The 129,833-nt window shown below is 36.9% G+C and overlaps 4 protein-coding genes and 3 pseudogenes across 4 annotated transcripts; 1 reads left to right on the top strand and 6 right to left on the bottom strand.

Moving 5' to 3' along the window:
• Window positions 1-6,500: 6,500 nt before the first annotated feature.
• LOC101601066 (olfactory receptor 5D13-like) lies at window positions 6,501-9,326 on the bottom strand. Its single transcript, XM_004667656.3, has 2 exons — window positions 8,424-9,326; window positions 6,501-6,506 (listed from the first exon to the last, which is right to left on the bottom strand). Exons 1-2 carry the CDS (start codon window positions 9,324-9,326, stop codon window positions 6,501-6,503), a joined length of 909 nt encoding a protein of 302 aa, XP_004667713.2.
• A 22,429-nt stretch (window positions 9,327-31,755) lies between these two features.
• On the top strand, window positions 31,756-34,806 carry LOC101600770 (annotated as a pseudogene).
• A 9,037-nt stretch (window positions 34,807-43,843) lies between these two features.
• Window positions 43,844-44,818, bottom strand: LOC101600471 (olfactory receptor 5D13-like). The gene has a single exon (XM_004667655.3). It carries the CDS (start codon window positions 44,789-44,791, stop codon window positions 43,844-43,846), a length of 948 nt encoding a protein of 315 aa, XP_004667712.2. The 5' UTR covers window positions 44,792-44,818.
• A 27,682-nt stretch (window positions 44,819-72,500) lies between these two features.
• Window positions 72,501-82,469, bottom strand: LOC101600173 (annotated as a pseudogene).
• Window positions 82,470-84,281: 1,812 nt separating this feature from the next.
• Window positions 84,282-85,241, bottom strand: LOC101599894 (olfactory receptor 5D18-like). Its single transcript, XM_004667654.2, has one exon. The coding sequence runs from the start codon at window positions 85,239-85,241 to the stop codon at window positions 84,282-84,284; it is 960 nt and encodes a 319-aa protein (XP_004667711.2).
• Window positions 85,242-98,330: 13,089 nt separating this feature from the next.
• LOC101599606 lies at window positions 98,331-99,278 on the bottom strand (annotated as a pseudogene).
• An 8,611-nt stretch (window positions 99,279-107,889) lies between these two features.
• LOC101612509 (olfactory receptor 5D18-like) lies at window positions 107,890-108,834 on the bottom strand. The gene has a single exon (XM_004667764.2). It carries the CDS (start codon window positions 108,832-108,834, stop codon window positions 107,890-107,892), a length of 945 nt encoding a protein of 314 aa, XP_004667821.1.
• Window positions 108,835-129,833: the final 20,999 nt, after the last annotated feature.

Genomic DNA, 129,833 nt, shown 5'->3' with positions numbered 1-129,833 from the left:
AGCCTCACTGTGTAATCAATAGCATTTTTATTGGGTAATAGATTTGCTCAATGCAAAGGAACCCATACCTGGAATTGGGAACCAGATCATAATACGTTCTCTAGTGCCTAGCTCTCACTAATCTGGCTAAAAGAGGGGTGACATTGATCAAATTTTTCCTAAATTAATAATGCTTATCCCACTTAAACTATGCTGACTTCACTCTCTGTTGGAGAATCAGCTCTTCTTTTTCTGAAGGTAGCAAGACCAGTGTAGATAAACTACCCCTTTCACCTCAGCCAAGCCACAGCTGAAAACAGAGTAATTGGGGGATATAAACAAGAGTGCTGTTTCCATGCTGAATCTAATAATCAACACCAGAGTGTAGGAGACAGACCCTGAGGATAGTCAACACATACTGAAGCAGAGATCCAGAGACTCCTAAGAGCTCATCACTAAAGTAGACTTGAAACTCATATGCTGTAGCTGAGGGAATTTTGCAGAAGAAGGGGAGGAAAGATTGTAAGAGCCACAGGTTGAGGCATCATGTCCAGAGGCATGCCCTCCCCGTGAAAAAAAAAAAAAGAAAAAAACAAAAGAAAAAAAAAAGAACCTACTGTTGCTCCCATAACACATAAACCACAACCCCATGGGGAATACCTGCAATTCCAATGAGGAGGTTTCCCAGTGGAATGGAGACAGGAACAAGGGAAAGAGGGTACGAGCACATGAAGTATCCATATAAAATATGTTGTAAATAATAATAATAATAATAATAATAATAATAATAAGAAGAAGAAGAAGAAGAAGAAGAAGCAGAAGATGATGATGATAATAATAATAAAAAGTACTAAAAATAATCTACACCATGTTGAGACATAATGTTGCCTGCTTGGGAGACACGAACACACATCTCTTTACACCAGATAGGTCACAGATGACAGACTAAAGAACTTTTATACCAGGACCAATTTTGGTGAACCAATTAGTTTACTGAGGTTTTGTGAAGAGTACAACTGAGGAGTTCTAGGAATGTGTGTGTCTCAAGGGCAGCTACATCCAAGTCACGCCTCATCCTGCATGGAAGCTGCACAGTGGAATTCCCCTTCCAGTTACACTTCTAGATCTCACATAACACATAACCTGTCTTATTCCAAGATAATTTGTAGCTAGGGAGGACAAGAGGGAACAAGTGTTGAAATTCCAGGTGAGGGTGTTGTGACTGTCCCCTCCTCCATCTATTAGGAAATTTTCAATAGCTTCATTACCATATCCATAGACCTAACATTATTCTTTAACATATTTTATTTATTTGGAAGGAGGGAGAGAGGGGTAAGAAGAAGAGAGAATGAGAATGGGTATGTCAGGGCCTCCAGCCACTACAAATGAACTTTGGATACATGTGCTACTTTTTGCATCTGGTTTTAACTGGGTACTGGTGAATCTGGCTTTGCAAGCAAATGCCTTAACTGCTGAGCCATTTTTCCAGTTCCAGACCTGGCATTATTGTATTGTTTTGTTCCAATGTTGCCATAACTACCAGGCCAATTTAAAAAACATATATTATTTATTTATTTGAGAGAGAAAGAAAGACAGAATGGAATGCCAGAGCCTCTAGTCACTGTAGACAAACTCCAGATGCATGCATCACCTTGTGCATATGACTTATGTGGGTCCTGGGGACTTGAACTTGGGTCCTTTGGTTTTGTTAAGCCATCTCTCCAGCCAATTTTTAAAATAATATGTTATACCTGGAGGAAAATTATGCATTATACAGCAGTTAATTATCTATAGATCAAAACATTTTATTGACATTCTACACATATATAGACAATATACCATGATCATAATTCCCACCCACAATACTTCCTTCTCCACATCCTGAATAACCCCTTTTTTGAATCCCTTCTTCTTTCCAACTTTTATATATTCTTTTTAATGTCATGACTTTTCCTTTCTATTATGCAGGTCTTGTCACAGCTGTTTATTCTAAGTATATATTATTAGTTTGTATGAATTGAGATCAAAATATACTGATATCTTATAAACATACTTACAATTAGATCATGGAGTTAAAATTAACATCAAATTATTGCCAAATTTTATAAGAAATTACATACAAACAAATACTACATGGGGTATGTTGATCTATTTACTCAATTTGTAGCCTCCTTGGCAATTCTTCAGTCATATTCTCTGAGGGTTCATGTCCTTAAAGTCTTGGTGGCATAAATGTGCTGCAATTTGATGCTGGAATTCAACTTTTTGTTCTTTGTCTGTATTTTCATACAGCTTATTTTTGGAAGGGTAGAAGCAATAATTTTCTTGGAACATTCTTTGAAATAAAATAACGTATTTTTCTTACTTTTCTTTAGGCTTTCTAGGATATTTTTTTTAAAATAATTTGAATTTCCAGCAGAAGAATTTCTGGAGTCTATTGACTTTGCAAAAGATTTTTAGTAAACAAGTATATTAAATTTTTATGCATTGAGGTGAGTTTACTTAAATCTCATTTTGCTTTATTTTAGAAGAAACAGTCTGTTCAGTAATCTTTGGAACATACAAATCACAGATAAATTTAATTATAACTATATAGTTCTGCTAATTAGATACATTTATTCCTTTTTTTTCAGGCAGGGTCTTGCTCTAGCCCAGGCTAACCTGGAGTTTACCATTTAGTCTCAGGGTGGCCTTGAACTCACAGTGACCATCCCACCTTCCCAGTGCTGGGATTAAAGGAGAGTGCCACCACTCCTGGCTATTTCCTTTTGGCATATACTCCTTATATCTTGCTATTTGCAATTATTATTATTATTATTATCAATTTGCCCAAAAATTATCGGGCATACATTTTTTGACCACAATAGCAATCTGTTCTTTTGTGTACACACATGTTAGTTTAAATAAAGTATAGAACTTAATGTTATATTTTATAATTTGCAACTATAAGCATTATTCCTCAGATTAATTCACAAAGGGAAAACATGAGGGCAAGAAGTAATTTCTAATTTGGTAGTATACAGCATGCTTAATGAAATGCCATATACATAGAGAAAACCCAGCAAGATATCTAGCAGGGACACCCCAGAAAGGAAATAATTCATATGTAAACATAGCACCATGAGACATCAATCAACTGAAACATAAGTGACATTTCTTTGAGGAAGATAGATGCTTGTGACCCTCAGCACCACACTCATTTCTGTAAACAGAGACTGTTGGTGGTGATTGAAGGGCTATGCTTCCTGAAACGATGTAACTGGAAAAATAAGCTGAATGTGTGTGTCACAAACTATATTTATAAGTGGTAGTGCTGAAGCAAAAGTCACCATTCTTATGTCAGAGGGAATAAGAGCTAGTTTATTCTATAGCCAAATAAAAGTGAATACGGCTCAGGGAACAGAGAGTTAGGTTTCTCCTATGCAATATTCTAATGTATTAACAGTTTTATAAAGATTTATTATTATAGAACAAAAGAAAGTCATAATAAAGACACTATGAGGTTATAACAAATTGGGGAAGTCTCCACCATAGGCTTCAGATGCTATCTGAGGACCTTCTAAATTCTTGGCTTGGTAGAAGTTGAGGGTCTGCTTATACATTCCAAAGAGGTCACACCTGCAAAACTGATAGTCATGAGGTTTTTTTTTTTTTTTTGGTAGGGTCTCACTCTAGCCCAGGCTGACCTGGAATTCACTATGGAGTCTCAGGGTGGCCTCGAACTCACGGCGATCCTCCTACCTCTGCCTCCCGAGTGCTGGGATTAAAGGCGTGTGCCACCATGCCCGGCAGTCATGAGGTTTTTAAGTTAGACAGAGAAGTGGGTAATAAGTGGCTATTAAGGGACTAAAGGTAACCCAGGGCAATCTGGCTGTGATTCTGCCTCATTCCATCTCGTTGTTTATTTTTATTTTTATTTTTTAATTTTCATTTATTTATTTCATATTCATTTTCAAGAATACTATGCAGAATTTTCAAAGATTTCTAAAGTAATTAACTATAAAATTATTATCAAATTAAAATTACATGCTTGAAAAGCAAAACATTGTTTGTTGTACACTTAATTGGTTATTCAAAACTCTGTTTCTTAAGTTGCAGTTTGGTGAATCATTTACAAAACAGTGATCAATACAGTAGCTGAATTTCTTTTTCAATAAAGACTATATTCTCGGCTTTATCTCATAAAAAGTTCCGAGAAGCATACATTGATGTTAGAAAAATATCTACTGAGTCTGGAGAGTTGCTTAGTGGTTAAGGACCTTGCTTGAGAATCCAAAGGACCCATGTTTGATTCCCCAGTATCCACGTAAGCCAGATGCACAAGGGGCATATGCATCTGAAGCTCATTTGCAGTGGCTAGAGGCCCTGGTGCACCCATTCTCCCTCTGTCTGTATCCTCTGTATTTCTCTCTCCCTCTCCTTGTCTGCTTGGAAATAAATAAAATAAAATAAAATAAAATAAAATAAAATAAAATAAAATAAAATAAAATAAATCTACTGCTTTTCAGTCACTGATGTGTAGATTTTATAATTTATCTGAAAATTTACATTTATATCTATATCAACTGTACACCTATCAAAAATTATCTGTTATCTCTCTCTCTCTCTCTCTTTCTTAACTATCTATCATCTATCATCCATCTATCTATCATCTATCTAACTATCATCTATCAATTATCTGTCTATCTATAATCTCTCACTAGCTCAGCTTGAGACATAATCTCTACAAGCTGATGGGCTGTGTTCTTGGCTTAAATTGATGAGTTCTTCTATGGATCATGGTTGATGCTATAGAGGAAAGACAAAAAAATTGGTAAATTTACTTGCAATTGGATGCCCATTCAACTGCAATCTGTACTCTTGTATTCTGAATCATTAGGCTCTTATTTACAAAATAAACATGGTAATTTTTAATATCAAAGCTTTATAAAAAGACTATGTAAATGTGTGTGCATATATATATACAGTGTTGCAGAAAAAAATCAATTTCTACCAAATCAGAGAGCCAGAGTCTCAGAGGCCCCCAACACCTCATCACTGAAGCAAACCAAAAATGAACCCAACATGGCTCAGGGAAATTTTGTGGAAGAGGGGGTGGAAAGAATGTGAGAACCACATGTTGGGTCATGATATGCAGAGATATTTATCTTACCCATAACTGTGGGCTAACTCCACAATGCACGACCCATATACCTCAACAAGGAGGGACCAATGGGGAGGGGGTAGGTCATGGATGAGCCTAATAATGGTACCAAACTGACTGTATTTGCTGAATAGAAAACTAATTTAAAAAAAAGATCCAGTGTTGCCTGGTATTTCAAACCGGAGTACTTTGTTAATTAAAAGACACTATGAATATTTAAAATCTTATTGCATACTCTTAAAAAGTAATTTGTTCATTCCATATGATCTAATCAAACACTAGAGTGAGAATCACTCAACTTTAATTTAATAAAATGTAAAACTCTTGTGGTTTACTGTATCATTTGATTGGATTGAAATTCTATCATCTGGAAACACATCCCCCTACTTTAGGCTCAAAAACCTTAACCTTGATTAACAGTTTTTAGAGAAAACAGTTCTTTATTAGTTTTAATGCTCAAATTAAAAATAAATTAATGAAGTATAAGAATCATGAGGAAACCTTAGTCATCCAGATTATACTCATTAGTTACCACTCAACTTAAATAAACCTTTATGGCTTCTTTAGGGAAGAATATGCTCAGAGCTGCACTCCTTTCATCAATTCTGGATACATTTTGAATTCAATTCATCTACTCTTCCTGTAGCTGTAAGTCCTGACTTACAAATCTGCATAGTTCCACAAGAGGCAGGGAACTTAGAGAACTCCCTCACATCTTGATCTGGGACCTGTCAATGTTATTTGCTCTGACTTGTGACATGTTGGCAGATGAGAGTCAGGCAGGGCCTTGAAGTACATTTTTATTACTAGTGACCTGTAGTGTGATCACTTTGAACAAAGACCTGCAACTGGCAAAGAATTTGAAAGACATACCAGTCTGGAGCCATGAGTTTAGCTGACCCAAGTAGTCCTGTCTCCAAGGCCTAGCAGCTATATGACATAAACAGATCCACTTCTACATATAACTCAAGTTTGTTTAAGATATAAATGTTATGTAATAACCAATATCTTTATTAATATGGTCCACTGTCATGGAAGAAAACAAGTAACAAAATAATTGAGGTTTCCACATTTTTTTATGAAAGGAAAATGAATCTAAATGACTTTCAAATATGAAAAATAATAACTTTATACTAACAACATAAATACAAATGACAAAACTAGAGGTAAGTACAAATATAGATAAGTCTTCTATATTTTTATGCTACTACAAAGAGAAAAATATAATTAACAATGTCAAATATTATTTAATTATGGCATATTCTGGGCATTACAAAGGAGAAAAGATCTGGTGGTTATTCGTGTTTGCCTGTAAAAATTTCAATGTCAACATAGCAGATATTGAAATGAAATTAAATATTTTAGTATTTAGTATTAATTATAACTATTTGTCCATATCATATTTTTATATGATGAGTCATTCTTCATGGAAACTAATATTCTTCAGAACATCTTAAAATAATTTTACTTCATGAGAATTAGATGGAACTGAATAAATGATCTAGGCAATGATATGCCTAAGTATAATGCATTACAAATTTTTGTATTACATTATCCAAATCAGTAGTTTTTTAAAAGTGGTCTTTGAATTAATAATTGATATAATTTGTATTTTAAAGCTATTTTGCTAAGTAATAGAGTAAACATTTATCAGAGTGTTAAGAATTGGCTCGCCATAGGTTTATGAGCTGCTCTGACATTATGCAATAGCACATTTACTCTCAAAGATTCACAATATTTCTAACATCAGGATGGGTACTGGACATTCTCTTACCATTTCTGTCATTGCTTTCTTTCTCAGGCTTATAGATCAGAGGGTAAAGCATGAAAAATGACCATGGAATAAAAGATAGAAAATCCTCAATTGTGAAGCATGAAAATATAGAAGTAAAATCTCAGTAGAGAAAGAAATTTCAGTTAACATGACAGGCACATGTGGAAGGCATTGTATCATCCTCCTACTGAAGACATTTTCACAACAGTGATCAAGAAGAAAACTCACAAGACACAGAAATTACATGCTGCATGCTTCATCAAGAGGAAAAAGCAGAACTATTCTGGTTAGTGTGGAAGTCAGAGTAGGAGGCATCAGCCATTGCATGTTGACAGACAAGGTATTGGTGTTCTTAGTCCCATGAAAGGTCAGCGAATAGTGCATGTACATTAAAAAATCAGTCACAATGTGAGTATGATGGAGCCACTTACAAAGAACAAAGCTTCTTTGGGGTTGCAATTGTGTAGAGAGGAGGGTTATGATTGCCACAAAGTGGCCCATGACCCATCACTGCCAACATGGATGGATCTGACACTCAGAAGATGCTTTCAACGAAGTTAGGCCTGATGGATGCTGTGAAGGAGATGGTCTGTTTTCCAAATCAGGAGTTTTACCAGCTTGGGAAGGGCTACTGTGAAGGAATAGAAATCAATACAAGATATTCAAAAGGATGTTGATGGCAGCACTCCCATAAGGAAAAGTTGCAAGAGGATATTAGTAGTAGAGATGAGTAAGTTTTCTAAAGCCATATAAAGTTAATTGATATTTCAAATGAATATTTAAATATGGCTTTAAACCAAGTTCTGAAAAAAAACCCAGATTCAGTAAAATATAAAATCAAAGGTTTAGTATTTGTGAATTTCAGGGGTAGGTAAAAGTAATTTTGTAGTCTTTGATTGTATGCATAGAATTATAGCTGAGAAGAAACTTATAAGCACCAAAACAGTACCATGAAATTCTTCCCTAGTGTTGCAAGGCAAGAAAACTGATTAGTGCATATATACTGTTTTTATAAGGTGCAAAACATAATCTGTTTTATTTCATTGGAGAAAGGAACAAAAATTATTATTCAAATATAATCATAAAATAGAGAGCAACTGAAAGACAGTGACAGAGACCAAGAGAAAGAAGTCATGAAAGATGTAGAGAGGAGGTGAAAGAGCAAGAAAAGGAAAAGAAAGGAAGTGTAAAATAGGAGAGAACTGTGTGTAAGTTTGGGGGTACTGACTCTGGATATCATTGGAAGACCATGATTTGGCCTATTCTGGGAGAGACAATAGCATAATTTTTTTTTTTTTTTTTTTTTTTGCTTTTTACACACAAGCTATTTTTAATGCAGAATTGGTATTATCACATATGTATGTGCATTATTCCATTAGTCTTCAGAGTATTTTTATATCATTATTTAAACAAATTTTTAAACCATGAGTTCAAATTAGAAAATAATTTTTTAAAGTATTGAGTAAGTGTGTGTGTGTGTATTTATGATGAGTGAGAAAGGCCTTGTATGTGAATTAACTTCCTTACAGATTCCTTTACATCATTGTTTCTGAGACTGTAGATAAGAGGGTTCAGCATAGGGATGACCATGCTATAAAACACAGTGATAACCTTGACCAGGAGCAGGGAGCTTCTAGATTCGAAAACGCAGTAGAGAAGGAGAATCGTCCCATGGCAGAAGCAGATGGCAGTCAGATGGGGGGCACAGGTGGAGAAGGCTTTTCTGAGTGCTCCCTTTGTAGGAATCCTGATGACAGTCACAAAGATGACCACATAGGACACAATGATGATGATAAGGCTGCAGATCTCATTGAATGTACAAATGACTGTGCATACCAGCTGGCTGAGCGTGGTGTCAGAGCAGGCTGCAGAGAGGATGGCAGAGTGCTCACAGCAGAAGTGATTAATGAGGGTAGATCTACAGTATGACAGTGCTGAAAGAAAATAAGTGAGTGTGGAGGAACAAAGTCCACCCCACAGGTAAGTGCTAGCTATCAGGAGAGCACAGAACCTACGAGACATGGCAACTGTATACAACAATGGGTTACAGATAGCCACAAAGCGGTCATAGGCCATGGCAGCTAACATAAATGTTTGGGTAATGACACAAGTGCAACCAAAGAAAAACTGTGCTAGGCATCCTTTGGGGGAAATAGACCTGTCTTCTGCTATCAAGTAGTGTAACAGTTTTGGTGTAATTACAGTAGTGTAACAAAAGTCAACAAAAGACAAGTGGCTAAGGAAAAAGTACATGGGATTGTGGAGTTTGGGATTAATCCTGATGATCAAAATCATACCTAAGTTTTCAAGCACAGAAATGGTATAGATTGTCATAAACACCAGGAACAGTGGCACCTGCAAGTTTGGATATTCTGAGAATCCCAGGAAGACAAAGACAACTCCAGTACTCTGATTTCTGTTCTGCTGCATTTGGTTCCTGTGGAAGGAAAGATGAGCATTCAGCCTAAGTAGTTGCATACGGTGGCCAATATGATAGGAAAGCAGAACATTTTGATTCCTGTGGGGATGTGTATTAACAGATGGCTTAAATAAACCTGTCATCACAAAACAGTTTGTTTCCACCCATGTATTTATTAGGAATGTTAGGGAAAATGTCAGTAACTCTTTTCCTTAGTGAAATTCATTCTCAGCAGCCATTTCCAATGCTACTTTTTAGGAATATCTTATATTTCAGGCTACAGAAAATTCTCCATTCAGACTTCTCAATCTTAAATAAATAACTTTACCAACAGTAATGATACTGGAGTTGTTCCTAATGATGCTAAGTTGTGAAAATATATAAGGGATCCAGACTATTAGAAAACTCCTGTCTTCGGTTTTCTTGAATTTTCAAATAATTCCACTCTTATTTGAGATGGTTTAGTAATTGATTATCATGATTTATTTCTATATAGCTGACTGTCTGCCTACTTCTCAACTGATATATCTCTACAAAGGAAGATATATTGTCTTCTATCAGTTAGAACATTAGAAGGCATAGTAAATGAGCAGAACTTATGTAATTTCTTATTTAAAATAAGGACATACATGTATAAGAATACAGAGTAACAAAATACAAAATTTTTCATTGTCTGTTCGATAAGTAAATTTCTAATATTGGTTATAAAAATGACAAACACAATGCAATCAATGCTCAACTTCACAACTGATTTTGAGAATCAGAAATATATGATTTTATCATCTTCACACATGAATACTGGGAACAATATCAGCCTAACCTATAATAGGCAATAGTATATGGACTCTTCACAATAAAGAGACTTTCATAAGATAAGTACATTGTAGATATGTTACCATTGCTCATTCATTTATAAATACAAAATACATAGATATATTACTTTGCATATTTTCTATATCCCACATTATTCTGATTGGTGTATGAAATAATATTTTTATTTGTTTATTTTTAATTAATTAATTATTTATTTCCAAGCATAAGGAGAGAAAGAGAGACAGAGAAAGAGAGAGAGAGAAAGAGAGAGAGAGAGAGAGAGAGACAATGAATGTGGGTGTGCCAGGGCTTGTTGCGGCTGCAGATGAACCACAGACAGCTTTATGTGAGTACTGGGGAAATGAACCCAGGCCAAAAGGCTTTGCAAGCAATAGTTCTAAATACAAAAAATTAAATTGCTGTATTATGGGGAATCCTTTCTGGTAAGGAAAATGAGATATACAGCATTATTTCTCTAATAAGAACAATCAATCAAGATATGGGTAATTTTATCAGACATCAACAAAAGTGGGCATGCTTGGATATGAATAGCTCAACTGAAATACTTCAACTCTAGCTAGGGTGGTGATGTGCACCTTTAATCCCAGTATTCCAGAGGCAGAGGTAGAAAGATCACGGTGAGTTTGAGCCACTCTGAGAATAGACTGGAAACAAAACAGAACAAAACAAAACAAAAAACAAACTTTACCTCTCTGAGACAAGGTCAATCAAAAGGATTCTTGTGTTTTATTAATTACCTTGACTATTCAGCGGTGTCATTTTCCATGCTGGTTTTTGAAACTAAAGCTCACATCTTTGGAATTAAACCTGGTTTTGGTTCTGTTCAATGAGATTATGTAGACAAGATTCAGTACTGAACATGACATTTTGCCCATTATTTCATTTACAAGAGCAAATACTTGTCTAATTGTTGTCATTTTACAATAGTTAGATTGCTTACTGTTTTCTCCCAGTAGCAAATTTCTAGAAACTGGATGCTAATTAGTTTGGACTAGCTTTAAACGCTTAACATCTGTTGTGTGCACTGGTCTATTCAAGTTAGAATATGACATTCAGAACAAAATATACTCTTAGTTATAGAAACATATGTGTAATTAAATAAGAGGAAAAGGTAGTATTTGACTCACTGGTATGCTTACCCCTCTTCATTATAGTGCCTGTTGTGGTAACTTAAGGAGATAAATGTGCACTATATTTTCAATAAAATGCAACAGTGCTTTTATAAGATTTTGGTGTTTGATATGCTTATTCTCTACATATCAAGTCATATTTGAATCTTTGCACCCATCTGCTCTATTTTTTCTGTGCATGAATACTTCATTAACTCACTTGAATAGTAACATTTTCCATCATATAACTATGACTCAGATATAAAAAGTGGCATCGCTGACTGGCCATACTTTGTTGACAGGTCATTTGCCGAGTCTTGAGAATGTTAATGACACTTAGGAAAGTCCTTTGACCTTGAACCAGGGCAGTATGAATTGAAGCTCTACTTCATTAGCCTATTAACATTTGGCTCTGACAAGTTATTTAATTTCTGAACCTTAACTATTTTTGTATATATAGTGCTGTCATCCTATAAATATTATTAATCATTAGTATTATTAGTGTCACTTATTTAGTCCTTAAAATCTCTTTTCATCTCAACTTTCATAGAAAGTTAAAGCAAAATTCAAGAGCTAATCAACAAGTCCTCCTGCCTGAAGTCCCACTCTCCAACCTTTGTGCTCATCAAAATTACAGTATGTGCTTTCAAACCCAGCATGAAACTTTTTTATTTTATTTATTTATTTAATTGAGAGCAAGAGAGAGAGAGAGAGGGGGGGGGGGGAGGGAATGGGCGCGCCAAGGCCTCCAGCCACTGCAAAAGAACTCCAGATGCGTGCGCCCCCTTGCAGCATGAAACTTTTGTTAAATTTTATTGAAGATGGTGCTAAAATGCTTGAACATTGACAAAAAGAATGTTTCATAAAGCATTTTTAATCTGAGCATTTCTAAAGACCAATAAATCTCCAATGTCATTGAAAATCCATAATATTCTATCCATTTACTCATCATTTTCAAACTTTCATAAAGAAAATACTTTCTTCACATATATCCTAAGCAGTAGTCATACCTCTGGACCAGCGAGCTGCTCCAAAATATATTCCTCGACTCTTAATGCTTTCACTAAGGGATTTTGTCCGTCAAGAACATCAAAGTATTCCCTCAAATTTTAATCGGTATTATGTAGTTTTGAGAAATTGCATGCTATATTCTTTCAGAAACTTTTGGTGATTAATATTGGTTTCAAAGTTTCACTGTTTGCCAGCTATAAAAGTTGGAATACATATTTTATTAAGTACATGTATATAATATCTTCCTCTAAGAGACTGCTAAAAGTTAAAAATGGTTAATTGGTATTACTATACTGTGCACCCAGGTTATTACACATTACTAAAGCAGACTAATAAATGCCAAAAATAAAATGATAGCAAAATTATTTATGATGAAACAGAGTTCAGTACCTTGTATTGTTATTATCAGCTGAATGAGACTGGTATAACTGCCACTAGGCTCACAGAGCTTTTTCTCTACAAAAAATAGTGTATTTCTGGCTTCAGTACTTCCCACGTGTGAATTATAATGTCATACAAAGATAAACTAATCACAGGACACCAGACGCCCTCTGTATTCATGTATCAATGGCGTCTTTGGATAATTTAGTAAATTATTAATGTTAAGTGTCAAGAATTTGACTACAAAGATTATTCAACTTAGGAATTGGCAGAGGGAGCTTTTTAAAATATTGGCTGGTAAATGAGCCAGCAAAGATTTTTAAATTGCTATCCCAAAACCATGTCATAAGCAAAGAAAGCCTTGCAGTGTGGTAAAGATAATATACATATATCTTGCACTTATTTTTATTTCTGCCTGCAGAACCTTAGGGAATCAGACCCTAGAGAATCATGGCTGAATGTTTACATTATTTTCAAACAAGTCTAATGAAGAAAATTATTTTCTGTTAATTAAAAATATAATTAATATTAGTCACTAAAACATTAGACTTGCCAAGATTGGTCCCCTATTAGGAAAGTACAAACATTCTATAGCAATCAAGTGACTGATTTAAAGCACTATATGTTCATGGTGGGTGAAATGTATAAACAACTATGTCCAACTCTTTCTAAAGAAGCAGGCTAAACACACAAGAGATGGTGTGGAGAGGGTCATCAGATCCCCCATCCGAGATTTAGGCACCCCTGTGCCATGTATATACAATGATGCACAAGATCTTATGACCTCAGGGGGAGATGGAGTAGATAGAGAAGAAAAGACCTAGGCAGAATGAGCTCCACTGGCATTGTTTCTCTGGAGCCTCCATGCTCTGTAAGTGAACCCTCACTCCAAGACTGAGGGAGGAGCATCTGCAGCGGTAATCCTGATACACTGCACTCCACTGAGGTGGTGTCTATGGAGTCTCCATGCTCTATAAGTAAGCCCTCACCTTTAGTCTGAGGGAGGATCATCCCCATGGAAACCCAGTAAGCTCCACTGAAGTGCTACTCCGTGGTCTCATACTCATGGACAGGGTCCAAGAGCTTCTGAAAACAGCCACAGGGAAGTTGTCATTCAGGGTGGAATAAGACTGCTCCATGGTACACCTGTTCTGGGCCCCTAATGCTCTTTCAGTAATCGCTCATCATGAGACTGAGGGAAGAACATCCAAGGAGTAATTTTTTTTTTCGAGCATGTTTTTCTTTATTATTATGAGTTATATACACAGTGTGTATATAGCCATGTTGGTACCATTATTAGCCTCCTCCCTGTCCTCCCCCCTCCATAGGGACCCTCCTCATTGGTGAATGTGGGTAGTGCATTGTGGGGTTGCTTTTCATTCTATTTTCAGCATATGAACAGTGTTTGGACTATAGTTTGTGCTCATAAAGAACTTACTTTTGTGTAAACACAATTAACTGTATTTTTGGCTGATATATCTACAGTCCCTTAGTGAAGGCCAATGCAGAGAGAATGCTTTGAGTCTATAAAATGAGTATTCTGTGCTCATGGCTAAAATTTTAGCTGGAGAACTTAGAGGTTATTACCACATTTTCTTTTGGTATCTCTTGTTCCTAGTAAGATTTCTATTGCTTATCTAATTATATTTCTGTTATAAGTGTTCCTTTATCTTGATGCCTCAAGCTTAAACATAAAAATCACATGATCATTTCGATAGATGCAGAAAAGGCCTTCGACAAGATACAACATCACTTCATGATCAAAACATTGGAGAGAATTGGCATGGCCGGTTCACATCTTAATATAATAAAGGCAATATACAAAGCACCAAAGGCCCAAATAATACTTAATGGAGAGAGACTGGAGGAATTCCCATTGAGATCAGGAACAAGACAGGGATGTCCTCTTTCACCTCTGCTTTTTAATATAGTTCTGGAAGTCCTAGCCCAAGCAATAAGGCAGGAGAAGGAAATAAAAGGGATACAATTTGGAAAGGAAGAAGTTAAGTTAGCGCTATTCGCTGATGACATGATTGTATATGTAAGAGACCCGAGAGACTCCATCCCTAAACTCCTGAAGGTGATTAACTCCTACAGCAAAGTAGCAGGATACAAAATCAATGCACAAAAATCGGTAGCATTTCTGTATGCAAATGACAAAGACACAGAAAAAGAAATAAAGGACATAGTCCCATTTTCAATAGCAACAACAACAAAAAAAATACCTTGGAATAACGTTAACCAAGGAAGTAAAAGATCTATACAATGAAAATATAAAAACTCTCAAAAAAGAAATTGAGGAGGACTTGAAACAATGGAAAGACCTCCCATGCTCCTGGATAGGCAGAATTAACATTGTGAAGATGACAATCCTACCAAAGGCAATATATAGATTTAACGCAATTCCAGTTAAAATCCCTACAGTGTTCTTCACAGACATAGAAAAAATGATCTCAAATTTCATATGGAAAGGCAGAAGGCCTCGCATATCCAAACATATCCTCAGCAAAAGAAATACCTCTGGTGGCATCACCATACCCAATATAAAGTTATACTACAAAGCCATAGTAATAAAAACAGCATGGTACTGGCATAAAAACAGGAGTATAGACCAATGGAATAGACTTGAGGAACCGGATTTTGGGCCAAGCAACTATAGCTACTTGATATTCGACAAAGGCCCAAACAATATAGACTGGAAAAAAGATAGCATCTTCAACAAATGGTGCTGGACAAACTGGATAACCACATGCAGGAAACTAAAACTTGATCCACACATTTCACCATGCACAACAGTCAAATCCAAATGGATCAAAGACCTCAACATAAGACCAGAAACTCGAAAACTACTGGAAGAAAATTTAAGACGTACCTTCCATGATATAGGAATGGAAAAAGACTTCCTGAATAAAACCCTAGTGGCTCAAGTTCTTAAACAGTCACTCAACCATTGGGATCATATGAAGCTGAAGAGTTTCTTTACAGACAAGCATATAATAAGCAAAGCCAATAGAATACCCACAGAATGGGAGAAAATATTTGCAGGTTATCCAAGGAGTAATTTTGACATAGAAATTTTCATCTACTTGGGTACTCTGGTGGGGTGCATTCTTATTAGTAACCTTCTGTTTATGCTCTGTAAGTGATTCCCCAATAAGCTCAATGATTCATGCAACTAATATTGGTATAATCATTCTTTGGTCTGCATATTTGAGACATATTTGGGGTGAAGATGTGTGTCTGCATCTCCCCAGTAGAAAAGTTTCCAATGATAGTGGGAAATATGATACTTGTGGTGCTTTATTCAGGGGTCCCACATAAGCTTAGGTATTTTGAATGCTCATTACCCTGGTGATGAAAATTTTCAAATTAACACCTCCTGGAGGTAGTGTATTGTTGGGGATGGGCTTATGGCTGTTATAGCCAGAGTACCCATGCCAGTGTTTGGCACATTCTAATGTTGCTATTGTCCACTCAATAGTGGCCAGGAGGTGATGTCCACACTTGGCCTATGCCACCACCATTTTCCTCTTCCATCGTGTAACTTCCCCTTGAATCTGTAAGCCAAAATAACTTTTTTTTTTTTTTCCCCACAAGCTGAACTTGGTCAGGTGATTTCTGCCAGCAAAGACAACCAGATTGCAACAGTAAAGATGGCATGGAGAAGTGGTGTCATTTGCTTCTGGACACGAGACTATGTGTCTTTGGTCTTTTGGAGCTGATTTGTAAGAGGAATGTGAGTGAATTTGAAACCTTGGCCTAAGAGATGCCTTGCAGTGCTGTAAGTACAGCTTGATGAACTATTATGGTCAGAGTTGAAATACCTGAATGCAGTAATAACTGTGGACTGTGAGGTTTGGATTGTGAGGGTGAGAAAGAGCTTTGCTTGGACTGGGATAGAAGCAGTTTGTGTGACAGGTTTGCTGTTAGGCCTGTGTCTTGAGAACTTGTGCAAAGTGGCAATGCATAGAAACAGACTGGTGTGTGCAGAAGGATATAGCACAGAAAGAAATCTTTGAGCCCAAACTGCTGCCTTTTTAGCTTCAATTGTATGAGAGATTACAACCTTTGAGATTGGCCCAGCTGACCTGCCTTGGGACAGCAGAAAGAATGCAGTCTTTTGAGGGACCTGATATTTAAGGAGTGTCTGGTTCTTCAAAGTTTGCTTTATTCCCACATGGATGAACAAATTGGCTCTCCATCTAGTATTATGGAGTACAAAAATGCAGGAAAGAGAGGGTCATTGAATTTTCAACATTATCTTGTGTTTTGGAAACAGTTATGGGCAGTGTGACGCAGGTTTGCTGGATGCCTGCATGGAGACCCAATGGAGCTGTTAGGATGGTCTGTGGGTTGCAGTGGAGACCCAGTGGAGATGCTGGGACTACAAGATGGCTACTAAGGAGAGCTGCTTGTCCTGGGAGAAGTTTTCAAGGACAATGAGTAGTCTAGCTGGAGGGGCAGAATTGGGACTCCAGAGACTTGTCAGTGGTTAGAATTATCAATCTTGGAGATTTGGCACTGACTAGAGTTGTTGGACTTGGAGCTACCTAGGTTGATATTTGCCCTGTTTAAATATTTTATTGGCTGTAAATTTCTTTGCTATGCCCAATACCATCTTTTTCAGTGTGAATGTTTATTCTGTACCATTGTTTTTTTTTTGGGGGGGGGTAATGTTACTATGGCTCAGTTAAAAAACATTGGAATAAGGGGATGTTTGAACATGGTTGCAATTGTTAAAACAAACAAAACTATAAATGGGGACTTTAAAGTTGGATCAAATGCTTTGCATTTTCCATCATAGATGGTTAACAGTTTATGAGGGCTAAGGGCATAATGTGGTGGTTTGATTGAGATATCCCCCATAAACTTAAGTGTTGTAAATGCTAGGTTCCCAGCTGATGGAGATTTCAGAATTAACACCTCATGAAGGAAATGTATTGTTGGAGGTATGCTTATGAGTGTAATAGCCAGTTTCCCCATATCAGTGGTTGGCACACTCATTTATTGTTATTGTCTACCTGATGATACTAGAAGGTGATGTCTACCTTCTGCTCATGCTGTAGTTTTTCCCCACCATAATGGAGTTTCCCCTCAAGTCTGTAGATCACAATAAACATGTTTTTCCTCATGCTGCTCTTGGTCAGGTGAATTCTGCCAGCAATATGAACCTGACTACAACAATACTTCTAAGATCACAAAAACTAAATTACATGTTGTTCTTTGCATTATTTTTTATTTATAAACCCTGTATGTAGTATGACTTATATCTTTCATTTGACATTTATCATTATGTTTCATGTAAAGGTAAAAGTCACTTTGTGTATGTATATTTTTTAGACAATTGATAGTTGTGTTCAATAAAATTCAATACTTCTTGTTTTCTTGTTACTTTTTTGACAGAACCTCCATCATGAACTCTGGAACCTAATAATTAATTTCTAAATTCCAACATTAGTGGAAGAAAGTTATCTGAACTAAAAAGGAATCAGGTGTGGTGGCACATGCCTTTAATCTAAGTACTTGGGAGATATAGGTAGGAGGATCACTATGAGTTTCAGGTCAGTCTGGGTATACAAAGTGTATTCCAAGTCAGCCTGGGCCAGAGTGAAATTCTACATCAAAAAACAAACAAACAAACAAACAAACAAACAAACAAACAAACAAACAGACAAAAAACAAAACAAAAAACCAGCAACAATAAAACTAACTAAGTAACTAACTAAATAATACAATAAATATTAGGGTTTTGATGAATGTGGTAGTACACAACTTTAATCCCAGCACTCAGGAGGCAGAGGTAGGCATATCACTGTTAGCTTGAAGCCACCCTAAGACTACATAGTAAATTCCAGGTCAGACTGAACTATCATGAGACCCTATTTCAAAAAAAGAACAAAAACATAACAAACAAACAAAAATATATAGATTAGGTTCTTTGAAAGGATAAACAAAATCTCAAAACTTTTAACTTAACTATGAAAAGAATAATTACACAAGATGAGAGTAAATAAAATTAGCTATGAAAACTGAGATGGTATAATTTATTAAAATTAAAAGGACAATTAAGAATTATTTTACTACTGCATTGAAACAAATTGGAAATCTGATAGAAATAAAAAACTGTCTTGACAAATTTGAAACAAGAGTATTTACAAGCATACATGCTAATAACAAAGTTGTTGTCAATAATGAAAGTTTCTCACCAAAAAAAAAAAAATCTCAGTGTTGAACTTACTAAAACACAAAAATGAAATACAATTAATGGTTCCATACTGTTTAATTGCATTGAAAGAGAAAGAACTTTTCCAAAGTCCCTGAATATGCTGGCATTTCAGTGATAACACAAAAATTTAAAGTATCAGGACTTCCGCGAAGTATGGCAGCACAGAAGTTACACGCATCCAGCCTAGGGAGGGATTTCAGTAAAATCACACCAAAATACACTCTTTGTCTAAAAAGGGAAGGTGTATAAGTTTCTACTGGCCACAGCAGAAAAGCAAGAGAGACTAAGATCTATCAGAAAGGAAGAAATCAGCCAGAATCCCACTGAGGACCTTGGAGACCTGGACCTGGATGCAATCTGTGTGGACCCACGTGGAGCAGAGACCAAACAAGGGTCTTTTCCAACCTCATCAACCTCCTTTAAAGGAGGAGAGACAGCGGGACACAACCAGGACCAGCTGAGCACTTCTAGTACAACTTCAGGCTTCTTGCACTGTCTCATCCCCCAACCGACAGAACCATGACCCTCTGGACCCAGCAGCAGGGCATCCAGCACAGCTGATCAGAGCTCCAAATTCAAGCCCAATAGAGAAGGATCGAGGTGGGCACACAGCCTTGGTGAGATTTGACGACACTCCAAAGATAACAAGGCTGAATGACAAAAGTGCAGGTTCACAGGCCTGCAGTGGAAGTGCTAAACTGTCTTTCTATGTCAGGGTTACTCATTCTTGTTTGACGTTAACATTCTAAATTAAGCTGTATTTGGAGGTGGATTATTGCTTCCTATAATGATTTCAGGTTCATAAGACCTTTGTCTTTTTCTCCCGCGATTATCAGGGGCAGGGTCTGACTCAGACCCAGGCTGACCTGGGACCCATTTCAGAACACAAATCCCAACCTCCCAGCTGACAGGGTCAAGGGGGTACAGCAACACACACCCTTAGGGATTGTGGCTTTATGAGGTTATCTGTTTGTTTACATCCCCGTAGTTGCATACTCTTTTTATTGAACGTGTATATTGCTCAGTTGAATTTTAGACTTTGCCAGTAAATTGTTCCACCTAGCCCACTAGAATACTTGAATAAGAGGGAAACTCAACATCTAGGATTAGTTCTGTGGTTGGATCAGAGTACAAGAGCTACCCTTAGCACCTTAAACTCCCACATTGAAGGTACATAAATTTGAGTATCAAATCTAAAAGCTCCACAGATTATTAGAAAATCCAAGCATCAAATGTACTTAGTATGCCAAAATTACAACATTATAATACAAGAAACACAAAAATTCAAGACAATACAATCCTATTCAAAATTATAAATCCATCAGTAATGCCCTCCAATGAACTGTTTTAGATGAAATGCATGAAAAAGCTTTCAAAAAATGATTTTATCAGTACTCAAATAAATCAAAGAAATCAAAGTAATCAAAGAAGGAAACAAAGGAATTAAAGAAGAAAACAAACTCCTGAAGGAATTTACAGGAAGAGAACACAGGAGACCAGCTTAATGAAATAAAGAGGTCATTCTAGTACATAAATAAGGAAATAGAAATTCTAAGGAAAAAAAACAAGAAGAAAAAACTAGCACTGAAAACACAGTCAAATAAAAAAGTCTGTGGAAAGTAGAATGGATGAAGGAGGAGTAGAATATATAAACTAGAAGAGCAGGTGGTAAATCTAACACAGTCCAACAAAGAGAAAGATGTGATAATAGAAAGGTGTGAATGGGCATTTCAAGATATCTGGGACACTATTGAAAGATCAAACGCAAGAATTCAGGGTACAATAGAAGGATAAGAATTTCAACCCAGAGGCTTAGTAGGCATTTTCAAGAAAAACAAAGAAAATTTCCCCCAAATCCTGAAAGAAAAGCCCATGCAGATACAAGAAGCTTTTAGAACAACAAATAGACAAAACTTGGAAAGAACCTCAACTCACTATTTTATAATTAAACCACTAAAGAGGCAAAACAAAGAAAATATATTGAAAGCAGTTAGAGAGAAAATGCAAGTCATCTATAAAGGCAAGCCCATCTGCAGTTGTGGGAGGGGGGAATTAATTCATTACAAAACACAGTCATATAGTTCAAAGGACAAAAAAGTAAGGTAACACAGGCAATGGTACTCATTCTGAGGGATGAGTACCACCATCTAAAAAAGGAGGACAAAGGTGACTATGATGCTTGATCACTCCCCTGACTAGGCAGTGATTTGTTTGTTGTTGAACTAAAGGGGTATATAGAGTGAGGGGTACTCTCAGTACTTCTCTCAGCAACACAAAGGAGAACTCATCTCAGTAAAATTTAGCTTACTCTCTATCCAATTCCCATTGTAAGTCTCATAAAAGGCCAGTAAATGAAATCATTGCCAATCCCATCCTCTCTTTTGTGACTCCTTTCTCTTTCTGTGTGTCTCTCTTCTTTCCACTTAGAAAGCATTGCATCAATAGTCTTAATAAATTTAATTGAGCTATTCTTACCTCTTGTCCTCATTCCTTAATTTCTCTTTGTTATGAGATGATGAACTCTGGCTTTGGTGGCCTTGGTTAACTTGGCATATTGGCCACCGAAGGTAAACCACCAAGAGCTGAGAAAGTCTTATTGCTCTCAAACCTTATGTCAATTCTACTCATTACCACAGTGGGCTCCAGTCTCTTGCAAGGTAGTCTGACAATGTGTCAGACAAGCTCCTTCCCTGACTGTTACCAGAGTTGGCCTTTCTTTTAACATGACACTCCTGAGAAAATTACAGTTCTGGTAGCCAAATAGAGGGACTCAAGAGTCTGTTTATAATATCTCATTTACTACCAAGATGTCTATATTTACACATCTAATTATTTGATTCACCAGCATATGTTTTACCACAATACAATCACAATACCACTTCCTCTACAGCAATGTACAAAGGGCTAATTCTTCCACATCCTACCTCAGGGGTGTGTGTGTGTGTGTGTGTGTGTGTGTGTGTGTGTGTGTATTTTAGGTGTATGCAAGTGTGTATTTTTGGCAGTCTCAGTTTCTCTTAAGTTAACATGCTTAGAGCTTAACCCCAATCTCTTCTTAAAAGCCTTAGTTTCTTTTAAGTCCACATACTTGCTGATTTGCCCTGATTTCTTTTTAAAGATCTCACATCCTCTTGAATAGCTATACCCCTTAAATAAACCCCACAATTTATGATTTTCCCATAAATAAATGCATGGTGCCTTCCATGCTGGCTCATGTAATCATATGCTGATCCAAGCCCATCACCATCCCATGCTACCTTAGAAGGACCCAACACTCTTTGATACCCCCTAAAGCTATGAAGAGCATGCCACACCTCACAGTGGAACCCCAGTGTGTACCCCACACCCATGCCACAGTCCCCACACCACCAGGCTAAGAAAATGTTTTTGGCCTCAGCCTCCTTTTCATATTGATAGCCTCCTCCACACAACAAAGCCCCCATGTCTGCTAACTTAGTGTACCCAAGATCTGGCCTGATCTATAGATCAGATTTTGTATCTCCAATCACATCTTTTATGTCAACCACCAGCCCAGAGTTGCTGGTACATCTGCAACCTACACAAACCTGCACATCTGAGAATACAACACCATCCCACTTCAGTCTGATTCAAACCGAAGACAAATAACACAGTGATGGTCCCACAAGGGCAAATATTTGCTTCCTTCTTAATAAAATAATACTTTCATCTCAAAACAAGTAGATCCAAGAACACACACACACACACACACACACACACACACACACACACACACACCCCTGACAAAAGACAACAAACAGAGAAATCTCCACCAAGGTTACCTAGTTCAACAGTGGGAATCTCCAGTCAAAACACAGAGTAGACATCAGAAATAGAAGCCCCCAAATGAAGGCACAATAAGCTATATGATCCTTACTAAGAGAATTGTTTAACTGGAAGCAAACCATCAAAAAAACAAAACAAAACAAAACAAAAAAGCAATTGCATGAATGTAATCGAGAGGAATGATTACTTCTAGCACACAGCTCTTTTCACTGGGCTTAACTTAATTGAAGAAAAGAGAGATAAATGAATTGAAGGTGAGTCAACAAATAGAGGATCTTAATAGCCAGGTGATCCTGCTTAATGAAGACATGACTAAATGCAAGAATGTATTCCAAGAAACAGCATAAAATCAACCCATGACTTGCAACTGGAACTTGACAAAGGGATGGATATAATACAGAAAAATGCTATAGAAAAACTAATCAAATAGAATTATAAAAGCCTGTCCAGAAATCCTCACGAACAGAGTTAATCATGTGGAGGACAGAACCTCAGATCTTGGAGACAAGACAAACGAAACTGCTCAGGCATCTAAAAACTTTGATGGTTCAAAAATTCATGTGACCAGACTATTAGGGAATTGTGGGATACCCTAACATAACCAAACATCCATATCATGGGTGTACCAGGAGGGGAATATAATATTCATGAAAATCATTGAAGAAAACTTTCCAAGTCTCTCAAATGATAGACCAATCCAGATAAAAAAGGCTCACAGAACACAAAACAGACTGGAACAAAGAAGAAATTCTCCATCTTTAAAATTCTAAATCATGAAAACAAAGATAAAGTGTGCTAAAACAGAAAGAAGAAGACAACTCATAATACACAAAGGCAATCCCAACAGAATTAGCTCTGATTTTTAAAGGAAACCATGAAAGCTAGAATGGCTGGGTATGGAGCACTTTAAAGTCTAACAAACTATGATCTGATAACATATTCTTGCCTACTTATTTGTCAAGAATTTTCAACACTATTTTTAATAAAAATGCTAAAAAACGTGCCTCTTGATATTTTGGGAAATATTTTAATTCTGTTTCTCTGTGGATGATATTTGATGTCTTTTTTTAAAATAAATTTATTTTGCTGACAAAATTATCATTTATGCTGATAGTTTTAGTGTGTTTATCATGAAAGGTATATACTTCTGTCAAATCTTTCTGTATCTATTGAGAGGGTCATATTATTTTCCCTTTATATCATTAACACAGTGAATTACATTTTTATATATTGTACTATATTTGAATTAAGGAATAAATTTAAATTATTTTTCCTATTCAATGCCTTTTAATTTTAAGATGAGTACAATTGTAGTATTTATCATTTACCTTTTTTTGTATATGTACCTTAATGAGTTTTAATAAGCCTTTTACTTCATAGCTACATGACAAAAGAACAATTCTGGCACATTTAATGAAACAAATGTTGTGAATGGGTACACAATGATACACATATACCTCTGTAAAGATGAGAGAAAGAGAAATAGAAGAAAGATTAAGAATAACTACATTGGGCTGGAGAGATGGCTTAGTTGTTAAGGCACTTGTCTGAAAAGCCAAAGGACACTGGTTTGATTCCACAGAACACATGCAAAGCCAGATGCACAAGGTGGTGCATATATCTGGAGTTCATTTTCCGTGACTAGTGGCCATGGTGTGCCTGTTATCTTCTCTATCTGCCTCTTTCTCTCTCTCTCTCAAATACATACATCAATAAATAACATATTACAACAAAACAAAAACAACAACAAATACTCCAGCTCAATGTGGGTAGCAACCAATATCTGGTACTGGGAGTACTGTGCTGGAGACATAAAAAACACTTCTTTTAAGCTTAGGCTTCATCCCACCCTCACCAAAGCCCTACTTTTCAGGTGCTCCCCCCTTACTCCTTTGAGGGTTAAATCTTTTAGGCTGTCTCCAAGGATAAAGGTTTTTATGCTATGAGTTTATTTTGGATTTAGTTTTGTGTTTGTTTCCTCCCTTCCCCTTTTCCTTCCCCTAACCTCTTCCATCCCTACTGTCTGGGCCTTGAGTTGCCTATCAGGTATGTTACCACTGTGAGCTGGTCCAGGTTTGGAACCAGAGATAAATGACACCATGTGGCATTTTTCTTTCGGTGATTGTTTGAGTTCACTGTGTATAACCTGGTCTAAGCCTGACCATTTTTCTACATATTTCATTGTATTTTTTTCTTAGTGCTGAGTATAATTCCATTGTGTAAATATACCATAACTTTGTTATGCATTAATCCAATGATGGACATCTGGGTTGATTCCAGTTCTTAGTTATAATAAACGGAGCAGCTATAAATATGCATGAGCAAATATCTTTGCATTGATACATTGAGCATTTAGGATAAATTCCCAGTAAGGAAATAACTGGGTCTGCTGGTAGCTCTATGTTCATCCTTTTCAGGAATCTCCAAATTGATTTCCATAGTGGTTGTACAAATTTAAATTCCCACCAACAGTGGATGAAGGTACCTCTTCCCCCCTATTGGCAAATCAAAATTGCCAACATTTGTTACCATTAGATGTTTTAATGATTGTTACCCTTACTGGAGAAAGGTGTAATCTCAGGTTTGTTTTAATTTGCATTTCCCTAATGATTAGGGATTTTGAACATTTTCTTAAGTGTGTTACCCATTTGTAATTCTTCCATGGAGAACTCACTATTCAGTTTTTTTGCCCCACTTTTGCAGTGGGTTGCTTGATTTTTTTATTGTGTAGGTTTTTGAGTTCTTTGTAGATTCTAGATATAAGGTCTCTGTCAGTGGTATAGCTGGGTATTTTCTCCCATTCAATGGGTAATCTATTGGCTCTGCTTATGGTATTTTGTGTGTGGATGTATGAAAAAACTTTTTAGCTTCATGAGATTCCATTTGTTGAGTGACTATTTATGTTCCTGGACTACTTGTGTTTTGTTCAGGAAGTCTTTTCCCACTTCTATATCAAGGAGAGTGCCTCTTATTTTTTTCTTCCCACAGGAGAAGAGTTTCAGGTCTTAAATTGATGTCTTTAATCTATTTGGACTTGATGTTTGTGAATGGGGAGATGAGTGGTCCACTTTCATTTTTCTACATACGGTCATACAATTTGTCTAACACCGTTTGTTGAAGATGCTGTCTTTTCTCCAGTCTACTTTATTGGCATGTTTGTGAAAGATCAAGTAGTTATAGTTACTTTACCTAAGATGCAAGTCATTAACTTTGTTCCACTGGTGAGCTGTTGATTGGAGAGACCTATGAGGTCTCCATATCAAGTCAGTTTTCTGTCGAAATACTTGATTACTCACCTGAGGCAAAAGCTAAGACCCTATTGTTTAAGACATCATATATGGCCAACTCAGAGCACAGAGAGTCTTGGTGGAATTCAGAAGAAAGACATTCATTCCCCAGATAGCCACTCTATTGCTGGAAAGTGCTACATGAGCTGCTGGGGGAAAATGGCCAACAATGGTCTGAGCAAACAGAGTCTAAGCTACCCAGAAGCAAACACCCTGACACTGTGTACATGCCAGTGTAATAGTGGCACATAGCCTCACTGTGTAATGAATAGCATTCTTATTGGCTAAGAGATCTGCTCAATGTAAAGGAGCCCATATCTGGAATTGGGAACTAGCTCATAATGTTATGGAGACAAACATTATGTTCTCCATTGTCTAGCTCTTACTAGTCTGACTAACAAGGGGTGATGGTCATCAAATTTTACCAAATTAATAATGCTTATCCCATTTAAACAATGCTGACTTCACTCTGTTGGAGTATCAGTTCTTCTTTTTCAGAAGGTAGTGAGACCAGTGGAGGTAAACTACCCCTTTCACTTCAGCCAAGCCACAGCTGAAAACAGAGTAATTGGAGAGATGAGCAAGAATGCTATTTCCATGCTGAACATAATTATCAGCAACAGGGTGTAGAAAACAGACCCTGAGGATACTCAACACCTACCGAAGCAGAGATCCAGAGACTCCTAAGAGCTCATCACATACAGACAATATGCCATAATCATAAATCCCTCCCACAACACTGCCTTTTCCCCCCTCCTGAATGCCTCCTTCATTGAATTCCTTCTTCTTTCCAACATTTATCTCTTCTTTTATAATGTCATTATTTTTTCTTTCTATTATACAGGTCTTGTCACAGCCTTTTATTCTGAGTATATATTATTAGCTTATATGTACTGAGATCAAAGTATACTGATATTTTATAAGCATATTTATAATTAGATCATAGAATTAAAGTTAACACCAAAATTATTCCCAAATTTTTTTTAAAATTTTTTGTTCATTTTTTATTAATTTACTTGAGAGTGACAGAGAGAGAGAAAGAGACAGAGAGAGAGAGATTGAGAAAGGGTGCGCCAGGGCCTCCAGCCACTGCAAACGAACTCCAGACACGTGCGCCCCCTTGTGCATCTGGCTAACGTGGGTCCTGGGGAACCAAGCCTCAAACCGGGGTCCTTAGGCTTCACAGGAAAGCGCTTAACTGCTAAGCCATCTCTCCAGCCCTATTCCCAAATTTTAATAGAAATTATATACAAACAAATACTACATGGGTTTTGTTGATCTATTTACACAATTTGTAGCCTTCTTGGCAATTATTCACTCATATCCTCTAGGGTTCATGTCCCTAAATTCTTCATGGCATAGATGTGTTTCAGTTTGATGCTGGGATTCAAGATTTTGTTCTTTGTCTGTATTTTCATACAGCTTACTTTTGGAAGGTTAGAAGCAATAATTTTCTTGGATCATTCTTTGAAATAAAATAACATGTTTCTCTTACTTTTCTTCAGGCTTGCCAGGATATTCTTTAAAAATAATTTGAATTCCTAGCAGAAGCATTTCTGGATTCTATTGACTTTGCAAAGAAACTTTAGTAAATGAATATATTAAATTTTTATGCACTGAGATGAGTTGACTTAACTCTCATTTTGCTTTATTTTAGAAGAAAAAACCTGTTCAATAATCTTTGGAGCATACTAACCACAGATAAATTTAATTATAACCATATAGTTCTGCTAATTAGATATATTTATTCCTTTTATTTTCAGGCAGGGTCTTGCTCTAGCCCAGGCTAAACTGGAGTTCACCATTTAGTCTCAGGGTGGCCTTGAACTTACAGTGACCATCCCACCTCTGCTTGCCCCATGCTGGGATTAAAGATGGTGTCACCACTCCTGGCTATTTTCTTTTTGGCATGTAGTCCTTATGCTTTGCTATTTGAAATTCTTCTTCTTATTATTTTTCCCCAAAATTATAGGGGATGCATGTTTTTGACCACAGTAGAAGTCTGTTCTTTTGTGTATGTACATAGTAGTTTAAATAAATTACAGGATTATATGTTACATTTTATAACTTGCAACTATAAGCATTGCTCCTCAGAAATTCATAAAGGGCAAACATGAGGGCAAGAAGTAATTTCTGCCATCTTGGATGGAAGTCCTCTCTCATCTCTGCTTTTCAATATAGTTCTGGAAGTCCCAGCCCAAGCAATAAAACAGGAGAAGGAAATAAAAGGGATACAATTTGGAAAGGAACAAGTTAAGTTAGCTCTATTTGCTGATGACATGATTGTATATGTAAGAGACCCAAGACACTCCATCCTCAAACTCCTTAACTCCTATAGCAAAGTAGCAGGATACAAAATCAATGCACAAAAATCGGTAGCATTTCTGTATGCAAATGACAAAGACATAGAAAAAGAAATAAAGGACATAGTCCCATTTGTAATAGCAACAACAACAAAAAATACCTTGGAATAATGTTAACCAAGGAAGTAAAAGATCTATACAATGAAAATATAAAAACTCTCAAAAAAGAAATTGAGGAGGAATTGAGAAGATGGAAAGACCTCCCATGCTCCTGGATAGGCAGAATTAACATTGTGAAGATGGCAATTTTACCAAAGGCAATATATATATTTAACGCAATTCCAATTAAAATCCATACAGTGTTCTTCACAGAGATAGAAAAAATGATCTCAAATTTCATATAGAAAAGCAGAAGCCCTAGCATATCCAAACATATCCTCAGCAAAAGAAATACCTCTGGTGGCATCACCATACCTGATCTAAAGCTATACTACAAAGCCATAGTAATAAAAGTAGCATGGTAATGGCATAAAAACAGGAGTATAGACCAATGGAATAGACTTGAGGACCTGGATTTTGGGCCCAGCAACTATAGCTACTTGATATTCGACAAAGGCCCAAACAATATAGGCTGGAAAAAAGATAGCATCTTCAAAAATTGGTGCTGGACAAACTGGATAACCACATGCAGGAAACTAAAACTTGTTCCACACATTTCACCATGCACTACACTCAAATCCAAATGGATCAAAGACCTCAACATAAGACCGGAAATCGAATACTACTGGAAGAAAATTTAGGAAGTACTTTCCATGATATAGGAATGGAAAAAAAGTTCCTGAACAAAACCCCAGTGGCTCAATTCTTAAACAATCACTCAACCAATGGGATTATATGAAGCTGAATAGTTTCTTTACAGACAAGCATATAATAAGCAAAGCCAACAGAATATCCAGAGAATGGGAGAAAATTTTTGTGGGTTATCAAACTGATAGAGGCCTAATCTCTAGAATCTACAAAGAACTCAAAAGTCTAAACAATAAGAAGACAAAAACCCCACTCACAAAATGAGGTGCAGAGTTGAACAGGCAATTCACAGAGAAAGAAATACAAATGGAAAACACACACTTAACAAAATGTTCATCATCCCTAATCATCAGAGAAATGCAAATTAAAACAACTATGTGATTCCACCTTACCCCAATAAGGATAGCAAACATCAAAAAGTCAAATGAAAATAAATGCTGGCGAGGATGTGGAGAAGCAGGGACACTCATTCACTGTTGGTGGGAATGCAGGATGGTACAACCACTCTGGAAAGCAATATGGAGACTCCTAAAAAAGATGACTATAGAAATACCATCAGACCCAGTTGTACCCTTACTGGGCATCTACCCTAAAACCTTCAAACCACAGGCCAGAGAGATTTGCTCAACCATGTTTGTAGTGGCTCAATTCATAATAGCTATAAGCTGGAATCAACCCAGATGTCCATCATTAGAAGAATGGATAACAAAGATGTGGTATATCTACACAATGGAATTCTATACAGCAGTAAGAAAAAAATGACACAAAGAAATTTGAGGAAAAATGGTTGAACCTGGAACAGATCATTCTCAGTGAACTTACCCAATCACAGAAAAAAAATCGACACATAGTCTCACTCATCTACAACACCTAACCTGAATCTACCCAAGATACCTTACATACTCAGCAAGCACCTCATGGACTAGACAATAGGATGGAAGGGAGGGCAGGGAGGGCATCGAAGGGTGGAAAACAGTAATCTGGACCCAAACAGCAATGGTACCATAAAATTCTACTTCCTAAAAGTCAGACCAAATGGTTGAACCTTCACTAGACCTTTACAGGAAACACCTGAACCACAAGACACTGGAGAGGGTAGGATCAAAACTAACCTAAATCTTCTCCATCTTCCCTCCCTCCCTCTCCTCCTCTCCCCTCTATCTCTCTCCTCTCTAACTCTTGTATATTAGTTATGTTTTTCCTCAATTTCTTAGTGGGCACTGGCCTGTAACCCCCACTTCCAGCTTGGGCCTACCATCCACAATGAGCTTTTGATCAGAGAAACCTACAAAGTTTCCCAAAACAATGACAGACTTCTGTCAGAGTACTTGATGTCCCACCAAAGGCCAGTGGTAAGACCCTATTGCTGAAGACTCCACATGCAGCTGATACACAAAATTGAATGGCATGGCTGGAAGCCAGGAGAGAGTCAGTCCCCAGACAGTCAGCGTGTCTAGTTCCAGAAGGCACTACATGGGCAACTGGGGGAAATGAACAATATCTGTTCAAGCCACTCATTGTCTAATCTAATTAGCAACAAATAACCTGACGTGATGCCCACACAAGTGCAATAGTGGCACACAGCAATGGTGAGGAACCAACTACTCTTGATTTGGCTAACTGATCCACTCAGTGGTACTAGACCCATAGCTGGAGCTGGGAAACAAGTCAGAACCATACCCAAACACAAGCCCACGCTACAATATCAAGCTATCATCAATCATGGGGTACAAGAGGGCCTACACCTATCAATCTGTCTACCAAAAAAGTAAGTGTTATTTCAATTTTCTGGGTGCTAACTTACTCTCCGTTGGAGAATCTGCTTCTCTTTTTCAGATGGATGCAGATCCCATGGAGAGAGCTGCCCCAACATACCTCAAAAGGGGCCCAACTGAAACTGAGGACAATTGGTGAAACAAGCAAGGGTGATGTTTTCCTGTGAACCGGATACCAGCACAAAGGGGAAGAGACCAACGCAGAGAAAAAATCAACTCCTACCAAATCAGAGAGCCAGAGCCTCAGAGGCCCCCAACACCTCAGCACTGAAGCAGACCAAAAATGAACCCAACATGGCTCAAGGAAATTTTGTGGAAGAGGGGGTGGAAAGAATGTCAGAGTCACATGTTGGGTCATGATTTGCAGAGACATTTAGCATACCAATAACTGGGGGCTAACTCCACAATGCACGACCCATTTACATCATCAAGGGTCTAATAGGAGGGGGTAGATCATAGATTAGCCTAAACAATGCTACCAAACTGCCTGTATTTGATGAAAAGAAAACTAATAAATCAAATTTAAAAAATATATATATATATTTTATTAAATCTCCAAGTTTAATCAACATTGGTTCAATTTCTTTTCGTTATTTGTATGCCATATATGTTTTAGAATCAGCTTGTTAGAATAAATAAATCATAAATAATTAAAAAAAGAAGTAATTTCTAATTTGGTAGTGTGCAGTATGCTTAGTAAAATGCCATATACATAGAGAAAACCCAGCAAGATATCTAGCAGGGACACCCCAGAAAGGAAATAATTCATATGTAAACATAGCACCATGAGACATCAATCAACTGAAACATAAGTGACATTTCTTGGAGCAAGATAGATGCTTGTGACCCTCAGCACCACACTCATTTCTGTAAACAGAGACTGTTGGTGGTGATTGAAGGGCTATGCTTCCTGAAATGATGTAACTGGAAAAATAAGCTGAATGTGTGTGTCACAAACTATATTTATAAGTGGTAGTGCTGAAGCAAAAGTCACCATTCTTATGTCAGAGGGAATAAGAGCTAGTTTATTCTATAGCCAAATATAAGTGAATATGGCTCAGGGAACAGAGAGTTAGGTTTCTCCTAAGTAATATTCTAATCTATTAACAGTTTTATAAAGATTTATTGTTATAGAACAAAAGAAAGTCAAAAATGAAGACACTATGAGGTTATAACAAATTGGGGAAGTCTCCACCATAGGCTTCAGATGCTATCTGAGGACCTTCTAAATTCTTGGCTTGGTAGAAGTTGAGGGTCTGCTTATACATTCAAAAGAGGTCACACCTGTAAAACTGATAGTCACCAGTTTTTTTTTTTAATTTTTATTTATTTATTTGAGAGTGACAGATGGGGAGAGAAAGAGACAGATAGAGAGAGACAGAGAATGGATGCGCCAGAGCTACCAGCCACTGCAAATGAACTCCAGATGTGTGTGCCCCCTTGTGCATCTGGCTAACGTGGGTCCTGGGGAATTGAGCCTTGAACCAGCATCCTTAGGCTTCACAAGCAAGTGCTTAACCACTAAGCCATCTCTCCAGCCCAGTCACCAGGATTTTAAGTCAGACAGAGAAGTGGGCAATAAGTGGCTATTAAGGGACTAAGGGTAACCCAGGGCAATCTGGCTGTGATCCTGCCTCACTCCATCTCTCTTGTTTTTTTTTTAAATTTTTATTTATTTATTTGAGAGTGACAGACAGAGAGAGAAAGAGGCAGATATATATACATATATATATATATATATATATATATATATATATATATATATAGAGAGAGAGAGAGAGAGAGAGAGAGAGAGAGAGAGAGAGAGAGAGGGAGAATGGGCATGCCAGGGCTTCCTGCCACTGAAAACGAACTCCAGAAACATGTGCCCCCTTGTGCATCTGGCTAATATGGGCCCTGGGGAGTCGAGCCTTGAACCAGGGTCCTCAGGCTTCACAGGCAAGCACTTAATGGCTAAACCATTTCTCCAGCCCACTAAAGGTAACCCAGGTAGATCTGGCTGTGATCCTGCCTCACTCTATCTCTCTGTGATCACAGGAGTTCTATCAGTGCCTTCAGCCTTGTGTGCAGTAGATGCAGCTCTTATTCTGGAACTTTAGTTCACAGTAGTAATTATTTTACTTTAAAGCTTAGGCTGTTCAAAATTTGACTCAGAGAAAAAAATGAGTCAAGTTTTCAAAAGGGGAAAGTATATTTGCTTATGAAATTTGGGCTCATTATAGCCTGTTAAATTTGTAAATACATTGAGGACATAGTAAGTGTAGTAGATCAAATCAATGAAATTTAAATGAGTGATTGAAGAACCTGCAGGCTATATGTAAATGATATGTTCATGCCTAGGACACAAGTGCCATTGCATTAGCTAAATCACAAGAAATTTGAGGAAAAAATAAGGCAATTTATTTTTTCCATGTAATGCATTTGCTTCTTATATGTGAAACAGTTTTCTCTTTACTCTGAGTCTTATTTCAGGTGTCAAAATGCAATCATAATGTTTCTGAGAATAAGTGGACTGAATAAGAGTAGAAAGGGGTAGTTGAGATATTTTGGAAGAACACAAGGCATGGAACAATAGCTCATTGCTTCCTTTTGTCCTCAAGTGTTCTCATTCATTCTACTTATGTATTTCTGGGAATTTGCATTTACATTGTGGTCCTGACTGAATAGACAATCATACTTCTCCACTTTTAAATTAAGTCTTCATCCCCCAACATGGAAATTAGAAGGCTGGAATTTAATTGCTCAAATGTTCACATGTCCACTTAGTCAATGCATGCTATTTACCTTGGTTAGCTTATTTCTTTCATTGAGGGGCAATGATAAAACTGTACATGATAAAACATAATTAATTTACTATGCTACAGCTAATGTATGAATTTCATAAGCATTAGGTCATTCTCTGCTTGAATTAATGCATCTGTTGAAACTTCCTTCCATGGTACTCTGCAGGGGAAGTTATTAAGCATCCAAGTATTTTATTTCACTCTACCATTTTTGATTGCTTCTCTCAGTCAGCTTTCCAATTTTATTCCAGGAACCAAGAGAATCAGACTGCTGATGTCACCTTCATCCTCCTAGGATTCTCAGAGTACCCAGATCCCCAGGTTCCCCTGTTCCTTGTGTTCCTGGTTGTCTACACCATCACTGTGCTGGGGAACCTGGGCATGATTGCCATCACTAGAGTCAGTCCCAAGCTCCACACTCCCATATACTTTTTCCTTGGTCACTTGTCCTTTGTGGATTTCTGTTACTTCACTGTGGTAACGCCCAAACTGTTAGACAGCCTGATAGTGGAAGACAGGACCATCTCCTTCACAGGCTGCGTCATGCAGTTCTTCTTCGCATGCATATTTGTGGTGACAGAAACCTTCATGTTGGCAGTGATGGCCTATGACCGGTTTGTGGCCGTGCGCAACCCTCTCCTCTACACCGTTGTGATGTCTCAGAAGCTCTGCTGTTCACTGATAGCTACTATATACTCTTGGGGACTATTGTGCTCCCTGACACTAGGGATTATCCTTCTGAGGAAAGAATATCATAAATTACTTTGAGCATGCTGCCATTACTGCTGTGTCCTGCTCTGACCCCTAAATCAGCCAGGATATTATCATAGCCTTAGCCACATTCAATGAGGTAAGCAGCCTGATCATCATTCTTACTTCCTGCATTTTTATTTTCATCAAAATATTGAAGATGCCTTTGGCTGGGGGGCGTCATAAAACATTCACTACATGTGCCTCTCATCTGACTGCCGTTACTATCTTACATGGGACCATCTTTTGTCTCTATTGCATTGCAACCACCAAGAGCTCATGGCTCATGGTCCAAGTGGCCTCGGTCTTCTATCCTGTGGTCATTCCCATGTTGAAACCCCAAGTCTATAGTCTCAGGAACAAAGATGTCAAGGAGACTGTCAGAAAGTTGATCAATATAAAATTATGTCTTAACCTCTAAAACCTGTCAGACTTCATATTTATTTTCAAGAATACTATGTAGAACTTTCTAAGATTTCTAAAACTATCATTAACTATTAAAATTATTATCAAATTAAAATTACATGCTTAAAAATATTAACTGTTTGTTGTCTATCAAATTCTTATTCAAAAATCTGCTTAAGTTGCAGATTGGTGAATCAATGACAAAACAGTGAACAATACAGTACCTGAATTTCTTTTTCAGTAAAGTCTATATACTCAGCTTTATCTCATAAAAAATCCCAAGAAGCATACATTGATGATGGAAAATAGCTACTGTGGCTGGAGAGATGGCTTAGTGGTTAAGGCCCTTGCCTAAGAAGCCAAAGGACCCAGGTTTGATTCCCCAGTTCCCACATAAGCCAGATGCACAAGGTGGCACAGGAATCTGAAGTTTGGTTGCAGTTGCTGGAGGCCCTGTCTCACGCATACTCTCTCTGCCTGTATCCTCTCTGTTTCTCTCTCCCTCTCCTTGTCTGCTTGCAAATAAATAAAATAAAATAAATCTTTTACTGAGTTCAGTTACTGATGTATAAATTTATATAATTTATGTGAAAATTTACATTTATATTGGTATCACCTCTACACCTATAAAAAGTTATCTGTCAGACTTCTGGTTAAAATGATGGCATAGGAATCACACCAAAGCAGCCTAGGGAAGAAAAAGCCAAAAAAAAAAAAAAATCAAAATGCACACTTTTACTAAAAAGTAAGGTGTATAAGAAATTAAAGTGGCAGTTGAGAAGTAGGAGAGATCCAGAGCAGCCAGAGCCCACATAGGCAGGCAGAAGTGGCTTTTAGCAGTAGTGGCACCAGGTCCATAGGGCCACAGCTGCCAGGCTCAGTTTGAGCCACAGGTAAAGCCAGGTGAGGGGATTTTTCCTTCACACAGGAGCTTTTCCGAAACTCAAGAAACGTTGAGAACCACAGTGAACAATGGAGGATCAGATCACAAGGTAAAGGGTCATGAGGACCAGCGAGAGAACTAGAGCCACCATTGACAGCCTCCCCTTCCCCACCACCAGTGCAAGTGCCAGCAAGCACCAGAGACCAGCAGAAGCAAGATCACAGCACCCAGTACCAGCAACCAGAGCAGTGATCCAGTGACCCAGTCAGGCTACTTGAACCTACAGTGCACAAAAGGGGGATCCAAACAGGAGCACAACATAACTGAGACCAAAATCATCCCAAAAGGTAACCTGTAATGACACCAGGTCAGTACCCACCTAATGAACCTGGTATATAGGCCTGAACCAGAAGTGCTAAGTGCACCTTCCATATCAGGATAATTTATATGTTAAATCTGATGGATGGTCCTATTTGACATTCTTAAATTAGCTATATTTGGGGCTTTTTATTTGTTTCTTCTTGATTTATAGTGGCTTTGTTTCCTCTTCTGGTATACATTAGGGAAGGGTCTTATTTGATCACAAGCTGACTTGGAACCCTCAGCAGACTACAAATCACAACCACCTTGTTGTCAGGATTAAGGGTGTGGGTGGGTTATCACATACCCTATGGGACAGTTAGAAGATCTGTTTGTCATAGTATCTACTCTTGCATAAATACTCTGTACTGTTTTTCATTGAAAGTGTATATTGTTTAGTTGCATTTTAGAATCTGCCTGTATTTTGTTCCTCTTAGCATACTTGAATACTCTCATAGCAGTCAAACCTAACACCTAAGGTCACTTTTTTAGATACTCTGAGAGTCTTAAGAGACATACCTATCACCTTAAGCTCCTATCCTGAAGATATATAACATCAGTTTGATTGATGCGTCTAATAATACTGTAGTTAACAAGAAAATCCAAGCATTAAATTAATCCAAGATACAAAAATATATACATTATAACACAAGAAACACCAAAAATCAAGACAATATAAATCCACCAAAAAGTATTAATGACCAAAAATGACCTCTAGTAAGAATAAGTTAGAGGAAAAGCCTGAGAAAGATTTCAAAAGAATGATTATAAATATGCTCAAAGAAGTCAAAGAAGAAATCAAAGAATGAAAGAGGAAAACAAAGGAGTCAAAGTAGACACAGGACACCAATTTAATGAAATAAAGAGGTCAATACAAGACATAAAAAAAAGAAATAGAAATAATAAGGAAAAACAAGTCAGCATTACTAACAATGAAGAACAGAGTTAATGAAATAAAAAACTCTGCAGAAAATCTCACCAGTAGAATGGATGAAGGAGAGGACAGAATAACTAAACCAGAAGACCAGGTGGCAGTTCTAATACAGTTCAACAAAGAGAAAGACAAAGTAATAGGAAAGTATGAATGGGAATTTAAAGATATTTGGGATACTACGAAAAGATCAAACATAAGAATTCAGGGCATAGTAGAAGGAGAAGAATTTCACTCCAAAGACATAGTAGGTGTCTTCAACAAAATCACAGAAGAAAACTTTCCCCAAATTGGGAAAAAGGTGCCAGTGCAGATACAGGAATCCCTTAGTACACCAACCAGACAAAACCTAGAAAGAACCTCTCATCACCATAGTATAATTAAACTACCACACACACAAACTAATGAAAAAATATTGAAAGCAGTTAGAAAGAAAAATGAAGTGACCCACAAAAGCAAACCCATCAGGATCATAGCAGATTACTCAATACAAACTTTAAAAGCCAGAAGGGCTTGGAGTGATGTATTCCAAGTTCTGAAAGAAAATGACTGTCAACCAAGGTTATTTTATCCTGTAAAACTCGCCATTCAAATAGACAGAGAAATAAGGACATTCCACAACAAAAGCAGGTGAAAGGAGAATTTGACGACAAAAACAGCTCTACAGAAAATACCGGAAAGAGTCCTCCATCCTGAAGAGAAAGAAAAGTGCACATATAATGAACCTGGAAAAAACCAACAATACTCAAATACTAGCTAACACATGAGAGCAAAGATAAAACCGGAAAAACTACAAAAAAAATGGCAAAAATAAATACATACCTTTCAATAATGTCTCTTAATATCAATGGCCTCAATGAATCAAACAGTTAGTTCTTTGAAAGGATAAACAAGATTGATAAACCCGTAGCAAATCTGACCAAAAGAAATAGAGAAGAGACAGAAATTAATAAAATTAGAGATGAAAAAGGCAACATTACAACACTTACCAGAGAAATTCCAAAAAATCATAGGGACATACTATAAAAACATATACTCCACTAAGTATGAAAATCTGAAAGAAATGAATAATTTCCTTGATTTATATGACATACCTAAGTTACATCAAGGTGAGATTAATCACTTAAGTAGGCCTATATTAATCACCTTAAATAGACAAATATGAGGATCCAGGCAGGTATCAAAATCTCCCAACTAAAAAAGGCAAAGGTCAGGTGGATTCACTGGTGAATTTTAGCAGACCTTCAGGGAATAAGTAACACCATTGCTTCTTAAGCTTTTCCATAAAATATAAAAAGAAGGAATCCTACCACACTCCTACTATGAACACAGCATCACCCTGATACCAAAACAAGGCAAAGATAGAACAACAACAACAACAAAAAAGAAAATTACAGACCAGATTCCCTCATGAACATAGATGCAAAAATTCTCAACAAAATATTGGCAAACAGAATACAGGAATATATCAGAAAGATCATTCACTCTGACTAAGTAGGCTTTATCCCAGAGATGCAGGGATGGTTCAACATAAGCAAATTGATAAATGTAATACATTATGTAAATTGACTGAAGGACAAAAATCACATGATCATGTCATTAGATGCAGAAATACAATTGACAAAATCCAACACCTCTTCATGATAAAAGTCCTACAGAGACTGAGAGTAGAAGGATCATATCTCAATATAATAAAGGCTATTTATGACAAGCCTACAGCCAACATATTGCTAAATGGGGAAAAACTAGAAGCTTTTCCACTAAAATCAGGAACAAGACAAGAGTGTCCACCATCCCCACTTTTATTTATTATAGTACTGGAAGCCATAGCCATAGCAATAAGGCAAGAGACACACATAAAAGGGATACAAATTGGAAAGGAAGAGATCAAGTTATCATTATTTGCAGATGACATGATTCTATACATAAAGGACCCTAAAGACTCTACTAGTTCGAGCTAATAAGCACCTACAGCCATGTAGCAGGATACAAAATAAACACACAGAAATCAGTAGCATTCATATATGCTAACAACAAACATACAGAGGATGAAATCAGAGAATCACTCCCATTCACAATAGAATCAAAGTAAACAAAGTACCTAGGAATAAACCTAACCAAGGAAGTAAAGGATGTCTACAATGAAAACTATAAAACACTTAAGCAAGAAATTTCAGAAGTCACTAGGAAATGGACAAACATCCCTTGCTCCTGGATCGGGAGAATAAATACTGTGAAAATGGCAATCTTACCAAAAGCAATCTACACATCAAAATTCCTATGGCATTCTTCATGGAAGTAGAAAAAACAATTCAAAAGTTCATTTGGAATCACAAAAATCCTCGAATATCTAAAATAATACTGAGGAACAAAAATAAGGCTGGTATCACCATACCTGATTTTAACCTATACTACAGAGCCAAAGTAACAAATACAGCATGGTACTGGCACAAAAGCAGACATGTAGATCAATGGAACAGAAAGAGGACCAGATGTAAGGCCAGGTAGCTATAGCCACCTAGTATTCAATAAAAATGCCAAAAATACTCATTGCAGAAAAGTCTACCTCTTCAGTAAATGGTGTTGGGAAAACTGGATATTCATCTTTAGAAGGATGAAAATAGATTCTTTTCTCTCTCCATGCACAAGAATTAAGTCCAATGAAGTTATGAAATTTGCAGGATCATGGATGGATCTGGATAGGACTATACTAAGTGAGGTAACCCAGGCCCAGAAAGCCAAGCGTCATATGTTTTCTCTCATATGTGGATCCTAGCTACAGATGATTGAACTTCCATGTGAGTAAGAAGAAAAATCAGTATCAAAGGTCAATAAACCAGAAAATAAATATAAAGAGAAGAAAAAGGAAAGGAGGGGGGTACTTAATAGGATGGTACTATATATATATATATTTACCTGAATATTAATATATATATTAATATATATAATATTAATCTATTCTTCTACATATATATGCATATTCTTCTACATTTATATATTTATATATATGTGTATGTGTGTGTGTGTGTGTGTGTGTGTGTGTGTGTGTGTGCGTGCGTGTAGAAGAATAGATTAATGGGGGTGAAAAGGCCCAAAGTGAGGTCAGGGGAAGAGATTGAGTAAAGGAAAGGTGGATAGAGGGCTATTCAAAATCTAAGAGGATGCAAATAAATCATATAGAATCCTACTTTTTTGGACAATGGAACACTCAGGAGCCATAGATTGTTGCTAGAAAATTTTCAATGCCAGAGATGGGATACCTTCCAGTGAGTTGTTGGCCAAGGAGGTTCCTGATGCCCCCAAAACTTCATAGGCCACTGCACAGGCCCTTGGTTTCCAACCAGGAATAGATGGTAAGACACTATTATTGAAGACTCCAGATACTTGGCTGCAAGGCCATTGAGAAATCATGCTGGAACTGAGCTGATAACCTCCTCCATGTAGACCAGCTGAAAGAAAGCTGGAAGAAGCCATTCTGCATGCAGTTCAATGGGAGAAAGAGAAATCAGCAGTGAAGATGCTCAACAGTGGAGACGGCTAGCCTAATTTTTGGCCAGCCAGGCAAAATGACTCAATGGCTGCAATAGTGGCACATTAGTCATGGTGGAAACCAACTGCCCACTAATTGGACTAGAGGTCTGCTCCATGGGAGGGAACACATCCCTTATACTGAAAATTTAAAACAGGGGTAGTCATGAGCCCTTGGGGTGTAATGTCTGTTGCTGTCTAGCTAAATGTATATGCTATGCTTATAAAACTACCCAGTAAGCCTTTCTCTTAATGTTCATACCCTTATATTAATGCTACTTTCACTTTTGGTAGAGAATCTTCTCTTTTCAGATGGCAGTTACCTTGGCATGACTCAGAAGTTATCATGGTGCTGGAAAGAAGTGACTGGAGTGCTCAGTACTGTAATATCTCTATTACAGCTTCCAAGACTCAGGGTCTAATGTGGAAGAGGTTGTAAGAGCCAAACGAAGGGTAGGACTCCTTACAACATGCTCCTCCAGACACAAAATGGCTTGCATATCCATGACCTCACAGTGCTTGACACTACTTACACAAGACCATCATAAGAGGAGGAAAACATCATGACATCAAAATAAAAGAGAGACTGATTAAGATGAGGAGGTGATATGATGGATAATGGAGTTTCAAAGGGGAAAATGGGGGGAGGGAAGGTATTATCATGGGATATTTTGATAAACATGGAAGTTGTTAATAAAAATTTGAAAAAAATTATCTGTCATCTATCTATCATCTATCTATCTATCTATCTATCTATCTATCTATCATCTATCTATCTATCTATCTATCTATCTATCTATCTATCTATCTATCTATCTATCTATCCATCCATCCATTCATCTATCATTTATCAATCATCTGTCTATCTATAATCTATCACTAGCCCAGCTTGAGACAGAATCTCCACAAGTTGATGGGCTGTGTTCTTGGTTTAAACAGATGAGTTCCGCTACTGATCATGGTTGAGGCCATACAGGGAAGACAAAATATTGGTAAATTTCCTTGCACTTGGATGCCCATTCAACTGCAATCTGTACTCTTGTATTCTGAATTGTTAGCCTCTTATTTACAAAATAAACACGGTAATGTTTTATATCAAAGCTATATAAATAAACTATGTAAATGAACATATACATGGATGTATATATATATGTGTGTATATATATACATATATATATATACACACACATATATATACACAATTCATATATATATGTATATCTATCTATCTATAACATGTCCACAAGTCATGCTATAAAACAATAGGTTTAAACTATTTATTTAATATTGTTTAGTCTTTCAATGGTATGATACATATTAAATTATACATTCCATTGAGTACATATGCTGTACATTTAAAGAAAGCCACAACTAAAAAGCAGAAATAATTGTATGTAAGGGATGTAAATGCAATATAAAATGTACTGTATTTGGTATATGCTGTATGTGCTTATATGTTAAAACCCAAAGTTAAAGAAAATGTGATAGTTAAATTATCAATTTGCCACTGTAACTAGATTTTATCTTGTAAGAGACAATAAATCTATAAAAATATATGTACTGATGAGGTCATTTATAACAGATTATTTTACTTGTGAAAATAACAGAAATGTGAGCTAAATATTCTCATAGGATTTCAAAATTAGTATTTAAACCTACATATAAATATTTTTATGGTGTATGTATGTGTGAGCATATGTGGTTAGAGGATTTTGATAAATAATTTTATCTGAATTTTACAAAGGGTGAGGTTTACTCACATACCTGTACAAATTATATGTTGTTTTACCTTAAAATTCACTTGGTGCTGGAAATATATATTGCATAATCACCACATTCTTCTATATATATAAATTTTCATAATTTTTTTAATTAAGGGAATATCAGAAAAGTTACTAATGCTAGGAAATATATATTGTGATTACAAGATTTTCAGGAGGTATATGATGTTTTTTGTGTATAATCAACCATAATTCTGTTTGTCTTCTTAGAAAAATATTTCCTTTTAAAGCGAAATTTGGGAATTTTAATTGGCAGTAAGGCTTTCATATTGCTATAGGAACAAAACCTCTGCTTGTTAACATTCTTCTTAGAAACATAGTCCATTCAAGTCTCACAACATATTTAAAAAATGTTTTTATTTATTTGCAAGAGAGAGACAAAGAAAGAGAAAGAGAGAAGGAGAGAGGGGGGAAATGAATGAGTGCATCAAGGTCACTAGTCACTGCAAATGAACTCCAAATGTATGCTCCATTTTGTGCATCTGGCTTTACATGGGTACTGTGGAATCTAACCTCCATCATTAGACATTGTAGGCAAGCACTTTAAACACTGAGCAATCTCTCAAGCCCTCATAACATATTTTTGATAAAAAAATAATTGCAATCTAAGCACAGGGATAAGCCAACTAAGAATATGTGAAAATATTTATGAATCTGAGAAATAGAAACTGTGGTACTCTAATGTTTTTGGTTTTATTTGGTGTTCATTTTTCTTATACAGAGGAAACAATTGTTGTTAGAACAATGTATAAATGCATGTAGAACTATAGAAGTGTTTCATGAAATTAAGAAATCTTATTTTCATTTGATGAATATATTTATATAAAAATCATATAAATTAAAAAATACTACTGATACATAAGGCACTATCAATAGATTAAAATAAACACCAGGGCTGGAGAGATGACTTAACAGTGAAGGCACTAGCCTGCAAGCCATATGACCCAGGTTCAATTCTCCAGGCCCCACATAAGCCAGATATACAAGGTGGCACATGTTTTGGGAGTTTGTTTGCAGGGTTTGGAGGCCCTGGTGTACCCGTTCTCTCTGTCTGCTTCTTTCTCTCTCTCTTACTCTTTAAAATAAATAAAAATTTAAAAAGTAAAATAAACATTATATATGTATAAGTTTTTTAGGGTGCTTGATTTCCACACAAAAATCATACAGCATTTTGCAGAGAAATGTTCAACATATGTTCCAGGTGGTGAATACTCTAAATGCATTAATTTGCACATTTTGCACAGCAAATGTATAGTGAAACATGAAACCGTACTTCAAATACCTACAATTCATTGCTGTGACTTAAAAATATTTTTTAAATTATTGAAGTATCCAGACATATAAAGGTAAACACAAATACAATTTTTTTTGAGGTAGGGTCTCACTCTAGCTCAGGCTGACCTGAAATTCACTAGGTACTCTCAGGATAGCCTTGATCTCATGGTGATCCTCCTACCTCTGCCTCCTGAATGCTGGGATTAAAGTTGTGTGCCACCACGTCCGGTCACATAAAAAAATTTTAAGATACTACTTAAAGAGAAAGTGTGTGTGTGTGTGTGTGTGTGTGTATTTATGATGAGTGAGAAAGGCCTTGTATGTGAATTAACTTCCTTACAGATTCCTTTACATCATTGTTTCTGAGACTGTAGATAAGAGGGTTCAGCATAGGGATGACCATGCTATAAAACACAGTGATAACCTTGACCAGGAGCAGGGAGCTTCTAGATTCGAAAACGCAGTAGAGAAGGAGAATCGTCCCATGGCAGAAGCAGATGGCAGTCAGATGGGGGGCACAGGTGGAGAAGGCTTTTCTGAGTGCTCCCTTTGTAGGAATCTTGATGACAGTCACAAAGATGACCACATAGGACACAATGATGATGATAAGGCTGCAGATCTCATTGAATGTACAAATGACTGTGCATACCAGCTGGCTGAGCGTGGTGTCAGAGCAGGCTGCAGAGAGGATGGCAGAGTGCTCACAGCAGAAGTGATTAATGAGGGTAGATCTACAGTATGACAGTGCTGAAAGAAAATAAGTGAGTGTGGAGGAACAAAGTCCACCCCACAGGTAAGTGCTAGCTATCAGGAGAGCACAGAACCTACGAGACATGGCAACTGTATACAACAATGGGTTACAGATAGCCACAAAGCGGTCATAGGCCATGGCAGCTAACATAAATGTTTGGGTAATGACACAAGTGCAACCAAAGAAAAACTCTGCTAGGCATCGTTTGGGGGAAATAGACCTGTCTTCTGTTATCAAGTAGTGTAACAGTTTTGGTGTAATTACAGTAGTGTAACAAAAGTCAACAAAAGACAAGTGGCTAAGGAAAAAGTACATGGGATTGTGGAGTTTGGGATTAATCCTGATGATCAAAATCATACCTAAGTTTTCAAGCACAGAAATGGTATAGATTGTCATAAACACCAGGAACAGTGGCACCTGCAAGTTTGGATATTCTGAGAATCCCAGGAAGACAAAGACAACTCCAGTACTCTGATTTCTGTTCTGCTGCATTTGGTTCCTGTGGAAGGAAAGATGAGCATTCAGCCTAAGTAGTTGCATACGGTGGCCAATATGATAGGAAAGCAGAACATTTTGATTCCTGTGGGGATGTATATTAACAGATGGCTTAAATAAACCTTTCATCATGACACAGTTTGTTTCTACCCATATATTTATTAGGAAAGTTAGGGAAAATGTCATTAATTCTTTTTCTTAGTGAAATTCATTCTCAGCAGCCATTTCCAATGCTACTTTTTAGGAATATCTTATATTTCAGGCTGCAGAAAATTCTCCATTCAGACATCTCAATCTTAAATAACTAACTTTACCAACAGTATTGACACTGAAGTTGTTCCCCATGATTCTATGTTGTGAACATGTATAAGGGATCTAGACTATTAGAAAACTCCCTTCTTAGAATATTAGAGGTTCTCTTGAATTTTGAAATAACTCTTCTCTTATTTCAGATGGTTTAGTAATTGACTATCAGAATTTATTTCTATATATCCGTCTGCTTACTTATCAATTTATATATCTCTGAGAAGGGAGATATATTGTCTTTCTATCAGTTAGAACATTAGAAAGCATAGTAAATGAGCAGAACTTATGTGATTTCTTGTATAAAGTAAGTACATACATGTAAAAGAATACAGAGTAACAAAATATAAACTTTTTCATTTTTTGTTTGATAAGCAAATTCCTAATATTGGTTATAAAAATGATAAACACAATGCAATCAACGCTCAACTTCACAACTAATTTTGAGAATCACAAATATATGATCTTACCATCTTCACACATGAATACTGGGAATAACATCAATCTAACTTATAATAAACAATAGTATATAGACTCTTCATAGTAAAGGGGCTTTCATAAGATCACTACTCTGTAGATATGTTACCACTGCTCATTCATTTATAAATACAAAATACATAGATCTATCAGTTTGCATCTTTTCTGTATCCCATATTGCTCTGATTGGTATATGAAATAATTTTTGTTCATTAATTGTTAATTAATTAATTAATTACTTCCAAGAACACAGAAAGAGAGAAAGAGAGAGGGACAGAGAGAAAGAATGAATATGGGTGTGGCAGGGCCTGTTGCTGCTGCAGATGATCTATAGACAGCTTTATTCAGTACTGGGGAATTGAACCAAGGCCAACAGGCTTTGCAAGCAATAGTTCTAAGTACCATAATTTAAATTGCTGTATTTGGGGAATCCTTTCTGGATAAGAAAAATTACATATAGAGCTTTATGTCTACAACAAGAACCATCAAACAAGATATGGTTAATTTTATCAGACATCAACAAAAGTGGGCATGCTTTGATATAAGTACCTCAACTAAAATAATTCAACTCTAGCTAGGTGTGGTGCTGCATACCTTTAACCCCAGTTTTCTGGAGGCAGAGGTAGAATGGTCACAGTGAGTTTGAGGCCACCCTGAGAATACAGAGTGAAAAAAGAAAAAAACTTTAACTCTCTAAATCAAGATCAATCAAACTGATTCTTGTGTTTTATTAATTACCTTGATTATTCATGTGTGTCATTTCCCATGCATGTTTCTTAAACTAAAGTTCACATCTTTGGAATTAAACCTGGTTTTGGTTCTGTTCAATGAGATTATGTAGACATGATTCAGTACTGAACATGACATCTTGCCCAAAATTTCATTTACAAGAGCAAATACTTGTCTAATGGTTATCATTTTACAATACTTAGATAGCTTACTGTTTTCTCCCAGTAGCAAATTTCTAGAAAATGGTTGCTAATTAATTTGGACTACCTTTAAACTCTTAACATCTGTTGTGTGCACTGGTCTATTCAAGTTAGAATATGACATTCAGAACAAAATATACTCTTAGTTATAGAAACATGTGTGTAATTAAATAAGAGGAAAAGGTAGTATTTGACTCACTGGTATGCTTACCCCTCTTCATTCTATGCCTTTTGTGGTAACTTAAGGAGATAAATGTGCACTATATTTTCAATAAAATGCAATAGTGCTTTTATAAGATTTTGGTGTTTGCTATGCTTATTCTCTACATATCAAGCCATATTTCTATTTTTGTACCCATCTGCACTTTCTGGTTTTTCTGTGCATGAAAACTTCATTAATTCACTCGAATAGTAAAATTTTTCATCATATAACTATGACTCAGATACCAAAAGCAGCATTGCTGACTAGCCAAGCCTTGTTGACAGGTCATTTGCAGAGTCTTTAGAATGTTAATGACATTTAGGAAAGACCTTTGACTTTGAACCAGGTCAGTATGAATTGAAGCTCTACTTCATTATTAAAATTTGACTCTGACAAGTTATTTAATTACTGAACCTTAACTAGTTGTATATACAAGTGCTGTCATCCTGTAAATATTATTAATCATTAGTATTATTACTGTCACTTTCTTAGTCCTTAAAATCTCTTTTCATCTCAACTTTGAAAGAAAGTTAAAGAAAAATTCAAGAGTTTATCAACAAGTCCTTCTGTCTGAAGTTCCACTCTCACACCCTTGTGCTCATCAAAATAGCAGTATGTGCTTTCAAACCCAGCATGAAACTTTTGTTAAATTTTAATTTAATTGAGAGCAACAGAAAGAGAGAGAGATAGGGAATGGGCTAGCCAGGACCTCCAGCCACTGCAAACGAATTCTAGATGCATGCGCCCCCTTGCAGCATGAAACTTTTGTTAAATTTTATTGAGGATGGTGCTAAAATGCTTGAACATTGACAAAAAGAATGTTTCATAAAGCATTTTTAATCTGAGCATTTCTAAAGACCAATAAATCTCCAATGTCATTGAAAATCCATAATATTCTATCCATTTACTCATCATTTTCAAACTTTCATAAAGAAAATACTTTCTTCACATATATCCTAAGCAGTAGTCATACCTCTGAACCAGCAAGCCACTCCAAAATATATTCCTCGACTCCTAATGCTTTCACTAAGGGATTTTGTCCGTCAAGAACATCAAAGTATTCCCTCAAATTTTAATCGGTATTATGTAGTTTTGAGAAATTGCATGCTATATTCTTTCAGAAACTTTTGGTGATTAATATTGGTTTCAAAGTTTCACTGTTTGCCAGCTATAAAAGTTGGAATACATATTTTATTAAGTACATGTATATAATATCTTCCTCTAAGAGACTGCTAAAAGTTAAAAATGGTTAATTGGTATTACTATACTATGCACCCAGGTTATTACACATTACTAAAGCAGACTAATAAATGCCAAAAATAAAGTGATAGCAAAATTATTTATGATGAAACAGAGTTCAGTACCTTGTATTGTTATTATCAGCTGAATGAGACTGGTATAACTGCCACTAGGCTCACAGAGCTTTTTCTCTACAAAAAATAGTGTATTTCTGGCTTCAGTACTTCCCACATGTGAATTATAATGTCATACAAAGATAAACTAATCACAGGACACCAGACGCCCTCTGAATTTATGTATCAATAGCATCTTTGAATAATTTAGTAAATTATTATGTTAAGTTTCAAAAATTTGACAACAAAGATTATTCAACTTAGGGATTGGCAGAGGGAACTTATTTAAAATATTTTCTGGTAAATGCACCAGCAGAGATTTTTTAAAATTACTATAACAAAACCATGTGATAAGCAAATAAAGCCTCTCAGTGTGGTAAAGATAATATACATATATCCTGCATTTATTTTTATTTCTATCTTCAGAGCCTTAGGGAATCAGACCCTAGAGATTCATGGTGGAGTGTTTACATTAGCTACAAACAAGACTAATGAAGAAAATTATTTCCTGTTAATTAAAAATATAATTAATATAAATCACTAAAACTTATTAGAACTTGGCAAGATTGGTCCCCTATTAGGAAAGTACAAACATTCTATAGCAATCAAGTGACTGATTTAAAGCACTATATGTTCATGGTGGGTGAAATGTATAAACAACTATGTCCAGCTGTTTCAAAAGAAGCAGGCTAAACACACAAGAGATGGCATGGGGAGGGTCATCAGACCCCCCCCCTCTGAGATTTAGGCACACCTGTCCCATGTGTATCCAATAATGCACAAGTTCTTATGACCTCAGGGGGAGATGGAGTAGATAGAGAAGAAAAGACCTAGGGAAAATGAGCTCCACTGGCATTGTTTCTCTGGAGCCTCCATGCTCTGTAAGTGAACCCTCACTCCAAGACTGAGGGAGGAGCATCTGCAGCGGTAATCATGATACACTGCACTCCACTGAGGTGGTGTCTATGGAGTCTCCATGCTCTATAAGTAAGCCCTCACCCTTAGGCTGAGGGAGGATCATCCCCATGGAAACCCAGTAAGCTCCACTGAAGTGCTACTCCGTGGTCTCATACTCATGGACAGGGTCCAAGAGCTTCTGGAAACAGCCACAGGGAAGTTGTCATTCAGGGTTGAATAAGACTGCTCATCCTTCACCTGTTAATATTAATTCTGGGCCCCTAATGCTCTGTCAGTAATCCCTCATCATGAGACTGAGGGAGGATCATCCAAGGAGTAATTTTGACATAGAAACTTCCATCTAACTGGCTATGCTGGGGGGGGGGGGCAGGCATTCTTAGAAGTAACCTTCTCTTTATGCTTTGTAAGTAATTACCCAATAAGCTCAGTGGTTCATACAACTAGTACTGGTATAATCATTCTTTGGTCTGCCATCTGAGACATATTTGGGGTGAAGACTTGTGTCCGCATCACCCCAATAGAAAAGTTTCCAATGATAGTGTGAAATATGACACTTGTGGTGTTTGATTCAGGGGTCCCACATAAGCTTAGGTATTTTGAATGCTAGGTACTCAGGTGATGAATATTTGGGAATTAACACCTCTTGCAGGCAGTGTATTGTAGGCATATAAAGAAATATCTGAGCCCAAAGTGCTGCCTTTTCAGCGCCAATTGTATGAGAGATTATAACCTTTGAGGGTGGGCCAGCAGAGCTTCCTTGGGACAGCAGAAAGAATGCAGTGTTTTGAGGTACCTGGTGTTTAGGGTGTGTCCTGTTCTTTAAAGTTTGCTTTACTCCCCCATGGATGAACAAGTTGGCACCCCATCTAGTATTATGGATTATAACAATTCAGGAATGAGAGGATCATTAAATTTGCAACATGATCTTGTGTTTGAAATGGTTATGGGCAGTGTGACGCAGGTTTGCTGGATGCCTGCATGAAGACCCAATGGAGCTGTTAGGATGGACTGTGGGTTGAAGTGGAGACCCAGTGGATATGCTGGGACTACAAGATGGCTACTAAGGAGAGCTGCTAGCCCTGGGTGAAGTTTTCAAGGACAATGAGTAGTCTAGCTGGAGGGGCAGAATTGGGACTCCAGAGACTTGTCAGTGGTTAGAATTATCAATCTTGGAGATTTGGTACTGACTAGTGTTGTTGGACATGGAGCTACAGAGTTTTATGTTTGCCCAGTTTAAATATTTTATTGGCTGAATATTTCTTTGCTATGCCCAATGCTATGTTTTGCAGTGTGAGTGTTTATTCTGTGCCCTTGTGGGTTTTTGGTGGGGAGGGGCAGGGGTAATGTTATTATGGCTCAGTTAAAATTCATTGGATTATGGGGATGTTTGATCACCAATGGGATTGTTAAAAAGAAAACTGTGGGGACTTTAAAGTTGGACTGAATGCTTTGCATTTGACAGCATGGATGGTTAACGGTTTATGACAGCCATGGGCATAATGTGATGGTTTGATTGAGATGTCCCCCATAAAGTTAACTTTTGTAAATGCTAGGTTCCCAGCTGATGGAGATTTCAGAATTAACACCTCCTTGAGGCAGTCTATTGTTGGAGGCATGCTTATGGGTGTAATAGCCAGTTTCCCCATGCCAGAGTCTGGCGCACTCATTTATTGCTATTGTCCCCCTGATGATGGCTAGGAGGTGATGTGTACCTTCTGCTCATGCTGTAATTTTCCCCACCATCATGGAGTTTCTCCTCAAATCTGTAGATCAAAATAAACCTGTTTTTTCCCCAAGCTGCTCTTGGTCAAGTGATTTCTCCCAGCAATATGATCCTGAGTATAATAATACTTCTAAGATCACAAAAACTAAATTACATGTTGTTCTTTGTAACATTTTTTATTTATAAACACTGTGTGTAGTATGACTTATACCTTTCATTTGACATTTATCCTTATGTTTTATGTAAAGGTAGAAGTTACTTTGCATATATTTCTTTTTTAGACAATTGATAGTTTTGTTGAATAAATTCAACACTTCTTGGTTTCTTGTTACTTTTACGACAGAAACTTAATTGGAACTCTGGAACCTAATAATTAATTTCTAAATCCCAACATTAGTAAAAGAAGAGTTATCTGAACTAAAAAGGAAACAAAATGTTAACAATATTTTATATATAAAATAGTTGTAATCAGGTGTGGTGACACATGCCTTTAATCTCAGTACTTGGGAGATATAGGTAAGAGGATCACTATGAGTTTGAGGCCAGTCTGGGTATACAGAGTGAATCCCAAGTCAGCCTAGGCCAGAGTGAAATCCTCCCTCAACAAACAAACAAACAAACAAACCAAAAACAAAACAAAAACCCCCAGCAACAATATAAAACTAACTTAGTAACTAAATAATACAAGTAAATATTAGGGTTTTGGTGGGCGTGGTGGTGCATGACTTTAATCCCAGCACTTGGGAGGCAGAGGCAGGCAGATCACATTTAGTTTGAATCCACCCTGAGACTACATAGTGAATTCCAGGTCAGCCTGAACTAGCATGAGGCCCTCCTTTGATAAAACAACAAAAACACAACAAACAAAAATGTCAGGGTCTTTGAAAGAATAAACAAAATCTCAAAACTTTTAATTTAACTAACAAAAGAATAATTACAAAAGATAGAAGTAAATAAAATTAGTTATGAAAAATGAGATGCTATAATTTATGAAAATTAAAAGGACAATTAAGAATTACTTTTTACCACTGCATTCAAACAAATTGGAAAATCTGATAGAAATAAAAAAAAAACTGTCTGGTCAAATTTGAAACAAGAGTATTTATAAACATACATGTCAATAACTAAGGTGTTATCAAAGTATCAGGACTTCCAGGAAGTATGGCAGCACAGAAGTTGCACGCATCCAGCCTAGGGAGGGATTTGAGCAAAATCACACCAAAATACACTCTTTGCCTAAAAAGTGAAGGTGCATAAGTTTCTACTGGCCACAGCAGAAAAGCAGGAGAGACTAAGATCTATCAGAAAGGAGGAAATCAGCCAGAATCCCACTGAGGACCTTGGAGACCTGGACCTGGATGCAATCTGTGTGGACCCACGTGGAGCAGAGACCAAACAAGGGTCTTTTCCAACCTCATCAACCTCCTTTAAAGGAGGAGAGACAGCGGGACACAACCAGGACCAGCTGAGCACTTCTAGTACAACTTCAGGCTTCTTGCACTGTCTCATCCCCCAACCGACAGAACCATGACCCTCTGGACCCAGCAGCAGGGCATCCAGCATCCAGCTGATCAGAGCTCCAAATTCAAGCACAATAGAGAAGGATCGAGGTGGGCACACAGCCTTCCTGAGATTGGAAGGCACCCAAAAGGCAACAAGGTTGAATGACAAAAACCCAGGTACATAGGCCTGCAGTGGAAGTGCTATTCTGTCTTTCTATGTCAGGGCAGGATATGGATTACATATACTTGTTTGACTTTAACATTCTAAATTAAACTGTATCTGGGGGTGGATTATTGCTTCCTATAATGATTTCACATTCATAGAACTTTTGTCTTTTTCTCCCGCGATTATCAGGGGCAGGGTCTGACTCAGACCCAGGCTGACCTGGAACCCTTTTCAGAACACAAATCCCAACCTCCCAGCTGACAGGGTCAAGGGGGTACAGCAACACACACCCTTAGGGATTGTGGCTTTATGAGGTTATCTGTTTGTTTACATCCCCGTAGTTGCATACTCTTTTTATTGAACGTGTATATTGCTCAGTTGAATTTTAGACTTTGCCAGTAAATTGTTCCACCTAGCCCACTAGAATACTTGAATAAGAGGGAAACTCAACACCTAGGATTAGTTCTGTGGTTGGATCAGAGTACAAGAGCTACCCTTAGCACCTTTAACTCCTACTTTGAAGGTACATAAAGTTGAGTATCCAAATCTAAAAGCTCCATAGATTATTAGAAAATCTAAGCATCAAATCAACATAGGATGCAAAACTTGCAACATTATAATACAAGGAATATAAAACATCAAGAAAATACAATCCTATTCAAAATTATAAATCAATCAAAAATGCCCTCCAATGAACTGTTTTAGATAAAATGCCTGATATAGCTTTCAAAAAATGTTATTATTTGTACTCAAATAAATCAAAGAAGAAATCAAAGTAATCAAAGAAGAAAACAAAGGAATTAAGGAAGAAAAGGAACTCTTGAAGGAATTAACAGGAAGAGAGAACAGGAAACCAGCTTAATGAAATAAAGAGGTCATTCAAATACATAAGGAAATGGAAATTCTGAGGGGAAAAAAAAAAAACAGGCAGAAATACTAGCACTGAAAAACACAGTCAAAGCCGGGCGTGGTGGCACACGCCTTTAATCCCAGCACTCGGGAGGCAGAGGTAGGAGGATCGCCATGAGTTCAAGGCCAACCTGAGACTACAGAGTTAATTCCAGGTCAGCCTGGACCAGAGTGAGACCCTACCTCGAAAAACAAAAAAAAAAAACAAAAAACAACAACAAAACAAAACAAAACACAGTCAGTCAAATAAAAAAACTGTGTGGAAAGTTTCATCAGTAGAATGGATAAAGGAGAGGTAGAATATATAAACTAGAAGAGCAGGTGGTAAATCTAACACAGTCCAACAAAGTGAAAGGCAAGATAATAGAAAGGTATGAATGGGCATTTCAAGAGATCTGGGGCACTATTGAAAGATCAAATGCAAAAATTCAGTGTATAATAGAAGGATGAGAATATCAATCCAGAGGCTTAGTAGGCATTTTCAAGAAATCAAAGAAAAATTCCCCAAATCCTGAAAGTAAAGCTCATGAAGACAAAAGAAGTTTTTAGAACACTAAACAGACAAAACTTGGAAAGAACCTCTCTTCACCATGTTATAACTAGCAAACGAAAGAAAATATATTGAAAGCAGTTAGAGAGAAAAGGCAAGTCATCCATAAAGGCAAGCCCATCAGGATCACAGCAGATTATTCAACACAAATTTCGAAGCCAGAAGTGCTTGGAATGATGTATTCCAAGTTCAGAAGGATAACAACTGTCAAACAAGAATACTGTATTCTACAAAGCTATCTGTCTAAACTGATGGAGAAATAAGTAAGTTCCAGAACAAACAGGATGAAAGAATTTATGGCAGTAAGCCATTTCTACAGAAAATACCTGAAGGAATCTACATTGAAGACAAAGCCAAGCACATACATAAAGAAACATGAAAAAATAAATCATACTCAAATAGCTGTTAAAATAAAAGAATAAAGGGAAAAAGTAAATACTATGAAACAAGAAGAGTGGTAAGAATAAACACATATCTTTCAATATTAACTCTTAATATCAATGGCCTTAATGCCCCAACAAAAATCACAGGCCTGCAGACTGGATTAAAAGGCAGGATCCTGCTATTTGTTGCCTCCAAGAAAGTCATTTCTCAATAAAAGATAGATACTGTCTTAGGGTGAAAGGATAGAAAATGGTATTTCAAGCAAATAGGCCTTGGAAATAAGCAGGGGTTGTTATCCTAATATCTGACAGGACAGATTTCAAACCAACATTAGTGAGGAAAGATAAAGAAGGTCACTTTATACAGATTAAAGGAACACTCCAACAGGAGGACATTATAATTCTAAACATATATACACCTAACATGGGGGTTCCCAATTTCATCCATCAAATACTATTAAACTTAAGGTCACATATAACACCAAGCCTAATTGTAGTAGGTGACTTCAATATCCCACTCTCATCAATTGACAGGTCATCCTGGCAAAAAATAAATGGAGAGACATCTGGATTAAATGATGTCATAGAACTTATAGATATCTATAGAACATTCCATACAAAGGCTGCATAATATACATTTTTTTTTCTCAGTAGCACATGGAACATTCTCCAAAATAGAGCATGTATTAGGACACAATGAAAACCTTAACAAATACAGGAAAACTAAATAATCCTTTGTACTCTATTTAACCACAATGGGATTAAACTATAAATCATCATCAACAACAACAACAACAAACTACAGAGCATACCAAAATTCATGGATACTAAACAGTACACTATTGAATGATGAATGTGTCATTGAAGAAATCTAAAAGGAAATCAATAAATTCATAGAATCAAGTGATGATGAAAGTCCAACATATCAAAACCTTCGGGACACAATGAAGGCAGACCTGAGGGAAATGTATAGCTTTAAGTGCCTATATTAAGAAAGTAGACAGTTCAGAAGTAAACAGTTTACTGCTTCACATTAAGGTCTCAGAGAAAAAGAACAAAGGAAACCAAAAATCAGTAGAGGGGAAGAAATAATAAAGATTTAAGCAGAAATTAATGAAGAGAAATCAAAATAAAACAAACAAATCCAAAGAATCAATGAAACAGATAGTTGGTTCTTTGAAAGGGTAAACAAGATTGATAAACCCTTAGCAAATCTGACCAGAAGAAAGAGGGAAGAGACAAAAAATTAATAAAATCAGAGCTGAAAAAGGCACCATTACAAAACCATTACAACAGATAACAAAGAAATTCAGAAAATCATAAGGACATGCTTTAAGAATATATGAGGGTCTACATCTGAAAATCTGAGAGGAATGGATGATTTCCTTGATTCATATGACATGCAAAAATTAAATCAAGATGAAATAAACCATTTAAATAGACCTATACCAATTATGGAGATCCAAGCAGTTATAGCACTCCTAGGCATATATTCTAATGACTCTTCTCACTACCTTAGAGATACTTGCACAGCCATGTTTATTGCTGCTCTATTTACAATAGCTAGGAATGGAACCAGCCTAGATGTTCCTCAACAGGTGAATGAATAATAAAGGTGTGGAACATTTACACAATGGAGTGCTATTCAATGGTAAAGAAAAACTTAATTATGAAATTTTCAGGGGAAATGAGTGGATCTGTATAGGATTAAACTAAATGAGGTAACCCAGAAAGTCAAATGTCCCATTATCTCTCTCATATGTAGTTCCTAGCTTCAAATGTTTAGATTTGTACATGAGCTGGAACCAAAAATCAACAGCAGAGGCCCATAAGCTAGAAAAAGGCTGTAAGGGAGGGAGAAAGGTGAAGAACTTTAGGGGATGGTATTGTATATATGTAAGTAGAAGAACAGATTACAGGTTGTGGAATGGTATAAGTCAGGCCAGGGAAAGAAATTAAGTAAGAGAAGAGTGGGCAAAGGATCAATCAAAGTTTAATATAATCTGAATAAAACATATGAAAGCCTACTTTTTAAGATAATGGCACATCTAGAAGCCATGGATTTCTACTAGAAAATTTCCAGTGCCAGGGATGGGTTACCTTCTAGTGAGTTGTTGGACAGGGAGGTCCCTGTTGCTTATAAAGCATTACAGGCTATTGCCAAGGCCCTTGGTTTCTCATGAGTAAGAGATGATAAGGCTCTATTGCTGAAACTCTACATGCCTGGGCAGCAAGGTCCCTGAGAAATCAAGCTGGTTCTAATATGAAAACCTTCTCCCTATAGACCAGCCGACTGAAATCTGGGAAAAGCTGCACTGTATATACCCCCTGGGAGACAAAGTCATAATCAGTGAAAACAGTGGACCCTGGAAGCCTCAAGTTTGGCCAGACAGGCCAAATGACAGAACGAGTGCTATAGTGGCATGTCTTCTCTGGGGGAAACTAACTACTCTTTAATTGGACTGAAGGTCTGCTGTATTGGAGGGAATACATGCTTGGTACTGAAAACCTAATCAAAAGCCTATGGCAGGGGAGCTCATGATCTTTAGGGGCATAAAGCCTGCTCTTGTCTGGCTAAATGCATATATTAAGCTCACCAAGCTGCCCTGTAAGCACTATACTTAGTGTTCATATTCATATATTAATGCTACTCTCACTTTTGATTAGAGATGCTTCTCTTGTCCAATGGCAGTGACCATTAAGATGACCCAAAAGTCAACATAGTGTTGAGAAGAAGTGAGGAGGAGTGTCCAGCACTGAAGCATCTTTATCACACCCTCTAAAGGGCCCACTGTGTAAGTGGTGGAGGAAAGAATGTAAGAGACAAAGGAAAGGTACCACTCCTTACAATGCCACTGTCCAGATAGAAATTGGCCTTGATATTCATGACCTCACAGTGTCTAGCGGTACCTACACCTGACCCTCATCAAAGGAGAAAAAGATGATCACATCAAAATAAAAGAGGCACTAATGGTGAGAGGGAAGGGATATGATGGAAAGTAGAGTTGTGAAGGGGAACACGGGCAGGGGGGAATGATCATGGTTTATTGTCTGTAAGTATAGATGTTGTTAATAACTTTTTAAAAATATAAAAAAATAGAGTATGAAATACCTGTATTCTAATTAAAAAGAGGGGTTGTAGAGGTTATTCAGCAGTCAAAGGCACTGGCTTGCAAAGTATGATGAACAGGGTTCGATTCTTTTGTACCCACATAAAGACAGATGCACAAAGAGACACATTTGTCTGGAGTTTGCAGAAACAAGAGGCTTTGGCATATGCAACTCTCTCTCTTTTTCATAAGTAATATATGGAATATTTTAAAAAGATAAAAAGAGGTTTGTTTATTTATTTTTATTTCACTTAATCTTTTGAGGGAGAAAGAATTGGTGCCCCAGAACTCTAACCACTGAAAATAAACTCCAGATGCACATGCCACATTTGCATCTGGCTTATGGAGGTACTGGGGAATCATACCTTGGTCCTTAGGCTTTGCAGGCAAGCACCTAACCTCTAAGTCATCTCTGCGGCCCTGGGAGGGGCTTATAGTCATTGTATATTGTCAATATGTGAGATGGTTGTCACCTAATGTTATAAATAATGATGTTTTTACAGCAGAAGAAAATTACACCTAACAAATACAATGTAAAATGTGCCACAAATTACTGGCAAATAAAAATAACAAATTACAGGGCTGGAGAGATAGCTTAGTGGCTAAGCACTTGCCTATGAATCCTAAGGACCCTGATTCAAGGCTTGATTCCCCAGGACCCACGTTAGCCAGATGCACAAGAGGCGTACGTGTCTGGAGTTTGTTTGCAGTGGTTGGAGGCCCTGTCACGCCCATTCTGTCTGTCTGTCTGTCTGTCTGTCTGTCTGTCTGTCTCTCTCTCTCTCTCTCTCTCTGCCTCTTTCTATCTGTCACTCTCAAATAAAAATAAATAAAAATGAACAAAAAATAAAATAACAAGTTACAAAAAAAATCACAGTCAATAATCAAGTTGGTATCAGTCTAAGGATGGGAGGCCAGTTCAACATGCACAAATGAGTAAGTATTTGATAAAAGTGAAACAAAGTATAAATTCATGTTATTATCTCAATAAGGGCAAAGGAGTATTTATAAAATTAAACTTTCTTTCATAATAAAGGCCCTAAATTAATTAGGATCAGAAAGATCATATCTCAACAAAATGAAGGCTTCGTGAGACCGACTACAGTTGACATCTTACCGAATAGGGAAAAACTAGAGTCTGTGCTTCCAAGATCACATGCTAGACAACAGTGTCCCTTCTCACCATTGTCTTCGGTATATTACTGCATGGTTTAATCAGAGAAAATAGAACATATTTACATGAAAAAGAAGAAAGGTAATTATTACTTCTTTGTGATGGTATGTTTCTAGACATGGAAAAAGAATATCAGAACTTATAAAGACACTCAGTATATTAACAACATACACAATCAACATGAAATCAGTAGCTTCTATTGGTCAAAGTACTCTGAGAAAGAAATTATGCAAACCGTAATTTGCAGTAACCAACAATGATAAAAATTCCAAGGAACAGACTTAAGTAAGCAAGTGAAAAGCCCATACAGCAAAAACTACCCAGTGGTGAGTGAAATTGAAGAATGTAATGAAATATTGAAAGGTTTATATTTTCAAATATAGGAAAATTTAACACTGTACAATTAAAAGAGATCTGCTGATTCAATGTGGGCCCAGCAAGATGTTATGGACTTTCTTATATCACATACAAATCTGTCTGCAAATACACATGGAGATATAAAATACTCTTTAAAAATTTTTTTTTCATTTTTATTTATTTAAGAGTGACGGAGGGGGGGGATGGGCGCACCAGGGCTTCCAGCCACTGCAAATGAACTCTAGACACGTGTGCCCCCTTGTGCATATGGCTAATGTGGGTCCTGGGGAATCAAGCCTCGAACCTGGGTCCTTAGGCTTCATTGGCAAGAGCTTAATGGCTAAGCCATCTGGCCAGCACTAAAATACTCTTAATAGCTAAAGCAAGCTTCACCAAAAAGCAATGCTAAAGGCATATGAACAGAATAGCATAGTCTTGGCATATAAAACATACATGCAGACCAGGGGGCTCAAAATATAAAGAGTGCTGCAGAACTTCTTAGTATATATCCAAAGAAGTGATGTCAGCACAACCATTTGCTAACTGAAGCCTTGACACACCACTGATTCATAACCATGTTGCCAGAAACAAACATTGGAATAAGGGCAGCTTATTCAAAACAATGCTGGGAAAACTACATATTCACAGGCAGAAGGTGGCTGAAGTTGGACATGCAGGTCACAGAGATGATGTCACTATTCAAGTTATAGCTGAACTTGATGTAAATGGATCCAATAACTTAACATTCAATTAAAAATTGGAAACAGGGCTGGAGAGATGGCTTAGCGGTTAAACAATTGCCTGCAAAGCCAAAGGACCCCAGTTCGAGGCTCAATTCCCCAGGACCCACCTTAGCCAGATGCACAAGGGGGAGCAGTTTGCAGTGGATGAAGGCCCTGGCACGTCCATTCTCTCTCTATCTGCCTCCTTCGCTCTCTCTCTCTTTCTGTTGCTCTCAAATAAATAAATAAAAAACTGAACAAAAAATCTGAAACAGCTATAGGCAAGCAGTAGAAACACTTCAATATATGTACACATGCAATACCTTTATGGAAAGGACCCCAAGACACAGGAATGGTACTTATGGTAAGAGAGTTACATATGAGTTACTGTCTTTAGCACAGCAATGGACAGTGACAAGCAGACTGCCCAACGGAAGAAAATATTTGCCAGCTGCTCGTTTAATAGAAGGTTAATATCAATATATTTAAAAACTTCTAATTATAGCAATAAAAATCATGTAGCCAAATTTTATAATGGGCAAGTGATACACATGAACGTCTGAAAACAGCAATATATGGCACAGATCCTTCACTGACAATTAGGGAAATGAAAATGGACATTTTATTGCGATTCTATCTTATAGCACTTAGAATGTCTATCATAAAAATAAATAAATGCTAGAAATGTTGCAGATTTTGGGATTTAGGAGGGATCTCCCAAATTTGTGAACTCATAATTTGGGTTCTTAACCTATTTTTTATTAGTTATGTACACAGTGTATACAGTCTTGTTGATACCACTGTTAGACTCCTCCCTGTCCTCCTCTCTCCACATGGACCTTGCTCTTTGGGGAATATGGGTCCTGAGTTATGGGGTTAGCCATCAGTTATGGGTAAGAAATAGTGTCTCTGTGCATAATAACCAAAAGTGTGGCTCTAACATTCTTTCTGCCCCCTCTTCTTAAATTTCCTTAAGCAATGTTGGGTGCGTTTTTAACAAAGAATTTATATAATAGACTCAGGAGGATAAATTATGAGTTATTGATTTTATTTATGGAAAATTCATAACTTATGAGATTTATTTAGTGGAAACTGATATCTAGCAAAAAAAATCAAGGGCAGTTACATACAAGCGAGTGCACATGTATACACACACACACACACACACACACACACACACACACACACACACACACGGAAACTAGGACATAGAGACGCTTTCAAATTACAGACCAGAGAGGATTAAGTTACAAGGCTGGAGATACAGCCAACCAGTTAAGGCCTTTGCCTGCAAAGCCAAAGGAAATAGGTTCAATTCTCCATTACCCACCTAAAGCCAGATGCATAAGGTGGTGCATGTGTCTAGTTTGTTTGCAGTTGCTGGAAGCCCTGGAGCGCCTCTCTCTCTCCCTCCCTCCCTCTCTTTCTTTCTCTCCCTGAACCACTCTCTCTATCAAATAAATAAATAAAGTATTTATAAAAAGACCTAGTGAAAGGCGCAGAGATCCAAGACAAATGTTACATAATCAAAGTGAGAAGGTATCTCCAAAACATTACACAGATAAAAGGCAAGAAGAAAACTACCCAAGTCAAGGTAAATATTTTAAAATTCCCAGCCAAGTAGGGAAGGAGAGACAAACAAGTGAATACTCAAACCAGGTCACAGGACAAAAGTAAGAGAAAGCATGATGGGCCATGTGAGAAACCTTCTTTATGTGTATCAGAAATCCAATCAGGGTGAGCCTTGTTATCACACTCAGCTCTGTAAGCAGAGATGTCATTGGTTCAGACTCAAGGGGCTGATCCAGGACCCAAGATCTGATTAGTTCATGGACTCAGAGGGATGATCCAGAGATGCCTAGCTGTAGAAGAAGCAGGAATTTCTTGCTGGTTGTGTCAATAGCAGCCATGTTGTTGAGACAAGATCCGAACCAAGTGTCAGTTTTGCCAAGATGTACAGAAAGGCATCTCCCTGTTCCTTCTTTAGGCTTCTGTCCCTAGCTACCTGTTAAAAAAAATAAAAAGGTGGGAAACAGAGCTAGGAGAATTGCCATGTGTTCTAGGCCACCCTAAGATTACATAGTGAATTCCAGGTCAGCCTGGACTAGAATGAAACCCTACCTCGAAAAAACCAAATAAATAATAAAATAAAAATGAAAAAATAAAAATAAGATAATAAATAAAATATAATAAAATAAATACATATAGCTAGATATGGCTTAGCAGCTTAGGCACTTGTCTGCAAAGGCTGGGACTCAGGTTTGACTCACCAACACTCACATAACCCAGGTGCACACGGTGCACCTGCATCTGTTGTTCATTTGCAGTGGCTAGAAGCGCTAATGTGCCTATTCTCTTTCTCTCGCTCAAATGAATAAATAAAATATTTTTTATAAAGGCTGGAGAGATGGCTCACCAAATACTGTATATTGCCTGCAAAGCCTAAGGACCTGTGCCAGTTCCCATGTAAATCCAGATGCACAAGGTGTTGCCTGTGTCTGTAGTTCCTTTGCAGTGGCTAAAGTCCCTGCTCTGCCATTCTCTCTATCTACCTCTTTCTCTCTTTCTCTCTCTCAAATAAATAAAATATATTTTAAAAATCACATCACACAAATAAACTGCCTTACTTTTGTTTCTCCTTCAGAAAGGTTGTGGAGCAAATGAAATTCACTTCTACTGTTAGTGGGCATGTGAATTAGTACAGTGAACCTGAAAAAAAAAATGGAGTTTTCTGTAAAAGCAAAGTACACACTATTATTATGACATAGCTGATGCACTTCTCAGTTTATATCCAAAGAAATGGAGTCAGAATACAAAAGACGTACCTGTCTGTCCACTTTTGTTTTGGCATTGAAGGAAAATAGGAGAAAGCTACCTTCTCTTATAGAGTGAGGCAAAGAGAGAACCAGAAGATGCCACCTTGCCCTGGTGCAAGAATGGAACTCTTGGCAGAAATGGAACTTCCGTTTGATCAGGACTGATATACAGCGCCCCCTGCTGTTGGCAGTCTAGCATGCTCCCTAGATAAATTGCCCAGGTGGGAGGGTCCGTGTGTGCTGGCTCTCTGTGGTCGGTGTTCCAAATCCACAAAGTAATTGAGTCTTCCCCTTGCATATAAAGACTTTCATCCTCTTTCTGTCTTACCTTTTTAACCTTTGCAGAGCCCTCTCATCTATGCTTGGATACATATGAGTCTGGCTTCCCCTTCACCCAGCCTGGCTGATGAAAGGAAGAGCATATCACTCACTGTTTGATTATCTGGGGGACACTTTTTGCTTGCTTCTGCCTGATAGTTTAGGATATCATCTCACTTAGTTTACATGCCTGATTTTCCTCTGGTCCCCGAATCTATCATGTGAGCATTTCCCTTACACTCGACATTTACCATTTGAGTGTTTTTACTAACTTCAGGGTTACCACCTGTGTGATTTCTTTAAACTCAGGGTAACCATGAGTGCAAGTATCTTCATTACCCATTTCTCCTTTGAAATTTTTGGTCTTTCATTGATATTTTCTCTCTGATATTCTTCCTTAAGTCATCACCATTTGCTCTTTGAACTTTCTTCCATGGGGTAAACACATGGAACATGCCATGGCATCCTTCTAAATCTTCCTTCCAAGCTCCTAATGCCTATCCTCCACGTGCTTTTGGCTCCACTCCAGTTGCTTTGTGTGTGTGTGTGTGTGTGTGTGTGTGTGTGCAATTTCTCTGAAATGAACCTTATGAACTATATAATGGTTTTCCACCTAAGTACATGTTTCATACTTCCCAGGTGTTTATGACTCTGCTCTAGTCTTCCTTCCTAGATCCAAATATCCCTAAAATAAACCCCACAATTTGTGAATTCTCCCCAAATAAACTTAGTAATTCATAATTTGTCCTTCTGGAGTCTCTCTTTATCAATTCTTTGTTAAAGGTAGGGCAGAACTAAACCTTCATCAGCACAATCATGATATCTAAGATATGACTTTAACATAGATACTCAGCAACAGAGGAATAGATCAATGAAATATGATTTATATATCTACAGATGTGTGGTAAGAACCTTTCCAGAACAAAGGGAAGGCAGATACAGAAATTTTGTGAATCCTCACCAATGTACCAATATATGCCAATGCACAAAAATAATTTTGGCGTACATACATATTCTTGTCTTATGAATTCCAGAAATTCAAGCCCACAGACCAGAGAGTAAGCCTTAGAGAGATTTTATTAGATTAAGAGAAAGATATACACGGAAGTACAGAAAGCTCCTGCCCATGAGGTGGCAGGAGGAGGTAGAACCTTGAGTCCAGAAAGCTCCTGACCATGGGAAGGCAGGAAGGGGTACTAGCCAACCTTGTGACCCAAACTGAGGTCATTTATAGGTTTTGAAGGTGGCTGTGCTACTCAGCCATGACACCAAGTTTTGAGGCTGAGAAAACCAACTACAATGGGAAGATCAGGTTTAATTCTTCTTGGAATCTTAATTCTAGGAAAGGGTAACTTCTGCCTATTGAGTGATTAAGGCTGTTTATGGAAAATTCTAAGGACAGACAATTCTAGGGAAGGTAAACACCTTTCTAGAGAGGACCTCAGGTTATTATGGAAACACAGATCTAGGGAACATTTTTGAGTAATAGATAAAGAGAAGTCAGGTCCTTCTCTGATCTCTAGCAAAGTGTAGACTAAAAGGACAGGATTAAATACATTCTCTGCTCTTTACTTTGGGATGCCTAGTAAACCTAAACTGCCTCAAGGCAACTATGTGTCTATGTGTGTGAGACATAGAATGTGCATGTTGCAATTTGGTATCATAAAACAATCAATCAGAATATATGTTATTATATAAGCAGAATTATAAGAAATATATACACAACATTTAGTCTTGATAATGGTGAGTATATCATATTTTGTATACTATCCTTCCAGAGTGTACCTTTTTAAAATTTGATCTGGGCCAAATGTTGTTACCATAGAGCCATTACGTGCCAGTAGGGCCTATACAATATATTGTTGGCCTGAGAACTTATATAATAATGTCCTGGCACAATCTAGAAGGGACTTGCCATTATTCCCAGTATAAGTAACTTGTTTGCATTTTTTTTTAAGTAGACAACCCTTGGCCAGAGTTATTCAGATATATTTTATATTTGAAAATAACCATAATTACATTTATGGTTGTTTTCCCTTCTTGTAGAATTACAACAATCAGAGAGAAAGACAACATGTCTTGAGACCTTGTTTGTTTCCCCTCTTGGAAAGCACTTATTGTGTTACTTAATAAGTGATTTATATATTTTTGTATCCCTTTATCTTTGGTTATACATTTCTCTCTGAATGTTTAAAACCAAGCAGGTAGCCAAAATTTAATCAAAGGTTAATTTTGGAGGTCACGAATGGCTCTCCAATGAAGGCTTTCGGGGCTGGGAGTAGCCCTGTAGCTTCTCTGATGTAGTTGTTTGCTGGGCCTTGAGAGGCCTGGGCATGAGGCCTAGTGGAACTTCCTGAGCCTAGCTAAAATTTGGTGATCTGCCTCCAGCCAGCTATGACTCAGCAAGATGCCTAATGGCTTCTGGCCTGCTACTTCTGCATAGGAGTTGGAATTCCCGTGTGCACATGTGTGGGACCAATCATCTCAAAGGTCGTGGTTTACTATTGGCTCTTACCTCTCCCCCCATCCTAGGATCCCCACCTTCATTCTCAACATTATATAGGCAACCACCTGTAACAATAAAGCAAGTTCCTGCTTCGACAAGACTTCCGACACAGTGTGGTTTTTCTCCAGTGACTAGAAGAGGTTCTGAGTCCACGACACTCACCATCCCAGTCAGCCCCAGGAAGAGACCCCTGGTACCGCCTCTCCTACAGCCCTACCTGCTGGTGAGACCGGCACACTGGCGCTCCAATGTGGGGCATCTCTCTGAGGGGAGAATGCTGATGGGCCAATCAGTCTGCGGGTGAATGTACCCTCATAAATTATGAGGCAGTCCTCATATCTAATGTGCTAAACTTTGCTTCTATAACCTGTACTTGCTTCTCAACATCTCTTCATTCTCTTTCTCTTTCCTTTCACTTTCAGTTTGCCGACAAGCTGCATCTGCAGCTTTTGTATTTCTAAACGGGTTATATGTCCCTAATGGACACACTGTGTGGCTTTTGACCTTTAGGCTTGTGCATCTCTCTCTCTCTCTTTCTCTCTCTCTCTCTTTCTCTCTCTGTGTGTATGCTTGGGCCTGTGAAGTCAGGCCAGTTTTTTTCTGCCAGTATGGAACTTCCTATGGATCTTCAATAAATATCCCTTCCTCCATAACTGTACCTGGTCTGGAAGTTTATCTCAGTGAACCTGAAGCTGTCTGATACAGAACTTGGTACTGAGAAGTGGACTGAAATAAACCTGACCATGTGGATGTTGATCTTTTGGAACCTTTGTTTTGGAGAAATAGACATGGACTTGGTGCTTACAACTGAAGGTGTCTTCTGGAGTGGTAAGCCAAATTTTATGGACTATTCTAATGAGAGTCTAAAAATGCTAAGTGCAAATAGCATTAAAATTTGAGGTTTAGCTTATTAGCTTTCTAAGGGAAAGGAAAGACTGCAGGGGACTTTTTTGGAACTGGGCTACTGGCATAAGGGCTGGCTGTGTCCTGCTGCCCAGGCCCAGAGAGTTTAATCAAGGTTAAATTTATAATGGACTGATGTGCATATGTAGGAAAGAATTTTCAGGCTAAACCTAAATGCCATGACTACAGTTAGATATTTTTCAACTGTTTACAGACTCTTAAGGATACTCTAAAATTTTTACATAGGCACATAGTCTTAATCTAAATTCATCTTACATTAGACATAGGTGATGCCTATGCTAGGTGGGTCACAAAGTCATAAGTACAGATGTAATTGGAGGTTTAACCAGGTTAAACATATATAAGAGTCAATCACCTTGTGTTTTGCAAATGGGCAAATTTGCTATGTAAAAACAAACAACTTCAGAATAGGATAAGAAATGTCAGGATGCTTATCTCTCTGCTCTGTAATTTCATTTTGCTCTTGCTTTCCAACATATGCTACTTAAATTCATGGAAAGCTGGACTCCAAAAAATTGGGTAAAATCCCCTTTATCTCAGATCCCATACATGTTTAAGCCATGTGTCCCCCAGACTATGACTAGAGACAAAATGGCCAATTGTCTCTGACAAAAAAAAAAAAAGTACAACATATAACTGTGGTTCCCTTTAGTTCTTCTCTTTTGAATACCTAAAGTCACATCTGTTAGATAAAATTTCTCCCTAAACAAAATGTTAAATAGGTAAACTGAGTCAAGGTATTTGACCTGGTTACAAACTCCTTACATAAGATAAGCATCAGACTTACCTAATGTGTATATTAGGGAAAGGGCCCCTTCATTAAATCATTTAGTTGAATTAAATCTAATGTTTACCTGATGCCAAGGTTTTAATCAATGGAGAAACTGAGTCCTCTGATAAGACCTCACTCATTAACAGGTCACTGATGCTAATTTGTTATGATTTAAGGGTTATAAAACTGGCTTTAAGACTCTCACAGTAAAATAAATTAGGTACCTCTTTTCATCAAGGTTTTAACTATTCTTAAGATAAAGGCTCACATAGAAGTGGTTATTTTCCAAAGGGGAAGTACTCATACCTAAATACACTGTAACTTTAAAAATAGCTTCTGTCTTATTTATGCTAATTCTATTGACTGGTCATAACTAGGTTTAATCACTTAGGTTTAAGTGATTTAATTTCAGTAATGATAACTTTCATTTTCCCGGGATATGTTAGGATAGCTTGCTTAAGTTCTATCAAATTTAAGTCATGGATAAAACATAAAATTGTTTTATGTTAATAAAAGTTTCTGTGGTACATAAAATCAATAACTATCAAGCTTAAGTCAAAATCATGGGTTGTAAAATAATGTTTTTTCTTTTAAAAAGATTTATCAAGGGTTACATTAAAATTTAGCTAGGTGTTTTGGTTTGAAAAACTATTAAACTCTATGGTTCTGTTTCCAATATTCTCTGGGTAATTTGTACCAACACAGGTATCTAAACTAATCAGACATGTTTTCAAACACAGGTGCTAAAAATTTATAGGTTAAATGAGTTAGTCTATAAATCAATTGGTACTGTTTTCAAGACTGGTGACAGGTTCTTCCTGTGTTTATAAATGTTAAATATTTAAAACGTGAGATATTTATAAGTATTAGATATTTAAAATATGAGATCTACCTACTTTCTATACCTTGTATATAAGGCTTATACTACCATAGTACAATTAAAATTTTAAAGATAGGATATCAGACTCTCAAGTCCAATTACAAAAACAAAAGGGAGAATCCTTACCCCCACGCGACCAACTAAAAAAGGCATTATTTACCCTAAATATTTAAAATTTTTCTAAATTAAATTATCCCCTTTTCAAAAACATTGGTTCTCATCCATTACCTAAAGTTCTATTTGGGTAAGATGGGGGGACCCATTGACTAGGGCCTGGAGATGACCAGACCCGCTCTTTATAGGAGAAGGTTTGGATGTCTTCCCTCAAGATGAAAAAAGACCCATTTGAGTACCAACGAGAGACCTAAAATATTTGTCCCAACAAGAGGACACTGACAATCACTTCTCCAGGAGTGCCCCACCCCTGAGGACTGTTCCTAAAATGGTCTTCACTGTGCTCTGGCATTGCCTCCAATTTTGGTCTCCCCAGCTTCTTGGAGTACAGTTGTCCATACCACCTTAAAAAATTGTTCAGCCACCTTCCCCTTCCCTGTCCAGCTATTCCCAATGTTTCCTCTGGAACTTTCATTTGTGCTCCGCTTTCCCCTAACAATTCCAGTATAGATGTGGGGTACATTCATCCTTCCTTATGTACTTTTAACACAACTGAGCCCAGTGCTCAACACTGCCCAACTTCTGGAATGCTTTATGTTTGTGGAGGTGGGATTGCCTATAACTTACTGCCCACCAATTGGATGGGCCTTTGTGCCCCAGCTACCTTAATCTCAGATGTAGATATCATTCCTGGAAGCTAGATTCCCTGGCTGAGGTAGTCCTATAAAACAGGAGGGGAGTTGACCTACTAATGGCCGAAAAGGGAGGCATATGCTTGTTTTGACAGGAAAAATGCTGCTTTTACACTAATAAATCAGGAATCATCCAGAACAAGATTAAGAGGCTCCAGGAAGACTTGGAGAGGAGGTGCTGGTACCTCCAGGACAACCCTTTGTCGACAGGCTCACATGACTTCTTACCCTACCTTCTCCCTCTACTTGGGCCCCTCCTTCTCCTTTTCCTTCTCCTCACTGTTGGGCCTTGTGTAATTAACAAAATTACACAATTCATTCACCAGTGGCTAGAGGCAATAAAAATCCATCAGGTTGAAATACATTACCACAGGCTGGCAACTCAGGAATTAAGTTCCTCAGAGGACCCACTGCCACCTCCTCTGCCCTCCATGTGACCAATGCCGGGTAAGATCTCAGACTGACTGGGACAACCTAAGACAGGCCATGGAGTGGGTTCTCAGCGAGCTAAACACATGGTACCCAGTGACAGGTAAGATCCCCAGAGGGGAACAACCTAAGACAGGGCCATGATGAGTAATGCTCTTACAAAAACAAAAGAGGGAGATGTTGGGCCTTGAGAGGCCTGGGCGTGAGGCCTAATGGGACTTCCTGAGCCTAGCTAAAGTTTGGTGATCTGCCTCTGGCCAGCTATGACTCAGCAAGATGCCTAATGGCTTCTGGCCTGCTATTTCCATGTAGGAGTCGGAATTCCCGTGCACTGCCCACAAGAGACCAATCATCTCAAAGTTTGAGGTCTACTATTGGCCCTTACTTCTTCCCCCCATCCTAGAATCCCTGCCTTTGTTCCTAACATTATATAGGCAACCGCCTGTAACAATAAAGCGAGTTCCTTCTTTGACAAGACTCCCGACTCAGTGTGGTATTTCTCTGGTGACCAGGAGAGGTTCTGAGTCATCCAACACTTATCCTCCTCCTCAACCCCTTGGGAGGAACCAGCGGGCTTGGTCCCTCCTCAGCACTACCTGCCGGGGAGGAGCCCAGCAGTTGTTGACTGTTTGGATGAGTTAGGATCATGCTGGGCAAGTAGGTTTCCTTTTTTTATTTTTTTTTGACAAGCTAGGAGGACTTATTTGTCCTCAGTTATGACTATCTACTTTTATATTGTACACCATATTTTTATTGTTGTTTCTAGGTCTTTGTATCCTCATTGATAAGGAAGCCAGATCACTTATCAGGGGGTTTCATTATCCCCAGTGGCCTCATGACCTGGGAGTAGGGACAAAAATATTGGCTTTTTCAGTCTTGGTGAATCCAATTGGCTTTGGCTTCTACATAGGTTATTAGAACAAAAAGAAAGGAAGTTACACCAACTTTGAAGGGTGTACATATGCAGCCCACTTGTTTAATAAAATATATCCAGTTAAAATGACACAAATATTTTAAGTTATCTTGTCTAACCTCTAAGTTGTACAAAGCAAACAGGTCTTATTTTTAAAATATCTAATAGGTATAAACAGATTTAGAACCTGTTACCAGTCCTGAAATCAATATACATCTTAATTAATAAATTTAACCTGGAAAGTGTCAGCAAAAAGACAACTAAGGAAGTATAAAGTCTTGGCACTGTGTTTGAAAACATTGTTGATTATTTTAGATACCTGTGTTGGCACCAGTTACCCAGGTTAGAAACAGAACCACAGAGCTTGAAATTATTTTTCTTAGATGAAAACCATTGTTTGAGCATAAGGATGTACCCTAAAGCAGGGAGTGTGCCTTAAGAGCTAATTTTGTTGTAATAGAGCAGAATCTGGTAGTAAAGCCAAAACAGATAAGCTTTAATACAACCCTTTACAACTCTGTTTTGATAGAGAAAACACTATTTGACAACCAATGCTTTTAGATTAATCTTGGATATTATTTGGTCTTATATATAATAGGAATTTTATTAACATAAAACAATTTTATGACTTACCCATGCTTTAAAAGTGATAAAGCTTAGGCAAAGGTATCCCAACATATTTTACCTAACAGGAGAATAAAGATTATACTGAAATTAAATCACTTAAACCTAGTGATGACTATTTGATATAATTAGCATAAATAAAGCAAGAATTATCTTTAAAGTCCCACAGTCTTTAGATATGAGTACCTCATATTTGGAAACTAGACACATATATGTGAACCTTTATCTTAAGACTCAGTTTCTCTAATAGTTAAAAACTTGACAAACAGCGGAACCTAATTTATGTTACTGAGAACCTTACAGCCAGATTTTAAAACCCATGGTTTACATGAAAAAAAAAAAAAAAAAGTTGTGAGCTTTTGGACTGAGTTCCTCTACTGGTTAAAACATTGGCATCAAGTAAACGTATTTTAGATTTTATCCAATTAAATATTTCAATGGAGAAGTCCTTCCCTGAGCAACCTTCATTACTGTTATTATCACCTATGACAACTATCCTTTTTTTATCTCCTTTTCTGGTCCCCCCCTTTTTTTCTTGGCTTCTCCATTATAATAAACATAAGTTGCCACCTATAGTAACTGTTTTATGCTCTTATCTGCTTCAGCTACTAATTTTTGTAATTTCTTATGAATATCAGTGTTGACTGAGTTCAAAATTTATCTTTAAGAAAAAATTTTCTCCTCTAGGTATCAGGTGTTACATTAGTATGGTTTCTAATAGCCTCCGTAAGTCTCTGGAGAAAAGTAATGGGCAATTCCTGTTTTCCCTGTGTTATCCAAAAGAACCGAGATTTTAGGAGACAGGCTCACAGAGTTTGGTGTATCTTGGAAACTGATTGTCCCATCTGAGACAAAATAGAAGAAAGTGAATCCTGACTGTGTATCTTTGGCCTTTTTGAACTTATTTTCAAGAGGAATGTGGATGAATTAGAAAACCTTGGCCTAAGAGATGACTTACTGTGCTATAAATATAACCTACTCTGGCTGAATGTAGTAAGAACTATGGACTGTGAGGTTTGGCTTATGTGGGTGAGAAAGAGTGCTTTAGACTTGGCTAGAAGTAGTTTGTGTGAGAGGCTTGTTGTTATGCCTGTGTCCTGAGAATTTCTGCCGGGTTGTGTTTTGTAGAAATGGACTGGTGTGAATAGAGGGGTATGGTACAGAAATGAAATATTTGGGCTGAAGCTGCTGTCTGTTCATCTGCAATTGAATGAGGGACTACAACAATTAGATTGGGCCAGCTGACCTGCATTTGGACAACAGAAAGAATGCAGTCTTCTGAAGGGGACAGAACCCTGAAGGAATGTCCTGTTCTTCAAAGTCTGCTTTATTCTCCCCTGGATTAACAAATTGGCAACCCACTTGGTATTATAGAGTATAAGCAATGCAGGAAAGAGAGGGTCATTGAGTTTGCAACATGGTCTTGTGTTTTGGAAATAGCCATGGGTTCTATGAAGCAGGTTTGCTGGATGCCTGCATGGAGAAACAATAGAGCCATGAGGGTGGACTGTGGCTTGCTGTGGAGCTTCAGTTGAGATGTTGGGACCACAGCATGGCAGTTAAGGAGAGCTGCCAATCCTGGATAAAGTTTTCCACGAATGTGAGTAGCCTAGCTGGAGAGGTGGAATTGGAATGTGAGAGATTTGTCAGTGGTTTAGAATTATAGAACTTGGAGAATAGTCATTGACTAGAATTGTTGGACCTGGAGCTACAGAGTTTGATGTTTGGCCTGTTTAAATCTTGCATTATTTGAATATTTCTTTGCTATGCTCAATGCTATCTTTTTTTTGTATCAAAACATTTATTTTTTTGTTATAAAAACAAAAATAAATCCAAGCAGATAATGAAATAAACATATCTTTATAGTTTCTCATCCCAGTTTCTCTGTCCTAAACTTTAGCATACAGTTCAAGTTCAAGGTTTCAATACTTCCTCTAGATGCTATGAAGCCTCCATCTTATAACCATGTTTCTCTAGTTCAGCACGTAGCTGATTGGAGAAGTCACCTTCCACATTGTCATCACCCCAGTTATCCTCTCACACGTGTGCATCTTCACCTTCATCTGACCCAGCCCAGGCTTCGGCAAGAAACTCCTTGAACTCGTCGTCCTCTTCCAGGAGACCCAGGTCTGCCGGCTGCTGCTTCTCTGATATGGCGACCCTCCACCCAATGCTATCCTTTGCAGTGTGAATGTTTATTCTGTGACATTATGGGTGTTGGGGGTATTTTTTGGTAGTATGGCTCAGTTAAAAGGTCTTAGACTATGGGGATGTTTGAATATCATTAGGATTGATTAAAAAAATCTATATGGACTTTTAAAATTGGACTGAATGCATTGCATTTTACATCATGGGTGGTTATTAGTTTATGGGGGCCAGGGGTGAAATGTGGCGGTTTGATTCAGGTGTCTCTCACAAACTTGGGTGTTCTGAATGTTTATATCTGGTGGAGATTTGGGAATTAACACCTCCTGGAGGAAGTGTATTGTTGGGGGTGGGCTTATGGATACTATAGCCAGTTTCCTCTTGCCACTGTTGGCACACTCTCCTGCTGTTGTTGTTCATCTTATGTTGGCCAGGAGGTGATGTACACCCTCTGCTCATGCCATCATTTTCCCCTGCTATCATGGAGCTTACACTCCATTATGTAGGCCAAAATAAAGCTTTTTTCCCCCGTCAAGCTGACCTTGCTTGGGTAATTTCTGATAGCAATGTGAACCTGACTTACGTATTTCTTTTTATTACAAAAACTATTTCTAGCCTGATATATATTTTTGGTAAATCTAATGCTTGTCCTTGCATCATCCATGTGCCTGTAAGTACCTCCTAAACAATTCTCTTTAAGTAACCTCAATAAACTCACTGATTCATCACAGCTGGTTTTGGTTCAATCATACTTTGGTCTGTTGTCTGAGCTCTATCTGGAGTGTGTTCTCACATCTCCAGGGAAAAATTTCCCTTGACAATCTGCTTTGTAATTTTACCTATTTCAGCAATAATAGGAGTTACAACATTCAGACTTTCATTTTGGCAATTGTTTAGGATATTTTCTTAATAAAATGTGACTGGGGTTTTAGATTTTATTTTTATTTTATTAAGTAGGAACTTTGTACATAAAAATCATGCGTTGGTACAATATCCCTCCTCCCTGCCACCATTCACTTAGGGACTTCTTCAGTGGGGACTTCTTCAGTATTGTCCATGGGGTCATGGGATATGCATTGTGAGACCAGCAGTCAGTCATTGGGAGGGTGGGGTAATACCTCTGGATACCCCTTCCTGTCCTGTGGCTTTTATAATCTTCCATTCCCTCTTCTTCAAATTTCCCTGAGCTGGGGTTGGGGATTTAGCTCAGTGGATGAGCACTTGCCTAGCAAGTGCAAGGCCCTGGGTTCGGTCCTCAGCAAAACAAACAAACAAACAAACAAACAAACAAACAGCAACAAAAAACCAAAGACAAAATCAAAAATTTCCCTGAGCCTTTGTAGGTATGTTTCAAATCTACTTTAGTGTTGAGTTCTCAGCAACTTCTGGCTTTCTTCTTTGTTATGTTTTGAGTGTCCTCAGGGTCTATTGCCACAACCCTGGCCCAGGTTATCAGGCTAACCTTGGGAGCAACACTGTTGCTCAAATGGCAATTTCTCTGTGGTATCACCTGTAATTCAAAATTTCAGGGCTTGGGGAGGTTGTCTACCAGAATTATGAGCCCCAAGTTTTGAGTTCTTACCTGCCTTTAACAAAGAATTGATAAACACTGATACAAGGAGGATAAATTTTGAATTATTATGTTTATTCTGGGAGAATTTACAAATTGTGGGCTTAAGGAAACATGCTGTCATGCGGAAATGCTGCATATTTTATAATGTTCACTTAAATGAAATTGAGGTTTCAGGGGAAAACAGTTGAGTAGAGTTGCAAGCACGTGAAGTTAAGAGAAACTCAGTCTTTTTTTTTTTTTTTTTTTTTTTTGGTTTTTCGAGGTAGGGTCTCACTCTGGTCCAGGCTGACCTGGAATTAACTCTGTCATCTCAGGGTGACCTTGAACTCATGGCAATCCTCCTACCTCTGCCTCCCGAGTGCTGGGATTAAAGGCGTGCGCCACCACGCCCAGCTCAGAAACTCAGTCTTTTAAAAAGAAATTAGGGTAAAGCAGGGAGCACATGGACTTTAGAGAAACTGAAGCTTATAAAGACAGATTAGAGTAGGGGTGCTGACACATGGAAAGCAGAATATAGGAATGTGTGTAGGGAATCTTAGAGAAAATATACACAGGTTAGATTCATAAACCAGAGGAAAATCATGAATGTAATCAGAGAGAATTTATCCCAAACTATAAAGCAGAGAGAAGCAGAAAAACCATCCAAACCAATAAACAATTTTATTCTCTTCCCCCAACTCATCCCTACCCTGTAGCCAGGCTGAGTGAAGGGGAAGCCAGACGCAAAGAGTATGCCCTTTAAAATATGTATTAGTGGGAATAAAGTGCACATTTCCTGCCAATTTTATGGAGCTGTAAATGACATTGATGAAGGTTTGGCACAAGTGGAAGTGTCAGATAACAGTAGGTTTTCTGATGGACGTCATTATTCATTTCAAAGCTGTCTCAATTGTACAACCAATAAAAATACTTAAATAAAACATAATAGAGCATTAAGAAAATGTTTGAGCTAAACAGAGTATTTGGATACAAATATTTATTACTTCCCTGAATCAAGAAGCTTTCATACATACATACTTTTATGCATAGTTTGTCCAACTGACTCTTATGGAATACATGCACAATATATGCCCATTACATGTGTTTTCATTACTGCTGTGGTACTTGGGATCAAACCTAGTGTGTGGCCACACTAGGCTGACTCTTTATACTGAGTTATGCCCATAATGCATAACTCATTGGAGGGTTTCAAAGAGTTATTGTAGCAAAGCTTCTAGGGATACTAATAAGAACATGTACCAAAAAAAAAATCTATGGCAAAGTTGACATTTCAACACATCCATGAAATAAATTTCTTTCAGGAAACAGTGTGAGATAACAGAAGTCTCAATGAGGTGATAAGAGAGTGGTTGATGATTTTTGGTGTTGACTTGGTAGTGCTGGGATTGTTGAGCCTCACTCAACTTCCCACAAATTCTTTTTTTATTTTTTAAAAATTTTTATTAACATTTTCTATGATTACAAAATATATCCCATGGTAATATTTAGCTCCATAGCCCATTTTTTGATTGGCTTGTTTGATTCCTTATTATTTAACTTTTTGAGTTCTTTGTATATCCTAGTTATTAATCCTCTATCAGATATATAGCTGGCAAAGATTTTTTCCCAATCTGTAGGTTGCCTCTTTGCTTTTTTCACTGTGTCCTTTGCGGTGCAAAATCTTTGTAATTTCATGAGGTCCCAGTGATTAATCTGTGGTTTTATTGCCTGAGCAATTGTAGTTGTATTCAGAAAGTCTTTGCCAAGACAAATATGTTGAAGGGTTTCCCCTACTTTTTCCTCTAGCACTTTCAGAGTTTCAGGTCTGATGTTAAGGTCTTTAATCCATTTGGACTTAATTCTTGTGCATGGAAAGAGAGAAGAATCTATTTTGATCCTTCTGCAGATATATATCCAGTTTTCCCAACACCATTTGCTGAAGAGGCTGTCTCTTCTCCACTGAGTATTTTTGGCATTTTTGTCGAACATCAGGTGGCTATCGCTACTTGGGCTTACATCTAGGTCCTCTATTCTGTTCCACTGATCTACATGTCTGTTTTGGTGCCAGTACCATGCTGTTTTTGTTACTATGGCTCTGTAGTATAGGTTAAAATCAGGTATGGTGATACCACCAGCCTCATTTTTGTTGCTCAGTATTATTTTAGATATTTGAGTATTTTTGTGATTCCAAATGAATTTTTGGATTGTTTTTTCTATTTCCATGAAGAAAGCCTTTGGAATATTGATAGGGATTGCACTAAATGTGTAGATTGCTTTAGGTAAGATTGCCATTTTCACAATATTGATTCTTCCACCCCGGGAACAAGGGATGTTTCTCCACTTTCTAGTGTCTTCTGCAATTTCTCGCTTGAGTGTTTTAAAGTTCTCATTTAAGAGATTCTTTACTTCCTTGGTTAGGCTTATTCCAAGGTACTTTATTTTTTTTTTTTGATGCAATTGTGAACGGGAGTGATTCTCTGATTTCATCCTCTGTGTTTTGTTGTTAGCATATATGAAGGCTACTGATTTGTGTATTTATTTTGTATCCTGCTACATTGCTGTAGGTTTGGATCAGCTGTAACAGTTTACTAGTAGAGTCTTTAGGGTCTTTTATGTATAGAATCATGTCATCTGCAAATAATGATAACTTGATCTCTTCCTTTCCAATTTGTATCCATTTTATGTGTGTCTCTTGCCTTATTGCTGTGGCTAAGACTTCCAAAACTACATTAAATAAAAGTGGGGACAGTGGACACCCTTGTCTTGTTCCTGATTTTAGTGGAAAAGCTTCCAGTTTTTCCCCATTTAGTAATATGTTGGCTGTAGGCTTGTCATAAATAGCCTTTATTATATTGAGATATGTTCCTTCTATTCCCAGTCTCTGTAGGACTTTTATCATGAAGGGATGTTGGATTTTGTCAAATGCTTTCTCTGCGTCTAATGAGATGATCATGTGATTTTTGTCCTTCAACCAGTTTATGTAATGTATTACATATATAGATTTGCATATGTTGAACCATCCCTGCATCTCTGGGATAAAGCCTACTTGGTCAGGGTGAATGATCTTTTTGATATATTCTTGTATACTGTTTGCCAATATTTTGTTGAGAATTTTTGCATCTATGTTCATGAGGGAGATTGGTCTGTAATTTTCTTTTTTTGTTCTATCTTTGCCTGGTTTTGGTATCAGGGTGATGCTGGCCTCATAGAAGGAGTTTGGTAGAATTCCTTCTTTTTCTATTTCCTGGAAAATCTTAAGAAGCAATGGTGTTAGCTCTTCCTTAAAAGTCTGGTAAAATTCATCAGTGAATCCATCTGGGCCTGGGCTTTTTTTAGTTGGGAGATTATTGATAACTGTTCAGATCTCCATGTGTGTTATAGGTCTATTTAAGTGATTAATCTCATTTTGATTTAATTTAGGTAGGTCATATAGATCAAGGAAATCATCCATTTCTTTCAGATTTTCATACTTTGTGGAGTATATGCTTTTATAGTATGTCCCTATGATTTTTTTAATTTCTCTGGAATCTGTTGTGATGTTACCTTGTTCATCCCTGATTTTATCAATTTGTGTCTCTTCTCTCTTTCTTTTGGTCAGATTTGCTAACGGTTTATCAATCTTGTTTATCCTTTCAAAGAACCAACTCTTTGTTTCATTATTTCTTTGGATTGTTCTTTTTGTTTCTATTTCATTAATTTCTGCCCTAATCTTTATTATTTCTTCCCGTCTACTGATTTTTGGTTTGCCTTGTTTTTCTTTTTCCAAGGCTTTAAGGCGAAGCATTAGGTCGTTTACTTGCGACCTTTCTAATTTCTTAATATAGGCACTTAAGGCTATAAATTTACCTCTTAGAACTGCCTTCATTGTGTCCCAGAGATTTTGGTATATTGTGTTCTCATTATCGTTTGACTCTATAAAGTTTTTGATTTCCTTTTTGATTTCTTCATTGACCCATTCATCATTTACTAGTGTATTGTTTAGTTTCCATGATTTTGTGTATGCTCTATAGCCTTTCTTGCTAATGATTTGTAGTTTAATTCCATTGTGGTCAGATAGAAGGCAAGGTATTATTTCAATTTTCTGAATTTGTTAAGATTTGCTTTGTGTCCTAATATATGGTCTATTTTAGAGAATGTTCCATGTGCTGCTGAAAAGTATGTATATTCTGCAGCCTTTGGATGAAATGTCCTGTATATATCTGTTAAGTCCATTCCTTCTATGACCTCATTTAGTCCAGATGCATCTCTGTTTATTTTTTCCCAGGATGACCTGTCACTTGATGAGAGTGGGGTGTTAAAGTCACCCACCACCACTGTGTTTGGTGTTATCTGTGACTCTAGTTCTAATAGTGTTTGTTTGATGAATTTGGGAGCCCCCATGTTAGTTGCATATATGTTTAGGATTGTAATGTCCTCCTGTTGGAGTGTGCCCTTAATCAATATAAAGTGACCTTCCTTATCTTTCTTGACTAACGTTAGAGTAAAGTCTACCCTGTCTGATATTAGGATAGCAACCGCTGCTTGTTTTCTAGGCCCATTTGCTTGAAACACCGTCTTCCAACCTTTCACCCTAAGGTAATGTCTATCCTTTGTAGAAAGGTGAGTTTCTTGGAGACAACAAATTGTAGGATCCTGCTTTTTAACCCAGTCTGTGAATCTATGTCTTTTCATTGGGGCATTGAGGCCATTGATATTAAGAGATATTATTGAAAAGTGTGTATTTATGTTTGCCATTTTTTTTTTTTTTTTGTGGCTCTGGTTCTACCTGTGGTCTCTTCTGTTAACTGGTATTTGAGTATTGCTTGTTTTTTTCTAGGTTCCTTATATGAGTGCTTTTCCTTTTCTTCAGCATGGAGGATTCTATCAAGTATTTTCTGTAGAGCTGGTTTTGTCTTCAAATACTCCTTTAACCTGCTTTTGTCATGGAATATCCTTATTTCTCCATCTATTTGAATGGATAACTTTGCAAGATAAAGTACCCTTGGTTGACAGTTGTTATCTTTCAGAACTTGGAATATATCACCCCAAGCCCTTTTGGCTTTAAAAGTTTGTGTTGAATAATCTGCTGTAATCCTGATGGGCTTACTTTTGTAGGTAACTTGATTTTTCTCTCTAGCTGCTTTCAATATTTTTTCTTTGGTGTGTATGTTTGGAAGTTTGATTATAATATGGCGAGGAGAGGTTCTTTCCAGGTTTTGTCTGGCTGGGGTTCTAAAGGCTTCCTGTATCTGTATTGGCACCTCTTTCCCAATTTGGGGGAAATTTTCTTCTATGATTTTGTTGAAGACACCTACTATCCCTTTTGAGTGAAATTCTTCTCCTTCTACTATGCCCTGAATTCTAATATTTGATCTTTTCATAGTATCCCGAATATCTTGAAATTCCCACTCATACTTTTCTATAAGTTTGTCTTTCTCTTTGTTGGACTGCATTAGGTCTGCCACCTGGTCTTCTAGCTTAGATATTCTGTCCTCTCCTTCATCCATTCTACTGGTGAGATTTTCTACAGAGTTTTTTATTTCATTAACTGTGCTCTTCATTGCTAGTAATTCTGACTGGTTTTTCTTTATTATTTCTATTTCCTTATTTATGTCTTATATTGCCTTCTTTATTTCATGAAATTGGTGTCCTGCATCTTCTTTGATTCCTTTGATTTCCTCTTTAAGTTCCTCTTTGACTCCTTTGATTTGTTCTCTGACTTCTTTGAACATATTTACAATCATTCTTTTGAAATCTTTTTCTGGCATTTCCTCTAACTCGTTTTCACTGGAGGTCATTTCTGATGCATTAATACCTTTAGGTGGGCTTATATCGTCTTGTTTTTTAGTGTTTCTTGTGTTATAATGTATATATTTTTGCATCTTGGATTAAGTTAATGCTTGGATTTTCTAGGTAGCTGGGTATTCTTATCTGTATCAATTGATTTGATGTTATATATTTTCAGGGTAGGAGGTTAAGTTGTTAGATGTGGCCCTTAAGACTCGGAGAGTATCTAAAAGGTGCTCCTAGGGGTTGAGTTTCCCTGCTATGGGAGTATTCCAGTAGGCTGAGTGGAATGAAATGCAGGTAGATTCTAAAAGTTAACTAAATACTGTACCCATTCAGTCAAAAACAGCCCCAAGTATGTATGCCAGAGTAGTTATTATAACAACCATATCCTCTATCAACACAGAGATTAAGATTTCTGGTCTGTTGAGGGACCCCAGTCAGCTTGTGTCCAAGTGAGACCCTTCCCTGGTGCAAACTCAGTTACCTTGGATGATTTTGGTCTCAGTCAAGTTGCTTCCTGGGTCGTCAGGCTGCTGTTCTGATTTCTGGAGCTGGGCACTGGCTTTTTCTGCAGGGCAAACCAAGCCTGGCAACTGTGGCCCTGCAGATCAGCACCCCTGCTGCTGGAACTGCTGCTGCTTCTGGGTCTGCTGTTGTTGCCACTCCTGGGTCTGCCACTGCTGACGCTCTTGGGTCTGCTACTGCTGGGGCTGCTGGTACCGATTCCAGAGCTGCCGATGTTGCCGCCAAACTCTGCTCCTGCTTGGGTCCCGCTGTCGGCTCTAGTTGGCGTGGCCGGGTCCTGGGACGCTGCTCTGTTCACTGGACTGGGCTCAGGCGGTGAGGGAGGGGAGGGAGCTGCAGCTGCTCCAGTTCTCTCGCTGCTCCATGTGTTCTTCTACCTCGCGTTCTGCTCCTCCGTTGCTCACTGCCGCTCTCCCTTCACGTTTCCGGAGTTGCGGAGAGCGCAGTGTGAGGGAAGCTCCCACACCTGGCTTTTCCTGCAGCTGGAGCTGCGCCCGGCAGCTTTCTGGTGTGCCACCGCCACAGCCACGGCAGTTGGCAGAGCTGCCGGGGCTGCTTTTGCTGGCCTGTGCGGGCTCTGGATGCTCTGGATCTCTCCTACTTCTCCACTGCCACTTCAGTTTCCTATACACCTCACTTTTTAGTAAAAGTGTTTATTTTGCTGAGTTTTTTTGGTCTTTTTTCCCCCTCCAGGCTGCTTTGGCGTGGTACCTACGCCACCATCTTAACCGGAAGTCCCTCCCGACAAATTCTTAATGTAGTCATAGGTAGAAGGGACACTCACAACTTGTGGTGTGCTTTTCTCTAAGTAAATTAAATTTGCTTTCAGAGGATAGATTCACATCAAGAGATGCTTCAAGGTAGTGAGAGGTTGCTGACCACAAGCTCACACACTTTCATTACCCAAGTTTTTTACATGGGAACTATATGTTCTTTCTGTCTACAGGGGCAGAGAAAGAGGACAAAGATGTAGAGAGGAAATGAAAATGAATTCCTACAATAACCTATCTTGAACCCAAATATTAAACCTTCTACAAAGATGAAAGGGAGCAGAGTATAAAGAACAGAATACACTCATGAATATGACCAAGAAGAAACACCAAGGACTCTTAGACAAGGTTTCAAGCACAAGACGAACAACAACAGCAGGAGAGTGGCAATGGGAAACTGGCTATAATATCCATAAGCCCACTCCCAACAATACACCTACTCCAGGAGGTGTTAATTCCCAAATCTCCACCAGATATAAACATTCAGAACACCTAAGTTTGTGAGAATTCACAATGGAGTCTCAGAGTGGCCTTGAACTCATTGTGGTCCTCCTACCTCTGCCTCCCAAGTGCTGGGATTAAAAGTGTATGTCACCACACCTGGCTTAGTGATTGTATTTTAAAAATATATTTACTTATTAATTTGAGACAGAGAAAGGCAAAAAAAAAAAAAAAAGACAAAGAATGAGTGTGTAAGGATGTGTTAGGGCTTCCTGCACTGCAAATGAATGAGTTTGTGCATCTAGCTTTAGGTAGGTACTGGAGTATTAAACCTAGGCATTCAGGTTTTGCAATAAAGTACCTTTAGGCTCCAGCCAGTGATTATATTTTTTTAAATATTTTATTAATGAGCTTCCGGTTAAGATGGCAACATAGGAACCATGCCAAAGCAGCCTAGGGGAGGAAAAAGCCAAAAAAAAAAAAAAAAAAGAAAAAGAAAAAAACCCAGCAAAATACACTCTTCTACTAAAAAGTGAGGTATATAAGAAATTACCAACAGCAGAGAAGTAGGACAGACCCAGAGCATACAGAGCTTACATAGGCAGGGAGAAGTGGCTCCAGCAGCTGTGGCACCAGTTCTGCAGGGCCACAGGTGCAAGGCTCGGCCGGAGCCTCAGGAAAAGCCAGGTGAGGTGATTTTCCATTCATACAGGAGCTCTTTGGAAACTCAGAAACGTGGAGAACTGCAGTGAACAACGCTGGAGCAGATTACAAGGTAGAGGATCGCATGGACCAGCCAGAGATCTAGAACCACCATCCACAGCCTCTCCTCCCCCACTGTCAGTGCAAGTGCCAGTAAGCACCAGAGACCAGCGGGAGATCACAGTACCCAGCACCAGTGACCAGAGTAGTGGTCCAATGACTCAGCCTACTTGAACCCACAGTGCACCAAAGAGGGACCCAAGTAGGAGCACAGCATAACTGAGACCAAATACTTTATTTATTTGAGAAACTGAGAGAAAAAGTGGGGGGAGAGAGAGCATGCTAGGGTCATCAGTCACTGTAAATGAACTCCAGATGCACTCATCACCTTGTGCATCTGGTTTATGTGGGTCCTGTATAATTGAACATGGATCATTTGGATTTGCAGGCAAGTTCCTTAACCACTAAGCCATTTCTCCAGCCCCAGTAATTACATTTTAAATACTGGCTTATTTTAAATCTTAGTGTACTTGACTATTAAATAATTGTTTAAAATTAGGATTTGATGCATTTTTGAGAAAAAGTGAATGTTAAAATTTTGAAGAAAATGATTTACATAACTTAAAAAAAAAACCATGATTCTAAACCTTGAAGGAAAACAAGCAAATTTTACATTTTTGAAAACATGGATAATATATGATTAAACACTTGAATAGGAAAAATAGAAATATATATTAATTTTATAGTATTTACAAAGCAAAGAATTCATCATAATAATTACTCAGATAGAGGGAACATGAAAAATGGACCTATTGGGGACATATAAAAAGTATAACTTACATGTATTTAAGAGGAACATGAAAATAATGATATTTTATATTTTCTAAGCAATTGAGTAAATATGGTTTTGGATTACTAAATAAATTTACAGTGAAATGTGTGATCATGAATGCATTTTTTTTTAATTTTTATTTATTTATTTATTTATTTGAGAGCGACAGACACAGAGAGAAAGACAGATAATGGGAGAGAGAGAGAATGGGCGCGCCAGGGCTTCCAGCCTCTGCAAACGAACTCCAGACGCGTGCGCCCCCTTGTGCATCTGGCTAACGTGGGACCTGGGGAACCGAGCCTCGAACCGGGGTCCTTAGGCTTCACAGGCAAGCGCATAACCGCTAAGCCATCTCTCCAGCCCATGAATGCATTTTTTAATTTAGATCTTTATATCAATAAGTAATGGATGTACGAATTGTTTTAAAAGGCAAACTTTTATTTATATCAGCATTGTTTCATCATCATTCATTGAACTGAATATATCCCACTGACATTTGAAAGTGAATGACTCCCATGGTGAGTGGCTAGTACTATTAATATCTGCTTCCTTTCATTCAGGCACTATTTTCATACTGTTAATCCAAGGTACCCATTTTACATGAAATACTTCATTAAGGTGAAACTATGCTTGTGTTTTACAGAAGCCATTGTTATAAATATTAATTAAGAAAATCTTTTTATGTATCTACTACCAGTAGTTATCAGCTCTGTGTGCAGTTTACTGAGAACAAGTTCAAAATGAGGTACAACATAACTAAAGATTACAACATGGATTTATCTTTTTTCATTCTGACTTACAGAATATCCAGATGATAGATTCTGAAATATTCCTTTTGAAACCCTTCACATAGCTAGAAAGAAAATATGTTATATTGGCACAAAACTAGAAAAATATATCATTATGAATGATGAAATTTACTCTATGTTCAACTAAATTATAAGCCTCCTGTATGAAATAAATGTGATATTAAACAAATAAACCATTTACTTGAGTGAAGTCAGTTGAGAATGCAGTTTGGACATGATTAGCTTCCTGACAGTCTCCTTCACGTCTTTGTTCCTGAGGCTGTAGATGAGGGGGTTCAGCATGGGGATGATGACTGTGAAAAGCACAGTAGCCACTTTGACCAGAAGCCATGAGCTTTTGGAGCTGGGCACACAGTAGAGGAGGAGGATGATCCCGTGGAAGATGCTGATGGCAGTCAGGTGGGAAGAGCAGGTAGAGAAGGCTCTTTGTAGTCCACCTTTAGAAGGCATCTTAGTAATCGTGATAACTATGAACACGTAGGAGGCTAGAATCATCAGGAGACTGCAGGTTTCATTGAATGTAGAAATGATGAAACATACTATCTGGCTGAAGGAGGTGTCAGAGCAGGACAGTGAGAGGAGGGCTGAATACTCACAGCCAAAGTGATTGATGGTATTCGGTCCACAGTAGGATAGTTCATAAAGAGAATATGTGATGGTGAGGGAACAGAGTCCTCCCCACATGTAAGTTCCAGCTACCAGGAGAGCACACAGCTGAGGAGACATAACAACCATGTAAAGTAAGGGGTTGCAGACAGCCACAAATCGGTCATAGGCCATCACTGCTAACATGAACATTTCTGTGATCACAAATGAACAAATGAAGAAGAACTGTGTCATGCATCCTTTGAAAGAGATACTTCTGTCCGCCATTACCAGGATCTCTAACAATTTCGGTGTAAATACACTAGAGTAACAGATATCCAAAAATGAAAGATGGCTGAGGAAAAAGTACATGGGTGTGTGAAGTTTGGGATTGATTCTTCTCACCACAATTATACCCAAATTACCCACTAGAGTGACTGTGTAGACAATGAAAAATAGGAGGAACAGGGGAACCTGGAGATATGGGTACTCTGAGAAGCCCATAAGGATGAATGTGGTCACAGAGCTCTGATTTCTCAAGCCAAGCACCATAGTACTTTTCTGAGGAAAAACAAAAACAAATTAAAGGAGAAGGATGGAGAACTTACACTTGTGCATCCAAATATGAGAAGGATCCAGGGTAGAAACTCAGCTAAAGCTTTTTATAACAGTGATAAAAAAAAGGCAGTCCATCCAAATTCATGAGATTTTGCTTCCATCTGGTATCTTACTTTGCTTCTGTACTAAAGTTTATTATAGGCAAGTAGTTCTGGTCTTTTGTCACAGTTTTTTTTTTTTAACATGGCATAAATGTGAGTATGTGGCATTACTATAATTTTTATAAATATCCTATGAAAGTATAAGATACCTAGGACCTTCCATACTAAAATGTAATTACATTTAAGTGAATTCAAGTAAAATTAGAGAAGTATTAAAAAAGAATAGAAATATGATCATGTCAGGGTCATTTATGTCATCAGACTATTCATTGAGATTGAGGGCCTTGTGGCCCCGTCATTCACGTGTATTAGTGATTTGGAAAATTCGTTTTATTATGGAGGGCCTGATGAAACCATTGCCTCCATGAAAGGTTCTACTTCTTGGCTTGGGGAAACGTTTCTTGCTATGTTTACAGCATACCACCATGAGCTTAGTGAGGTAATCCTCTGAGGGTTTCTATAACAAGATCAAATAAAGAGTAAATCCTAAAAGGAAAGGAGCTATACAAAATTAAAATTCTTTATTTTTTAACAATATTTGTCATATCTATCTTTAAAAGTTTCTTAACTATTATTAACTTGTTATTGAATTTTTCTCAGCCTCCTGTTTCTCTTTTGATAGTCCTAGCTCTTTCCCCTCATGTCCCTTTAGTGTGTTTTAAGCTTCTCTCCTCACATCTAAGGCCTTATGTCCTTAGCATTAAAAGAAATTGTGGCCGTGTTGTCATAGACAATTCCAGAACTAAGCAGTTTCTGTATGTCTGTTGTTATTATTGAATATTTTCATGTACTAATGGATACATTTTTATATCTGAGATTAAGGAATAAAATGACATAATATCTTTTCCAATACAGTATTTCAAGACAAATAATCTACTTTTTGATTTTTTTCCTGGCTCAATATCATTGCCACTTTTTGAATGCCTTCTGCATTTGTTTTCTATCTAACAGATTCTCAATAGCATTCTGGATATAATTATAAGGTTAGAGAACATTCACAACTCTGACACACTAAATCAATCATTTCAGAGAAGTCCATCCAAACAGAAGGGCAAAGAACTCAGGAAACCACTTCCTTGCTGTGTATTTAACAACTGAGAACATGTATTTATTAGAATACTTAGATTAATTATGAACAATGAAACTGATTTAGCAAAATGTAATGGCACAAATTCACTATGTGAGCTGGATGTGGTGGATCACATCTGTAACCTCAGCATTTGGAATGATGATGCAAGCTGCTTACTATGGGTTTGAGACTAGCACAGAAACATAATGAGTTCTGTGATACCCTGGACTAGGCTACAGAGCAAAATCTTATCTCCAAAACATAAAAATCAGCATAAAAATATCAGTAGCATTTCCATAGCTCAAAATGAATTATTGTGTAAAAAACAAGAGTTTTCTTAATAATAGTTCAAAAGCAAAATGCATAGAAAAAGTCTACTAAATCAGGTAAAATGTTCAGTACTGGAATATAAAAAGGATTGTTGTTTGAAATGGGAGAGATAATAAATGGAAAGATGACCCATGTTCAGGAGTTCAAAGAACAGATGTGAACATGTGCGTACCACTCAAAGAACTCAGAGATATGTCCACTGGAAACCCTGCAAAAAAAAAAAAAAATCAACAATGACATTCTTCACAGCTGAGAGCAAAGATAATTGTAGGTGCTGCAGAAATGTCACAGTGGTTAAGGGTGCTTGATTTCATAGCCCAGGTTCAATTCCCCATTACCTACATCAAGCCAGATGTGCAAAGTGCCACACACATTTGGAGTTCTTTTGTTGCAGTAAGAGGCCTTGGCATACCCAATCACTCTTTCTCTTTTTGTAAATACACAAATAAAAATATTTTTTTAAAAAATATGCATACTAAAAAAAACAAAAACAAAAACAAAAATATGCATACTGAATCAATGAGTACACTTAAAACAATATTGATGAAGTGAATATAGCAGGAGACATTTATTACATGAATTGATATTAAACTATAAAATTTTACTCATCAAAATAGCATGATAGTTACAAAGGCAGACAAAAAATGTAGAAGAGAATACACTTAAAAGAAACCCAAATATCGATGGTCAAATAATACCTTTCAACAAAAGTAATATGAACATCTTTGTAGGAAGGATGATTTTTTCTCAGTAAATAGTATGGAGAGAATAAGCTATACACCTCTTGAAGTATAAAACTAGCATCTATTACTCATTACAAAGATAACTTCAAAGCAATTGAAGAATTCAACATGATGCTGGGCATGGAGGTTCACACTTTTAATGCAAGCACTTAGAAGTAAAGGTGGGAGGATGATTACTGTATGTTAGAGGCCACCCTGAGGTGACAGCAAATTGCATGGACTATAGTGAAACCCTACCTCAAAATCATCGCCCCCGAAATAATTTTACATCTGCAGGTATATAAATTATTCAACATCACCAGTCATTAGGGAAATACAAATTAATTTTGTAATAATATATCTCTTTCTTAAAGTGAGAATGGTTAGTATAAAAATACAAATATTAAAAGATAAAACATGCTGATAAGATATGAGTAAAAGTCACATCATCTGTGGTAATGTAGTTAATCATGTCAAGTACATGTAACGTGTAAACTAGTAGACAGACTGCTGGCATGAATTTACAGAATAGCTATCAAATAATCCAGTGTTTACACTATTGGGTATATACAAATGTAGTGAATCAATATTTAGAGGAGGCAGTCTGTGCTCCACTACACATTACAGCCCCATTCACAATAGCAAAAATATGAAAACAAATTCAATACCTTTCAGAAATGAGTGAATTTAGAAAGTGGTATACAGAGTAGTTGGTGATGTGGTCACTGGAAACACTGTGGCTGGAACTAATTGCAGATTGTGTTGTTAACTGAGATATAGCAATCATGGAGAGAAAAATGCTGTAGATCCTGACTCATGGATATTTAATTTAATCTCAAAGAAAGTGAGAGTAGAATAGAATAATAATCATAATGGTCTGTGAAACAATTAAGGTAACCAAAGAGGTAGAGGGGTTTGAATGAATTAATAAAAACTGCAAACACCTTGAATACACAACATCAGCATCACTAAGCATAAGTTACTATCTTTCAGATCACATCAGTTTTTGCTTCTGAATTGTTTCTTAATTCAATCATATACCACATGAGAATAAAAGATCCCCCAAATTTAAGCAACTCACCAAAATTCAGATGCACGTCTGTAATTTGCCTATGTCCTTGCTATTACTAATAAATGTCATGTAGTCTTTTTCAAAATTCAAATGTTCCTATGCATATATGCAGCCATTCCTTTAAAAACAGTAGATGACTCTTGTACATGGTTCAATAATGGAACACAAGTTTTGAATAACAAAGTTTTAGTGGGAATAGTATAAATCTTAAAGTGTACAGGCATTTGAGTCTATCTTTTATAGACTGTATTGTTTATTCAGCATCTAATTGATTGACTCTGGGGACTTGGACCTTGGAGAATCATTGCAGTTGGTTGTTATGAATAATAAAAAAAGAACAATTAGAGGAATTTACCTCTTCTGTTACTTAGACATTAATATTTCCTAAATTATCATGATGTTGTTACTCTCATCTGAGAAAATCAACTAAAAATAAGTGACTTAATTTTTTGTAGAGGCAAATCAAAGGAAAATAAACATCAATAAAACATGACCATGTAATACTGTAATACTCAATTTAAAAAAATCTTTCCAAAATAGCTGCTAATTTCATTCTTTTTTATCTTGTTATGCTTTATACAGTCCTTAAAATGAGATCATGTGAGCTAAAATTAAAATGAAATGAGAGCCAGTGTCCATGGTAAGCAAAAAGCTGCACATCAATCTTGAGTTTTAAAAATGATAATTTTATGCCACTGTTGTTCTGTCAATGTAATACGCCACATAAACAAGCTTAAACATAAAAACCACATGATCATTTCGATAGATGCAGAAAAGGCCTTTGACAAGATACAACATCACTTCATGATCAAAACATTGGAGAGAATCGGCATGGCCTGTTCACATCTTAACATAATAAAGGCAATATACAAAGCTCCAAAGGCCCAAATAATACTTAATGGGGAGAGACTGGATGAATTCCCATTAAGATAAGAAACAAGACAGGGATGTCCTCTCTCACCTCTGCTTTTCAATATAGTCTGGGAGTCCTAGATCAAGCAATAAGACAGGAGAAGGAATTAAAAGGGATAAAGTTTGGAAAGGAAGAAGTTAGGTTAGCTCTATTCATTGATGACATGATTGCATATGTAAGAGACCCGAGAGACTCCATCCCAAAACACCTGAAGGTGATTAACTCCTATAGCAAAGTAGCAGGGTACAAAATCAATGCACAAAATTGTTAGCATTTCTGTATGCAAATGACAAAGATACAGAAAAAGAAATAAGGGACATAGTTCCATTTTCAATAGCAACGAAAAAATAAAATAAAATGCCTTGGAATAACATTAACCAAGGAAGAAAAGGATCTATACAATGAAAATATTAAAACTCTCAAAAAAGAAACTGAGGAGGAGTTGAGAAGATGGAAAGAACTCCCATGTTCTTGGATAGGCAGAATTAACATTGTGAAGATGACAATCCTACCAAAGGCAATATATAGATTTAACGCAATTCCAATTAAAATCCCTACAGTGTTCTTCACAGAGATAGAAAAAATGATCTCAAATTTCATATAGAAAAGCAGAAGCCCTAGCATATCCAAACATACCCTCAGCAAAAGAAATACCTCTGGTGGCATCACCATACCTGATCTAAAGCTATACTACAAAGCCATAGTAATAAAAACAGCATGTTACTGGCATAAAAACAGGAGTATAGACCAATGAAATAGACCCGAGGACCCTGATTTTGGGTCAAGCAACTATAGCTACTTGATGTTTGACAAAGGCCTGAATAATATAGGCTGGAAAAAAGATACCATCTTCAACAAATGGTGCTGGATAAACTGGATAACCACATGCAGGACACTGAAACTTGATCCACACATTTCACCATGCACTACACTCAAATCCAAATGGATCAAACCTCAACATAAGACCAGAACTCGAATACTACTGGAAAAAAATTTAGGAAGTCCTTTCCATGATATAGGAATGGAAAAAGACTTCCTGTCGAAACCCCAGTGGCTAGCAATCTTAGTCACTCAACTAATGGGATCATATGAAGCTGTAGAGTTTCTTTACCGACAAGCATATAATAAGCAAAGCCAACAGATTATCCACAGAATGGGAGAAAATATTTGCAGGTTATCCAACTGATATAGGCCTTATCTCTAGAATCTACAAAGAATTCACAAATCTATACAATAAGAAGACAAACACCCCACTCACAAAATGGGGCAAAGAGATGACCAGGCTGTTCACAGAGGAAGATATACAAATGGCAAACACACACTTAAGAAAATGTTCATCATCTCTAATCATCAGAGAAATGCAAATTAAAACAACAATGAGATTCCACTTTAGCCCAATATGGATAGCAAACATCAAAAAAGCAAATGAAAAAAAAATGCTGGTGATGATGTGGAGAAGCAGGCACACTTATTCACTGTTGGTGGGAATGTAGGATGGTACAACCACTTTGGAAAGCAATATGGAGACTCCTGAAAAAGCTGACTATAGAGATACCAATAGACCCAGTTATACCATTACTGGGCATCTACCCTAAAACCTTCAAACCACAGGCCAGAGAGATTTGCTCAACCATGTTTGTAGCGGCTCAATTCATAATAGCTAAAAGCTGGAATCAACCCATATGTTCATCATTAGAAGAATGAATAACTAAGATGTGGTATATCTACACAATGGAATTCTATACAGCAGTAAGAAAACATGACAAAAAGAAATTTGAGGAAAAATGGTTGAACCTGGAACAGATCATTCTCAGTGAACTTACCCAATCACAGAAAAAAATCGACACATAGTCTCACTCATCTACAACACCTAACCTGAATCCACCCAAGATACCTTACATACCCAGCAAACACCTCATGGATTAGACACTAGGATGGATGCGGAGGGAGGCGAGGGCATTGAAGGGGTGGGAAACACTAATCTTGACCTAAATGGCAATGGTACCAGAAAATTCTACTTCCTAAAAGACAGATCAAATGGCTGAACCTTCACCAGGCCCTTACAGGAAACACCTGAACCACAAGACACTGGAGAGGGTAGGATCAAGTCTAACCTAAATCTTCTACATCTTCCCTCCCTCCCTCTCCACCCCCTCCTCTCTAACTCTTGTATATTAGTTATTTTTTTCCTCATTTTCTTAGTGGACACTGGACCTGTAACCCCCACTAACAGCATGGGGCTATCATCCACAATGAGCTTTTTTTTTCTTTCTTTTTTTTTTTGTTTATTGATGTAGGGTCTCACTCTGGTCCAGGCTGACCTGGAATTAACTCTGTAGTCTCAGGGTGGCCTTGAACTCATGGTGATCCTCCTACCTCTGCCTCCCGAGTGCTGGGATTAAAGGTGTGGGCCACCACGCCCAGCCACCATGAGCTTATGATCAGAGAAACCCACAATGTTTCCTAAAACAATGACAAACTTCTGTCAGAGTACTTGATAACCCACCATAGGTCAGTGGTAAGACCCTGTTGCTGAAGACTTCATAGGCAGCTGACACGTAAAATCGAACGGCATGGCTGGAAGCCAGGAGAGAGTCAGTCCCCAGATAGTCAGCCTGTCTAGTGCCAGAAGGTGCTACATGGGTGACTTGGGGGAAATGACCAATATCTGTCCTAGCAACTCATGGTCTAACCTACTTAGCAACAAATAACCTGGTGTGATGCCCACACAAGTGCAATAGTGGCACACAGCCATGGTGGGGAACCAACTGCTCTTGATTTGGCTAACTGATCCCCTCAGTGGTATGGGACCCATACCTGGAGTTGGGAAACAAGTCAGAACCATATCCAAACATAAGCCCACTCTCCAATATCAAGCTACCATTAATCATGGGGTACAAGAGGGCCTACACCTATTAAACTCTATCAAAAAAGTAAGTGCTATCTCAATTTTCTGGTGCTAACTTACTCTCCATTGGAGAATCTGCTTCTCTTTTTCAGATAAATGCAGATCCTATGGATAGAGCTGCCCCATCATACCTCAAATGGGGCCCGTCTGAAACCAAGGAAATTTGGTGAAACAAGCAAGGGTGCTGTTTTCCTGATGAACCGGATACCAGCACAAAGGGGAAGCAGACCAACAGAGAGGAAAATCAACTCCTACCAAATCAGAGAGCCAGAGCCTCAGAGGCCCCCAACACCTCAGCTCTGAAGCAGACCAAAAATGAACCCAACATGACTCATGGAAATTTTGCAGAAAAGGGGGCAGAAAGAATGTCAGAGTGACATGTTGGGTCATGATATGCCGAGACATTTATCTTACCAATAACTGTGGGCTAAGTTCATAGTGCATGATCCATTTACATCAACAAGAAGGGGCCATTAGGAGTTGGTATGTCATGGATGAGCCTAAACAATGCTACCAAACTGCCTGTTGTTGCTGAAAAGAAAACTAATAAATTAAATTTTGAAAAACAAAACAAAAAAGATTAAACTATGTTAAACTATAAAATATCCATATACATATGTATAGCTTTTGGATGCTAGCTTGGAAATTTTAAATTATGCTCCCTGTTTGACAAATAACTGCACATTAAATCCTTATGTAGTGTTATAGTGCAATTATTTTGATCCTAGGATTAAGCACAAAACAAAGAAAGTTATATTTAAATGTCTTTTGCCATCCTGATACACTCTGAACTATATTTACCTAAATAAATATAATTTTATAAAAATTAATTTTACCATCTTGAACATTCTGAAATGTATGCTCCTAAACAGTAAGGAATATGATGCTTGGTATTTGATATCAAGCAATATAAAAAGAAGCATTTAGCATTTAGGCGTGGTGGCACATGCCTTTAATCCCAGCACTTGGGAAGCAAATGTAGGAGGATCACCATGAGTTTGAGGCCACTCTGAGACTACATAGTTAATTCCAGGTCAGCCTGTGCCAGAGTGAGACTGTACCTTGAAAAGCAAAACAAAACAAAACAAAAAAAAAAAAAAAAGGAAACATTCAGCTTTAGTTTCTTAGAAAAAGAAAACCTTAGGTGGAAAAACTCATGGTAATAAGTTGGATTGAAACTACAACATGGCATCCAAACATGGCAGTGTATCTCTAAAAATTCAAGCACTGCATAGATCATGGAAGAAGACCAGGAGTTTGATGCTAGCATGTAACCATAGTAAGTATGGGGCCAGTCTCGACTTTATAGTGAGTTTGATCCTCAAAGAAAGGAAAATAAACAAAAAGAAAAGAAAAGAACCAACAAATTAAATTCCTACCCTCTGCTATGAAGCTTATATCATTATTGACAGTGCACACAGTGCAAGGTTCATTATTATACTCAACATTAGTCATGTATGTGGTTATGGCAGTAAGGAGACCTAAAGTGGGCTGGAGAAATGGCTTAGCGGTTAAGCACTTGCCTGTGAAGCCTAAGGACCTCAGTTCGAGGCTTGATTCCCCAGGACCCACGTTAGCCAGATGCATGAGGGGTTGCAAGCGTCCGGAGTTCGTTTGCAGTGGCTGGAGGCCCTGGTGCTCCCATCCTCTCTCTCTCTATGTGCCTCTCTCTCTCTCCCTCTCTCTCTCTCTCTCTCTCTCTCTCTCTCTGTCGCTCTCAAATAAATAAAAATAAACAAAAAAATTTTAAAAAAGACCTAAAGTATATAAAAAATCCTCAGTAAGCCAAGTTATAGTAATCAATTATCAGTTATAGTCACCTGTTATCAGTAATAAAGTCATATGACATTACCTATATGTTCAGCTGAGCACGTTTCACCAGCTTGAGTAGAAGTTTAGATGAATACATCACCAACCCCCTAAGTCATGTTTGCTGATTTGTAACTTAATTATTTCACGAAAGACAACAACTTTCTCATATCTTCATTTTAGATTTCGCTATAGGATTTATTCTAACTCATAAGACGTAAATAAGAGATTCAATAATCAGAGGTTCAGAGGCCTTTGGTAGGATTTTATTATTGTAAAAATGAACCATGACTCTGCTTTGAAGAAAGACCAAATGCAAAGGATCTAAGGAATGTCAGTGTCACCCAGGCCTGTAGACTAAGGGTGATCATTTCATTTCCTTATCTATAAGACGATAAGTTGAAAGTTAACCTCAAAATTTCCCTGCAAATTAGATATACACTTATTCATAATGGGTTTTATCTTCAATAAAATCAATTGAGTATAAGTAGATTCAGCTAAAGTAAGTTTCACAGCAAGGCAGAGTAAGAAATGGGACAGAACAATGGGAACACCCTCAGCTAATAGCACGTGAGATCTCAGACCAACAGTGGCTCTGCATTCACAGTTGGCTATTGACCCAGGATTTCTTATTTTTAAAATGGTAAGTGGATAAATAGTAGTGTATTTCTATTAATTCTTTTTGAGTATTAGGTTTTATATATTTGAGGAATATATTATTACAAAATTTGGGTAAAATTCTACATCTACTCAAGGCACATTCCATATTATTTTCTCCAATGACATTGCTACTTGAGTTTAGGGTCCAAAATCTAAACTGATAGCCTTGTAATTCAGAGGGGTAGATATTTTCTTGATTCTTAAAGAATTGTTACCTTCTTTGTGGGTTAATGTAATAATTTATTTTTAGTCTTTCCATATATATCCTCTCTATCTTCTTGCCTCTCTGTCCATGCATATATCATTAAGAAAGAAAACCAAATTTTATTCACCAGCAGTGGTGACATTATGAGCTATAAGCAAGACAACTGAAAAAATCCCTTTCTCTTAGTTGGGAAAATAATAATTTTTTAATCATTGAATCATATAAAATTATAAAATGTTTATACTCTGGTATTGGATGATATAGCTTATCTACAAAGATCCACCTATGATTCTGACCATTGGTGTTCATTCATTGAAATAAAAAACTACAGAAATTAAATGTATGTCTTACATCTTTGTACATGTGGATTTTTGTTTTTCTACTTAACTTTTGTAAATAACATCTCAGAATTATTCTGTTTATTCATCTGACAGATATATATATATATATAAACATATATTTACACACACATTTATATGTATATATATGTGTATATATCTATATATCTACATACACACACACACACACACACACACACACACACACACACACACATTCTTACCCTGCCATCATACATTGTATCGTCTCAGGTCAAGAACCAAAATAAATTCCTCCTCCCTAGTGTTGCTTTGTCAGGTATTTATGAGAAAAGAAACTAATGGACAACCTCAGTTGTGGAGTGCAGCTGTTGTGATAAACCTGACCATGTGGCTCATAGGCCACCACTGGAGCTGATTTGTAGAAGGAATTGGCAAGCATTTAAATATATGAGCTAGCTAGGGAAGCCAGGGAGTACCACAAGCAGAGATAAGAGATCCATTCTACTGGATGTTCACAAGAACAGAATGCCAATTGAAGTGTAGCAGTAATCACTTTGCTACTGAGGTTTCAAAAGGGAAAATGTCTCCATTTGGAACTGAGCTACACTCCATTCATATTATATTCTGGTACATAATCTTAATAGATTATGATAATGTTCTTAAAATTTGATTGAGGTTGAAATAAAACTAGTTGAGTGGCTTGGAAGAGAAGATTTCAAAATCACAAAACATGCACTCTGGAACATGGTGAAAAATCAAGGTTCATAGCCTAATGTACACTGAGGAAGAGCAGGAAGACTTGAGAATGTACTGTTTGGTCCAGCAGGTGTGTGAGCTAGTGTAAAGTTGCTGACAGGGTAGGTGCTGACAAAAGGCTGTAATTATTAAAGGAGACTTTCCATATAATAATTTACAAAGGTGCCTTAAGGGTATGGACACACTCATTTAGAGTTACAGATTTTCACAATATTAAAATCATTTAAGTAACTTTAATTTGAAATCCGATTGTTTAACCACAGAGAGTGTCCAGGGCAGGGTTGCACGGAAATGATTTGTAAGTTCAACCAAGTTGGCCTTGAGAAGCCAGTACAACTGTATTCCCAGGGGCCAGGCTACATCTCCATCTGGCAACAGAACTTGACATCATCATCCACTTAGTACTGATTCTGAGTATACAGGATACAAGAGTGCAGTGGTCATAGAGGCTTGCACCCACAGTCTACAGTGGGATGGGATTGCCTGCATGGTGTTCTAGAGTGGCCTGTAAGGGAATCTATGAATGTGAAAGCTAAGTTGTGATCGAGACCCCAGGAGATTGAAGAATCCAGAAACATAAGGCCTTCACCAAGTAAAGCTCAAGACATCAAACTAACTACATTTATGTGAGAGGCCACATATGCTGCAGGCCCCTGACCTGATGGGAAGTAGTATCCAGGCCAGGTAAAATACAGACACTGTCGCTATACGGTTCAGATGCCAAGTATGGGACTGCAGGGTCTGGGATGCCCTGCTGCATTGTGGTCACTTTGGGATAATGTTCTACTTAGAATTTAAACGCATGTTTCTTTAAAATAATTTAGATTGTAAATTCAAATGATAGCACAAGAAAAATGGCATATTTTTGAAAAGGTTAATTTTTTTCATAAATATAATATGAACCTATTGTGCAATTTTAAGCTGCATAGGGACCAACATGTTTTACATTTTCAGAAGTATTCTAGGTCATATATAAATTTAAATAAAGATTGGAAAGAGTGGAGATATAGCTCAGTGGTTAAAGGTACTTTCTTTTAAAGCCTGATGGCTTGAGTTTCATTCCTCAGTATCCACGTAAAACAATCCACAAAGTGGCACAAGCACCTGGAACTCTTGTAGTGGTAGGAGGCCTAGGCTTACCCACATTCTCTCTCTCTCTCTCTCTCTCTCTCTCTGTGTGTGTGTGTGTCTAGCTCTCCTTCTTCTCTCAAGTAAAGAAATAAAAATATTAACAGAGTAAGAATAGAAAAGAATATTCATTTTAATTATTGAGAACAACTTTTTAAAATTATGGCTAAAAATAAAGGACATGAATAAAAATAACTACTTTGGTGATGTAAAGCCTGTTACTATCCAAGAGAGGTTTATAAGAGCTGAGGAATAATGTCAAGTATTTTCTCCCTGCTTATACAGAGAAGCAGATTCAGATGACATTTACTGAGGAGGAGAATTTTGGGAGAGAGAAATGTTTGTTGTGAGAAAGTATGATTAAAGCCACTTTAACAATATGGGTATGTGTCACTTAATGGTACCTATAAGTATTATTACTTGAAAATGATACTTATTTTTAATATAAATATTGTTTTAGTACCTTTTGTAACCCTCGTAAATTATATTTTCATTAAAAGCAGCTGAGATATATAAATAGTACCTAGAATTTTCAGAACCTGCTGGCCCAAAGTGAGACAGTATTTTCCTAATAGTGACCCAAACTCACCATTCTACCTGAAATGCAGTATTAAGGTGAAAGGAAAATTTAGAAAATTTGGGGTATACACATTCAATATTGTAAATTATAGCACCTGAGTATAGACATTGTAGAGATGCTTAACATTTGAGCATGAAGTAATTATTAGAACAACCATACATTTGACAATAGCCTCAGTAAGGAGTTACGAATGTTTTTCATCTTTTCTCATTACACCTTACATAATATGCAGTGGGGAAATCTTGAAGTATATATATTTTAAGTTTCTTAGATCTATGACTCATCGGGCCCCATATTTGCTTAATCAGGAGAAAACGTCATTATGAACTCTGACATAATAACATATTTAATATTACATTCAAAACATAAGCACATTGTCATTGAAATATAAAGTGTCAACAATGTTTAAGAAAATATTAGGAAGACTTAGGACATAAATATATTTTCAAATTATATCAAGTGAGGATGCAATTTAGAATTAATTAGCTTCCTGACGGTCTCCTTCACATCTTTGTTCCTCAGGCTGTAGATGTGGGGTGCAGCTTGGGGATCATGACTGAATAAAGAGCAGTAGCTACTTTGGCAAAGAGGTGGGAGCTGTTGGAGTTGGGGACACCGTACAGAAGGAGAATGATTCCATGGAAGATGGAGATGGCAGCCAGGTGGGAAGTACAGGTAGAAAAGGCTTTCTGGAGTCCACCTTTGGAAGGCATCTTGACGATAGTGACAACTATGAAGACATAGGAGGCCAGAGTGATCAGGACACTGCAAGCCTCACTGAGTAGAGAGATGACTAAACACTCCACCTGGCTGACAGAGGAGCCAGAGCGAGATACAGAGATGACAGCTGAGTACTCACAGCCAAAATGATTGATGATGCCATATTAGTAGTAAGTTAATTGCAGCATAGTATATGAGAGAGCCAGTGCACACAGCCACCCCAAGTTAAGTTCCAGCTACCAGGAGAGCACACAGTTTATGAGACATAGCAACGGTATAGAGCAGAGGGTTACAAACGGCCGTAAACCTGTCATAGGCCATCACTGCTAGCATGAACATTTCTGTAATCACAAATGTACAAATGAAGAAAAATTGTGTCATGCATCCATTGAAGGAAATAGTTCTGTCTTTCATAATCAAGATCTGTAATAGTTTGGGTATAAATACACTAGAATAACAGATATCCAAAATTGAAAGTTGCTGAAGGAAAAAGTACATGGGTGTGTGAAGTTTTGGGTCAATCATTATGACCATAATTATGCCTACATTCCCCACCAATGTGACTGTGTAGATGGTTAAAAGTAGAAGAAAGAGGGGCACCTGGAGATATGGATATTCTGAGAAGCCCACCAGGATGAATGTCATCACTGAACTGTAGTTTAATATATCATGTGCCATGAATTTAATTAAAAAAGTAAGAATCAGAAAGAGAATAAATTTGAACAGAAGAACTTGACCGAGTGGAGGGGCAGAAACTCAGGTAGGGCTCATGACCAAGTCTGAAGACTAATATGAGCAGGTGTTACGAGCGTGCTTCTCTCCATGGATCCTGTGAGCCCATTTGCTGATGAGTGATGAGGTACCACAGCTTTCATTCACCAGTACTGTAGCTTTTCTTTTTAATCTGGAATAAAAATGTAGTTATTAGCAATAGCCTCTCTTGTAAACTATGTTTATATGCATGTAGATAATTCTAATGTTACCTGATCTTTAGACCATATCATGATGAAATATAATTGCATGCAAAGAAAGAAGACATACAGAAAAGTTAGACGTGCATTGGAGGAATAGTAACACTTACATATTTATGCCAGAGACATCCTTGGGAAGAATAAACACACTCAACATATGCCTTCAAATATTCTAAGAGTTACATAAAGGGAGTGTTTTAGAATAGTCTTATATTTTACATTCCCTTCTTCTGGATAGGAAGACACAGTGAGGCTTTTGTTAAAATTAGCAATTAGGAACTGTAAAACTTAAGTGATAAAATGTAATATTTCATTCAAAACACACACAAATGTTTTCACTAACTAGCTAATGTGAGGCCAGGGAAGAAATAAGGCATCTGGAAGATCGCAAAAGGTGAACAGCCTATTTTTTTTATAACCTCTGAGGAGTTTGGATATTAGAACTTTTTGAAGCTAGAGATGTAAGTAAGCACAGTCATTATGATTGATCATTGGGAACACACTGGAGACCTGGCACAACTTTTTCTTTGTAAAAGATGAGAGTCTCCATGAACCCAGTCACCAATAATCTAAGGCATAGACTGTCAGCTACAATGAGATCTGCAGGGTCCTTTGTGAATGTTATTCACTCCGTCACACTGAGACTACTTTTATTGTAGCACAATCACACAATTGGAGAAGTTTGCAATAATAATTACTTGCAAAATAAGTAATTTTGGGTTTTGATGATGATGCCTTTGTGTCAATAGAGGTGTTACAACTTGATTCCCAACATGATTAGAACTCATGTGACATAAATGACCCACGCAGATTTTTGAGTCTCTAAACCAAAATGGAAGTCATCACAGTTTAAAATTAATGATTCCTAGCAGTTTGTACAGTCCTTGTGTACCATCTTTTTAGTAAAACTTCTACATCCTGGTTTTTCCATAAAAACTCTTCCTCCTCTAAAAAAACCTTCCATCTTTTAAAATCTTTTTATTTAATCTTTTAAATCTTTTCAAATAGTAACCTGGACACTGATCATCTTGATTAGAAGAAGGCAAGAAAGATTAAACTTAAGAAATTGTCATTACTTGTCATATAACTACTAACTTAGAATTTGGAGGTAACTATTTGAGCTAAGTAAGATGAGTTCACTAGCATGCCAAAATTTGTCAGTTGGTTTATTTTAACTTATAAAAATTATTATACACTTAGATTCATCAACCAAGCTGAAGACTGACATTGAAGTTATGCCTAGCTTAATTCCTCTCTTTCTTCCTATTTCTCCAGTGTCATTTCTCATTATGTACTGTCAGACTCTGACTCATGTTCAGGACTCTGTGGATGGCTAAATATTTCATCACAATTTTAGTTTCCATGAATCGTCCTGACCACCAGTGACCATTCCATTTTCCTGCATCCATTGTTATTTAGAAATTTATTAAACTTTAAAATTATTCCTTCATCTCTAGTCCAGAACTAAAATCTCAGAATGTATATTGCAGTTACCAGTTTAAGAAGGAGAATACAATCTGGTATGGTATAGACATCTCTAACCCTGAACTCAGGAGTCTAAAGAAAGGTCATGAGTCTAAAGAATGTATGTGCAATAGTGAGACCCTTTCTTAAAACAAGGTCAAAAAGAAAAAAAAAAAAAAGAATGATAAGATCCTCCCTAATTCACACAGGACACAATAATTGCTAAAATAATGTTATAATGGTAAATTTTGTGGATCCAAATGAAATGTTCTTTATAGCTAATTAAACTAAGTACTTACATATATACTTTGGGGATTCCTAAATAGAATACATCAATTGCACCAGTTTAAATGGTTTTCAAAAGGAAACAAACAAAAGAAAGCCTGTCTTTCCATAAGTTATCTCATTTTATTTTCAGCATTAAGAACTTCAATGCAAACTCCCAGGGTCATTTTCTCTTTTGTCCTCCTTTTCACTTTGCTTTTTCACTGGCCAAGATACTGTATTCAATCTTCTGTAGTCTCTTATTTCTACTATACCATCAGGCTAGTGATCTTCCAAAACATCCATCCCTCTCCATTCTGTTATACCTACCTGACATTTTGAAAGAGTCCTTTCAAACCTGACATTTTAATAATAATAATAATAATAATAATAATAATGATAATAATAAATTTTTTGTAAGCATAATAAGTACAAATCAACTTTTTCGTAAGCTTGGGGATAATAATGTAAGTAATTTTCACCACATGGTCTTAAAAAGTGCACTAAATTGAAATTGTTCACTGTAAGGTTCTATGAATCACAGAGGAAACACATAAACAATTATTTTGTTAAATCATCAATATTTCAAAAAATATATTTAAAGCTCATAGCTGACCTAACCCTTCTCCTTCCAGATTCATGCCCTATTTTCATAATAGTTTTATACTTTGCTTCTATAAGACAACTATTTTGGTTGTACTAGTGTTACTAGTTTTAATTCCTGCTCTATTTTGCATCAATTCCTCTATATTATATATAGATTTTTTATTTATATTATTTTGTGTTTTGTACTTTGTGTACCTAAATTCATTAAAATTCATGAAAATAAAACTCAAATTTAACACTTATTTAAAACTCCTATTATGGGATATAGAGAATAAGGTAATAATTTCAAACTCAGTACACTAATGCAAGAACAGTGAAGATAGAGGCTAGCACCATTATATGTTCCATTAGATAAAGAAGAGTATATCCCTGTGCCTCAGCTCAAATACATTTTGTCCTCTCACACAACCTTTTGGACATAGTGTATATACATATATATGTATATATAATATGGTCTACATATATACATTTTATGAGATTGAAAAGATATCACATGTTGCAATAGCTCACCAAAGCCATATTTTCTTGACTGTATTTCAATCATCCAATTGCCATTATATTTTTTAATCTAAACTGTATGCATAATCTCTTTTAAAAGTAGAATTTTCTTATAGTTTGCATAAATTTATGCGGTGAATAATCCTTGAAAAACAGAATTCAGTAAAAGAGTCAATTAATAATATTTTACCAAATGTGGATATTGGAAAAACATAATGATGTATTGAGGAAGAGCCAGCCCTTGAAACCCCATCCATAATCTTGTTTGCTTGACACTGGGGACACAGGCCCTTGAGAATCTTGATAGTTTGTTGTCATGAACTGTAATGATAGTAATTACAGGAATCTCCCTCCTCTATTACTTGGAATATAACTTATGCTAAATAATATTTTCATTTCTTAAAAAAACAACTTATTAGACTGGGGAGATGGGTTAGTGGTTAAGGCACTTGCTTGTGAAGCTCAAGGATGGGGTTCAACTCCCCAGAACCTACATAAGCCAGGTGCATAAGGTGGAACATATATTTGCAGTTGTGAGAAGCCCTGGTGTGCCCATTCTCTCTCTTTCTGTCTAATAAATGAAAATAAAATAAAATAAATATTAAAAAACCAACTTATAGAGATTGTTCTTCTGAAGCTCATCAAAACAATAAAATATGACCCTGGCCATATCCAATCCAGTATCTGCAAGTAAATTACACTTGATAAGTAATTTATAGTTATTCCATTGGGTTCATGCTTGTACAATATTCAAGCAGAATCATACTTAATACAGATTCATATACTTTTTTGCTCTTAATCATATAGACTAAGAATTATAGACTAAGTATGTCTTTGACTAGCTTCATTAATTTTGAAAAACATTAGACATCAGGAGTGTTCAGGAAATACAGGATGATAAATTCAAAAGGAAATAATCCAATATTTTAAATTAAATCAATTTATTTATACCTTCATGGATATACATTGTACGGATATAGACATAGACACTATTGGTAGAAATTCTTAGAAAGCACACATAAGAAATTAAAAATTTATAAAAATTTAAAACGGGTTTATGATTTTCTCATATTTTGTTAATGCTATAGATTCAGTACTGAACTATAATGATATATCAACAACCATATATTCCTGCAATGAATATATCATACTTAATAGATCATTGAAATTTGAGGTTATTGTTATTAATATTTCTACTTTAATATCTAAAGAATCATTGTCTATACCATCCAAACTTTTCCAAAAATAACTTCTGAGAATTTTATTTTTCAAACCTACAGAAAACCTGTATATTTTCCAATTTAATTCCATAAAGGTTTAGATTACATGACTCAACATTTATGTTACCTTCTGATTCCAACAATGGGTGCTCAAATTTTGTTTTTCTATGCATCTTATCTACAGTAAGAGATAGTAACAATTGAATCTGATGTCCATAAATACATGTTTTCATAAAACCATATACTTTCCATTTTCTTTTTTTATGTACTTTTCTGTCCTAATTTTTTCATTTTTATTTTCTTTTTGCCACCAGAGAAGTCAATTGTATAAGGAAAATATCATGTGATATAATCCCAGAGGACACTTTTCGAATAACCATATGATTGTTGTCCCATTAATTATTTGTCAAATTTACAAAGCATAATATTTTTATAATAGTATCTAGATCTAATTTTTATAATTGTTACTTCAGTAGATGCAAACTTTAGAAAGTAGAGGCATGCACACCCCCACACCCACCCACACACCCCCATACACACACACACACACACACACTTATAGTGTTACATGCATCCTTAACGAACATTATGTTCCAGCCCATTCAATAAAAAGTTTCATGTTTTCCCAGTGTACCCTAAGCTATAAAATAAGAATATCATGTCAGTTCATGTGAAGACTAAGAAGCAATGAGAATCAACCATGGAAACAACCATATGAGCACTGGCATACATTATCTAAAATACATTTAGCTTTCCAGGTAAAACACTGATTTTAGGATAAGTATTGGTTAGAATTTTGCTGTAAATATATGATATTTGAATACATAAATGATCCATTTACAAAGGGTTATAATGTTTTAAAAGTTTACACCTCGGGCTGGAGAGATGGCTTAGTGGTTAAGCGCTTGCCTGTGAAGCCTAAGGACCCCGGTTCAAGGCTTGATTCTCCAGGTCCCATGTTAGCCAGATGCACAAGGGGCGCATGTGTCTGGATTTCGTTTGCAGTGGCTGGAGGCCCTGGTGCGCCCATTCTCTCTCTCTCTATCTATCTCTATCTGCCTCTTTCTCTCTCTATCACTCTCAAGTAAATAAATAAAAAATGAAAAAAAATTTTAAAAAAAGTTTACACCTATTCATTTTTGTATTACTTTTCTACTACTTTTCTTTTGACAACAAATTATATTATATAAGTCCAAGTTAAAACATCAAGATGAGCATGTAAATATAAAATAGTCTGCTTTGAATCCTAATATATTTATTGAATATTACAAAACTCTATAAATTATTTTCTGCCTCAAGAAACATTTTTATTAAACTATGAAAATGTGTACATGCATACACATACACCTGCATATACATTCAGGGGAAATTTAAGAAAATTTTAGTATAACTCATTTCTAGTCATTCAATTTAAGATTAAAGCATAAGGGCTGAAGAGATTTATTAGTGGTTAAGGTTCTTGCCTGCAAAGTCAAAGAACCAGGTCTGATTTCTCAGGACCCATGTAATCCAGTTGCACAGGTAGTGAATGTGTGTGGAGTTTGGTGGCAGCAGCTAGAAGCCCTGGAATACCAATTCTCTCTCTCTCTCTCTCTCAAATAAGTAAATGAAAATTAAAAATATTAAAGTATAATGGCAACAGATTGCATAGCATGTTCAAGTGGGATTCATCCCAGGAATGATGTTCAGATGTCTGTGCAGTAACTGAACACTCATAACCTGTTTTGCAGTGTTAAGCATCTTGTGGATTGCAATTGTCCCTCAGAAAATGTTAAGGTCCTAAAAAAGTAGTTGTATATTTCTAACCACTATTTGAAGTTGCAAAATAAAAACAAAACAAAAGAAGAATAACAAAAAACAATATGCCTCACCACTCATGGTGGTGCATGTCTTTAATCCCAGCACTTGGGAGGCAGAGGTATGAGGATTGCTATGAGTTCTTGACAATTCTGAGACTACATAGTAAATTCCAGGTCAGCCTGAATAGAGTGAGGTCCTACCTTGAAAAACCACAATAAACAAAAAACTATGCTCCTTGGGCTTTCAATTAGGTTCTTGATACTTTCATATTATTTTCACTTTTCTTATTCTATTTGTTTAATAGCCTACTGATGATTTTTTGCAGGAAGAACCTGTTGAATGAAAGAATAGCAGCCACATGTGTAATGTTTTAAAATAATTTTGTTTGTAGGTTTTCTACAGCAAAATGTGAACATTCTTTCCCACTTATCTTGAGATCATAAAGTACACTCATTCATTTATTTTGTATGTCATACAATAGATAGTTTACTAAATCGTCTTAGGAGACTACAGCAGAAAACTTAACTGAATTCTAAATGGAAAATAATCTTTCAATTTGAAAATTCATTATCAACCTTTTCCTCTAGATAATATATCTACTTAAGTAAGAAATTTAGAAAATAAGCCAAACATGGTCACAAATACCTTTAATTCTGTCATTTGGGTGGCTGAGGTAGGAAGATCACTGTGAGTTTGTGAGTTTGAGGCCACCCTGAGACTACAAAGTATATTCTAGCCTTCCTGGGCTAGAGTGAAACCCTACCTCTTAAAACCAAAATAACAACAACAAAACCACCACCACAACAACAACAAAAATATAGAAAATAAATCTCTGTATCAAGTATAATATTGCATTGTTCTTATCAATATTTTATAAAAGCATAACTATTATATGCTTCATTATATGGGAATCATAAATGTTAAAAGTTTAAAACCTATACTGATAAGAGGTTTCCATGTCACTGTTGCTAGCATTAACACAGTCTTTACATAACACAGTCTTTACATAAACAGCAAGACCACAGTATTAGTGTTTGTTATGCAAATTCTCTATGATGTACACATATATCTATTTAAAAATCCTATAAGATCATAATTTAACATTTCAGAATTCAAATATTTAAAGTTCATCACCCCTTACTTATGAAGAGATAAAGTCAAATCAAATTAGTAATGCTAAACATAATGAAAGAATGAATCAAATAACAAATTAAAATTATTAAAAACACTGGGAAGACAAAATTCAGCTTGAGGCAATTTACTGGTAATAGGACTCTTTAAAAGCAAAAACAAGGGACATCCTTGAGTTTTAAGGCATAATTTATGTTTTTCCTTATTGCTTTCTTCCTGAAAATGTTTTTGAACCATCTACTTTGCTAGAGGCTAGAAATGTCTGAAGGGTTACCTCTTAATCTCTTTCTTAAGAAGAGATCATCCCCTTCTGAGGACACATCCTTTCCTCAGAATGTAAATGGATTATTCCCTTTTACAGAAAATCTGGTGGCATGTAAACTTCTGGCTTTGGGACTGGGCTAACCAGTTCAGTGGCCCCCTCCCCATCCAGTAAACTTCTTTAAGACATCCCAGGTGGGTATCTGTGTGTGATTTTCCATTTCTGTCAACACTTTCCTGCTATACAAGAGTTCTGTGTTCTTTGCTTCTCATAAACTCTCAAACCTATAACCTTTATAAACTTTATTCTCTGGATAATAGATGTTATTGTTTGTATTAAGACAAGAACCCAGAGGTTACTAATTCAGTGGAAGCTGTGTGTAACTGACTATCTGGTCCCCTAGCTCCTGAATTATTGCCACCCAACTGCCCTCCCACAAATAAAAGAAGGTTCTGTTACTCTCTAAACCACTCCAAATTCCCAGTGGAGACTTTATACCTTCTCTCTCATTTTTGAGACACAAAAAAAGAAGAAAGGATTGAAGGCTAACGAAGCAACAAGTACATGGACAGAGGTCACAGTGGCCCAGGCACAGATCCTAAATCAAATGACATTTTTAGATCCTATGAGAGGGTAAGATTACACAAGCATGTATTGAAATGAATGAAATCAACCTGAAACATGAAAGTTTAGGGGCTTTGAAATATGTAAGGAGAACACGTGAAAGTACAGGATTGCAGCAAGACGTTTTAATGGATTAATGCTTAAACATTTCAGGGAAAATTAAAGATAAGACAAATATGTTTGAGAAACTGATTTTCATCATGAGTGTCATAGAAATGTATTATAAAATACTAACCTGAAAAATGAAATATACTACATATTTTCAAGGAATTAAAACAGGTCATCTGTTATTAATGACTTAAGTTTTTTAAGAAAGACAAGAAAATCAGTTTAACAACAAAACCCATATAACCACATCACACATTCACTGAAAGCTAAAGTGTCTTCAATAACGGAGATGAATAGAGGCTTAGCTAAGATACAAATAAGCATCTATTAAGTAAATAATATCAATGAGAATGCAGTTTAGAACTGATTAGCTTCCTGACGGTCTCCTTCACATCTTTGTTCCTCAGGCTGTAGATGAGGGGATTCAGCATGGGGATCATGACTGAATAAAGAACAGTAGCTACTTTTACAAAAAGCTGGGAGCTGTTGGAGTTGGGGACACAGTACAGAAGAAGGATGATTCCATGGAAGATGGAGATGGCAGTCAGGTGGGAAGTACAGGTAGAAAAGGCCTTCCGGAGTCCACCCTTGGAAGGCATCTTGACGATAGTGACAACTATGAAGACATAGGAGGCCAGAGTGATCAGGACACTGCAAGCCTCACTGAGTATAGAGATGACCAAACATGCCATTTGGCTGAAGGAGGAGTCAGAGCAGGAAACAGAGAGGATGGCAGAGTACTCGCAGCCAAAGTGATTGATGACGCCTGGCCCACAGTAGGAAAGTTGCAACAGAGTGTATGTGAGTATTGTGGCACACAGGCCACCCCACAGGTAACTTCCACCTACCAGGAGAGCACACAGCTTATGAGACATAGCAACCATGTAGAGCAAGGGGTTACACACGGCCACAAACCTGTCATAGGCCATCACTGCCAACATATACATTTCTGTGATCACACACATGCAGCCAAAGAAGAACTGTGCCATGCAACCTACGAATGAGATTGTTCTGTTCTCCACAACCAGGATCTCCAACAGCTTGGGTGTAAACACACTAGAATAACAGATATCCAAAAATGAAAGGTGGCTGAGAAAAAAGTACATGGGTGTGTGAAGTTTGGGATTGATCTTTCTAACCGTAATTAACCCCAAGTTGCCTACTAGAGTGATTGTGTAGATGGTGAGGAATGCAAGGAAGAGAGGTGGCTGGAGCCCAGGGTATTCTGAAAAGCCCACCAGAGTGAACTTGGTCACAGAGCTCTGGTTCATCATGCCATGTACCATGGTGCTGCAATTAAAATAAAGAAGAAGCACCAGCTGAAGGAAAGACATAGATTTGAGCAGCAGAACTGGGCAGGGTGGAACAGTAGAAGCGGTCAAACCTTGAAGTAAACAGTGAAGACAACTATGGTCACCGTTCCTCAGTCATTAATGCTCTGCCTCTGCTCACGGTCTCACGTGATGTCTCAGGACTGACCTGTGCCACTTGGTTTCCTCAACTGCAATGAAAACATAGTACTTATAAATATTATAACTACATGTAAGTGACCAATAAGTACAAGTGGTAAGCAGAATATTTCACAGTAAGATATAATTATGACTGCAAAGGAGACATTTGCAAAGTCAAACAAACATAGCTTTTAGTGTCCATATGCTCAGATCGGTGGAGATATTCAGAATGTTCTATATTTAAAGTGGAAGGAAAAAAATGTAACTATTCATGGGAAGGAATATATATCATTAGAATTCACAGTTAACTGATAATGAACCTTTAAAATGTTAGGTACTGCTGATTGAACATAGGCCTTTGTGCATGCTGGATAAGAGCATTGTGATGGAGCAAGATCATCCTGCCTTCCCAGTAGCTATAATAAAAGGGCTGCCCCATTAGTCTTATAATGAACTTTTACTTCTCTAGGCAGGATCTCATATGAATGACACTTGAAATATCTAAGGAGGGGCTGGAGAGATGGCTTAGTGGTAAAGGTGGTTGCTTACAAAGCCAAAGGATCCAGGTTTTATTCTCTAGGACCCAAGTAATCCAGATACACAAGGTGGTGCATGCATCTGGAGTTTATTTGCAGTGACTAGAGGCCTTGGCACATCCATTCTCTCTCTCTCTCTCTCTCTCTCTCTCTCTCTCTCTCTCTCTCTCTCACACACACACACACACACACACACACAATGAGTAAAATAAACATATATAGAGAATATCTAAGTAGTCTAAACAAAGTTCCACTGTTCTCTGTACTATAGCAACTTAGGTAAAATCACAGTGGAATTTAAGAGCTGCAGAATGCCAAACAATGTAGCATGCTGCTCAATGAAGCACTTTGGAAATATTCTTTATCATTATTATTTTTATTTTTGATATTTTTGACATGTTGTTTGGTTGGTTTTGGTGTGATTTTTTTAATTTGTGTTGTATATGTGTGTGTGTGTGTGTGTGTGTGTGTGTGTGTGTGTGATGTATGAAACTGTGTGTGCAGATGCTCATGGCCCTGCATTTACATGGATGGAGGGTACAGGAAGACATTGGATGTCCTATATTACTTTTTTGCCCTATTTCCTTAAGACAGTTACTGAACCTGGAGCTCCCATTGATTTTTCCTTTCACTCAGTTAGGCTTAGTGACTAGGGAGCTCCAGAAACCTTTCTGTCTCTCCTTGCCTTGGTTCAGTGGTGACTGGCACACGTGGGCCACGCCTGACATTTTACATAGGTGCTGGGTATTGAGCTCAGGTATACATGTTCCCACAGTGATCGCCCCATCTCCTGGAAATATCCTTAAACATTCACACTGGTTGCATTTTCAGGTTATAAAGTATATTTCTAGTACATATTGAATTAAATAGAAAAAGTTGTTTGTTAGAAATTAAAAAGGACTAAAGCATATGGTACAAGAGTAGTATGTCACTGAAACACCCACAAATTATTTCTTTATTTAGTCAGCTAAAGAGCATCATCCCCAAAGGAAATTACGGATATGAATAACTGAATAGTAAGGACATGCTACATTTTTAATCAGCAAGGTGTCTATTCGAAATTTTGTACCATTTAGCTGAATAAATGACTGGTTCTGCAAATTAGTGTGTGGGCTTCACAAATATCACGTCATTTTGTAACACGTCTAGTTGACCAGCACAAATTTGACCCGTGACAGTTGAGAACCTCTTATGAAGCAGGCCACTAAGGCAAGGCCCAGTGAGACCAGACAGAAATGACATCATTTCACTATTCTCATTGGTATCTGAAGGACCTTTGTGAACTGTGTTCAGACAGTGTCATGTGTTTACAAGAAAGACTTGACTATATATTTGGGAAATTAACTTTTATAAATTGGGCTATAACTATACACAGGGAGGATTTCATGGTATATTTGCCTCCTGCTACCAGCAATTCTGATGAAACTATTGCATCTGGTAAGGTGCTCAACCTTCCTCAGAGAGAATCCCTGCGCTGAGAGAATGTACCTCATCTGGCAGAGGCAAGTGGCCTGTTGGAAGGTCTCCACACCACAGTCAAAGCCAGACTGACATGAGATGTAAGAGCTAACAAAATGCCTACTGTGCTTGTCTTCCGTATTAATCAGCACAATTTCACTGCCTGTTTCTTTTTCAATAAGGCTCCTCTGCTCACCTCTACAAGATCCACTCCTTCAGTTTGTCATTGGAAATATGTATGACACTCTTTTTCATAATAATTTTATGTGAGACCGACATATTAGGAAGTCTTTCAGCATTATTGATTTTCACATATATTCTTTTTCTTTGCTTTCTTACCCTGGCTAAAACTTCTTTCAGAGTGCCAGAGAGTCTTTGTAATATATTATATACAAAATCACCTGTCTCAAGCTTATATCAATATTAAAAACTAGGACCACTAATGTAGAAAAATCTGTCATGTTGAAGAAGAAATGAAGTCTGTCTCTTGCAATAGAACTACTAACTGAGAATTTGGAATTAAAAGAACTTAGGCCAGTTCACCTTTGTGCTAAAATTTACCCTACACTAATAGTAAGACATAATCCTTACTTAGAATTCTTGGGCTAAGTTGGAAATTGTGCATTTATTATTGAATTATTTTTTCCTGATACATTATTCTCTGATTCACATTCTTGTGACTGTCACTTGTTTTCCTGATTGGTTAAATCCCTGACACATGCTTGCCTTGATTCAGTACTCTCTGGGTTTCTAAAATCTTTCAGTACAACTTATATGTCAATGAAACAACTTGGTCATTAGTGACTATACCATTTTTCTACATCCGATCATGATTTTGCCCAGTTTTAAATATGTTTTTCAAACAATATTCTTTTATCTCTATTCTAGAATTTTAAGGTGGGCATAGCTCTGTTTACGTGTAACCTTGCAACCCAAAAGTCTGAGGCAGGAGGATAATGAGCTTCAGGCTACATGCCAAGTTGTCTCCAAATAAACATATACAGCAGATATTGCAAAAATCCACAAAGAACCACAATAAATAAGATTGTGTGATGGAAGTAATTTCATAAAAAATAATCATGGTATTCTTCAGTGCCAGGTTAAGTGTCTAAGTACCTAAGTGTTTTGCTACATAGAATAAGTTAATTGTACCTCTGATTGTAGCATTTTTTATGAGGAAACGAGGGGCTTCAAATCCATTCTGATCCTTTTTAAGTTTATAACTAAAACTCATGTTGGAACTGACACGTCCCCTGATCTCACCCCTGCTCTGTGGTGGTCAGTTCCTTGTACAACACTGCCTGGGGCTTGGAGCTTATAGGCACATAACCTTGAGTGAATTGTCAGGATTAACGAGAAGCACACAAAACGCACCCAGATCACCTCTCTCTTCATTCTTACAGTCGTTAGTGATTATTTAGATGGAAGGACCCTCCGTAGTTTAAGACTACACTCCAACTTTCCCTTTCATTTGCATGCAATTAATAAGTAATTTTGACTACCATTTAGTATAAAATACATCATATTGAAATTGTTACATCTGGATTTCTTCAATGGTACTGGGACATATGATCAAGTTATTTTAATTCTTATGAGTTTGTCTTAACATTTTTTAGGTTTGAAAAATCTCATTTCTTTCAATCCACTGAAGTGCAACTATTAACTCTGAATATTTTATATTCTATTTAAAGACTCAGTTTTCTATATAGCTCTTCCAAGAAAGACCTTTTGTTTATATAAATGGCATCATTTTTCTCCTGCTCTAATTTCACTACACTTATTTTTATATAACACACGTAAAACACCTGGCACATTTTTGTATTGAACACATACATATCTTAGGGTATGCTCACTCCATTAATAAAATTTCATGACAGGTCTGATATATTTTTAATATTTTAAAGACTTAGTATATGTAACAACAATTAAGAAAATAATTTAAGGCTAAGTACCATGATGTTAGGAAAGTGAATCTTTAGTATGGTATTGCAATGTTTACCATTAGCTACTCTCCTTCAACTCACGTATGTTCCTTCTTCCCTTAAATTGTGGATACATGTATACCTCCTGTAAGATCTGAAAGCCACTCAGCAATGAAGCAACTCACCAAATGCTCAGATTTCCTGATGAATATTTGTTATAAAATATATATCATTAACATGATTTATAAATTACATGCACAATCACTCTCAAAATTAAAATAGTCTTTGGAATTTCTCAAATAAAGGCAGAAAATAAAGTTTGAAAATGAAATTCAGTGAAGGAAGCAAATATCAAACCTTCTGGAAGAAGCAGAGTGATATCATGAAGAATAGACAGTCTTTGGAGCTATTATATGTGATCATCTAGTTTATTAATACTCAACTCCTTCGCTTTGGGGAAACAGACTCTAGAGAATTCTGATGCTTGATTGATAGGGTCTCTAAATATCTAGTTAGAGGGAACTTCTTTTGTTCTTAGAATACATATTTTTCTAAATAAATAATGTATTATTTGATATGTCTCAAAAAACAATTTATGTGTATAAGGACTTTATCTCTGAAAATTGTGAAATTAACAACATCAACACACTCCACATGTAATACAATATCCCCAGGGTAGATACACTTGATATGCATGATTAACACTTTGGCTTTGAATGTCCATTTACATTTTATTTAAGCAGAAAAAAATCTTTTACATGGCCCTGGATACCTTTTAACATTCAGCCATATAAGCTAAAATTTATATTCCATGTCTTTTTGTAACTAAGACATTAGAAAGTAGGAATTGAAATTCTCAATAGATCTAAAGTAGTTCTTAAGAGACCTAACATCACAAGCATTGGGATTTAATTATATACTATGATTCTTAGATGGATTTCATAGGTTCCACTTGAAGCGAGAACAGAAGTGTCAAAGTCTAACTCATGCCAATATTACATAATGCTTGCTGAAAAGAAATCTTGAGATATAAATATAGTAGTATTTAAAAACAAAAAAGTACCAAAATCATTCCAAGGTACGTATAATTCTGATAGAGTTAGAAGTGACAAAAGTTAAGGAAATTAGTTAGATAAAAATTAAGTATAATTGTATGCTGAGTTTTATAAGTGTGAGCAATTTTCAGTAGCATATATTAGCAGGAACAAAGAGTTGCTGGATAATTTATGGCTTAACTATGCCAATGCATTTGACTTTATATATCATTGGATGATATGGAGAGATTTAATCACTGGAAATGACATTATAATCTAGATGAAAATCATTTTAAAACAGTTTACTGAGAAATAAATGATTCTTTTATCTTACTTCTATTTTACATACATTTCAACATTAAAATATTATATATATTTCACAGATTTTAAGTTCAAATTGAAATCATAAAGATCCTATGTGTTCTATGTGGACTTAAGAACAATTATCAATAAATTTTATTTTGAGATGTATTAATTCTCTCCCTTTGTGTATTGTTATTCTGCACGTCAGTGTTTCCTCCGGCCTCCCCACAATAATGGCATGCAGGCTCTTATTCCAGAACCTGTGTGTGTCATTACAACTTCTCTTCCTCTTCATATTTCACAGTGTGGTTTCATTGAAGCTCTGTTCACAACTGCCATGAGCTTTAGCTAAAGTTCAGACTCAGGACTCCAGCCTGGGCCTATACTCACAAACAGGTGTGGTTTCAGTGTATGATCAGCTAAAAGGGAGGTATGGATTGCCTGTAATATGGGGTTAAACATAAGCATAGTCCAGTCCAATAATGCTGCCTTGGATTGGGATATTCTGAGATCTGTTTTGAGGTGGTGCGTCTTCTTCTTTTCTAAGTAATGTACTGAAACAACAACAACAACAACAACAACAACAAAAACAGTGGAGAGAATGGGCATACTTGTTTTGTTCCAACTATTAGTGGGACTGGGTCAAGGTTTTCCTCATTTACTATGATATTGGATTTAGGTTTGTTATATGTAGTTCTGTTTTGTTGAGATATGGTCCTCTCATCTGTACTTTTCCCACATTGTTAATTTTTATTTTTGTGTTTTTAGTTTTTCAAGGTAGGGCCTCATTCTGGTCCAGGCTGACCTGGAATTCACTATGTTGTCTCAGGGTGGCCTTGAACTCACAGTGATCTTCCTACCTCTGCTGCCCAAGTACTGGTATTAAAGGCGTGTACCACCATGCCCTGCTTTTCCCACTGGTTTTATATCATGAAGGGTTGTTGTATTTTGTTGACTATTTTTTACTACATTGAGACAATCATGTGATTACTGTCCATAAGGTTATTCTGTGATATATTGTATTTATTGATAGCTACATGAGGAACCATAAATGAATGCCTGGAATGACACCTACTTAATCAATGTGGATGATATTTTTACTGTAGTATTGAATCAATATTCAAGATTTTATTAATAAATTTGCACTTAAGTTAATCAGGAATATTGGTCTATAATTTTCTTTTCTTATTGTATCAGTCTGGTTTTGCTATTATTGTAATGCTGGATTCAAGAAGGAGTTAGAAAGCATTGTTGCTTTTTCAGTTTTCATCTTTGCTTAAGCTATTTTTGATTGGGAGATTTTTAATTACTGCTTTAATCACATTACTTGTTATAGCCTTATTAGAATCATTTATAGATTTTGGGTTTAACTTCTGCAGATGGCATCTGTTAAAAACTCATCCATTTCTTCCAAAATTTACCATTTCTTTGAATTATAGGCTTTTGAAACATATCGTGATTCTTTCAATTGCTTTTGAGTCTGTCTGTTGTAATATCTCCTTTTTCATTTCTAACCTTGTTAATTAGGGGTTTCTCTGTCTTTCTTTTGGTTAATATTTCCAGGGGTTTATTTATGTTTTTAAAATTGTTTCCTTCATTGACATTGGTTCATTTCTTACTGACTTTGATTATTTTTTTCCATGTGGTACTTTTGGGTTTCAGTTGTTCCAGTTTTCTGAAGCTTTCAGTTGGGTGGTTGTTATTTGTTTGTAATATCTCTAGTTTTGGAATGTATTCATTTAGGACTATAAGCTTCCATTTTACTATGATTGCCTTCATTGTGTCCATAGGTTTTGGTATGTTATGACTTCCTTTTATTCAATTCTAGAAATTTTTGGATTTCCTTATTGATTTCTCAAATGACCCATTAATTTTTTAAATATTGTGCCTTAGTTGTTTAGTCCTAGTTTTATTGTGTTGTGGACTAACGGACATATAATTGTTTTATTTTCCTGAATTTGTGAAGACTTGCTCTGTAGATGTCTTAGGTCCATTTGATCTATGGTGTCATTTAGCTCATTCAAGGGTGGGATACTGAAGTTCCCTCTATTATTGTGTTGGTGTTAATGTCTGCTTTATGTAGGTTTGATTTACAAAATGTGGTGGCTCTGTATACTGTGTATATGTTTAAGATTATAATATCTTCTTGGTGAATTGTTCCCTGGATTAGTATGAAGTGGCTATCTTTATTTCTTTGGATTACTTCTGGTTTAAGGTTTATTTGATCATCTAATAGTATACTCATACTTACTTGTTTCTTATTTCTATTTGCTTGGAATATCTTTTCCCATTCTTTCATCCTAAGGTGGTATATGCATTTGACCGTAAGGTGAGTTTCTTATAGATATCAAAAGGATGGATCCTGTTGGTTGTGGTGGCACATGCTGGTAAGATATTGCTGAAGAGGCAGAGGCAGGAGAATAAAGAGTTGGAGGCCAGCCTGGGCTACACATTAAAAAAAATAAGGATGGATCCTGTTTTCTGATTCAGTCTTTTAATCTGTATAATGGTAAGAACAAATTAGAGAAAAGGTTAGCACTGTGGAAAATCGTGATGGCTGTGAGGTGGGAGGCACATGTGGAGAAGACTTTGTAGCGTCCTCCAGTTGCAGGCATCTTCTTGATGGTGATGATGATGAAAACATAGGAGGTGAGGATGATGAAGAGGCTGCTTATCTCATTGAATGTGGCAAAGACTAAAATGATCCTATTGCTCATGTAGGGGTCATAGCATGATACTGCAACAATGGCAGAGGGATTATAGATGAAGTTGTTTATGTGATGGTATAGACAGTCAGGAACGTGAGGAAAAGGGGAATCTGGAGATCTGGGTATTCTGAGAAGGCCAGGAGGACGAAGGTGACTCCAGTAGTCTGGTTTTCTTGGTTCCTGTGGATGAACTTGAGAAGTTGATTCACAAAGGTAAAAACCAATGTTTTAGTGGATAATACAAAGGAAAAATTAATGAGTTGTTCCATGTATACTATAGCATGTTGCTTAAAATGGTTTTCATAACTACAATATTTCTAATTTAATAATGTTTATACTCAAAGAATATATATATAATGAAAAATCATATGTTCAGTTTTGAATGATTAACAATAAAATTAACCTAGGATGATAAAAACAGAATCTACAAAGCTGTTTTCTAAACCCAAATAGTCATTACAAATATCAACAGCTGTCTTTCTGAGGAAGCCACTCTAACCTCTCAAAGGAATTGTAACATAGTGAACATCCTTCTGCGGTGGTAAATAATCTTCACAGATTTCTGCAGTTTCCTCTTTGGTTTCTTAGTTAGTAGTCACTAACAGCTGTTGAAACATCTTCTGAGAACAAGAACTAGTCTTCTTCTGAAGCGGAAGATCACAACTGGAAGTTCCAGGCAGCCCACGTACAATACTGAGGTAAGAAAATGCCAGCCTTCTGGCAGAAAGTTCTGTACGACACTGTGGTCACTTCTTTGACAGCATTCCTTGTGCTCCCTGTGTACTTCACTCTACAGCACAGATGGACCTGTGCCCTAGGTATGAACAGACTGTTTTCATTCATACTGAAGTCATTTTGAAATTGTAAATTATGTGCATGCATGCATGTGTGTAGTGAGTACGTATGGTGAAATGTACTAAGATAAATGTGAGTATACAGGTACGTGTGTGTGTGTGTGTGTGTGTGTGTGTGTGTAGGCCAGATATTTATTCTCAATATGTCTACTGTTTACTATTTATTGAGACCGTGTCTGTCACTTGAATTGAACTCATATATTGCCAAGTGAACAGGTCTAGCTAGCCTGCTTGTCTGGGTGACCCTCTGTCACTCTCTACCAAGTACAAGGATTACTGGCTGATAAGTACTCCCACATGGCATTTATGTGAGTGCTTGTGGCAAGTACTTTATCCACTACACCACCTTTCCATCCTTTAAAGTAATATTTTAATATGATATTATATTATTAATTATAACATGATCAAAGCAGTGTATGGAAGTTTTAACTTTGCCTGCAGTGATAATACATATTATATGTATGCACATATATATCTATCATACACACACACACACACACACACACACACACACACACACACACACACACATATATATATGAAACTGTATTTTTCAGAATGATATGTTTCAGAATATGGTTGTCAGTAATATTTGAAATGAAAATGTATCTTAAACAATTGTAAGATCTTCATTCTTGGATTTGGAGAGATGGCTTAGTGGTCAAGGCACTTGCCTGCAAAACCCAATGACTCAGGCTCAATTCCCCAGTACCCATGTAAGCCAGATGCACAAGGTGGCAAATGTGTCTGGAATTCATTTACAGTGGCTAGAGGTCCTGGAGTGCCCATTCTCTCTCTCTCTTTCTTTCAAATAAGTAAATAAATAAATAAAATATTTTAACAAAGAACTGACTGATGTAGACAAAAGTAGAGGAGCAAGTTAAGCAAAGTTAAAAAAAAAACACTTTATTCTGATATTCTGGATCAAGTTGAAAGCTTTGCCATAAATAATTGTCAGAACAGAGAGCTACCTCAGAGATGTCTATCACTCCTGGGTGCCATTAGTGATTTCCTCAGTAATGAATGGAGGATGTTACTCATACAACATGTAATTTACTATGGTGAAAGCAGTTTGGCTGTGTAATTAAAGGATATGAAGATAGTACAATATGCAGTAAATTTATTACATTATATTCATTAGCTTATAAGCAAATAGTGTCATTTACAAAACTGTGCAATTGTGGCAATCATTGCCAATGAAAATACAACAATGTGGGGAAATGTCCTTTCTGATCATTACAGATACTACATGAGTTCATTTGGTCACTTTGTCAAAAAAGTTAACTATTTTCTCATTGTTCTATATGTCTTCTCACTAATATTTATCTGGTGGGAGTAGACGTCTATTCTTGGTAAACACATTTATAAAAATATAAAATAAAAATAAGCCATTAGAGAACAGGTTCTCTGCAACAATCACCTAGTATCCAGACTATGCACTACAGTACTAGATTCTGGTCATATATCCTAGATATGTCTACACTAACATAAAATTTTCTATGTAACCTTGTAAAAAATTTCCAGCATCATAATAACCTGAAATTGAGGGATTTAAGCATCCCAAATGTTTTATTAATGAAAATATGAACTCAAAATTTATCTGGCTTTTCCAAAACAGCCCATGTCTAGATATTCAGTCCCATCACTGCCAACTCATTCTTATCTAATCCTGGTGGATTACCTGATGCATGGCACATGCTCATCTGAAAAATGCTTATTTTCCCATTGTGCTCTCAATTGTGCCTCTGTCTGTGGGAAATATTATGCATTTCTTCTCTATGCATATACAAACATTAAAGTTCAAGATTCTCAATTTCCAAAAATTGAATTCTGTATTTGTTTTGTTTTTCTAAGAAAGGATCTCACATATCCAGTTTGGCCTTGAATTCACCTTGTAACTGAACATAATCTTTCCTCTTTGCAAGTGCTGAGAATATAGGCTTGTGCCATCATGCCTTGCTTGCATTCTCTGTGTTACATATAGAATTTTTACTTTAATTTACTTCCTATTATGTTATAATCAATTAAAATATGAATTTTTATTTCACATTAACATTATTTAACAGATGATCTGTATTAACTCACTTCAACACTGATACCCTGGAAAGGTTCATTGCTTCAGAATCCTTTACTGTGATTAATGAGCTCCAGAGATGTTCTTATGTAGCTCTTACCTAACAGAAATTGAACTGAGAACACTGGTGTCCAGAGTATCTTTCATGGATTGTTTCATATGATTTCCAATAAGAAAACTCATAAAAACCAGTGTAAATATGACATAAAACATAAAATACTGGTACTGAGTTAGGTGACAAATATGTGCTATAAAGGTCTTGGGGAGGTGAAAAATGGAAGCTATTTCTGAGGTGTTTCCAGGAAGGCAACACTTTGAGCAATTAGAGTTACCACTTTCCCATGTGATATTTTCATTATTCCATGTTACATTTTAAAGCCTTGGGGCAATAGTATTCCCAGCTCTACCCAGTGATCAGAGCAATGAGTACATATTGACATCATAGTAGTTATGGGAATAGAGAAAAGTTATTAAGCAACAGTCCACAGAGATGTTATTAACTCATCCTGAATTTATTTAATATCTTATTGAATAGTTATATTATTATATTCCTAAATACCCATTGATCTACCAAATAAGTTTTCATGTAATTTCATGTAATTTGTATTTGATTACAAAAATATTATAAAACTTATGTTCTATTCACTACATTATGTTACTTTATAGGAAATAATTTGTGTTGGCATTTCTGATATCACTACTGAATCTTCAGATATTTAAATATATCATATGTCATTGGTTCTCTCTACATGTCACTCAAATAAAACTATACCAGCACTAGGAAAATGGTGGTACTTAAGTCTTTGTAACTCAATCCCTATGCCTCTGAAGATGCATAGATAGTACGGGCGTGCTAGACCTCTCACCTAGTATTCCAGGGCCCTGGGTTCAATTCCTAGCTCCACTACAAACATGCATATACACATCCATATACACCTCCATATATACACACATATAGATATACACATGTGTATATATGAGGACAAACATATATTGCACAAGTGTCACCAAGTAATGGAAACTATAAATTGTCATTCATATGTATTCTAGTGTATTTGATAGCAATCCTTCCTCCTGTGACAAAGGCCTGTGTTTGTGTCTCTGTATACCACAGTGTTCTGCTTCCTTGTTTCATAGATATGGAGGCCACTACAAGTCATCAATGGGCAAGGGAGATATTTATGTTTCAGAAAAGATCACCTGAAAAATTTCATAAATAAAACAAATATTGATCTGTAGTTTACTTTGTCTGTAGTCCTCTTCTCTGTCTTTTTTTTAATTAATGCAATGTTACTTTCACAAACTGAGTATCGAGTTTTTCTTCTTTATTTACTAGAGAGGTTTGAAAACTATTGTTAAAATTTTTTTAAATGTTTGGTGCTATTCACTGGGGCAGGCATGGGCTTTGGTTCTCATAAGGCATCTTCACATCAACAGACATGGATGTATTATCTATCCTACAAGAGAAATGAAAGCAAGGAGAGCATACTAGGCATTTGTGTGTTGACATGTTTTGATTACCAATTCAATATCAATGCTAAGTTTTGGAATGAGAGCAATTTTATTCACTCATGCAGGGTAGGTCTATTTACATTCTGTCCTTTTTCTTATTTCCAGTTTAATTATATTTCTAAACTTGGTTTTCAAAGTATACAGTTTCCACATTATACTGATAATATTTCTATTTCTCCATGGTTTAATCATGACTGGTCCTATCTTTCTAACAATTTGTTTCTTGTAGTTGTAAATTTGTTGACACATTATGTTTTTTGTGGGAATTACTTAAGTTTTGTTTCATTTCTCTGTCATTAATTTTGATGTCTATTACTTACTTCTGATTATATTTGCATAATCTTTCTTTTTTCTTAGTTTAAATATTATATGGAAAATTTTGTTGATTTTTTTAAAAATTAATTACATTAATATATTGTTTGGGGGCTGGAGAGATGGCTTAGCAGTTAAGCACTTGCCTGTGAAGCCTAAAGACCCCAGTTCAAGGCTCAACTCCCCAGGACCCACATTAGCCAGATGCACAAGGGGGCGCACACATCTGGAGTTCCTTTGCAGTGGCTGGAAGCCCTGGTGCACCCATTCTCTTTCTGTCTCTCTTCTCTCTCTAAATAAATAAATTTAAATAATAAATTAAAAAATATATATTGTTTTTTAAAAGTATGTTTATGAGAGAGAAAGAGAGAGAGAGAGAGGAAGAGAATGACCACATCTGGGCCTGCAGCCACTGCAAATGAACTCCAGATGCATGTGCACCCTTGTGCATCTGACTTATGTGGGTGTTGGGGAATCAAACCAGGGACCTTTTGATTTGCAGGTAAGCAAGCACCTTAACTGCTAAGCCATCTCTCCAGTGCAAATTAATATAGTTTATTCTATACCTCATTGAAATGTATTCAATGCTTTTATTCCCTTCCATTGGCTAATTGAATCTGGAGATTTAATTTATATTTTAATTGATGAATAATGATTGTCCATATTTATAGCACAGTGTGATATCTTGAAACATATAAAATGTGGAATATTAGTGGAAATTGGAATACAAATCTTGTTAAATTTTTATCATCTGTTTTTATCATGTCTTTATGTTGAAAATTTTCAGAGCACTTGTTACCTTTTGACATTATGCAACAAATTTTTGTTGACTACTCCCTACTGAAAATGATCAAATCCCTCACCAATACATTAACTATTTTCCTTCAACTGTGCAACCCCAAATTCTGATAAGCATTATTATACTTTTCTGACATCATTAAGCTTCCACTTGTCTGTAAGAACATATGGCATTTGTGTTCACATGTATGGTTTATTTTATTTAACATAATGTCTTCCATTCCCTTTCATTTTGCAAGAATTACAAGTCCCAATTACTTTCATCAGATAACATTATGAAGGGCTGGAGAGATGGCTTATTGGTTAAGCACTTGCCTGTGAAGTCTAAGGACCCTGGTTCAAGGCTAGATTCCCCAGGACCCATATGAGCCAGATGCACAAGGGGGCACACGTGTCTGGAGTTCGTTTGCAGTGGCTGGAGGCCTTGGCATGCCCATTCTCTCTCTCTCCCTATAGTGCTCTCTCTCTCTCTCTCTCTCTCTGCCTCTTTCTCTGTCACTTTCAAATAAACAAATAAAAATAAACATTATGTTGTGTGTACATACCACATTGTAATCCTCAGTAATTCTAATATTTTGACACACCTAGGCTATGTCCTTATACTGGTGATTGTGAACAGGGATTCAACAAATGTAAGTGAGGAGCTCTCTATAGTATAATGGCATTTTCAGTTTGGATATATCACCATTCACATAACTTCCAGACTATGTAAGTTCTATTACTAGTTATTTGGGAATATTTAATACTAGGCTCCACACTGGCTAACATAGATATTCCACCAATTGTTTTTTGTTGTTTTGATATGTTAGCAAAGCAGAGAAGAAAGAAAAGCCCATGATAAAGTAGCAAACATGGGTTTTGGGTTTCTCAAGGCATCTCCCCACCAGGAGAAATGGGTCTAGTATCTGTCCGTCAAGAGAAATGAAATCAACACAGTGGTCATGCATGTGCCCTACTCTTTCAATAGATCTGCAGTTCTGTCTGGAGGATCTGACATAAAGTGGAGTGATTACACCATCTCAGTCCACAGATGATGGCCATTGTTATTTGGAGTATTATTGTGGTTTTGCTATTCACTCACCCTGATGGCTAGTAATTTTCTGTTTTTTTTAAGATTTGCTGGTGCTACTTTACTTCCTCTCTTAACTTCATCTGGATGTCTTATTCATTTGTAGATATTGTTAGTGAGCTGCTTTCTTTATTCTCTCTATAGGTATCACTGTTGGAAACACTTCTGTTTTTTTTTTTTTCCTACACTGAATTACATCCTCTAAATTGACTGAATTGTATTACCAGTTTTAACAGGTTTAGTTCTAAAGTGCAATTTTAATATCTACAAAATCATGTCATTGACAATGGGGTAATTTGACTTTAACCTCTTCAGAGTAGATGCAGATTTTTCTTTTTACACTGTTGTGTAATTACTCTCTCTAGGAACTTTATAATTGTATTTAACAAGAATGGTAAAAATATTTCTTTTGATTTGAGATTTTAGAGGAAAGTTATGGTTTTTACTTACTCAGAAATATATTAGGTGTGGCTCTGTTAGTTAAAGAATCTGTTATGTTAAGATATGTTTGTACAATTCCCTATTTTCTTAATATATTTTATCATGCAGTGATATTGAATTTTATTGAATGTTTCTCTGTATCTATTAACATAATAATATGCATTTTCCTTTATTTAGCTGAATACAAGGTATCATATTTACCTGTTTCTATGTTTAAGTATCCTTAAATCCATATCATAATTCAACTTGAGCCCAATGATTGAACTTTCCAGTGCACCACTGGTTTCAGCTTGGCAGTAGTTTGTAATTGTATCTATATCTATCAGAAATGTTAGTTTGCACTTTGGTGTACCATCTTACCAATTTGATATCATGTCTTGTTGTCTAAAATTAATTAATAAGTATAGCCACCCATTTTGTTTCTGGAATTGTTTTAGTAGCATTGTTATTGATTCTTTACAGTTTTGATATAGACCAAGAGTATTTTTGGCTTACTTTTTATTACTTATTCAAATATTTACTCATTATTAGTTTGATTATGTTTTATATTTATTTATGTTGAATAGTATGCTATCAGTGTATAGGACTTCAACCATTTTTTCTAAGTTTTCCATTTTGATATGAGTTCAAAAGTGTCATTAATAACACTGCATATCTATTCCATCACTTATAATGTCTTTCTTAGTTTATCCTAATATGTATTTGTATCTTTTCTTTTTTTCTTATTATAAGTAAAGGAATATAAATTTTATTTACTTTTTCAAAAACCAGAATCATATTTCAATTATATAAAATTATGTAACTGTTTTGAGCATTGTGTGTATCCTCAGCAAATTCCACTCCCCCTCATTAGGGAGAATTCACAATTACATGTACCATCTTTAAAATTTTCAAGAAATAGTAGTATATAAATTCAACTGTAAAGTAGTCTATAACATTGCATAACAACCATTAATAGTGGAACTAGTGTTACCTATAATACATTAGGCCATACAGTTAATATTTCTATTCATAAATTAAAAGCAAATTTTGAGAATTATTGGTATCTGTGTGCTAAATTCATAAATGTTTAATAAAATAAAAAGAAAAATAGCAGAATCATATCTTGACAGAAACAGTTCCAATGCAAAGGGGCAAGTACTACATCTCTTACTTGTTTCAGAAACCAGGTCAACTTTGTAGAAGCATGAGAGGGCCACAGGCAGAAGAGGGGCAAAGAAAATGTAAGAACCAGATGACCCACAAGAGTGTGGGAGAGTACTATCTTCCAGGCATTACGTGGCTGATACCTGTTTGACTTCATATAGTCACTGTTTTAACCTGCACAAGACTCTTTCAATGTTTACCACCAACATCACTCCATGGATGATAGTGGAAGTCATGAGGCTTCCATCCTTCTTTAAGGAGTTGCTAGTAGTTCACGATGGCTAAAGAAGTGGGAAGAATTTTATTTCATGGTAGTAGGAACTAATTGCCTTCTTATGCTCATAGAAACAACCCTCATGAAACTCAGTGGGACACACTCAAAGAAAAAACATATTAAAATAGAAAGGGACTAGTTTGGAATGAAAAGAGGTTCAGTGGATGGATGGGAATGAAGTACAGAGAAGGTAATGGGAGGGGAGTATGATCAAAATGCATCATATACATCAATAAAAATTACCTACGGAATAAATTAAACTTTAAAAAGAAAAATAAATTAAACCAGGCTATTCTTTTTTTTTTTTTTTAATTTAATTTATTAGTTTTCTTTTCAGTAAATACAGGCAGTTTGGTACCATTATTTAGGCTCATCTGTGATCTACCCCCTCCCATTAGACCCTCCTTATTATTGAAAATGGGTCATGCATTGTGGAGTTAGCCCCCAGTTATTAGTATGATAAATGTCTCTGAAAATCATGACCCAACATGTAACTCTGACATTCTTTCCGCCCCCTCTTCCGCAAGATTTCCCTGAGCCATGTTGGGTTCATTTTTGGTCTGCTTCAGTGCTGAGGTGTTGGGGGCCTCTGAGGCTCTGGCTCTCTGATTTGGTAGGAGTTGATTTTTCTCTGCATTGATCTCCTTCCCCTTTGTGCTGGTATCCAGTTCACAGGAAAACATCACCCTTGCTTATTTCGCCAGTTGTCCTTAGTTTCAGTTGGGCCCCTTCTGAGGTATGTTGGGGCAGCTCTCTTCTTAGGATCTGCATCTATCTGGAAAAGAGAAGCAGATTCTCCAACGGAGAGTAAGTTAGCACCCAGAAAATTGAGATAACACTTACTTTTTTGATAGACAGTTTGATAGGTGTAGGCCCTCTTATACCCCGTGATTGATGGTAGCTTGATATTGTAGAGTGGGCTTGTGTTTGGGTATGGTTCTGACTTGTTTCCCAGCTCCAGCTAAGGGTCTAGTACCACTGAGTGGATCAGTTAGCCAAATCAGGAGCAATTGATTCCTCACCATGGCTGTGTACCACTATTGCACTTGTGTGGGTATCACATCCAGTTAATTGTTGCTACTTAGGTTAAACAATGTGTTGCTTGGACAGATCTTGGTCACTTCCCCCAGTCGCCTATGTAGCACCTTCTGGCACTAGACACGCTGACTGTCTGGGGACTGACTCTCTCCTGGCTTCCAGCCATGTCATTCCATTTTACGTGCCAGCTGCGTATGGAGTCTTCAGCAATAGGGTCTTACCACTGGCCTTTGGTGGGTCATCAATTACTCTGACAGAAGTCTGTCATTGTTTTGGGAAACCTTGTAGGTTTCTCTGATCAAAAGCTCATTGTGGATTGTAGGCCCAAGCTGGAAGTGGGGGTTACAGGTCAGTGTCCACTAAGAAATTGAGGAAAAAGATAACTAATATACCAGAGTTAGAGAGGAGAGAGATAGAGGAGAGAGGGGGCGATGGAGGGAAGGAAGATGTAGGAGATTTAGGTCAGTCTTGATCCTACCCTCTCCAGTGTCTTGTGGTTCAGGTGTTTCCTGTAAGGGACTAGTGAAGGTTCAGTCATTTGGTCTGTCTTTTAGGAAGTAGAATTTTATGGTACCATTGCCGTTTGGGTCCGGATTACTGTTTTCCACCCTTTGATTCCCTCCCCGCCCACCCATCCATCTTATTGTCTAGTCCATGAGGTGCTTGCTGGGTATGTAAGGCATCTTGGGCAAATTCAGGTTAGGTGTTGCAGATGAGTGAGACTATGTGTCGATTTTTTTTCTGTGATTGGGTAAGTTCGCTGAGAATGATCTGTTCCAGTTTCAACCATTTTTCCTCAAATTTCTTTATGTCGTTTTTTCTTACTGCTGTATAGAATTCCATTGTGTAGATATACCACATCTTTGTTATCCATTCTTCTAATGATGGACATCTGGGTTGATTCCAGCTTTTAGCTATTACGAATTGAGCTGCTACAAACATGGTTGAGCAAATCTCTCTGGCTTTTGGTTTGAAGGTTTTAGGGTACATGCCCAGTAATGGTATAACTGGGTCTGTTGGTATTTCTATAGTCAGCTTTTTCAGGAGTCTCCATATTGCTTTCCAAAGTGGTTGTACCATCCTGCATTCCCACCAACAGTGAATGAGTGTCCCTGCTTCTCCACATCCTCGCCAGCATTTATTTTCATTTGACCTTTTGATGTTGGCCATCCTTATTGGGGTAAGGTGGATCTCATAGTTATTTTAATTTGCATTTCTCTGATGATTAGGGATGATGAACATTTTCTTAGGTGTGTGTTTGCCATTTGTATCTCTTCCTCTGTGAATTGCCTGTTTAACTCTGTGCCCCATTTTGTGAGTGGGGTATTTGTCTTCTTATTGTTTAGACTTTTGAGTTCTTTGTAAATTCTAGAGATAAGGCCTCTATCAGTTGGATAACCTGCAAATATTTTCTCCCACTCTGTGGGTAATCTATTGGCTTTGTTTATTATATGCTTATCTGTAAAGAAACTCTTCAGCTTCATATGATCCCAATGGTTGAGTGATTGTTTAAGAACTTGAGCCACTGGGGTTTTATTCAGGAAGTCTTTTTCCATTCCTATATCATGGAAAGTACTTCCTAAATTTTCTTCCAGTAGTTTTCGAGTTTCTGGTCTTATGTTGAGGTCTTTGATCCATTTGGATTTGAGTGTTGTGCATGGTGAAATGTGTGGATCAAGTTTTAGTTTCCTGCATGTGGTTATCCAGTTTGTCCAGCACCATTTGTTGAAGTTGCTATCTTTTTTCCAGTCTATATTGTTTGGGCCTTTGTCGAATATCAAGTAGCTATAGTTGCTTGGCCCAAAATCCGGGTCCTCAAGTCTATTCCATTGATCTATACTCCTGTTTTTATGCCAGTACCATGCTGTTTTTATTACTATGGCTTTGTAGTATAACTTTATATCAGGTATGGTGATGCCACCAGAGGTATTTCTTTTGCTGAGGATATGTTTGGATATGCGAGGCCTTCTGCCTTTCCATATGAAATTTGAGATCATTTTTTCTATGTCTGTGAAGAACATTGTAGGGATTTTAATTGGAATTGCGTTAAATCTATATATTGCCTTTGGTAGGATTGTCATCTTCACAATGTTAATTCTGCCTATCCAGGAGCATGGGAGGTCTTTCCATCGTTTCAAGTCCTCCTCAATTTCTTTTTTGAGAGTTTTTATATTTTCGTTGTATAGATCTTTTACTTCCTTGGTTAACGTTATTCCAAGGTATTTTATTTTATTTTTTGCTATTGAAAATGGGACTATGTCCTTTATTTCTTTTTCTGTGTCTTTGTCATTTGCATATAGAAATGCTTCCGATTTTTGTGCATTGATTTTGTATCCTGCTACTTTGCTATAGGAGTTAATCACCTTCAGGAGTTTTGGGATGGAGTCTCCCGGGTCTCTTACATATACACTCATGTCATCAGCGAATAGAGCTAACTTAACTTCTTCCTTTCCAAATTGTATCCCTTTTATTTCCTTCTCCTGCCTTATTGCTTGGGCTAGGACTTCCAGAACTATATTGAAAAGCAGAGGTGAGAGAGGACATCCCTGTCTTGTTCCTGATCTCAATGGGAATTCCTCCAGTCTCTCTCCATTAAGAATTATTTGGGCCTTTGGAGCTTTGTATATTGCCTTTATTATATTAAGACATGAACCGGCCATGCCGATTCTCTCCAATGTTTTGATCATGAAGTGATGTTGTATCTTGTGAAAGGCCTTCTCTGCATCTATTGAAATGATCATGTGATTTTTATGTTTAAGCTTGTTTATGTGGTGTATTACATTGACAGATTTTCGTATGTTGAACCACCCTTGTGTTCCTGGGATAAATCCCACTTGGTCAAGGTGGATAATGCTTTTGATGTGTTGTTGGATTCGGTTTGCGAGAATTTTGTTGAGGATCTTTGCGTCTATGTTCATTAGGGAAATAATAGATGCAGATCGTAAGGAGAGAGCCACCCCATCATACCTCAAAAGGGCTCTTGCTGAAACTACGGAAAATTGGTGAAACAAGCAAGGGTGCTGTTTTCCTGATGAACCAGATACCAGCACAAAGGGGAAGGAGACCAACACAGAGAAAAAGCAACGCCTACCAAATCAGAGGACCAGAGCCCTAGGGGCCCCCAACACCTCATCACTCAAGCAGACCAAAAATGAACCCAACATGGCTCAGGGAAATTTTGCGGAAGAGGGAGCGGAAAGAATGTCAGAGCCACATGTTGGGTCATGGTATGCAGAGACATTTATCATACCAATAACTGTGGGCTAACTTCACAATGCACGAACCATATACCTCAACAAGGAGGGGCCATTGGGGAGGGGGTAGGTCATGGATGAGCCTAATAATGGTACCAAAC

The sequence above is a fragment of the Jaculus jaculus genome, chromosome 1, assembly GCF_020740685.1.
Source record: "Jaculus jaculus isolate mJacJac1 chromosome 1, mJacJac1.mat.Y.cur, whole genome shotgun sequence".
NCBI classification, from domain to species: domain Eukaryota; kingdom Metazoa; phylum Chordata; class Mammalia; order Rodentia; family Dipodidae; genus Jaculus; species Jaculus jaculus.
Note: the sequence above shows the minus strand (reverse complement) of the source record. Positions and strands in the feature narration are given on the sequence as shown.

What these genes read in the sequence shown, in the direction of transcription:
- LOC101600471 (XM_004667655.3), bottom strand. Translation starts at nt 44,791, where the DNA reads ATGCAGCAGAACAGAAATCAGAGTACTGGAGTTGTCTTTGTCTTCCTG.
- LOC101599894 (XM_004667654.2), bottom strand. Translation starts at nt 85,241, where the DNA reads ATGGTGCTTGGCTTGAGAAATCAGAGCTCTGTGACCACATTCATCCTT.
- LOC101612509 (XM_004667764.2), bottom strand. Translation starts at nt 108,834, where the DNA reads ATGGTACATGGCATGATGAACCAGAGCTCTGTGACCAAGTTCACTCTG.
- LOC101601066 (XM_004667656.3), bottom strand. Translation starts at nt 9,326, where the DNA reads ATGCAGCAGAACAGAAATCAGAGTACTGGAGTTGTCTTTGTCTTCCTG.